Source organism: Hippichthys cyanospilos, chromosome 1, assembly GCF_059441005.1.
Source record: "Hippichthys cyanospilos isolate Australia breed blue-spotted pipefish chromosome 1, RoL_Hcya_1.0, whole genome shotgun sequence".
Lineage (NCBI taxonomy): Eukaryota > Metazoa > Chordata > Actinopteri > Syngnathiformes > Syngnathidae > Hippichthys > Hippichthys cyanospilos.
The window spans coordinates 21,026,754-21,170,932 of record NC_142369.1 but is presented as its reverse complement, the minus strand read 5'-3'; the positions used below and the strand labels follow the sequence as shown (position 1 = coordinate 21,170,932).

Genomic DNA, 144,179 nt, shown 5'->3' with positions numbered 1-144,179 from the left:
GTCTGAACTAGTTGTCTATTTTTTTATTACTGTTATTTTTTTTTGCAATAACACAATCAGGACGACTCAGCACCTCCATAATCGCTAGCGAAAAGATAAGGACAGAAACAGAATTCACGTGTTGATACTTCATGAGTAAGTTCAAACTTTTTTGCACATACATACATAGGCATGGATTGAAGCTACATAATCCATTACATAACTTGAAACGTGGCTCCCTGCGCATAGCCACCTGTCCATCAAATCATGTTGCGAATGTCACTTTAATTTTCAGGCGCACGCTGTTAGCCAAGCCAATGCTTGGCACTAATGTGGCAGGAGTAGCAGTGTAACAGCAAAGCACATGTTCTCCTGCTTGACAATGTGACCCAGCCTTGTGTAACTCAATGGGAAGACTGGAGACATATGTTGTTTGTTTGGCAGGGCAGCTGGGCATCTGTCCATCTGTGCACGCTCTCCTATATAGAGCCATATGCATGAAATGTGCACTGTCACATGGCGTCTGCACTGGGCAACACTGCTTACATTGTTGCAGCATCCTCACATGAACTGGCGCGACCGAAAGACAGCGACGTTTATGCGTGTATTTGTGTAATCTGCCTTTGTCTTGCCCGATGAATTGGTTGGTTTGTCTGCTAGAGCAATCTTATGAGACCCATACAAGAGATGGATCTGTTTTTCCAATGAAGGTTGTCCTTAGCAGGAGGAAAAATATGAAAATAACTCAATTGTGATTTTCCTTCTCAAAGATTGTGATGGAATATTTTATCCAAATTAATCTACAATGACTTTTTATTTAAAAAAAAAATAATAAATATATATATACTGTATATATATATATATATATATATATATATATATATATATATATATATATATATATATATATATATATATATATATATATATATATATTCCCTATATAGATTCTTTATTGCAATAAACAATATCACAGAGAACATATATTAAGATTAAGGTAAATGGCGCTGAAAGACAGTTCATTTCTACAATTGCAGGATTAAATTTACTACTTTGACCTGACAACATAACTGCCACTCAAATGTGACAAATTTACCACACACATGTATACTATAGTGTAAATCAGTAAGAAATTAAACTAAATTGCATGTTATAACAATAGTGAAAACAAATCTTTGGCATTACCACTTCAAAGTACAGGTAAACACCTTTAGATGTTTTATTTGCATGAAACATGATATAATTGATATGGAAACATTAAGTGGATTACACTTCTTAAACACTGAATTTATTTACCATAATAAACAAATACAATGCGTAAAGCCAATAGCAATCATAACAACTCCAATGAGTAACATCACACATGCTAAAATGTAAAAAAGAAACACCATACCATCTTTTAAGATTACCAGTAACATTTTCTGATTTCAAAAACCAGCAACCTGCATTACGAACGGGATCACGCTATTAGGTTAACGGCAAGTAATAGCATCACTTGTGGGAGCGCAGTGCAATGTCATCCTCATTTTCGTTACTATTACTAGACGCCAATCAAACCATATTTATGTTTTTATTATTTATGTATTGATGATCAGATGCGGTGTATTCTTTCCTGTATGTCAGAGTTTTAAACCAGCATTGTAGTCCCATTGACAGATAGTGTGGCGGGTTGTTTGTGTTTTTGTTATTTTCTAGCAAATATGAGCATACTCATGTGTTTTCATTATTGAGGAAGGATCTGTAACACCTGACAACATTGTTGGTTAGGTTGTTGCTGTGCACATTGCCATAGTCAATGATCATGTATCATAACCAAAACTGCTGCGGCTCACCCCTGTGCTTACAACGTGCAGAAAAATCCCCTGCTGACAAACACCTGCATCAGCAGTCCACTGACAGGTGTTTTTGTTGTAATCCTCAATACTGCTCTCCCTTGTGTTCTTCAAAATGCCCTGTACTAGAAATGATGCACTTCCACATACTGTTCGTCACAGTGAGTCACTAGTTTTTTCGGTTGTTTGATGTACAAAACTCTCCTACGTTCGCACTGTCCCAAAGAGTACATTTGCACACCAAAGTCCATTCGACAGCTCGTTCAGCTCTTCAACATGATCATGATGCAATAATCTTTTCAAACAGCCAACTGCAGTTGTCATTCAACCTGACTAACTAACTAACTAACTAACTTACTTGCATGCATTCTATCAAGTGTCATTATCCACATTTGACATTGGATAATGAAACCAAGAAAGCTTTTCAATAAACCGCTAAATATGCACACTTATGGCCCCCTTTTAGATTACAGTGCTCGTTACTTTAAGGACAGCTCGGGAGCTTTGTGCATGAGGACATAATGTAACAACTAACTGTAATGAGCTGCCATACAGTATTACATGAGCATTATCTTTCAGATAAATCTCTTGAGCACACATTAAAAAATTCTGGCCTCTGTGGATTTATGTGCCTTTGCTTACGTGTTATCTGCAGCAGATCTAGAACAGAATGTGGGTCAGAAAGATCCATCTTTATGAAAGTAGCTGCACAAAATCCAGGGCAGCAATTGCCCCCGTGTTGTCAAAAAGAAAGTACGCTGAGAAATCATGTGACTATGCACTCATGTTCAAGTGACTACCCTGTTTCCAGGCTGTTTTTTTGTCATTTCTACTTCAATTTGAAAGTCTTGCTGCCTGAATGACTGGACAAAGTGGATATTTTTCAAATTCATACATGAACCTGAGTAATCTTTGCAATAGAGTTTGTGATTTCACTGTCCATAGGCAAATATTTGTAAATTGACTATTCTTCCAGAGGAAGGACAACTGTGGATCGTTTACTGTACATGCAAGTGCATTGCCAGTAATAGTGACTCATGCTCTACTTTTATGCTGGCTTGTTGGAAATAGCATGAACGGGTCATTGGCTATCCAGTATGCAGTATAGGTTCCAGATTTGTGGTCCAGGTATTTGACTTTTTTTGTAAAAGTTAATAATTTTGTTTCTGCATTGTTTGTTGGCATTGTTTTGAATTTAAATCCTGTGTGTCATAATAAAATGCCCCGATCTACTAATTTAGCCATGCGTCGCTACGATTTTGTCAGCCGCTGATTGACGATTGTCTTCTGTCTGTAGATGCATCGGCGCTTTGCTGATCACTTGTGTTTTCCTTTCCTGAAAGTAATGTAACATGGGTCTGCACTGCGGTCCCAGGTATAAAAGATGACATTTCAGGGCAGCAACTATCCATGATCATGGTTATAAATCAAAAGAGGAAAAAAAGACACGGATGCTGAAATGCTGAAATCATGGTAAAGTCGTATTAAGTATATGCTCTTATAGGCAGATCGTTTTTGACTTAAACACATGAGAAGTTGAACACCTTTATTTTAACATTACATGGGGATGTACTACATTACAGCAGCTTCGTTATTATCGCTTTTGGCACTGTTGTGAGCATTTTCCTTTTTGTAGTTATGCATATTTTTATTTTTATGGAGCTCGCCCTCCAGTTAAAATGTCTTTAATGACTAATAGTGCTGTCGTAGATAATGATTGTTAACTTTTTAACCACCTGTCCAATTAATGATCTTTGATGTATACACTTGTCAATATTAATGAGTTTATATATTACACAAGTTTAATTGAGCTTGTGTTGTTTTACAAGTGTGTTTTAAGACCATTAACAAAAATATATATTGCGAATGGCGTTATAATATGCCGAGGAAGTATTTCTATATCAGAGGTTTCTGGAAGATAATCTCCGAGTTGAGGGGGATTTACAGTAATGCCGTCTCACAAGGAATCTTTTCCCTGCGCTGCAGTCATGGGTTGGTACCTACGGAATGAAAACATTCGTGCATCAACATAAAAAAGAAACCATTTTATGAACGGATTGTTCCTACGGACCTAAATAGCACCACACAGGTTTATGTAAAGTTCCAGTGACTCATCAACTCTAGATGTACTGTGGCTATTTATGGTCTCGTGTCCATGAATAAAGCCAGTGTGTTACTCCTGGATAGTTGCTGTGAATCCTCTTCAGTGGAAAAAAAAAATGACTGAAACATACCGGTTGCTTTACTTTGGCATTCCTATGTTTCCGACATACTCATTTAAGGGAAATATGAATTTCAATTGAGGAAGGTGTTGTTGGTACTCAGAAAATGTCTCAAGACCTCACCAACGTCTTTATCACCACGCAAAGGTCCTGGAAGAAGCTGCTGCCGTCTTGTGATGATGCACATGGCGTCAGACAGTCAGGGGCACATAGGATGTTGTCATTGAAACAGCACTGAAGAACTTTGGGGGGCGATACGGTGGAAGGCCGGTAGCACGCACGCCTTACAGTTCAGCTTCGCGAGTTCAATTCCGGCTCGCGTCGGCCCTCCTGTACGGACTTTGCACTTTATCCCCGAGCCCGCGTGGGTTTTCTCTGGCTTCCTCCCACATTCCAAAATCATGCACGGTAGGTGTTAAAAGCATCAACGTGCTGTTTCAGACAAACACGCATACACGTTCCCACTATCCTCCCACGGCCACTGTCTTCCCACTGCACCTTCCCTTGTGCTTTGCAGAGACCACTGCCCACTTGACGCTGCCTCATCTCACAGTCATGCCACTCAACCACACGCTCATTATGGCAGGACAGCTCAGCCTCCCGTGACTATCAATAGCCGCCAATGTGAATAACATGACTCGCATATGCTGTCATTAGTCTTGTGGTCTCACATGACAGCGCCTCTGGAGGAGCAACTGGAGGTCCACTGTGTGGCAGAAAATGTACTGATTGTGTTTGCATGGCATTATAAGATAAGTCATTTTTTATCATCTCCTCTTTTTTTGTTGAGTGGGGACGTCTAGCAGTGAATTGCAGAGGGTAGGAGGAGGAAGAACAGATGTGGCACAATAGTGAGAGCCTTGAAAGCAAATAACTGTGTGGACTATGAATTCTCCATCAAGGGGGTGGTGGGGTTGATCTGATGCCCCCTTCCTACAAACAGCGAACAAGGACTTCTCCACACCCGACTCCCCTCGGATAGACAAAGTATTTTTTTCTATGACGTGCAAAGATCCATTGCAGGACAGCTGAAGCTGAATAACGTTTACAATGTTCCCGAGCTAATCGTGGCCTATAGCAGCTGATTATCCAGGGAGCACAGCCAACCCCTCTGTGGGACTCGCAGTGGGACTCAGAGTCCAACGCTGCGGGCGTGAAACAATCACACGCGGCCCGATGTGTGCTTTGGCTGCCATGCACAAATGCATACATGAGAACATGCGCGCAGACGCCTCTGGCTAGGTTCTAACACATGTCTTTGATGTTCTCTGTTGCCTTTTGTTGCATCAGCACAGGCCTGTCTTTGTGTGCACTTCTTCGCGCAGCGTGGTAAAGGCTGGACTTTATGGGTGACTCTCTAACCATTGACCTGAGAGGGCCATCTTAAACTCGGTCACATATAGTAATTTGCATGGTGTCACAACATCTCCTTTGAACTTGGAGCGATTCATCAGCTGAGGAAATGTTGTTAAAAGTTGGGGCATTGTCAACAAATGGCATTTAAACAGTTAAATGTCTTTGATCAGCTGCTACACAAAGGAAAGCTATATTTTGACTGACTGACTTATGAACAAATAAAAACAAGTATTTTAAAATGCAACTTACTATCGTGCTAAATGTAGGAGCTACATTTTCGGACTAATCTTGGGGTCATGGGAGGCCTGAGCCTAATCTAGTGTGTAACTTAGCTGTGCTAACTGTCATTGCGGGAAATCACAAAGATAGGCTGTTGAAAATTGGAAGTGGTTTATTTCATGCTTTTTAGGGAGTTTTGAAGGCCATATTTTTGCGAAAGTTGCCAATCAAGGTATACTAGTATTTCAAGTAGGTCTTCAGTAGTCTTTCTAACGCATCTTTCTTTTTCCTGGAAGCCATATTTTCTTCTTTCAACTCATTTGGCATTTCCCTTAAGTGTTTGTCTTTTGTTGTGGCTACAGTATCACAAGACAGAGAGCGGTCTCACATGTCTACTGTAGCGATGTATATAGGAGGATGCACCTGGATTTGAAACTTAAACTTATTTCCGATGTTGACGGGTTGGTGCTAGGGAACCTGCTGTCCTTTGAATATTCTATTCTGCAGAAAATTCTGGGAATGCATTCTTCTCCCAAAAATGCCTAAACAACACATGTCATGCCCCCTGGGTCCACCGGTCCTTTTAACAGGCAATACCAGGAGTCCTTGAAATAATGACTTTTTCGCAGTAAGGACTTCATAGCCAAAAAGGACACACAAAGTGACAAGGAATGGATTCTTTACATTTTTGTTTTAATTGAACAAAACGGAGGCGGCCTCAAAAATATTTGAGACTCCCGGCATTGCAACTTTGTAAAGAAAGAAACCAGCTTAATGCTCCAATTAGTTTGACGGTAATGGTGACCTCATATTTTATATTCACTTGCCAGGCAATAACATTTGAATCATTGGTAGTGCTCATTTTAAAAAAAAAAGAAGAAAATAAAAACTTAGCGCAGAATTAACGTCCTGCTCAAAGTTGAACGTTGTTCACATCCAATCAGGAGGGAATCCACACTGCTCTGCCCCACCCACACCAACCACTTCCAGTTGGGAAAGTTAGTTTGATCCTTTTTATTGTTTGCTTACTTTCTCTTTCGTGCTTTTTCTTGTGTATGTTCTTTTTCTTGTTTGCTTTTTTTTATTGCGTGTCCTTTTTCTTGCGCTCGTACCTTTTCTTGTTTGTGTTTTTCTTCTGCGTGTCCTTTTTCTTGTGCGCGTCATTTTTCTTGCTTTTTCTTCTGTCTTTTTTCTTGTGCAACAAATATTTAACTTACAGATATGAACATAAGAAAAAATATGAAGGATTTAGGAAGATGGGTTTTATTCTATATTGCTATAGTTTTTACATTGTTGCCAAAGTGTTGGTACATATTATATACAGTAACGTAGAAAATACCAGAATATGACCCTAAAATTAAGGGTGCGTCTTATAGGACAGTGTGTAGTGACATCATGGCACAGCATGCCTCCAACTTTGCAGTGCAGAAGGCGACAGGAAGAGTTTTTTTTTTTTTTTTTAGTGATTTCTTAAATGGATTTAATCGTAGTAAATGAGAAACTCGATTCTAATGTGAAGTGATTTTTTGGCACACCGCTACAAATGAGTTATTTTGGATGAATAAACCTTTAATGATAAAAACAACTGCTTGAACTCAAGCTAACTTTTTTATTGTTTTTTTTTTTTTAAATGGCAAATCTATGAAGACCATAAAACCTTGACTATAGAATGACTGAAGAGATCTGCAACATCCCGTTTTGAGTTAAAAATAGCAGCATGACAGTTTAAGGTTTCCCCCTGCAAATAGAAATGACGCGAGATTAACATTGATATTTTGGTTGCTCTGCTTGACAAGTCATAAATAAATCCATGGTGACATGTTTTAGAGAAACACTAGCTGCGGAGACTTTTAATTACAACAGGCATGCTTACGAGACCTTGTCGCGTGAACATGGGACGTTGCATAGTCAAGCTGTCCCAATCACTTCTCCTCGCTACGTGGAGTGTCAACAACAGCACATATGCGTATACTCCAACCAGAAAACAAAACAAAAATAATAAGAAAAAAAAACAGAGCAGTTCATCCACGTGTTTACATATTGACACATCTGCAATCTGACAGGATCAGTGCTCTGTAAACCCGCCCCCCGTGGCGTCTGTCGATGCGATGGCCGGCGGCTGACAGCCCCCCCGGGGATTTATGCGTGTGCTTACGAGTTTATGTATAGTAGCATAACAAAAGAGAAGTGAGTGTGGTGTCCCAATGACTAAATATGGCTGAGAGGATCAACTTCTTTTACTTAAGGGCCTACTTGTAACCCCTAATAACTCATGTTTTGTTCTTTGTCCTCCATTTTTACTGACATGCGCATCCTTCCCCCCTTTCATCTCTAATTCTCTCTTTACATCTTTGATCCAGGAATATGGAAGTAATATTGAGGGATTACAGTCTTTTAACGCAGGAGATGGGTGGATGGGTGGGTAAGCAACATTTCGTTAATAACCTTATGGAAGGGACTTATGGTGTTAAGACAAATACCGAAAGGATTGATGACGGTACCACACACGAAAAAAGCATTTAAGGAAATCACTTAGGTGGATCATCTCTCCAGAAGCAATGTTATTGTAACCCTCAGTTTTTTCCTTTGTCTCCCTAAACCTCCCAGCCAGCAAACAAGGTTGGCTTCTAATACCATTGGAAATAACCCCATTGTTTTCCAAGTTGTAATCTTATGCTTAAGCAAAGAGAAGGAGATAATGAATGTATGGAGATTAACACGTAGATTAAAGCAAACATTGCCTGGCCTGCAGGAAATTCCCCTCTCTATTTAGGAAAACTGTTTAGTTTCCTACAGACGTGGCAACTAATGAAGAAGAAATATGTTATATCAATGCTTCAGAAGATTTAAAAGAGAAAAAAAAGACAGACAGCTGTATTCAAACATAGGTGGGAAAAACAAGAACAGCGAGCATTAACACCGATACTGCAACGGATTTTTATAAATGAAAGATATTTCCCATGTCCCCAAAGCTTCTGTAGCCGGGGATCGGTGCCCTTGGCCCTCGCCCAGCTCTCTCTGCACCCCACCCCTTTGGCCCTTCGGATGAGTGCAGTGAAGCTGTGATGCGGACTCCGTACCGGCCTGTCGTGGAAAAGAAAGAGCTCAGTCGAAAGGTGAAGCTCTCTTTTTACTGGGTGATCTACGTTGCTATCCTCACATATGGTCACGAGCTGTGGGTCTTGACTGAAAGAACGAGATCCTGGATACAAGCGGCTGAAATGAGTTTCCACTGTAGGGTGTCCGGGCTCTCCCTTAGAAATAAAGTGAGAAGCTCGATCATTCAGGAGGTGCTCAGTATTGAGCCGCTGCTCCTCTGCGTGGAGAAGCCAGTTGAGGTGGTCCGGGCATCTACTTAGGAGGCATCCCTGGTGGGTGTTCTGGCATGACCAATGACACGCTGGAGAAACTTATGTCTTCTGGCTGGCTTGAGAAGGCCTGGGGATCTTCCTGGAGGAGCTGGACAAAGTGACCGGGGAGAGGGAAGTCTGGCCTTCCCTGCTCAAGCTGCTGCTCCCGCAACTCTGCTCTGGATTCAGCGGTAGATAATGGATGGATGGAAGATATTCCACATCCATTCCCTTATTTAAAGGCCCTGTATAATGCTATTTCAAACTTTTTGTAGTGAACTGTTGGTATGTAATGTATATTATAACCTTTGTCAGGATATCAATTCAATTAGTTATGAAATAAGTCATTTGGTGGCTATATTTCACTACAACACTAGACTTTACACAATCAGAAACTTTGGGGCCACTCATCGAGTTTCAAACTAACCAGTTCAACAATCACAGATCTGATCACAAGCTAGGGCAATATGTCTATTTAATAAAAGAACTTGTTTATTTACTGCATATACTAGTATACTGTTTGTAGAGTATCAACACAAATATTTAAATCATCTTTAAAAAAAAAAGGCTGTGGTTTAGCAATCTTTGCCATGAACTGCCCGGACATAATGTGAAAGTTCAGTCAGATACAAAGAAAACAACTTGAGACAGAAATAATGAATGCAACAATTTACTCTAATTAAACTACTGTACTCTATATTTACAGTTAATGCTGCAAACAAGGAACTGCCAGCAAACATAAAAAGCATAATGTTGACCCTCATAGCATTCATACGACATAATTTAGAGAACAGAAATCATTAATCAGCATTAGAGCCGACCACTACTTTTGCATAAAATGCCAAATGTCATCCGATCATGATCAAGTCGAGCAGACTGGCGCAAGGTCTACTAAAAAATAACAAGCTGTCTTTTCCACCTTTTCTCCGCTGCAGCTGCTGGATGGTATGTTTGTTCCCCCCATAATTGTGTTTCTTTGGAAACTCAATTATCCGCAATTGTACTTGAACACCGTGTGCAAATACTTTTGCCACCTCACCTCCTTTGCAGACACCTATAGAAATCTTTTCTTTAGCTGAAAACGCAAATGTATGTTCAAGTTCAACATCGTTCAAATGGGTCTGTTTGCTCAACTTGATGTTCAGCGGCAGGTTTCTGCCAACATCACACTTGTGCCTGCAGCTGCTGCGGTGGGCATTTAGTGAAGATAAGACCTTGTGGAGAATTCCCTCGTCACCCTAGGGGCATGTGCGCGGCTCAAAATGACTGGAATCAGTGGTATGCATCGTCAGCCTCGAAAGCCCCGTGTCTGCATCAGACAGTGCTACACATGACATTCCTGTGGGAACGCCTCCCTAACTGAAGGGGTTGAGCTTGTTTGGCTGAAAGTGCAGCATGCAAATTATTCCGTCCACAAGTAAAATGATTATGAATGCATATTATACAGTAGATTGCTTACATGCTTCAAACATTTGTTTTTTCTTTTCAATTCAGGGTTTTCATTTTAACGCGTTAAAGATATGTGTCTTTTTTATATCTTTTTGTTTGAAGCCAGGGGGTGAGGGTGGGGTGAGAAGAGATACGTTTTGTAAAATTGTGGACTTACATAAGAGCAGAAAGAATGTGACGTTACCACTTTTGGTCAATATGACATAAGTGCCACTTTGTTTTATGTTTTACAGAACCATGAATAGCCAACATTCTTTTCACATTGAGGTGATAATTGGGAATGACGCTGAGAATGCGAGAGGCAAGTCAACGACGCCACTTAACAGGTAGCCTTCATCATTCATTAATACTTACAGACTTGTTTGTTATTAATATTAATAGGAGTTCAATTCTTTTCACATTTGAGAATGTTCAAACGTTGGGTAAATGCTGCCTAAAAGATGATTAAACCTTTTAGTTTGGCATGTTTCCACTGCACAAATTATTACATTTTATTTTGATGACCGCACTGTGATTCGATCTTATTTCGTGTCATCACGCAATAGGGGAAAATCTGCAATATAGCTATAGTGTGCTCGTTTCAAGCTGTTAATTTGTCACTCTCAGTAAAACTGCTGTATATAATTTAATATAATTTTAAAGGGAATATTATTTAAAATTAGAATATATCAATAGCTCTATTTTCATTTTCAACAACATAAGCCTAGTTTTGCAAAAATACATCACAAATCTATATCAGCCAGCACTTCATAGAGCCACAACACCTTAAAACACAGACATATATTGTCTATGTGGAAGCAACACACATTAAATTGACAAACTGTAGAAATATATCACACTGAACCGGCACAATTGAAGGTTTGACACACTATATATATGAAACCACATTAAAATAGCACTTGAAAATTAGTACAGCACAAGCACAAACAAACAACATTCTAGTAGTGGACATGTTTGCATGTTCATGTTTACAACATTCGTATTCTTTTGTTTTGAAAATTTGACTCCAGACAATGTGCTGACACAGATTAGCCGCCAGTAAAATCACAAACAATTGTAAGTGGTATGTAGTGGAATGACCTTTGACTGCAGTTATGTCAAGCATCTTAGATTGGATGCCATTCCAAGGGAATGGGGTTTGTCTACCGAAAAGAACAAGAATAATCCCTCAAAGCCGAAAGAAGATGAGTAGGATTGAAAGTTTATTAGTACATACTTGTGTCACCATGTCATTCAAAATCAATAGGGCTTTGCTCTGAACACATCGCCAATCCTAGGGTTGCAATGCATGTGGCAGACCTCACTGCAAGGTCATCAAATGTTCTGAGATGACACCACTTGGCTGCAGTTTTTAAGGACGGTGACTGAGCTCAGCATTAATAATGCATTTGAGACCAGGCTGCACGTACCACTTGCAGTGAGATGCGTTTACGGTCAGTCCTCTCCTCCAAATACATTTTTACTCTCTGCAAAGAATTGCCTATTACGGTAAATCTGCTCAACTGTGAAGGTTAACTCAGTTTAAACTCACTTAAATCGTGTGCGTGTGTGTGTGCGCATGTCCGTATCGAGTCACGATAATGAGCTTCACGACAGCTCGCCATGCGGCGCAGACAAGCCAGCCGTGCGACCCGGCGGGGTGTCTCCAGGGTGCCACGCTTGAATAACACTGACCAAGCAAATAAATCCCACAACTAACCATCTGATAAGTAGCTCATTATCTCTGTTTGCACGCACCACCAAAGGATTAGCACAAGTGAATGTGGGAGTATAGACGCACTCTGGTAAATTTCATAGCAGATGCTCAGGAAATTCCCCTGACTGTGCAGGTTTTTTGATGGTTGGCAATATAACCTAATTTTAAATTAAAGACAAAAGCATTTGGTTACTTTGCCACTACCTTCATATACAAGCCTGCTTAAACAATAATAAAGTCATAATTACTGTATCCATCCATCCATACATCCAACAAATGGTTATCTTCATGAGCTCCAATAAAAAAACAAAAAACAAACCCAGAATAACTAACTGAATGTGCCTCATAATGCTGCGTAACCTACTTAAATGTGAACTCTTCATTATCTCGCAACCCAAAAAGTTGGTATGTCATAAACTGAGGATCCCTTCTAATAGTCCTCACTCCTGGGAAGGCTCTACAAGATGTTGGATTCTGCCTGTGGGAATTGTTGTTTCTTCATCCAGAAAAGTATTTATGAGGTCAGAAGTCAGTAACCCCTTTAACACTGGCCTTCAGAGCTAGCTTTTTCAGTTTTTTTTTCACTGGGTCGCTGTCCTGTTTGCAAGGCAGCAGTTCTCCAACTGGGGTTTGATGGCCATGGCTTGGGAGCTGTCAAATATCTTGCAATCCAGGAGTATGTCATATATCAATAAAAGCATATTTATAATAGCGGTTGAACATTTTAAGGTTTGTAGTAGTTGATTATAATGAGGTACATTATGAGTCAAAGTTTATTTGTTGGTCAAAAGTGAGTCAAAGTTGTTACGTTTATTTTTCAGTTTTTCTTTTTAGTTTTTAGTTTAGCAACACAAGGCAAGTATCCCTGCATACTGCACATTACTATTGGTAAGAATCTAGTTTTAGGATTGTCTCGTCTTGGGCACCTGCACTTTGTTATCGTACATGTAAAATGCAGAGGATAGTGAGAAACGCAATTTCGATTCATTTGGATGTTAAGCACATGTGAAGGAATTGACAATAAAATTGACTTTGACTTTAACTTTGAAAGTGATCAGAATAGCCAAAGCTAGCAAGGCTAACAACTATTGTCTTCAACCACCTTATTTATTTTGTTCTCGTACCAGCGCATATGCATGAGGACTGTGTCTTCCTTTGTAATTTTGCAGATTGAAAAACAAGATGCCAAGAGTGTGATTAGCCATTGAACAACTTCAAGCGTTATGGGCCAGTGAGGAATTATTCAATCAACTAGGTGACTAATTAGTACAAAAAAGTGTCTAATCCCTGTTTTAGCCTTGGGCTAGTTGAAAGCTCTGATATAAGTGAGTGTGACGTTTCCTATGTCCCTTTTTGCTGAAAGCAATGGTCTCTGTCATGCAAGCTGGCGCAGATTTCAAGAATGAATCTAATCAAATGAATGCGTGAAATAACACCACCTGTGTGAAGCCTGCAGAAATGTCACACTTTAGCTAGTTCTGTCTAAAAGGCACAGGTGATTAAACGCTGACTCTCCCGTTTAGCCTCTGATGGGCTAATTTGCCAGAAAGCTAGGCTTGCTAATGTGAGAGGACTACTGTTTGATGTCTTCCCCAATCTGTTCCAGCAAACAGGAATATGCTGACACAGATAACACTGCACGTGTCGGTCGTGTGAAAAGAACAACCGACCAGACGACCTCTGCTCTACATAACCGTCAGCTAAATGGGTCAATGTTCATTCGTCGAAAAACGCGTGTCAAACACTGATATGTTCATTCTTGCAAGATGTTTGACACCTCCACCAAAGCAGATTAGCTGTTTTTCCTTGAAACAATTTGCATGAACAAACGTCAGGACATTCCTATTTGCGGCTTCACCTCAGGGGTTCCTTAGAAATGACTCCCCACCTCCCGCAAACCTCTTTCTACTCCAAGCCCACTTCCTGCATTTATCCGGGTGGTTGTTTTTATTTAAGATCGCTGTTCAAAAGGGCTTGCCGCACAGGGACGGGTGGGGCTGACAAAGATAAGGGCAGATATTAGCAAAAATGAGCAGCACAGCTGTCAAGGCTTTTGCCTTATTGAAAATCACACATTGACAAGGTAATGGTGGCTAAACACTTTGCAAACTTGTTAAAGGAGGGTTTGATTACTTAACATAACCCTTATGTGTCTGCGTTGGACTGGCATTTGTAGTTTACTCCACCCAGCACAAAGCTTGTTAGTTGGTATGCAAATAAATTTACCGCATTTGTTTGAGGCAGAGATATACGTAATGTGTGGTACAATCCACACAAAGATGCATGAATAAATCATTTTGAAAATAAAGTATATACTTTATATAAAAAAGGATCATATAGCTTGCCTCTATTAAGCATTCTTGTTTCATACCGTAATATATATATATATATATATATATATATATATATATATATATATATATATATATATATATATATATATATATATAGTGTCCCCTCACTAGTTCGTGCTTCACTTTTTGCGCCCTCAGTACTTTTTATACAGTTTTTTTCATTCCAAAGGATGTCACTTCATCAACGCATGATGTACTGCAACACTCCCACGCTCAGTCCTAATGTGCAGTCTTCAGCAATCTAACAGCCCTAATACACAATCTTGTTCAAATGAAGGCAATTTTTAAATGAAGCCGGTTCGCACTCAGACGCACCACCGTTGCATTGTGGTTAATGTAGTATTGGTGTGTGTAAAACACTTGCCCAAGCCTATTGCGGTTTGTAGGCCGGTTCTAATAATAGATCAATATCATCACGGGGTCGTAGAAAACCTGCTTGCGGCTTGGCACTTCGGCGCTTGTGGTATAGAGTGGGCAATGATTTGTCGTCAAAAATAGGTTTTTATTCCCGCAGTGCAACTCGAGCGCACTTTGCCAGTTTAGCTTGTACAATATGTATTTAACATTGGGTTTCCAGCAGACTTTATCATCCAGAATCACACCAAAAAGGGTAATTTATTTTACTTTCTAAGTCACAATCTATTTATTGCCTCCCCAACAACATTATTTTTATTTCTTAAAATGTATTTTTATCAAACCCTTCGTTTGAATTTGTTATTTCAGTTGTGATTATCTCCGTAGTCTGCTGCAAATTCTTACTCGGAAAAAAAAGGTGTCATCTGCAAACAAAACAAATTTCAGTCATTGCACTACACTAAAAATGTCATTAATATGTAATATGAATAATGCCAGATCTAATTTTAACCCCTGTGGTACTCTGCAGGTAATGTTGATTAAGTGAGATTTATGGTCACCTATTTGCGCAAACTTTTCCTTGTTTCAATCAGTTTGGAAAAAAAGAACAAAACAACAGATGTAACACGACTTAGTAATGGATGAAAATGGGTCAGAAATCCAATTTAAAAACTCACTCTTCCGGTACTTTTTTTTTTTAGAGTTTTAGCTTGAGAACAGTGCTTCAGTATGTTTATTGTGACCAATTTGAACAAACCCAGGTTAACATTTATAATATATACGTAACATACAAATTCCTACACAGCACTGTGTTTTTTCTGCTTTTCTTTAATTGTCTGACAAGTAAGCAGTTCAGATCAAGCAAGTCTGCTCAACATTTTCCACAGTACACTATCAGTTACTGTTAAGTGTACGTGTAGGTCACAACATACCATAAATTAGACTGATGACTGACATTGAGGGGAAAAAAAAGGCATTTTTTTTCTAATTGTGCTAACCGATTGGCTGAAGGCGGAAGTCTCCGTTTTTCAGAGCGCTGCCCTGTTTGACAGTTCACCTCTTGTCTTTTGTCAGAGGTCTTTCTCATGATTGTTTTTAGGCACCTACTGATAATCATGCTGAAGTCAAACATCTGTTGGCGTGTTTTACTGTTCCAGCACAAAGGCGCCCTTCACATAATTTCTTTCAGAGTACCTCCCAAATGTCCGCACGCTCACGTAGACCTAAGCAGCCCCCACATCTATGTGTTAACCCCCACTATGGAAAACACAAGATATATCAGAGCCTCCAGATTGCTCCAGCAGGTGGTTATCTCCCTCATTCTGACCCATGACCCATACGCCCAGCTGCGGTTGGACTGAGGCCCTGACAGGACACTATTTACCACGGTCAAGGAGGAAGTGGTACAATTAATTTTATCCGCTGAGCCATGTTGAACACTGGAGGAAACCGATCAGTTAGGAAAAAAAGAGAAGTTACCGTGTCAGTTACCACCTTATGATTCTGAGGGCTATTCGGTTTTAGGGAAATCTTAATGGCACATGCATATCATCTGCATTATTATCTAAAGCTTTTCTTTGACCCATGAGCAACTATGTTTTTGAGAAATTTGTTTTGCATATTTTTATTTAATCTTCTCTGGTCAACTGTTTGCTTTTGTATGTCAGTGTGACAGTTGTAAAAGGGGTTATCAAAACAAAGTTAGCGATGCCGCCACATTTTTGCGCTCCATTTTATAATCCACTTTATTTTAGAAATTAAATCCCCTTCCACTTATGCTCATATTTTAATCGGGAATACACAGCTAATCAGGCGATTATTTGGAAGTCATGACAGTTAACTGAGCCCCCAGGCAGTGTGTACATGGCACTAGTCGTCATAAGCCTCATGCCTCCACAGCTGATGTTTGTTTATGAATCCAGTTGCCATGGAACACTCTTGCCGGCCTCGTCTCTGACAGATGTATGCAGATTCTTGCAGCTGCGCTCTCACCTGTTGACTGGGAGTTAATAAGACATGAGATGTCACCGGCCTGCTGGTTGAAAAGAAGCCTTTCATCGCCACAACAATAATCTGGGTGGCTTTGCTGCACGAAACATGTGATGCAGGAAATGGACGCCGCCTGACACACTGACCTCATTTTTACCGACTTTATGAACAGGTGTCCCCCTCAGCATATGAGGACTCATTAGCTAATTGTAGGTCACACAAACAACTGTGCATACTCACAATACGTAAGGACAATTTTAAAGTGCCCAATCTACAGTACCGACCCCGCATGTTTTTGGAGTGTGGGAGGAAACCAGAGTACCCAAGGAAAACCCATCCGGGCATGGGGAGAACAGGCAAATTCCACACAGGATGACCACACCTAGATGCGGTGAGGTGAAAGTAGTAACCACTCTGCCGCCTTGCCACCCCTGTACAGATGAAACAGTGAATAAATAAACAAGGCTGGATTTACACGGAATGGGTCAAGTGCTATAATTCAGATTTTGTTTTTTGCTCAGTGGTACAGTTTGGGTATACTATGTCTTGTCAGGAAAAATCATGAAAACAATTGAATGGAAGTCCAGTTTAGAATTAGCTTGGTGTTGATAATTGTGGAATTACTTATGTGCATTTCATTAGATTTTGTCAAGACACTTGACATTTGAAATGGTCATATAAGGGTCACTGTATATTGCATGATGGATGCTTCAGAATTCGACTAGGACCAAACCATGGCAAAGTAATGATCGACCACTCACTCGTTTTAACATATGTGAACTGTCTGAGCCTGTATCGCGATCTGAGGTGCCACATGCAATATTTTGGAAAAAAATAGAGTCAAGCAAGACACAGGTTGCTTCAGAAAGGACATGGGGGATAAACATTATTGCTTGCTGTAACTCATTTGAATGTGACTGGCATGGTCTATATGATGTATTTTATAGTACAAGACTATATTTGATATAATATACAGTATGCCCCCGGTTTACGAACACCCTCTTTTACGAACATTTCGACTTACGAGCGTGGACCGCGGAGTTTTTTGTCCCCCACTTACGCACAAACCTTCCGTCTTACGAACAATCTGACATGCCGGCCATTGCGTTTGTGCATTTTTTTTTGATTTGCTACGTCAACTAATATAGAGGTTGATGCTGGTCACAGCAACGCTGTGAACCCTATTGCTCTTACAATGTCACAGTCACTGTCTCAGTCACGGTGTCAGTCACGGAGTCAGTCAAGGAGATGCTATTGGCCGGCGTCACGTCAATCACAGAAATGCCGATATGCTATTGGCCGAACGCCTTTATCTAGCTTGATGGCACAGCTGGTCGGGACGGAAGGAAGGAGAGAAAATGAGTGAAAAACGGAAGGAAGGAATGTTGTGAAGACTTTGCTAACTGTTAGACATGGTTTTCTTAAATTGCAAGTGGCGATAAAGGAAGAAGTAAGAGGATGATGACAATAGAAACCAAGCAGGAGATAATAAAAAAAAAAATAGGGAGGCGCACGCATGGCTCGTGAGTATGGCCGTAACCGCTCGGCAATCTTCTAAGGGCAAGACTTTCCTTGCCGGGGGACGGACCTCGATCGACAACAAAATTGAAAGGCTTCTTCTGTTATGGATTAAAGAGAAGGAAATCGCCGGTGGTATGTTGACTAAGAAAATAAATAAATACATTTTGCGGGTTGGTCTCTGCTCCCCTCCGCCTCCACCCAGCTCGTCACGTCGCCCCAAAGGTAAATATCATTTTTCCTTTGTATATGTTATTTAATTTAACTGTACAGTAGATTATGTTACTCATTTTTAATATGTGTATAAAGTCGTGATGTTTTTACCAAAGGTTTTTGCACGCGTTGCACGCATTCACTAATTAACATAGGTTTGGATTGCCCGTCATACGAGCAGTTCAAGTTACGAGCGGGACTTTGAATTACAGCAGAAGCAATGGCTGACACTTGGCCTATTTTGAAACCTTGTAACAGAACCCCAAACACTGATTTAGTTGTTGAGTGGAGTTCCATCGCATCGCTTAGCGTGCAGCGACGCTAAATTCAACATAGAAAAAAAATGTGATACAGACACTACACCGGAATCCATTCCCTTTGCTGAGACACATCAAGAGGATACAACATTACTTTAGTTACATTGGATGTTCAATTTCAAACCTGTTTGACCAAAAATACAAGATAGTTTGGACTCAGGCTCAGCATTACTTGACAGAAATGTCTATTCTTGGCTGCGTTTGTTGGCAACAGTTTGTGGTCGTCAGTCTGCTACATAGAGTTCGATCATTAGCTTTGACTACCAGTTAGAGGCAACTGATCCGTGCAAAGCAAATTACGTTGTAGTCGTTGAGCACTCATCCCAACGGTAAATAGCTTGCTGCTGCACAGCTGCTAAGGTTCTCTGTTACAAAGCGGCCTAAGACAACCTTTAGTTCTGCACCTCATTCCCTTTTCTTCTCTCTATTCTGTGTTGGCAGTGCAGACACGCTTTTGGCCTCAGGCAAGCGTGGCTCTGGCGTGCAGGCCAGCATTGAAAGGAGATACATAAATGTGCCGCGGGTATTTTAGAAGGAACAAACCTATAGAGGAAAAACGAGGGTGGGAGAGGAAATGCATAAAATGGACAAAGATGAAAGCGAGACATGAGGAAACCGTCTGAAGTGGTTGGAACTTTGAGGCGTGCGTGTCCACCACGCCCTGGCGAGGTGAACTGGCAAGGGCTGGAAACATGTTTCGGAGTCAGGTTCATTGGGGACAGCTTCATTGAGAACCTGTTAATTCGGTACACCTTTGCAATTTAGGAAAAACGGAGCTACTAAAAATTTTTGCCTTTCTTTTTTAAGTGGGAATATTGGTTGAAATCCTTTGAGAGAAACTTTAGCCAGCAATATGCTGTATATTTAGTGTTGCATACCATGCAGAGAACTACCTTTCACTCAGACAGTCATGCAAGGACAGCTGTTTGAAGAGACGTCAGCATGAGAGCAAAGCAAAAACAGCATGCTATCTCTTCTGCAAAAGAGTTAGTATATTGTTCATGGGGTCCTCAACAATTGTCAAAAGTAGATTAGCATCTTAAAACAGTGAGTTCTCTTTATTTCGTTTGCAAGATATAAACGATGATCAGAATGCTCCTTACTTATGTGCATGAGTATGATTCCTAAAAATGACCACTCACAATTATGAAAATGTGTAGTTGTGGCAGTAACAGATAATATTGTCTACCTTAATAGCAATGCTAGCAATGCTAAGCAAGCATTACCACTGTAAACAAGTCAATGCACGATATGACTTGTTATTCTAAATAGTATGTGACTGGAACAGTAAATGTGTCAGTTTGAATGTGATTATTTTTGGGGTGAACAAATTGATGAAATGTCAACACTGTCCTCTCATAACATAAACTATGAATCCAAAAAAAACAAAACATAAAATCATTACTGTCGATAACATTTTGTGGTAAATTCTAATTGAGTAGCTGTCCGATGTTTTTCAATTGTGTGCAAACACTGTCAGCTGTTAATAAGCAATTGTTTTGCTTCTGAAAATACATTAGAAAGGACAGCTGGATGGTGCTAATCGCTATATGTGCGTCACATCTGCAAATATGATCAACTCCATCAACAGATTTATATTTAATGAGTAATAAAGCCTCCACGGTTGCACCTTAAATCCTGATTTGTGTGTGTGTGCACCCTTATCTGATAGGCTACCCATATGCTGGCGCCTTTTAAGGCATTAATCAAGGATTGGGTTGTGGAGAGGGTTGAAGGGAAAATATAAAATACGGGATTGTGCAGGATTATGCAAGTGGGTTTGTTAAAAGATATTCGTTTAGCGCCTCTTCCTGTTTGTGCAAAGGTCAGGAGGGCCAGAGGGGGATCAAGCCCTGAGCAGGAAACACAACTATTTGTGAGCACGGCACAGAATCTAAGCGGAGGGGGCGTCTGGAACACTTCCAGAACATTTGTAAAAAGAAGAAAGGGGAAATTCTTCTGAAAGCAATAACTCAGGGCAATAAGGATGCATAAAAGCTTACAACAGATGGGGTTTCACCTTTTTTTTTTCCCACCCAAAATTCCCTCATCTTATAAATAGATAAAAACTTTGGTGTGGGACTTGATTAGAGCAAAAAAAAAAAAAAAAAAAAAAAAAAAAAAAAACAATGCTGCCGGACTTCATGCACAAGCAAAAAAAAAAAAACCTCTCAGGGTTAGTTTCTGCCCAGTCATTGTGACTACAAACAGCACGTCAGCAACAAGAACGCCTCTGTGTCTCTCCTGGTGATCCATAATCTCAGCAAGGCCTGAGCTTTTTAATAACGCCAGTCCAAACCTATTGTTTGCAGTCTATTTTTAGAGCCGCGGGTCTTTTTTTGGACTGCTGTGACATGAATGCTGTGAGCGAATCACAAAGTCTGTATTGTATTTTTAGCCAGGCAAGGCCTCTGATGTCATCAATGCGGTAACGTGGCTGTGAGTAAGAGAGCAGACTTGTTTTGCAGCCAAAGAGGGTTGGATCCAGTCATCCGGTGTTTTTTCACTCGCCGCGCTAAAAGGCTTTTTGTTTAAAGAGGCACAAAGGAGCAAAACATGTTGTGAGATGTCTGCTTTTAGCTTTAACTGGAAACCTGTTGCAGATGACAGTGTGCTTGATCAGCAATGAAAAAAAATCAGCTACAGGCGCTAGAAACAGTAACAGAATACAAATGCTGCTATCGCTATTAGCATTTACTGTATATGCTGTACCAATAAAGATCAATGTGATTTTTACTCCTTTTACGACCATTGTACAATATGTAGAGTTAAAATTGACTTTTGAAGCACATGTTAATAATGACACACAGGAGCAGTGAGTAGTTTCTCCATATCCAGGAAGCGAACGGGGGAGGTAAAGGAATCAAACGTGAGGCCCTTTAGTCACAGGCCACTTTTTTTTTTCAACCAAATCGCCCACGGTTTTCCACCTCCCATATCGAGCTCCAGGAACATTTAAAGTGTTGTAAATTATGTTGTGGAACGTCTGAGATTCAACACGGTCTATTCCAGGCGTGGCGGAGCATGTGGTTAGCACGTCTGCGTCACCGTCAGAGGTTCCGGAATCCCGTCTGTGCCCTCTCCGTGTTTCCGTGCTTTCTCCAGGCATTCCCGTTTTCCTCCCACGTGAAACAGTTTTATGTTATTTGAATAATGTAAAATGTGGAAATTGTCTGCAAATAAAGATTATAAATAAGTCAAAAATTAGTCCGTTGATTTTTCCATGTAACAGAGCTTCTATATGTACTTCATATTTCAATGACGACTTTTGTTCTCGCTGATCACTTTTCAATAAACCAGGTTGATTCAAATGCGTGTTCTAGTAGTCTGACGTCATATTGTCGTATGACCAAATGTATAAAGAAAGTGTTGACTAAAATCCCACCGTCACAATTCAACTTAAAATGTTAATGATTTAAAAAAAAACAAACAAGGTCATTATTAATTAAGTGCAATGTGTTATTGGGTCATTTTTGTTTATATTTCTTTTCCACAATTTTTCATTTTTATCCTGGAATACCCTGTCAGATGTTATACTTTCAAATCATCTGTGTGGAAAAATTTAAGTTTGTGAGGAAGTAAGGAAGAAAAGGATGAGGAAATATTGGTACATGTGACAAAAACAATTTGCCAACATTGGAAAAAATATGCCAACCACCACAACTAACATGGGTTGCATGCGTTTTGTTAAACCATGTTAGCTGCATCTGAGAAACGTGTTAGAAAAGTGACTCTTCTGTATATATTTACATTTTTACCAGATTTGCCAAATTTTGCAAAAATCTCATCCCGTCTCAATCTCGTGGAATCAGTCTTGTGAGACATTTTGTCACATTGGATTTGTGTCCCGTCCCATCTCTCGCATATAGGTAATATACATTTAGCCAAATTCAACAAAAAAAGGAGCACTTTTTGACCATTTTGTGTTGGATGATGATTCATTTGTGCAGGTGTAACTTCTGTTGTGGCCTACTGTGGTGGGTAATCCCCTTGCTGTGTGTGAGTCATCAGTGAACGTGCAGCTGTATGTCGCCTTCATGCAATCTGTTGCAATCGAGTCAGCACACTGTCTCCTTGTTTGTTTATCTACTTCCCACAGTTTATATGTGGAGGAGGGGAACCTGTCCAGCACCCCAGTTCTCAATTCTCACCCCTTCCCGTCTGCACTATCACCTTCATATTTGAAAAAAGGTGCATGTTTTTCCATGGGTGAAGAAAATGAATGGTGGTCTTTCTTTTTGTGCACTGCAATTGGCTAGTGATAAGTACACGGCGTATGCCACCTTTCATCCCAAACGTCAGCTGGGAAATGCCCCAGCCCACTTGAAATGTTGAATCATGCATGTAGCTTTAGTTACCTGTCACTGTGACGCAGGTGTTAAACTCCGGTCTTGAACTTGACTCATTTATAAAAGTGCACACATTTATTTTTGCTGCCCATCTAGTCTTTTTACCCTCCTTTTCCGTTGCCCTCTTACTTGCACGTGGAGAGAGCACGTTCTGGAATGGCATGAATTGCAATACAAGAATTCTAATTGCACTTTTTGAGTGAGGGGTGGAGTGGAACACTCTCTTGCAAATAAAATCCCTTGACAAGTACCACATGGTTAACACTTGCTCCTGTTTATTTTCCACTATGTCCATCATCATCATCATATTGATTATTCTTGAGAACGCTGGGCGATATAGCTTTTAGTCCGGGAGGAGAGCTTGTTGAAACGGAATAAATGAGTCACAGTCTCGCAACACAAGGGATTAATGGAAGAATGCTATTGCAGCAGCAAACATAATTTCTTGAGTACTGTCTTATGGTCATAACAGGAAGCCGTGATACAGTTTTTACTGACAAGCGTGTTTCAACGAAATTGAGTGATGCATGGTTTTATGCTGAACTATTTTATCAGCAGTTTCTTCTCCAGCCTCCCTCGATTGTCCAGAAACTGCACACTCGAGTCTAAAGCAATCCATCACGTGACCAAATATCACCTCAAATGCTCAGCCTGTCTACAACCACTCTTCTTTGAACTTCCTCAATTCGACATGTTAAAGCTTTCCTGTTCTCTCTAATTACAGTTTCCTTATATTACAGGGCGGGCACGGGACTCCTACTGTTCTTCTCTGGCAGACCTTTGTAAATGCACGCTTCAAAGACTTGAAACAGGAGCTTACCCCGAAGCGGCTATCCTACACTCTTTTATGCTAATTAAATGTGATAGAAGCTATCCGACTGGAGTTACGTGTAAAAGATTTAAAGGCGGAGTTGTGCTGAAAGAAAAAAATGTTTAGTTTTCTTCCAAGATAATAAACATGAGGTTAAGGTTGGTTTGTGTGTGCAGTACAATATATGCTGCATGGATTCCCATATGGATTTGACATTGCCCATCTTACTGGAAGTCCATCCATCCATCCATCCATCTTGATTTTCTTTGGGTGAGAGGCTATTTATACAATGGACTGCTCACCAACCGACTGCAAGTATTAGAAGACATCCAAAATCAATCGGGTTTCTGTTCTGAATGCGACACAATTCTCCCAAAGGCTCTTTACTTTGAGATGGAGATCTACAACGGGGGGCCGAAGGGGTGGTTACCTGTTTACCACAAATGAATACATAAATGCAACAAGCATACTTAACTACCTCAATGCTGTTTAACAACAAACAACAATAAGATTTTGTAAACCTTGCTGAAGAACAAAACATAGCTCAAGTTCAAAACGACGACCATAGTCTCCCACCTATCCTGAAACTCAATATTCCTGCATGGCCCGTTCTGGCTGTGACACCTCTCAGAAAAGCAGGAAAAATGCTTTTTTGATGTCGCGCCAAACCACCATCACTTTTTTCCATTTTCCCATCCTTGACACAATGGAGCGAATATAGGTTAAGATATCTGGGCCAGTGCATAACGCTTCATCTGACCTGCTTCCGAGATCTACAATGGATACAGGTGCACGATTTGACCCACATCCGGCCATACAAAGGTGTGCATGTGGGTCACCAATAAGGGACACTACGTATGAAAGCGATCATCGTGAAAGACGCAGCTTGTTTACATCCGCAATATGCAAGCATCGAAACCTTCGAGGGAGCAGATTGTGAGATGTTATTCATACCAGAGGTTAATTTATTAGTCATCAAATATCTGCTGACAAGGTAGGAGGAAACGTGTGGGGAGAAAATGAAGAGTCTTTGTATTTGCACTTGTAGCACTCCGTGCACACATGTATGGACGCAGCGGAACGAGGGAAACATTAAGCATTTCGGAAGGCAGTTGATTTAGCGGCAGGATATAACAGAGACACTGAACACGCCTGGCCGAGGCTAAATAACAAGCCTGGCAGTGAGACTGATGGAGAAAAAAAAAAACAGCGGAAGGAAGTGACCCTCCCTCCAATTGCAAATTCATTTTCTGATCTGTGACGCTTTTGCATGACTGCAATGCAATACCGATGCTCCAAGTTATTTGTTTAGGGTTTAATGACAGCACACATTGCGTGAATGAAAGATCTGCTTAAACTACAGGTATGGTATGTTGATACTCACAAGCCACAACCTCTAAAGCAGAGGTGTCCAAACCTTTTTTTGAGGGCGGCACATAATAAAATAGAAAGACATAAGGACCGCATATTGTATTGTGTACTTTCCCTGATTAAACACGGTAAAAACAATCAAGGAAGCAATTACTGTACACATTTTCTATAAAATGTATTCATCCCCTCCAAAAAATGTTATGTTAAAGTGACACTGTGTAAGATTTAGACTGTTTTTCATTCAAAATGAATACATTATAAATTTCAAAAACTTAAGTGTGTTCTTAACTACCAACAGTATGTTTTAAATATATAATCGTAGGTCTAGTTATCATTAAATGATATTACATGGGGGTGGCACTCATTCCGGAGGTTGCCATGTCTATTATAATACACAATATCTCTTAAAGGTTTCTGTTAAAGATGATGAGGTAAATTAGGATTGATCTTTCACACATCTAATGTTGTCTACCATCAAACCTTTTTATTTGTTCTTTTGAATTGCATTACGGGCCATATCATAATGTATTTTTATCATATGTTGTGGGCCTGAAAAGTGTGGAGGCCGGCCTGACACCACTGGTCTCAAGTCATTGAATGTGGAGATTGTTTCAGAAAGAAAAAAGGTTTTTGCTAAATTTTGGAGTTCCACATTATACTCTGTGGGACATCAGTTCAGTGAGCACCAACGGATTAGGACAAGTGACATGAAGTTAGCAGATTCACATTTCTGGCATTGAAGCTACAGCTGAGTTTTGAAAGTCGCCACAGCGAATAAATTGCCTCCACCTGAGCTTGTCTCCTGCATCTCCTTCTCACGCACCAACAACTGTTAAGTGTGATTTTTTTTTTTGGTAACTTCTTAACTTCACTTCTTCTGACCCTCATGACCATATACCTTATTATTTACATTTCTTCTTTTTATGCTCGTATGACAGTTAGGATTCAAGCCATCCTGGTCCAGAGCGGGTCATTGAGAACACCATGAAATATCCTAGTGGGCCGCTGAGAGGCACTACTTGATCCCTGGGTTCAATATAAAATCAGCAAATAAAGCAATTTTGGCCCAGAGTGACTAATCTGCAGCGGCATACATTTTCCTGCTTGCTCTTTCTGCTTTACGGACTGTTTGAAGCATTCGCTAAGCAATCGTCACTCAAACAATGGAGCACTGTCTGCAAAGCTGTCAAACACATAAACCGACACGTCATCATTATCACAATAATCAACAACTATTTTAGTTATTCAGATTTCAGCCTCTCGGCTTTGAATATCCTCTTATTTCTGTAGTTTCATTCAAATTGCAGGTTTTTCTAATAAAGTGATTTTATAAAGCGATTCCATTCCAAAACAATATAATCTGTTCACTGTGTATTCATCTCTGAACACATGACTACCAAACAGGTTCATGGCGTTTGCACAGGTAGATACACTCAACATCAACAAGTGCCAAACTTAGAAACCCTGAGCCTATTTGGTCCACCTCTCACCTGGATACTGCGGGTAATCTGTCTGCTCTACAAAGCTGCTCTGAGATAGAGATCTTGAATGTAGGACAGCCTGAGAGGGAATCCGTGCTTCTTTAAGTGGATGAGAGCAGTAAATACCCCTCCCTTGTCCCCTGCACACCTTCCCATCCAAGCTTAAGCCTGAAAATGTCTATTTTGGATCTTGTGGTTACTTTAAAAAGAACACTTTGCTTCTATTTCCAGCAGAGGGCAAAACGTGGTTTCCGTCTTTGGTTGTCAGTTTCCTAATAAAGCAACTGAGCTTGTCAGGCCAAAAATCGACTCCCACCTGGAATAAGGTCATGCGTTGGTGTTATGCTGCGGGAGTCGTGCAGCAAGGCACGAGTGACGCCGTTTCGCAAACACTGACTGACGAACGTTGAATAATGTCGGCCCTCCGTCAGATCTGCTTACTTTGCAGACAATAATAGTAACTGCCTGTCACGGCAGCAGACTGTTACTCAGGCTCTTAATTGTTGGATAAACACCCCCAATGCAGTCTGCCAAATAACAGACTTCCCATCGGGCTGCTATCACCTACTAGACTGCATGAGTGTGTGTCTGAAGCTCTTCCTATTTCCAGCTTTAGTTACAGTATGTCTAGCAGGACTCTCCCCGTCCCAAGTGTCATTTAATGACTCCCAGCGTCTGTCTTTGCGCGGAAGCCCCTGCAGGGAGGAGACCAGTTTGAGAGAAAGCAAAGAAAAAAAATGCTATTTACACGTCAGCCGTTGAAATTTCAGCCAAAGGAAAAACAGGATCATTTGGCGGGAAAAGCCTTCCATAAATCAGCTCCCTCGTGACTTTGGAGACACGACATCAAAGGAAGTTATCTGCTCGACATGCTGCCTGGTGCATGTGAATGGAAATGTAATTGTGTACGTGTGCGTGTGTGTGTGCGTGCGTGTGCGTGTGTGTGTGTGTGTGTATGTGTGAGACACAGACCCCACAAGTTCAGACCTCTTTTTGAGGTATAGGTTTTTTGAATATAGGTTTGAATTGGATTTTGGTTGATGTTAGGATAAGAATTAAGGTGAGGCTATTTGCTGTTATGGTTAGGGTCAATGGCTGGGGAGTGCATTACTTCAATGGGATGTCCCCACTATGACTCAAACCCCCTTGTGTGTGAACCATTTGTCTGAGGGTGTGGGCTTGTCTCTGTCCCTCTGTCTGATTTTTGGAAAAAAAAAAAAAAAAAAAAAACTGTATGCAGGTCTGACACCCCAAAAGTCAACCTTCTTTGCTCATTGATCTATTTTCTGTAGTGATTGTTTGCTGACTGGATGAAAGGAGGAGTTCAATCTAGGCTGGTTGTTCCCTAATTGGAAAACCACAAAGTGTAAAGACCAGGGGTACTCAATGCTATGATCACATTCAACCAGTTGATTTCAAAGTAGTAGTGGTAGATTGCATGACATCACACAATAAGCACACACACACACACAAATAAATAAAAAATACAGGCACCAACAACGGGACTCAAGCCGAACTACTGTACATTTGCACATACTGTATGTAACACATTATATAGTACAAATTTCACCAAAATTGCTAATGTTATGATGAGGGGTAAGAGTATTTATTTCTTTATTCTTGATATACATTGATGGTGTGAGCTGCTGTGCGTGCTGCGTTGGGTGATTGTATGGAGACATCATACCACGTGCACAGATCGCTGTCATTCTAGCAGCCAATGTCACTCGGGACGTTTAAGTTACTCTCTCTAGGTTTTCTGCGATTAAAGCATTAAAAACCAGTTACAGTAGTTGAGTTGCTATGTTGATCAATTCATTGAAAAGTAGCTAGCGTGGATATGGGCACGTGGCGTATTCCCTCGATGACGCTGTCGAGCCGCTGCCCGGTCGGAAATCCCTTGTTGTTTTTGATCATGCTGCATGCGAAAGCTGGACAAATGTTGTTCATTACTGTTGTTTTATCTGGGAAGCCTCTTTTTTCCCCCTTTTTTTCTGGTCTCCTTAGAAAAAAAATGTTTTGCTTAGTTATTTTTGCAGCTTTTCCCACAATAGTAATAATTTTTCATGTACATTTTTGCAAATCAATGGGGGATGGGATAAATGATGTATGTCGGATAGTAGTCACCACATTTGTAGTTTTTATGCAGCGGGGTTCCTGCCACAATCCTCAAAGTTTGATTTTTTTCCAGTAAAAGCAGTGCAGACCCCTCATGTCATTAAAAGACACCTGTTCGGAGTTGATGTTTCATCTGAACACATATGAAAATATTATACAAAGGTTAAAACGTTTAGTGTTGCTTTAATGACAAAATGTAGGCGTGTGTGTGAGAAGTAGGTATTTATATACAACAATGTCTTTGATGGTTTGCCATCTCTGATCCAAATTTAGGAGTGGCTAGCTTGACATGCCCTCTACTGTATTCTACAATCATTTTGGCGTGCAAAGCCGAAAAAAAAAAAGAAAAAAGAGGCTTTATTGGAAAAAAAAGAACACAACAGGCAAGCACAGACACCACATGTAAGCGGTGCAGGGTTCAGCTGCAACATGCAAAATTTCTAAACAAGCTAAACAAGTTGTAGGCTTGCAATGCACACTTGCTGAAGAGATCTAAAGCTAAGAACCGAGTCCTGAGTTAACCACACAGCTGTGGCTTTCTTTTAAAAGCTCAAGGTGATATTCTGCAATCTGCTAGCCTTTTAATAGCCTCAAAGAGCTCTTACACAATCCTCGTTTAGATGAGACAGAAAGGCCTCTAGAAGTTTCCAGAATGCAACAGTGCAGAAATGTAAACATGAATGAAGAAGATCAAAGTAGTGCAGTGGAACCTTTGAATTTAAAACCTTGTAATACCTGCATTATTTTGAAAAAAATAAATAAAAAATAAACAAAAAAAAACCAAAAACATGACATTACCAGAGAAATGAATAAATATGTTGCCTGAGATGCTACACATCTCGTTCCTCAGTACAATATGAAAATAGGCCAGTAGTCAACAAATTAATAACATAAATACACAGAATGTACACAAAAGCACTGTTGCTGGTTTTAATGTGGCGAGATCTGCCTACACACAACCCGCAGTAATTTCCCTCTGCATGTTTGTCATCATGTCCTAATTTGACATTAACATTGAGGTTGCCTTCACAGCTTTTAACCGAGCAGGTTTTCACCTTATGTAATTGCATGACAGTTGAGCTGTTTTCATGTATTGAAACACCTTTTAGTCATGCTCTTTAAGGCAATTTAAAAGATTACATTATATTTCATTACATTACATTATACTGGTGCTTATCAAATAGTGGGGGGAAAAATAGTTGTTGAAACTTGCTTTGTGTTGCTTTTTTCTCTTTTCAGTGTTAAAAGAGATATACTTTTACAAGTTATACTTAGACAATTTATGGTCGGCGTGGAGGGCAAAATGTTTTTTATGTCCTTGGGGGGTTTTCGCAAAATATAAGTGAGAAGCACTGCAATATACAGTTTAAAGGATTTTTAATGATATTGCATTAATTGTAATGAGAAATGTTGGCTGGCAACCAGTTCAGGCACTTTGATTTTCTACACGTCTACATATCCCCGCCTATTGCCCTTAGTCAGCAGGGATAGACACCAGCAGCCCTGCGGTCCCTGTGAGGATAAGCGGCTCTAGAAGGATGGATGGATGTAATGAGAAACCCAATTTCAAAATCAGAACAAAATGGAGGGACCGAGTCCTGGAATGACCTTAGAGGTTTAATAGGCTGCAACGTGTTTTCTAGCAGAGCACAGAAAGACCATGTAGGTTTGGACATGGCAAGAAAGACCTTAATCAAAGTGTGGTAAGACTGAGAACAACGTCGCTTTGCCTCTTAAAAAGGTCGTGTGGCCAAGAATGTACTGCTTATGTGTATGTTACAAGTCTGTGGTTAACATCAGAGCTGCAAACTAGTACGGCGAACGACAGCCTGGTAAAAACTGTTGCCAGACTAAGGCTATAATCCCGCTTTCCCCGACATACACATCCAAGAGGGCCGCTCCCTCCTCTGGAGCCGCAAATGCATACATTTAGATTGGCTTGGTGAGGCTCTTTGTCCTTTATGCATGCAAACAGACGAGCCGCAGTCGCCACTTGAAACGTGTCAAATGATGGCTGTGCGAGAACATCGTAAACTCCCGCCACCAGTAAAGAGACACCTGCACAAACAAGCGGCTTCTCTTCTCTTTCTTACTGCACCTGATAGGCCCCCAAAGTCTCATTTGCTGGGGCACAAACATTGCTTGAACCAACAAAATAACTTAAAAGTTCAAACGTCAAAATATGATTTGGTGAAGTCAAATAAGATCGGAAATTCTGTAAAAAGTGACGAATCAAAGTATTGTTAAGATTTTGGTTGATTATGTAACTCAGGGGTGCCCAAACTTTTTAGAGCCAGGATCGACATTTCCAGCAACCAAGGTCCTGCGATGTGAAGGATAATAACCTGCAAATAAATCTCAGTACCAATATAAAAAAAAACGAATAGCTAATTTACAGCTCCTCTTTTGCAGTGATATCGCTAAACAAAAAGTAATATGATCCAGACAGGATAGATACCTTTAGCGGGCACGAACCAATAGAGATGGGCGACTAGTGCAATTAAATACACAGGGAGAATGTGCTGTGATGTCAGAGAATCCTCAAAGTGGGCTATAGCTTGCTTTGGTTACCAGCCAATAACAGGGCTCATGTAGACATTCATTCACAATCAAATTCAAACCTCAGCACAAAACAGACTATACATTTAATCTAAGAAGCATGTTTTGGAATGTGAGAGGAATTCGGAGTACACATGCGAGCAATGGGAGAAAATGTCAAATCCATACAGGTAGACCAGAATGTAGTTTCAAACTTAGACAATTGAATTACAAAAAACAAAGAGCTAGGAGACAAATACTAAACACGTGTCCACGTGTTGCTCATTCTGACATATCATTGAAGAATTTGACATTGGTATGTGTTTCATTTAAATACAGCTGAAATTATGCAGGTGTACTTAATGAAGTGTTCAGTGAGTCTATATTAATAAATACTGTGTTGATCTGCCATTCTGTGTTGTTCTCAAAAAACCCCTACGTGTTTGTGTGTTGTCACAGACGGGCACACATGTGAAAAGTAAATAGAGAGCACGAGAGCTCACGTTAGACCACCATGGAGGTGCCTGCTCATACTGTGGGGTCCCCATAACTCAGAATTCCTGTGAATTTTAAAGTGCACAAAAAAAAAAGACTCAGCAGGGGCAAGCATTACAATAAGGACTGACGGAATCTGAAAAAGACTGAAGGAAAAAGGAGTAAATGGAAGTGGAGGCAACGAGCCGGTGAGACAAGGAATGAAGGGAATGTTTGTGCTAGCATCCAGTCACATAGACTCAGAAATTGACAACTGAGTTACAAACGAGTTGCGCGATTCAGTTCAGTCCACCACGGTCCAGTTTGCCATGGTAAACTTAACTCTGGATTGCATGGTGGAGTCCTGAGCGTACATGCAAACTTTGCATACAGGAAGACAAGAACTGAGATTCAAACAACAAAGAGATTTCATGCAAAACAACTGCATTTAACGCTTCAGTTCCTTAATAATGTGTTCTGAAATAAGTATAAATTGCAAAACATGGCGGTCAGATATGGACAGGGAATAAGATTGTTCACCAAAAACATTCTTACCGATAGGAGCGGTGGGATTCAGACAACAAATGGCAAATGGCGAATACTATCTAAGCATTCACAGAATACTATTCCTCATCTTTTCATTGAACCGCAGACAACTTCATTTGTCTAATTAGCCAAGGGATCGGGTCTGTTTGCAAGGAATTCAATTCAAGGATCATTATCAGAGGAAACATACAAACTACGACAAGGTAACACCAATTTAAAGTGAAAACAACTGGAAGTTGCATTTTCAACTCACCACATCTGCCATTCTATGGAAAAAATTTGGACAACCTGCTCTAAACTGTCCTTTAGTGTGAATGTGAGTGTAAATAGTTCCTTATGTAACCCATTTGGCTAAAATGACCTGGGATGGATAATTGTACATAAAATGTTTGGATGAGTTGGTTATATGTTGCACCCAACTTCAGCTGTGCACTCAACGTGGCCTTTGAGTACACAGTGAATTCACATCATTCCCTCTGCAGTCAGCCAGATAACCCCACAGACAAAAGAACTTCCTGCCAGCCAGATAACAATCAGGCAGCGTGCTCACTTCCTCTCGCAGCGGAAGCCACGCCCAACACTGCACCGACTCGGACACGATCCAAGTCACGCTTCCAGTGCTGACTCTGAGTCAATACCGGCTCCGGTTTGGGGAGGGTCAGAGGGCATTGTGCTCCATTAGAGGGGTCAATGCGATTGCGACCTCTCATCTTAATGGCCCTCTGCCACCACGTGGATGCCGCAGTCAAGGGAAGAGGATGTTAGTTCAGCCAATTAGCACACTTAAACAACATGGTGTTCAACTATAGGTCTGATTGGTTGAGAGTTAAAAGCTATAATCCTGTTGTTTTCGGTTTCTTTGTGAAAACACAGAATTACACCCAAGCTCAACAATTACACTGAGATATTGATGCAGTGCCGGAATGTTTCGAAGCAAAATGAACTTCTAGCACGCTGTCGAATTACTCATTCGCCATGTAAAAGAAATCGCAAAGCAGAACAAATTATTCCTAGGAATCACATTATTGGGGACCGTTTTTTAATAAATATACGTGCCCTGGGAAAACAAGCACCATTAAAAATGGATGTGTAACGAATTCGATCACAAAATGAAAGTGTAGCTAATGTTGTGGCTGGTGACGTGTGATTTCGTGCAGGTGGGGGATTCCTCCGCGCTGGGGAAACTCCATTCTGCTGACATGGCATCATGGGTGCCGTAGCTGAGGTCTTTTGCATACGCATAATTGGAAACTTCCTTGATCACCGGCGCACAGTTTGCTTGCATTCTCATGGGACACAATCGTATTCAAGAGTGTGACATTAGTGCAGGGCTTTGCCTCTCACCGAAAGCTCACCGCACGCTGCCACACACCCACTGGGCCCACACACACGCATTAACCTACCACCCTCGAGAGCTGAAAGGGAAAATGAGAGTCGTGAGTCATTTTCTTAGCTGTAAGGCACTCTCCCTCCTCTTCTCGCCCAGCATGCGATCAGGCTATGTTTTAAGATGCTCTGACTCAATCTACTTTGGTTTCAGAAAGGTCGCTATGGCACTTCATGAGCGCACCAATTAGGATCATAGCTATTGCAAAACGGGCTCTCTTGCACCTACAATGACTTTATGAGTCACCGAGCAGAACTACCAGTGACAGTCTGTGCATTTGGTCAGAGGACTGATCTGACTTAATCCACTCCTACATTCACTATCAGTTTGCATTTATAGAAACCAAAGGTTTTCCCAGACCTTTTCACATCACTACAGGTACCATATATAAATGCAGTATAACATAACGCAGCCACAGACTTCAGGATTAAGTCTGTCAGTGATTGTGAAGTCTGTGATGCAGCAGCGCCACATACATCATTCAGAGTAGTTCAGAATGAACTTATCTAATGACAAACAAAAAAATTGGTCATAAAATGGTGATACTCACTCATCATCTCAGATTGCTACAGTGCTAATGTGTTTTGCATGTTGTGGAAAGTGGGAAAAACACCCTGCCCAACCGATCAGAGGACATACAATTACTGACATCAACGAGGGAAGCCCTCATGTCCTGTGTGGGACAGTTTTTGAAGTAAAAAAAAAACATTCTCATTGCTTCAATACTGCATTTACAGCAACACTGATTCTTGCCAGATGAAATCCGCAGACAAAAAGTGATGATTCCAAAGAGAGCAATCCTGATTTTGCAAAAAGCCTAAACTATCCCCTTAACCTGCATATTGCACATTTTTTATTTGATTGGATTTATATTTTATTTTATACAAAGACAGTTTATGTGGGGCAGCGAATGTCATCTTTTTTAAACATTTTCGAGACTTGATGTCATCTCAATTAGATGACTCCATAATCGAAAACCCTCGCCTCATTTCACGCAAATTTGGAAAGTCATGTGTACTTAAAAATGAAAAAAAAAAAAAATCCACTATACTCTTGGTCTTACTCTGCTCTACTACTGCTGGAATCGGGTGCAAAAAGTAGCTAGCACCTGTCTCACAGCAAAATGTCAAAAATTAAGTCTAAAGGATTTCACAGAAGTCATTTGCAGACTGTCGAGGAGTCATGTACGGTTATGAATATTAACTATCTCAGGGAAGTCACATCAATCATTTAAGCCTTGTATTACTATATTTAGGAAAGTAATTACTAGAAATTGAGCGAGCCAAGAGATACAACCAAATCAGCCTGTCAATCACCTCAATACTACTTTCAGATCAAGGAATATTTTTCTTTTTTGCATATATGCATCAAAAAGATATCCCAGCCCCTTCAAAAGTAGCTCTTTAGGAGCGGTTAGGGTGAGATATCAACGTTGTAACATGGTTAAAATCTCCAACAAGTTGAACGCCCATGACACCGTCCCTTCATCATATAAATTACTGGCTAAAAATTTTGCATCAAGATTTCTTTTTTGAATTAATCAAGCCTTCTTTAAATGATTGTTTGTTGGGTTTACTTCTTTCATTATCTTTATAATCGCGTAGAATGACTGGGAAAAAAAAAAAAAAAGCCTGGATTTTAAACATACTCTGAAAACAGTACAGCCAATTGAAACACATCAAAATGAAAACAACAGACTGTTGGGAGTGAATCGAAACAACTTCCTGGAAGAATTCTGAAATTTAGGTTGTAGGTTAGTATTTCTGATACTTATTTACGGCTGCAGCGAATGCTTATCCGACCCCGAACACTTAAAAGTACACTGCAAATAGTATCAAAACATAATGGAGATCATGCTGCAAAAGACATATCATAAACCACTAATGCTGACAAACGGCACTTGCAGAAAGCAGAGACATAATGTGTCTCAGTGAAGTGCCACACAGCAGTTGTCGTGGTGACTAAGGCTGTAGAGGTGCTTGCTTTGCACGACCCCCTCTGAGCACTGAAGGCCAAACTGCTCATCGCTCCGCCACTCGACGGCACTGCTGGTTCGCCGTGTACTTGCCACCATTATGTTCCGTCCCGCTCCTTCTCCTCCTCTCATCCTGAGTCACTCTTGCTCCCCGGGGAGAAACGAGGGGTTAAGGATGAATCATCGTAGGGATGCGTGCGTGTGCGCTTTTTTTTTTCTTTTTTTTAATGGGTACTGTTGTGATTCAGACATGTGGGCAATGAAAACTGAGGAAGACAGGAGGGGCCTGGGGGGTAGTATGATAGCGCTGATACCCCTCTCCTTTTCTTGCCCTTGGGGGACGACGACAGCTGCACCAGAAACAACGATGGGCCCATTTAGCACTCAAAGCACGACATTAAGCATGTGTCTCTTTGTAAGAGCGCAAAGGGACTATTTAATCATGTTATACACTCATCGCCTATTTCATCAGGTACACCTGTGGAAGCATAGAAGCTCCAGTACAAAAGCTGCAAAGGTAACGATTAGCTTTTATCATTCAAGCAAGAACTATATTGTTTTTAAAAGTTGCCACTTTTGTCTTTAACAAGTCAAAAAAGGGTCTTCTCGATTACAATTTTGGCGTGGGGCTCTTGGTTACAATCAATCGCGAGAAGAAATAATGCAATAAAGTAGCAACTGCAGATTTGTTGTCATTTCTGTTTGCATATCTTCAAATGCTACAATAATGACAAATCTGTTTAGCCAATGTGTAATGAGCTGTGGATTACATAATGCATATGGCAGGGATCACCAACCTTTTTCAAACTGAGAGCTACTTCTTTTGTAGTGAGTAATACGAAGGGCCACCAGTTTGATACACACTTCTGAAATGACTAATTTGCTTCAAGTATCTGTCATAATGTTATTGTTAAAGGTTCATTAATGTAATAACCTTTTACCCAAATACACCAATCCTGTTAATTATTTCTCACTATAATTAAGAAACAGTTGTAGTACATATGTAAATCAAGTGTAATATCATGGAAATGTAATATATGTATAATGGGTTGTGAAATTCCCAGAAAATCACAATGTTCTATCACTTGTAAACAACTTGCAGAACGGGCCTGCAGACTACTCATGTGATCCTGCCCACGAGCACTGCGTTGGTGAACTCTGACATGCGATATCTACTCGTCACACCTAAAACCCCTGCCAAATATTTGATATGACTAGATAGTATCTCTTCATACACACTAATGTAAATGGAAATGCTCCAAAGGTGAGTGAAGCCACTGATATCAGAAATTAGGTACAGGTGTCATTTTCACTTGATCTACGTTCATAGATTATTATTCTGTATCAAAGGATGGACTTGATTTATTTTTTGAGGCAACAGGTCTTGTGATATATTGTGATTCATATATTATTGTTTTGTTTGTTTAACTTCATTATTCATAATTACCCCCCCCCCAAAAAAAAAAAAAAAAAATCAACATAAAGTGTTGGGCCTGTTCTCAAAAAGAAACAACTATGAATAAACATTTTTCCAAAGAAAAATACTTAGCTTAAAGTGTCCTCTTTTGGGATCATAGGAAGTTCCTTCAAGCTCCCCCAGGGCTACTAGCACCCAGTAACTTTGAAAGGTACTGTAAATGGGGGCATTTTCAGCGGGAGTCACTGTTTTCTGTTGGTTGAATCGCACTTCTTGGTCGATTAATTCAGTTAAATGGCGTTTCCACTGTCCAGTTAACAGATTTACAAAAAGCGCATGTTGCAACTTTTATTCATCGATTCTTGTATAAACATCCCAAGTCCTCATCCCTACTTTCCATCACTGTCATCCCACTTACTCTTGCCGTGGAGTCATTCACAGTTCTCGTTTGCACTTAGCCAGGGTTAATGTAACTTTACGGGGGAGGACAGCTGCCGAGTCCCTTTTTACACAACTCGAGGGATAGCATAATTACAACACAGACCCAAAATGCTGACCTTCTGACTTCTTGGCTGGCTACTGGTTAACCTTTAACCTCTTATTGACAGTCCAGCGTGTGTCTTGACTGCATGGGGAGAGGGGCGAGGAAGGTTGAGCCTGGGGCTTTCTGAACACTGTGTTCACTGCTGCTTCTACAGTGTGTGAAGTAACAACGGGACAAACTCCACTGTGTTTTAAGGTTAGTGCCAAGTAGGGCTGCCAAGGTCTTCAACTAGCAGCCATTCTGCCAACATTAATCCAATATCACAAACCTGATTCAGCACATCTCCTGTTCACGCTCCTTTGCATGCATGTGCTTTAACCAAGATGTCCTGTTCTAGGTGGGGGCTATTTTGAGTCTTCACCCCACCATTTGTAAATCAATTATAAAAGAAAGTCATGTGTTTCTGGAGCCTCTTTAACCAGATGATCACTGTGCTCCTCTATTTTTAAATCCGCCTCTACGTACCGAACGGCTATTTGCACAAACTAATGAGGGACAAGGCAAGACATCTGGGTGTCAAACCTAGTCTCACAATTATTAAGCTCATTTGAACTGCAAAATTTTGTCTGACATTTCTGCCATATTCTTGCACATTTCACCACATTAGGTACATTAAATTGTTAGTTTAGCCAAAACATCAATGCTGTCCAGCCAAAATTATGTAGTATGGGTTTTACCATGCTCGATGCTCATTACAGACCATCGGGTAATTTCATTATGTAACTTCTGGATAGGAAATACTGTAAATATATCATTGACACTACGATGCTGGTAATACTTGTTAGAGTAGTATGGAGTGTTCAGCTGAAAAGAAACAGCAGTGAGCATTTACTGACACAAATAATCTGTACGTGCATTAGAGGGAAGCGTAACATAACCCGCAGTGCATTTTAATTGTTATTGATCTCGCTTAAGAGCTGTGTGTGTGCAAGGGCCTCGACTACTGTATGTGCACAGTCACGATTGCAAGTATCTGTGCGGCCACCTTTGTCTCTGTGAACTTTTGACAGTACAGGGGAGATGACGTTGGCCCAAGAACTTGGACACATGCACACTCGTTTAGTGTTTGTTCCATTCTTTGCACGCTGGGTCAGAATGTCCTGCACCATTCTCTTTGTTCCATTTATTTACCTGCTCCCCTGCCCACTCCTGCATACTCCCCCATGCTCGGTACTCTTTGCTCCCAATGCACAAGTAGACCATCTGTGACCAATATCAAATTGTGGTGAGACACTAACTTGGCAGTACACATTGCTACATGCGTGTTTGTAAATCAGCGTTTCAGTGCGGGAAAAAGCCGCCAATGTCGACCCTTTGTTGGTAAATGCCTCCCACTGTCTGTGAAGAGGAGGCGAAAAGACACTGGAAGGGGTTTGAACATCGGAGTCACACTGACACGGTGCACAGGCTGTCTTCGTGGAGGGGGACATGGAGGTGTGAGGGCAATCTCAGAAAGGCGTGTATTGCTTAGCAGCTAAAGAACAACTCATAGTGTTCCTGAAGGGTAACAAGCAGGACATACTGTATACAGGGAGGTTATAATGGTACTGAGGTTCCTCCTGTGTGGATTTTTGGCACGCCGTGGCCTATCAGTAACAATTTTATAATCGTATGTGTGGAAAACCTGTCTAGGTCATGCATAAAAACAATTAAATGAATAACAGTCCAAAGCGAATGCACAAGAAAGTGCCTTCTTGTGCCATATGGGACTCCACAGTCCTACACTGTGACTCAAACTAGTCCATTGCATGCTGTTCATTAACTCGAAATGTTACAGCTGTAGTGAACATTTACTTTGCTGTATATGAAAACACTAATTGGCCACCATGTTGTCTGCAAAACCGAGTGTTCAACTCAAACAAGACTTTTGTCCCAACTCAAATTTGTTAAGGCTGACCCCGGGCTCACATGAGCAGGGACTAGAATCCCTTGAGAACAAGCTGTGTATATTCTCACAAGGCCGATGGTCTTGGCTTTTACTACGCATTGGTTGTTGCGTCAAATGTGGTAGGGCATGCCACACAAACCCCAATTGATATTTCTCCAGGCAAAAGAAGGAAGCTTCAGCAAATAATACTAAATAAATAAACATTCCCAGCAAAAAGATTGTAAAACTCTCTTACGACAAGAGAACATGTGATTTTTCTACTATCGTTTCTTGAATTACACAATTGAGGAATTGATTTTCACACATTTCTTCTCAGTCTTTGATCTTATGGTGTGTGCTTTTGGCCTTATCACAATTAGCTCATTCAGTTCCATCCAATTTTGGTCTCAACATTAACCTACCATTGAAATAAATAAATAAATAAACATAGTCTCTTGAATGATACATAGAAAAATATTCTTTGAGTTTTTCATGAGTTAAACAAACTACGCATCATAGTCCTTTGGGTGACTTTGTGGCATAGACCATTTTTGGGCTTGCAGCACCCTTCAAAGTAAATCCACAAAATGTGAAAGGTCTTGTGGTTTCTATTTTCTGTATGTCTATCTTTAACAAGCTGCAGAAGTGTTAGTCATACAGTACTTTGTAGAAATCTAACATTTTATTGGCAAAATTACAGTGGGCCCACTTTTGCCTCAAAAAATGCTTTGATCCACTTGATCCCTACCACCTCTACACACTGAGGCAAGTGAGTACAAAAAGTAAATGCATGCTGTAAATTGAAATGTTTATGTAGGTGTAGTGCAAAAGCATGTAGTTGTTCTTGTCACTATATGTCTCTGACATAGCTAGATGAATAAAGATAAATTATCTGTAGCAAAGTAAATACTACATGCTAGACTAGTTAATATAGAGAAGAGTGCTTGGAAATCAGTGCAATAAGGCATTGCTCAGCACCCAACATCCTATCAAATTGAGGATGCAGTTATCAGTGGGAGCTGAGTGTAACGTGTAACCTCACACCCTCCCCTCCCCGATGTTGAATGTGCGCATGAGCTAAAAGGGCCTTTTTGACACTGCGTTCGCTGTTCCCAGCACAGTTTCACAATGTTATCGTACTTTTCTTTGAGCAGCATTGGATTTTTCATGCTGCTAACTCGGGCTATTCCCACATGAGCAAAGCCAAAAAATAACTCCCGGTGCTTTGGGTAGCTATTGCTCTTACATAAATCAAAGAAGGCATTGAACCAATCTCGCCCACAAACAGTACCTGTGGGCATGCACAGGGCTGAATATTTTCTTTCGTGTAATATCAAGGAGAAGACTTGCAGAAGATTGTGTACAAGCTTGCCTTTCACACACTGTACTGTGTCACTGGATACAACCAGTTATATAATAGCCCTCCACCCATTTTCAAGTTGGGTTTGGAGTCGCAGGTAGAAACTCTCCTGAAGAGGTTCAATGTTTACTTGGCCCAGAGGGATGCAACATTTGTGGATATTTACAGGCAACTCACGCCATTATTTCCAAATATGGGCCGGAAGCGGTGACGTAGCTATAAACGCATGCCCCCCCCCCTCGACAGTTGGAGGGCACTGGCGTTCCGCTGCATGCCGACACCTCATGACACTCATCATAAGGCTCCCCTCCTGCTCTCAATTACGCAGCCACAGCTTACACAGTGCATAGCAGCCAGTGCCTTTTTTCCGCATGTGACACCATGTGACAAGATAAACTTGTCTGGTCTTGTGTTCACCTTTGACCTGTATATGCAGAGTGTTTTTATTTTTCAAAAAGACCTCAAACGTGATGATGTGTTGCAACATGCAGTCACTTGTGTAACACGAGATCATTTCTGACCCAATATATGACTCACTGCATATCACATTAAGCTAAGTATTGACAGTGAGCAAAATTGGATGAAATGACAGAGTGAGCTAATGCATTTTAAATGCAAAAGGTGTCGTGTTCTTTGCTGTCAGCATCAATCAAAGGTGAAGAGTATTATTTGAATACAGTGTATGTGTTATACATTCCTTGTTTAGAACATTTTTCCATCATTTTTCCAGTCATTAACCAGGTTTCATCTGCATTTTTTAAAATTTTAAATGTGAGTCCCGACATAGCAGGCTACACACATAACTGCATTATCAGTCAAAAGTTTGGAAATGCACATAGAAATGGTCTTAACCACTTAATGGGTCACGTAAATTCAAGCTATATTAAGCCTTGATTATGCAGTTCTAAACTGAAAACATTTGCTCGTCATAAAAGATCATCCACAGCATAAGATGGCTGAAAAAATAAAATTTGTAAAGCTGTTACCTTAGGAAAAATGTGCCATCGTGGGATAATCTTTAAATAAAACATACTCTGTTATTTCCTCGTAATGTTGATGGCTTGAATATGAATGCACATTTTTTTAAATAACACAAAAAACTTTTTTCTCCAGTTTTTTTTCACTAGTCCTGTATATCTGCACAGTCAATGATTATTCTCTTCCCCAAAACCAGATTTTTTTGCATAGTACCAAAACTGACCAGCGAGAGGCAGCATTATGCCATGCAGCATCCAAACTGCTGCAAATAGAAAGAAAAAGCTGGGCCCGCTGTTATTACAAACTTTACCTCCTTGGTGACCAAGAGTGGTGAATGACAAGTGTTATGTTACATCGTTCCGTTTCGTGTTATAATCAGTGGCTTGGCCCAAATTGGTGTTGCCCAAATAAAAAGGGTGACAGGATAAAAAAAAAAAAAAAATCAAACTTGTTAGACTATAGAGTATTGACACAGCTGTTTTCTGTTGTTTACTTTTATTGTTTGCAAAGTTTTGTGACATTTGTTATAACATTTTGTATAGCCACTTGAATTTGCAGTTGGAATACACATGCCCTGTGTATTCATATTTCAAAAGTCTATCTATCTATCTATCTATCTATCTATCTATCTATCTATCTATCTATCTGTCTGTCTGTCTGTCTGTCTGTCTGTCTGTCTGTCTGTCGAAAAGAACATACATTTGCATTGGATTGCACCTCATGCTGACGTAACAGAAACTGTCATCATGGAAGAGCCCCAGAACACTGGCGTAATGTTGAGTCACGTTCTAGAAAACTCGACAAGTGAGGTTTTATTGTCATCTGCTTCCCCCTGCTGGCTAAAGTACCAAAACGCTCACTTTCCCCCCTCTTTCATGCGTGAGTCAGCTGCGAACAGATCCGTTTTCCAGCAAATGCAAGCGCTTCCCCAATGGCATGCTTAAAGCCATTGTATTCAAATATGAAACGCACCACAAAAGCATGGTCCCAGAAAAGGAAAAGGCCAGAATTATGACATTGTCTGATAAGTATGCAAAATAAAACGCTATGCTAAAAACAGAGCGTCAGCGTCGTGATGCAGTAATTGATTTAATAAGAAAGTGATCTCAGCGCATCTCTCCGCATCCAGGGATGGTGTTGCGCTCCTCTCTTCCAGGAAACGCGATTATGCGCCTCGCTGTGATTGGCCCGACACATCGGACCAGCCTGTTCTAGTAAAAATGTCCACAGAAACACCACCGGCGATTATCCAATATGTTTTTCCTTTGTCACACGTTTTCCCAGAATCCCCACCCTCCCTTAAAGACGAAGTGTCGATTTATGGGTATCTGCCAAGCTGTACGTGGGCGAGGCCAGCCGAGGGTCTTCCTGTGCATCAGCTGACATTTCCTGCTCTCGGAAGCTTGCAATATTGCAGAGAAGTGCAGGTTTAATCAGGAGACCAAGCCTTTGCTGAGAAGCAGCTGTAAAACTGCAGAGAAATTCGCAAGGTTTGTCGTTTGTTGTTTTAGTGTACGAGAACACTATACTGAGAGCTGCGCACAAAAGTTTGAGTTATTTTTCAGCCAGAGATATTGAGCTATCAATTGCATTACTGTGATTACAGTGGCTGCTACATCTCAGCTGTTTTCTAAGCAAGTTTATTCAAGATACAAGTTTTATTGTCATATGTGTAATAACACTGCGCAATGAAATTCTCATTCTGTTCACTTCTCTGAGCAGACTTACATTCCACACAATAGAGCAAATAAGAAAGTAGACAATAGTATGGAATAAAGACAATAATAGGGCATATTAGGGAGTAGATGGAGTGGAAGAAACTATATACATATGGGGATGATGTGCAAAATAATACATAGCAGCATTCCTGCAAGGTGCACATGTGCATGCGGCAAAGTGACTGGTGATGGAGCAAATTAGTGTGCGAGGGATTCATTCAGAATCTGGATGGCCTGTGGGTAGAAGCTGTTAGCCAGTCTTGTAGATCTGGCCCTCAGCCATCTGTACCTGCCTGATGGCAGCAATTTGACCCTGGGGGAAATAGTGGACAACATATGACATTTGCAAGCCTTTCAACGACTTAACTGAGCAGCTTAGCCTGACTCCCAGAATGCAAAGTTCTTGCTATGCATTGTGATACTGGTAGTTGACAAGTAGTAGTTGACTTGTATTCACTGTTATTGTTTTTCTCAAAATGAAAATTCTTCAAAACGAAACAGGCTTGTGATATATATATATATATATATATATATATATATATATATATATATATATATATATATATATATATATATATATATATATATATATATATATATATATATATATATAAAGGGAGAGGCCTGATGCCACTGTACATTTTTAAGGGTTGACAGATAAAGATATATTTGTACAGTGGGCCAAAAAAGTGTTTAGTCAGCCACCAATTAAAATACGTAATAAACGTATTTTACACGTAAAAATAGTTTAATAAATAACTTGCAGAGGGATGAGTAACCATGCAAGTCGACCCGTTTGAAAATAGAATATCTTAAAAATGTAAACGAAAAAAGGAGGATTAAACTGTATTTGGCTAATTTTATTTTTTCTCTTATATTTCTTTTGGCTTTCATATTTTTAACTTTCATCATTGTTATTTATTGCGTGTGTGTGAGTGTGTGGGGTTGGGGGGGGGGGGGGGGGGCATTCAAAGTGACCAGTTTAAAAGGCAAAGCAGGGTGATAATTAAACACGAAACAATTTTTGTGTACCCCAAAAGAAAACCATGAAAGATGCAATACAATACTTGACAATGTTATGACCGTTTCAAAATTAGCCCACGTTGAGTTATAATAGGGTTACTGAAAGGTTAGTGAAAAATCCCTGTATTATCCCTGATGATAAAAATACACATATACTATATATGTGTTTGCATGTGTGAGTGTGTGTGTAGGTATGCTTGTGTGTATAAAGTGTTTTATTTTTTTTTACGTAGGTATACGTGCTGACTGAATTTGAGGATGTGACTGCTGGATTTTTGCCACTACAATTACTACATCTACCACTAATGCACTTCTATTTTAAACCACTACTACTTCTACCACTACTTGTACTACTACCAATACTACAAGTACTTTGACCAATTTTAAGACCGTCTCAGTATAATGAATGAATAATATTAATACAACGGCCTGTCAATAGAAAGGAAATTTGTCATATTCCCCGCTGACTTTGCTGGCAGAAATCGGGCTGCTTTGTCAGTATCAATTTAGATTTTGTCTCCCTCTAGTGGCAAAGTTACCTTTGTGCACTCTGCACTGAAGAGGAATTCAAGAGTGCAGTGATGTCATCACCTTCCGTCAGTACAGTTACAGTGTATGTAAGTCAATGGCCACCAAAGTCTTTTCTAAGGAAACTGAGAGGCACGCTCTTCTCCATAAATTCAGCTATCATCCAAAACATACCTTCTGGGGCTTAATTAAATCTCAATTAATTAGATTTCATCATATTTGTACATACCCGCAACATGTGGAGGAAGCCACTAGGACTTTTGGCACTGAGACCTCGCGAATAATATGAAATGGTTTTTAAGGTCAATTAATAAGGTTAGGATTAGAATTCATATATATATATATATATATATATATATATATATATATATATATATATATATATATATATATATATATATATATATGAATTCTAATCCTAACCTTATTAATATATATATATATATATATATATATATATATATATATATATATATATATATATATATATATATATATATATATATATATATATAACTCATTTTATGGTTAAAGGTACCATTTAGCTGATTGGTTTTGAGGATTCTTTTGGGGTACATCCTTATCTTCAACAATCTTTTCATAATATGGTTTAAGATTCTTCCATCCCTATGCCCCCCTCCACTATTTTTCACTTAATGCCTGATTTTAGAGTAATGAACTAATTGGTTTGGCGTTTGATGTTTTTTGTGTTTGATGTTCTTTAAATGTGTATATAGCACTTTTTATTTTAACAACATTTATTTGGATCTGATGTATGGATGGACTTTTAAGGATCAAGAAGGTTATATATACAGTGGGCCCCCGGTTTACGAACCCCCTGTCTTACGTATTTTTCATCTTACGACGTGGACCGCGGCGTTTTTTTTGTCCCCCCTCTTACGCAAAAACCTTTCATCTTGCGAACCATCCAACATGCCAGTCAGGGTGTCCGCACTATTTTTTTCGCTTTGCTGCATCAACAAAAAGAACTTTTCTCACATGTCACGGAAATGCCGATATGCTATTGGTCGATTAAGGCAGTCACGGAGATGCCAATATGCTATTGGCCGGCGTCACGTTAATCACAGAAATGCCGATATGCTATTGGCCTAACTCCCTCATCTTGCTTGATGGCACGAGCTGGTCGGTGTGTTATGAAGACTTTGCAAACTTTTATCTGTTAGACATGGCTTCTAAGGGGCATGTCTATGAAGGATTTTTATCTTTTTAATGTTTTTTGAATCACTTTTTAATAATTTTTTCAAACAAATAATATCAGCAAATGTATGGATTAAATCCTTTATAAGACAACAAAGTTTATATATATATATATATATATAATATATATTTATTACAATTTCTGGACTCGTATTTTCTAATACTCCAGTTTTTATTTGACATAACTAACCTTAACCCTAACCTTCTTACCCTAACCCTAACCTTCTTACCCAAACCCTAAAGCCCCTAACCCTAAGCCTGTAACCCTAACCCTAACTCTCTAAACCAGGGGTGGGCAACTCCAGGCCTCGGGGGCCGGTGTGCTGCATGTTTTCCTGTTTTCTCTCTCAAACACACCTGAATCAAATGATTAGGATTATTCTCAAGCTCCAGCAGAGCTTGTTGATGAGCTAATGGTTTAAATCAGGTGTGTTAGGGAGAGAAAACTGGAAAACATGCAGGACACCGGCCCTCGAGGGCTGGAGTTGCCCACCCCTGCTCTAAACCAACCCTCTGACCCTAACCCTCTACTACTAACCCCCTAACCCTAACCTCATTGAGGTGAAATGAAAGAGGTTCAATTGAGGGGTGCTGATCTCCCAGCCAGGCAAAATAAATGTAGCCATTTTGTTCATTTAAATGTAATTTCGGTTTCTCATTTACGGAGGAGAAGCATTATACTTAGTGGTCATGGGTTTCAATCAGATAACTCGCCGGACACACACTGACTTTTAACATTAACATGACAAAACAGCTTCTGTTCAGCAGGGCAGTGATACAGGTTTAAGGTGGTCAAAACCTTTAACCTTTTCTAGCTAGGACTTCCAAATATTTCCATCCTCTAAGTTTCTGATTCAGAAATATATGGACAATTATCTGGCTTCTGCTGAGCTTGCTAACGAGCTGATCATTTGAATCAGCTGGAAGTGTTGGAGGACATTCACTTAAAAAAACATGGAGGGTGGCAGCCCTCGACGACTGGGTATGGACACGCCTGCTCTATGAGCGCCCTCACACAGATTTGCATTACTACCATCTAGTGGAGAAACTACCAGTTACAGTTTCAATCCAGCCCAGATGACTTTTTTACAGTTTACACACGCGTCACAGAGTTTAGGTTAAAATAAATCTGTTTCTTCCCATGTGTGTGACAAACAATTTATTAGCTGAAACAGCAACGTGCTGGCAGTCGGGTCATTAGCATCTCAGGGGGGAAAGCGCTGCCTGCCAAAGCCAAGGTGGGAAACTCATTTGCGGAGGTGCACACTTGATAAAACAGCTTGCGTTCCAAAATAATCCAAATGAGACGGGCCTGCAAGAGGGTCGGACATGACAAATAACACTAGAGCGAGAGCATATGTGCTGGCGGCGTGTGCCAGCAGACATGGCGGCTCAGTGTTCTACTCCGTGTAGACGTTGGCCCGGCCTTCGCTTTTCACAACTAATCAATTGTGTCCCCGCCTGACACGGAGCTTCTGGTCAGTGGTACTACACCTTATAAAGAACCGTTGTAATCACCCACGCAGCCTGTAAAGCCTCCTGTGTTGTGCGGCATACTTATTTGACATGAAACAACAGGTGCGAAGCAGCAGGTTGCGCTGGGCCGTGACGGCCCTCGCGGAAACTTGTTAACAGCACATCAGTAACAGACGCACTCCGTCACCGCGCTGTCAGGTCCGCACACAGGAAGCTGTCATACCTCATGCTTCCTCTCTCCTCATGTAACTCGAACCGGACCACCCAGCCCCAGTGTACTCAAGTATGAAACGTGAATTGAAGGGACTTTTTAAGCAATTGTTAGCAAGAAAAAAGTGAATATTTGGTGATGAATAATCTGATATAATGACATTATATATACGACAACCAATCACAGCTCAGTTTGCGGACGTCATATGACAAAACCCAAAAAACACGTGAGCAGTGATTGGTTATTACTGGGGCTGCAGTATATGTGATTGAAGCAAGAAGCAAAATGTACTACGGATATTAATTGTACATGAAAAATAATTCAGATAATAAACTAACTATAGACAAAATATAAACGTTTAACCACCTAAAATGTGAGTATGGTATACCTTTAAGATTGCTGTCGCCATATTTTATGGTTAGCCTGGACCACTTTATGCACTCGCCCATTCAAGTGCTACTTTTGTTACTGTTGTTTTACTTGACTCTTTTGGAAAGGGTGGAAAAATATTTGTAGACATTGCCTGAATATAGTTCCGTTATATTTAACTTTAAATTTGCTACCTTTGCATCTAATTTTAAAGACCTTTTTTTTCCCTTTTATGTGCTACATGTGAATTAAATATTCTTTTTTTAAGAGTTTCTCTATTTGCTGTAAGTGCACTGTTAATATTCAAACTGAGAATAATGTTACAGTAGCATACAATTTAGGAATAAATCATCAATCTCATTTATTTCAACATGTAGGCCTGCTATGCTACATTGCTGTTGTTTGAAAAGTGTTTTCTTTGGTGGTACTTCATGTAAAAAGTTTGAGAACCCCTGTTCAAGATCGTTGTTTGTAAAGAAGTCAGCGCACCAAGGCACATACTTAAATGAGTCAAACCATGTGGCACACCGCCAACCACACCACCAAAGTTTACATGTACTGTACTTATTGAACACAAGACTATTATTCTGTAGTGTGAAGGGCAATAGTTTGAACACACAGATTCTTTTCCCTGCAGGTTTATTCACTCGGATAAATTCCTATACCTATTCCTACTGTCCTTTTTAAATCCTAGTGCATTATATAACCCTATAGTGCCATGGGAAATCTTACTGCAAAATTAATCTTTTCCTAGCTACAGCTATATTACTTTTATACACCCCAAATTTGACATCTTGGCTGGGTGACGGCCCACCATTATCAAGCCATGGCCGCCAAAAGCAGTCTGACATCAAATCCAAAGGGTTAACAAAGTTGCAGCATTGTTGCGTAGATTTTTCTCCTTTGACTCTGGAAAAGTAACTACTTGCCTAATCTCAACGCCTGATATTTGCTTTTCTCCTGGCCCTGCTTGTGACGATGACAGCTGGATGTGAGAAGTGGCTGTGTTGCATGAAACAGCACCGCCCCCTCAGAAACTGCATAACAAATGTGGAAATTGTACAGTAACTCTTCATCTTTGAGGCATTTTGACCAAAGCATGTCAGAGATTTAAGTGTTATTAATTAAAGAGGAATTAGCAACCATGGATGTCACTAATGTGTCTCAGACAGTTATACTTAAGTAAAAATGGGTTAAATTCAGCTCTGTCATATAAAGTATTATTTCGATAATTATTTCTTTTTTATACCACAACAATCACTACTGTACTGTTATTTTTTATGTTTTCGTTGGAGCAGGAAAGATATGCATCCGGAGTTCCCCCCATTACACTGCCAATTACGAGAAGCAGCAGCACAGGCCATTTGCTCTTTTTAGACATTCAGTTTGCTACGCGTTTCGCCTTTGGCTTTTATAGATTCATTTTGCAATGACTGATGAATATTGGGTTGTATATTTCATGGAGGTTGTCCACATGCCAAGAAGACTTGCATTGTGGCAGCTAATGATCGTGCTGATGTCGAGAATACGCAATAGGGGATTTGGCGAATGTTTTTTTTCTGCTGTTGCTGTTCACATCTTCCCCACATGAGGGCAGTAAAAGTCAAGTAACAGCAGTACCAATAGAGTACCATCAGAACAAAGAAAAAATAAAGTGTGACAAAAATGACTATCGTTTAAGCAGGCGCCTAATGTCTGCTTAATCCTTGGCAGTTGCTTGAACTGACATGCTGAGTAGGCATTTTCGTTTTCTTTCTAATGTTGCAATTTCCCCCCAAAAAAGGAAAGTACCTGTGAGTCATTTTATCATGTGAACTGTTTCAAATTAGTCTCACAGGTGATGTTTAAATATTTTAAAATGCAGCTGAGTGCATGCATGAGTAATGGCTGGTATGAGTTGTTTTTGACTGAAACACATTAGAAAGACACGCATGTACATCAGTTGTATCAGTGGCTATATGATGCAAGCCTGTCAGACATCACCTGATAGCCTGTTTACTCTTTCTGCCTTTGAAGGGGGGGGGGGGGGGGGGGGGGGGGTAGGCCCACCTGACAGGTCTTGAGCTGTCATCCCAATGGATGTGTAATCTGCACGGGCCTGACTGCCCGCTTTCACAAAGCTCACACACTCCACAACAAACACGCATGCACGCTCACAAACAGGATGTTTGCTGGCCTGCAGTAATGTGAGGGGATGGTTTTGTAATGCCCCAGTGGCTCGCTGACAGCCCGTCAATCAATCAAATCCATCCGCCATCCCACAGCGTACCTGTAAATGAGCGTCTGTCCATCTGCAGAGGCTGATTGGCTCTGTCAGTCACAGTGTTAGGACCATAAGGTTCAATTGGGGGTGGGGGCACTTGTCTCCACATCCAGTCATATTTCTCCACAGTCATGCATGATGGCAGATGCCATTGAGGATGAACCTAGCTTCACTGAACTGATGAGTAATGTCCACACAGACACTTGAAGTTGACAGAGATAAATGTGTGTTTGATAGATATTAAATATAGTGGATCTCAACTTTTTACTGCGAGTCCCCACTTTAAGAGTACTTCTTTCTCTCCAACTACCACCACAATGACCAACATTAAAATAACAACGCGGTCGTCCCGAATGTTTAGCAAACATCACCCATTTGACTTTCATTGAAGCCGGACATGCACGGAAACTCCTCTGCAGTGTGACAGATAGAGTCAAGGTGGGGCACAATCTCGGGATGGTGTGTAGAGGGCCTTAAGAGCATGGGAGTTTTGCTTAGTGGTTAGTTGATTTTCCCCCGTAAACACTGCTGTTACAGTTTTAAAGGTGATCGCTAAAGGATTTTTGGTTTTTCAATTTTTGTGATGTTATTGAGGACAATATGGATGGTTATCATATATCACATTCATATCATACAATATTACATCTAGGGTTAAAGATTTAACAGTAATATTTTTTGTGACCCTTGTCCATGAACCTTTTAAACAGATATGAAATACCAAGTACATCTTCAAATTTGTTCAAGTAAACTAAGTTGTTTTTTGTTTTTTTTTTATTTTTGAATATAATGATCAATTTGAAAAAAAAAAATGATAATTTGAAAAAAAAAACCCCAAAGCGCTAACTTTATGAATTGCGAACTGACTAGCAGGCAATAACTGAGATACATTTTCGGGGAAATGTTGCAGATGTTTAACACAAGTATGACTGAACTTATTTGTGCATCGCTCGATAAACCATATTTACTTCTCCATCTCATTAAACCCAATTAGCTGTTATGTTGCAGTCCCTCCCAACACAAATATTGACACCTTTCCAAGTGCATTTGTTCAGCTTCTATCATTTATGTAAACTTAGTTTTGGGTTTGTGTTATGTTAATTCACTCAGATATGTCTACAAATATCACGCTACAATTACAGATCCTGAACATGAAGGCTGTGATGTGAAAAGTAATTTACATTTTTCAGAATGAAGCCATTACAAATTAATTATCTGCAACAGTTGGTCAACAACAGTTTTGTAATGACTGCAGTATGCTATTGTAAAATTAATGTCAAACACACTTCATGAATTTTTCAAAAGTCCTGCTTCTGCTCCTTGCCTCTATCAATTAATAGTATAAAACACACGTGTATTCACAGAGGGTGATGTCAGGCTGGCCGCTATGCAGAAAAGTTCATCTTTTCCCTGGTTTGCTCCTAGCTGTGTTTACCTAAGTGAGGTACACGTCAGTATTTGGATCAAATACAACATATGTATTTGTACCATTTTTGATCAGACAGCAATTTGCCAGTCGTATGTCTCAAAGATGATCCTAACTCCCTGACCGATTATCATATGTTTTGGTATGCGATAAGAGGGCGGAAATCTTGAATATTTATAAACACAAATCAGTCAACGTTAAAAAACAAAAACACACTTTGCAATCTATTATTGTAGGTCTAAATAACTTTCTAGCAATGGGCAAGTCTCCTTGTACTTTCATCTCGTCAGGCTTTTCCACAGGGACTCATGTTTTTCACCCCCGTTCAGTATGGAAAGCTTCCTTACCTAATTCAACAGTGCACATGTGGAATGAGCCTATTGTTCAATAGGCATGCCGCTTTGCCTATTAATATGCAACCAATTTAACTTCCAGTTAAACAAGTACTATGCCTGTCTAAAAATTGTGTTTATTACTATTTTTTTCTTTAGTTCTGTTGCTACTCCTGTCTGGTTTATCATCGTTAGTAACCCTGTCAAATTGTACAGGACATGCAAAAAAATAAAAGTAAAGCCTCCTTTAAAAAATGGGGACGATAAAAAGCCATCCGTTTCATCATTTGCATTCAAAGTGTGTCATTTTTCTGGTCAAATTCCTTTTATTTTTTTAAACCACTGAATAGGCGTGGTTTGGGGATCCAATGCACTTTATGCAGTTTTTATTGATGACAGCGAACAATTTTGATTTATAATTATATTTAACAGAGCGCTACTATGAAAGTTAGTGCAATAACTTAAAAATATCATCAAGATTGCTGTAAAACCTAAATAGATTGGTAGTTTCATGAATAAATCAACTGTAGGGGACAGGCGAAAGGCTGCTGAAGATGATTTTGACTCAGGACCGGTGCTAGACCCAAATCGCCATCCTTTATCTGGATTAGTTGCCCTACTTATCCTAATGATTAAAACACACATGACTACTAATCAGCGGCCATCTCCGTTTCTCCAATGCTCTTTTTCTAGACCGAATGGGGTTTTCTTGGACACACCTCTTGTGGGTTCCTCCACTCAACACTTTACCCTTCTTGTCTTTCGGATGCTTTCCTTTTCTTCTTCCTTTACTTCCTCCTTGTTTTGAAGAGAGGCTAACTGCCACTTCAGAGACCAAAGGCATGAGGTAATCCATGCGGGATTTGTAGGCCTCTGTTGTTCGTCTTCTTAAGACTTCCCACAGCATCATGTGGGAAATTCGGACCACCAGTCGGCATTCAGCTGAAAACACTGGGCTGCGTATTCACACCGACAGGTGAAGAGGTGCCTCTTTGTGTTCGGCAAAGAAAACTTGGTCTAAAAATATTTTGTCGTCGAGTACCCTTGAAGAAACTGCCGCTCGTTGTTGGTGCCAACAGCCAGCGAGTGAGCGATGAGAACTCACTTGGGCATCTTTTGAGCTTGGCTGCGACAATAAAAGACCAACGCAAAAGGAACAATCTTTAATGAGGACTAGTAAATGTTGCCTGGCAGCATTGCTGCTTGTGAACGCTGTCACACTCAAACAAATTGTGCTCATTGTATGCGAGAAAATACGTCGCCACCTGAATGCTGTATCCTTTCCACGTTTCAAAAATATAAGTGTGTTTTGAATACGTAATTGTACATTTGCTTATAGATTTGCCCGGGGACTTTGCTCTTTGTTTCCCAGTGCTGTAGTTTATTGATGCGCGCTGATGCTAAAGCTGCACAAAGCACTTTATATTGCCTCTTTTTCATTCCCATACCCCTAAGTCATTATGTTCGCACAAAAATTACATTTACTCAAATCCCATTGGATCTTTGTGGAGAAGACTTGTTGTTCTCCCTGTGTGTTTGCTAATCACTGCAGCATCTCACATCTCGCTGACAGCTTGTAGCTGACTCTCATATCTGTTGCATCACTTGCAAGGAGCGCTATTCATCTTCATCAGACCGGGAAAAAAAAAAAAAACCTAAGAACTGGCATCTGGTTAGCAGGTCTGCCTGAGACAACCACTTTGCTGAGTCCAGAATTGGCCTTACATGCTGGTAAAATTGCTGATGATTAAGTTAAAAACTGGCCAGAAATGAGGGAACAACTGCAAAAAAAAACAAAAAAACAACACCTTTCACCAGATCATGAGTCAGACTTAATCATATACAAATACAGTATTTATTTTGCTTCTACATTCTATACAGAAGGAAAATACAAATATAACAACACATACAGTACGCTAAGTGATAGGTATTTAACACAAATGGTTTAAGTAATTAAACTCAACTTTTCCATCAGCAAACGTCAACTACATGAACCAATAACCATCTAGAGTCTTCTTCATATGTGGCCGCAATCAATTGCCTCTCTCTTTATAGCACTATATCTACAGCATAAGTTGTCTAAAGCACTTTCCATTCCTTGACAGTATTTGAAAATGTATCTTTAATGTTTGCCAGTGTTGACGCAGTGCAGCATCATCCTACATAAAGTTTGATCTTATTTAGATTAAAATAATTCAATTTAAACGCCAGAATCCCTTTTCGTACCCTGACAGATGGCAATGCCTATTTTTTCGTTTCTTACTCTTGTTAAAATTTTGAATGGATTTTTATTGTTGTACCTGCTAGCTAGTGCTCAGTTAATATGCATCTTTATTGCCTATTGACTACTGACTAAATCCAAAAATTCGGCAATCGGGTTTTCATCTCAATGCATTTACCAGTATAGAGGAATAAACGTGATGCCTGTGACCATGCGTGTCACCCAGAATATAAACATTGTTTGCCTAATAAGGTCATCCACGCCTCACTCTTGTTCTTCACTACATCTCTGACCCAACCAGATGAGACACCTTTACAGTATACTATCGTTAGATCATTACCATCCTGACATCTATTGCAAGGATATCACACTTTCTATGAATTTAATCATGCTGTTGATTAAGCTGCACAGCTTTAACATGTTGTTTGTTTTATTTTCAAGGCCAAATTTGATGCATCTGTGTTCTTGTGACCTCCTGGAAATCTTGTTCAATTGGCATCACATCTCATAGGCTGGAATGCAGCCAGTGGGCGAGTCACCCAAAGTAAGTTAAAGAGACCAAAACTTTGGGTTTATTGAGCGTCACAGAAGATGAAAAAGAGCAAAGAACATAAGAGAAACCACAGTAATATGTGACTTCCCTGGATAATACAGTGTTTGGCAACACTCCAGGCTGTTTGTATACAGTGTTGTTTTTATTAAAGCATCATTTCTACAATAAAAGTTTACGATTAGATATGTGTGTCTGTGAGAAACAGTTGGGTACAGATTATGATTCTAAGTTGGTAATTGTAATGAAAAATTAAGTACAGTATTAGTATAAGATTGTGTTGCTCATTGGCCACCTGTTTTTTCTGAACAAAGACCCTTTCATTTAACATACATGAGGACTGTTAGAGTAGCTAGAATGAGACGACCTTGACAGATAAGTGAGTTCAACACAGACATATTCTATTTTATGATTTTTGCCTTGCCTCCACACACAGCTTGGGCTCTGGCACCAGTCCTCTGGAGAGGGGTTTGACTCTCTCCCACTCGGTGAGAGGCACAGAGCGTGTGTGGGCACACTGATTGCCCCACGGCTTGTTGCTTGTATATTGGGGTTCACCTCGGTGGATGAGAGGGTATTCTTCTCCACCTACAGATGGGGACGGATCCTGATTTTTGTAAATGCCTATGCACCAGAAAGCAGCTCAGAGTACACATCCTCCACGCCCTCCGGGATTCCTCCCTTCTACTAGGGTACTTCAATGCTCACGGGGCAATGACAGTTAGACCTGGATATGATTGAGAGGAACGGCCACACCGATCTGAACCCAAGCGGTGCTTTGTTTTTGGACTTCTGTACTTATCACGGATTGTCCATCACGCCATTAACACTGTGTACAGTGGAGATGCGGCACTGCCACCTTCAACTGGGGACATTGTGAACCGGTGGGCAGAATACTTCCTCCTCAATTCCACTGACACGTCTTCCTTACTGGATTGGGAGACCAGTGTGGTGGTCTCCCTCTTTAAGAAGGGGGACCTGAGGGTGCGGACTCTGTATTGGTGTGTCATGGCAAAAAAAAGAGCAGAGCCGAAAGGTGAAGCTTTTTGTTTACTGGTCGATCGACAGTCCTGTGCTCACCTATGGTCTTGAGCTGTGGGTCGTGACCAAAAGAATGAGATCCTGGAGACAAGCGGACAAAATTAGTTTCCTCTGCATGGTGTCTGGGCTCCCCCTTAGAGATAAGGTGAGAAGCTCGTCATCTGGAAGGGAATCTGTATCGAACCGTTCCCCCTCTGTGTTGAGAGGAGCCAGTTGAAGTGGTTCGGGCATCTGATTAGGAAGTGGCCGGAGAGAGGGAAGTCTGGGGTTCCCTGTTGAGTGCTGCTCTGAATTTAGGTTGTATTTTAGTGTAATTTTCCACTTTGGTTTCCTGACTGCTTCTGTGTCTAAATTCTACTCTTGTGACTCCTCATGTGGAAACTCAGTCAGCAAAATCTTTAAAACATCTAATTTAAGACTAAAGAGGATTACCGTCAAATGAAAAATATATTTGAATAACATATTATCTGAAATGTCTTTGATGTGATTGCTCTGAAATTGTTCATTGTCGTTGCAATGCACAAGTTTCAACTGATCTTCAACCTTTAGCAGCAATGATTACACTAATTTGTTTAGAGGACAAGATTGCGAAGGTCAAGCAGTACATAGGGTCAGGGCTTGTGCAGGGTATCACCTTTGGGTCTACAAGTTTGTGTGAACCAGGACATTCAGGGGTCTGCCACCTTCTTGTTTTCACGGTTTTGATGATCTTCCATGTGTTGTTAATGGGAAAAATATACACTTCGATTTCTGGCATCAGGCGTAATGAACTCTGAACATAATGGTGCTTCTGCATTAGGCAGATGAAGTCATCTAGTGCCAAGCTCGTCCTCCATTCTAGCTGCCCATTATTGTTGTAGGTACAGCATCCTTGTGCATGTGGGAAAGGTTGCCAATGTGCTTTTTGCTGCTTATTTAACACTGTTAAAACAATAAAAGAAAATGAGCCCCATAAAGGCAGACGCGTGAGGCCAGGGCTCCCGCCTAGGGACTCACACGCCACCCCCACCAGGCCTGCATCTTTCAAAACATTCAACATGAATGCGAATGAGAACTCGCGCCTTTGATTACGTCCCGCATCTTCGATGGAGATGTTGTTATCCTTGGCTGTCGCATCGGTTGATCTGGAGCCTTATCATCTTGTTCCAGCAAGAGCTCTGTCACACTAAGTCCTCTTTCAAGGTCGCGTTAATGTCACTTTGAGGTCACTGCACTCGCTGCGGTTGCCTTGGAGCGTCTGCTTTCTCGGGAGGGGACCTGCGTCGCTCCCCTCAATCACGGGAGAATTCATGATCCGCGGAGGAATCGTCTCTCATATGCTACTGAGCGCCTCCTTACGTTTAGCCAGCTAATCCCCTCAGGAGATGGGGGGCAGCGGACCATAGTAATATGGCTGGAGAGAAGCTGCAGATGGCGGGAATCAGAAGTTGAGAGAAGGTGGCCCTAACGAATCAGCGACAGTTGGGATGAAAAACTCACAGTCGCAGCACTTTCCCTAAAGTGTCTGCTATCAGATAAGCTAAGAGATTTAGTTAAGACTTCATATTTAGAGCGCAGCTTAAGCTGTGAGACGACGTCTTAACTGCGCCGATGCCAATGTCACATTGTGCCTGCCACGCTCCATTTGTCAAATCGGATATTATCTGAGTTTTTAAAGCTGTAATTCTGCATGCCTTTGCCGAATTATCCACGACCGCACGTGGTGAAAACACTCATTCGACCCACCGCCTCCGTGTAGTTGATGCATGTCATATCAGACGTCCCTCCTATGACATCTCTGTAATTATCATCAATATTCTATTGCAGAAAAATGGCATTAGCCACAATATTCCTCCATTCAACACACCCACACCCACACAAAACGATGTGTCACATTGCTTGATTGCGAAGCGGCCCGAGTACATTCAAGTTGTGCCAAAATGTCCTTGTGAGAATTCTGATTCCACTTTTCTCCCATTACGCTCCTCATGATCATTAACAACAATGGATGTCGTCTGTCATAAAGAGGATTCAGAGAGACACATCAAGCGCAGATCTGATCGTCCTCCACATGTCACTTAGTAATAATGCTGGCCGCCCACGGTCACATTATCATCATCATCATCGTCGTCATCATCCCAGTGAATATGGCTTTTTCCGGGCTCTGGATTGGAAACAACTTCATGATTCATCATGTTGCTACAGCACAGAGATGTACAGCTACCCCTCATAAATGGAAGGAAAGAGCATCTCTGGCGAAAGGGTTAATTATAAAATCGATCTAGCAAAGAAACATTAATCTGTGATTAATCTGCCTTCTGAACCACTGTCTGAATAAGAATGCACTTACATGTGCAGTGCGATGAAATAGATGGTCAACATCTTCATCATCCATTTTATTTAATTAGACAAAATGTCCACAGGAGAAAATAAACAAATACCATGTGAAACAAATTGGAAAATAATATACACCTCAAAAGTAAAAATTCACTCCAAGGACTTTTGTTCCAGATGTTCATGTTTTGCCGTTACACATTTGATGTCATGTTCATTTGTACTGGTATGTGTGTATGTATATATATATATATATATATATATATATATATATATATATATATATATATATATATAATATATATATATATATATATATATATATATATATATATATATATATATATATATATATATATATATATATATATATATATATATATATGGTGCTTGGGGAAGTAAACTGAAAAAGAATTTCATTGTGCAGTGTTACTATGCAAATGACAAATTAACTCTTGAATCTTGAATTATGTTCACGTTTAGGCAAACAGTGATGCCAAAACACAATCTGGGCTGTCTTGTGTTAAGGCAAAACACATAAAACTTGAAACCTACATTCCAAGTCTTCCAGTGTGCACTTTTGAAAACATTTTATTGGTTCAATGTTTCTTCCAAGTCTTTCTGTTTTACTCTGGCCACAGTCACTGTGGATTGTTCCTTTCAAGGAAACAAATGGGGTAAGAAATCCTAGCTGGATCCCCTGGAATCTTGAAAAAGTCTATGTAAGTCTTCTGCTCTGGGCTTGGTAATTCACCACACTTTAGCCCAATTGATTAATTTGTACATTATGAGAAATATTTAGAATCTTCTTGACAAGAACAGCCATGGCGACCTCCAACATCGTTATGAGTAACTGTCAAGTTCAAAGCTGTTGGTGTTTTTATGAAATTAGCCTTAACCAAACCTCGAGGGACTTATGCTGTGTGACAGAAGAGCATGATGGAACAGGTGGAAAAATTGTCAGTGCGCATAAGCATATGGATCTTCTTTTGTCAAAGTTCCCATGCCGTCGGGATAGTGTAATTTATCACTGCTACAAAAAACACGATCACTCCAGATTTGGTCAGCAGAACATAACTAACACCTCATATTTACACGCGTTTGCCATATGGCTTTAAGGTGTTGCGATGCATCATGTCATCACACTAACAACTGGCGAGAGACCGCCATAATGGTTAGGAGGACCATGGAATAAAAGTCAAGGGTGTGCTTGGAGTTTGCAGAATGAATGTGTCTGCAGACCTTGGCCAAGGGGAGCGCTCGCAGGAAATAATGTTGTGTCTCACTTTCCAATTAAATAAAACAGTAAATTATTTACAACGGGCCACTGAGTGTGCATCCACCTCATTTGCATTCATTCCTGTCACCATGGGGATGGATGTGACATTGTGCTGATGAATGAAGGCGTGGGGATTTTAAACAGAGCTTCTTCTGAAAGGAAGGACAGATGGTTATTTTTTATTTTTTTATGGGAGCTGCAGGATAATTAAACCCAATGAATGGAACTGTTATGGACGACAAGAAGGTGCTTGTATAAATTGTAAAAGATAACAAAGATGAGAGTTCCCGGAAAGTTGGCATCATCATTTCTTTCCTCTGGGTACCATCAAATTAGGTGCGCATATAATAAATAAAAGCTCATAACTACAGTATTCGATGATTGTAGCATGGTTTAAACCTTTTAACTGGTTGTCCTTGATGTAAAGTTAATAGCGAACTCACACAGGCTCGGGGTAAACATGCAAAATCCACACCGAATAGGTTGGAGCGAGCTGGAATTGAATTGGGGACTCTGAACTGTGAAGCGGACGTGCTAACCACTCAACCGCAGAGTCGTCCATACAGAAAAGTGTGACTTAAATTTTTCTTTGAAGGGTTGTTGCGTTCTTGTTGGCCGACATTAACGGTGGCATTGAATTTTGTTCTCTACAAAACTCAGTGCCACTGCAAATGTTATGTTAATAATCTCAGGTTAAATGGACAGTGTTGTTCACCGTGACACAATTTTTTTTTACTTTGCCTTTACCAAAGTTAGCCACTCATCCTATTCCCAAGGCGACTAACTAGCACATAATGATTGGTCGGATGGATCTTCTATGCCATTGCAACTCACTTATGTTAGCCTGCCTGGCACATTGCCGGCTGTGATGAAGGTTTTCAGCACCTCTGATAATGAATACTGATTCCGCTGTCCCTGGGTTGACAGACTAACAAGTGTTTCTCTGTGACTGTTTTTCAGTAGTTAATGTTACCCAATAGTATTTGCAAATCATTTTGCATGGCCAAACCTTTTTTTTCCTAACTGAAAATGGACAATATTAATTCCTGTAATTCCAAAAAAAAAAAAAAATATATATATATATATATATATATATATATATATATATATATATATATATATATATATATATATATATATATATATATACACACTCACACAAACCTCATACAGGCCTCATGCCTACAAATGTGTTGTGTCACAATTCAAGGTCAACATGGGCCTTAAAAAATAAATTGCCCCTGTAAGCTTTCCCAGCAGATGGCGGCCATCTTGGCTTATCTGTGCGCGGTGTTGTTTTTTTAGTCAAGTTGCGCTGCACACAGCCTCACTGACTGAACACAGGTGGAACGGCCGAATTACAGTCTGAGCGTTGGACATTAACCCGCTCTATCTGGGCTGAAATTGTCATTACTGATGACACCCAATGTAATTGCTAATTTTACGCTCGGGCAGACACATTTTCCACACGTCTTCTGTTCATTCAACTCTTCTTTTTGTGTATAACAGACCAGGCTTAAGTTATTCAGCCCTCTTTTCTAGCTTTCTTTAGAGTCAGTAGAAAAAAACATGAAAATTTCAAGAACCCACTCACGCTCTTTGATCCATTTCTCAACAGCATTCCACAACTGGATGCACAAACAAAAAGTACAGTTAAAGAAATGAAAAGAGAACATGCGGACTGGAAGGAGCGTACCCAATGCAAATTCTACTATGAGTAAATATCTTGATTAGAACTCTTGCGCCATATTGGTGACCTTTTCTCCGTTTCTAAATTGTAACTGTTTTCTGTAGACTCATCAAAAGTGTACAACACTAAGGTTACAGAAAAAAAAAATCACCTGAGATATTATCAGTCAGTCTGTTACATGCGACCTGCCATCATTACTCAGCATCTATTTATTTTTGTCATTCACAAACCTATTAAAATGAACCGAAAGCTTAAATCTATCACCGGTTACATTTTAAATTCAGTTAGAGCTTGAGATGTCAGCCATTATTACAGAATTACTTACTGGGTTTTAAAAGGAGCCTAATTTAAAATCTTCCAATGATTTAATTTTACAAGTACTGAGTAAAACTGCCGCTGAAGCTCACATAATTTTATGAATGCTAAGTGACATGCTGAAATGTTTCATATACATAAGGGTGGGATGATGATTAACACATCAGAATGGTAAGAATGTTTGGATTACAGTTAAGTGGTTCTGCGATCTAATCCTGACTATGTGGACTGCACGTTCTCCCTGTAGTACTTTTGGGTTTTTGTGGGTACCCTGCTTTCCTCCTGCATTCCAAAAGTTGTTCAGAAGTGTGAGTTTGTAATGTAATGTGAGTGTGAATGTTTGTTTACCTTCAGTAGCTCAATGATTGCTGGTGACCAGTCCCAAGTACATACTGCTTCTCGGCAAAATTAACTGGGATGAGTTCTAATTCACCCACAACCCTAATTCAATTTAAACCTTTATTTTACTCTTGAGAGATCTTTAAGGACAGTCGTTTATTTTCAGGGATGTCAAGAGGACAGAGAAAAAAACAACAAAGCAGTTACATTTTAAATTGAAATACCTGCTAGTTTTATACTGTATATATATATATATATATATATATATATATATATATATATATATATATATATATATATATATATGTAACCACTAAAGTAGGGGTAGATTTATTTTCGTAAAATTCAACCAAATTGAATTAAAAAAAGGGGCGAACGATTTATATGCGAGATTGACTGGTACATGGAGAGATAGGGTAAATGCTACATGCTAAAAATTCTATTGAGTATCAGTGTCTGTGGAATATTTTGAGATTCAGATGAAAAACTTGTGGTGGTGGTTTTAATACATTTAAGACATTGCCCAGGAAACTTTCAGCCAGTAAAAAGTCACCTGGAATATCTTGTTGTACAATTTATGATGCTCTTCCTCTGCACTCCCTCTGACACAATGATTGAAAAAAGTACAAGTGCTAAACTTTGATTTTTGGTTAATAGAAGTCTTCCATAACAAGGTGAACCCCTTGCCATTATAAAACCTTTAGTGCATGTCCAAACCCAGTTCTCGAGGGCCGCCTATCCGGCATGTTTTGAAGGTTTCTGTCCTCCAAACACACCTGATTCAAATGATCAGCTCATCAGCAAGCTCAGCGAAAGCCTGACAACAAACCTGATCATTGGAATCATCAAAACATCAAAACCATCAAAAACATGCAGGATAGGTGGCCCTCGAGGACCGGGTTTGGACATGCCTGCTTTAATGATTGTTCACGAATATCAAATGTGCAATTTTAACAACACAAATGCAACTCCCTTCTTATGCTATTATTGAAGTAGGCCTCTTATCCCTGCAGCTACTGTATATAGTATTGAGCAACAAGGTATCATACGTTGGAATTTATAGACATATGTATAGAAATATCCTGATTTCTGCATTTAAATGGTCATCTACTTACAGTGCAATGTCTGTTTATATGACTCTTGCATGCTACATGGAGTATTCGGTTTACAAAGGAGCTCTGCCATCTGCCCAATCTGTACGCAAGTCGGAATGCTAACCAAATAACGTGCAAACACGGTCATATAATCGTGGGTTGTGACAATAATTACTTGTATGAAAAACACTTGAAATGATCACACTTGAAATTAAGTGAACCACATGAAGGTGTGATTGTAACCTCAAAATCGTACGTTCATCATAGTATCACCCCCCCACCATACTGGATTTGTACGAAGAACTTCCTGCTCACATCACTTCAGACCATCATGAGTGTGTGACACTCAGACAGGATGGATATGGATTTTCTCATTGTGGTGTCATTCATAATTTGTACGAGGCATAATTATTTTACCTAATCTTGTATTTGATTCCCAGCGGAATGCCCTATTGGCCATCCATGTACAACGCCATGACATGAAACCCATCATTATCACATTGCACTGTGAAAGGTTAGTGCGCTCCGCCAAATTAAAGGAGAACGTGCTTATCACGCGGGCACATAGAAGTAAGAAAGAAAAGGGAATAAATGTGTCCACTGATCCCCTCTCCTCAAGGCCAAATGCTGCTTCTGTTTTCAGTGGGCTGCAGGCAGAGCAGCTCTTAAATAAAATTAAACAACATCAATAAATTCCTTTCCAAAACTTGAAAGAGAAGTTGGTTGCTGTGCATCATAGCTTTACTAGTGAATGTAGTGGCAGTCATTTATGACAATCCTTTAATCATTTATGATGATCACCTCAGTGTGAATATTAGTTGGCTTTCTAAAAGTAAACTTGTCATTTTTTAATTTTTTTTTTTTCATTTTGAAAATGCAACACAATACAAAAGATATTTGAACTAAGTCCTTGCATCTCAGGAGAATGGTGTTCACACCCTTTAGGAATAGGTTTTCAGTTCCTCTTGTGTGCATTTCGGTTGCAGGTGGCTGGGGCCTATTAGGAGTCCAGCAGCCGGGGGAACCTGGATCGAGAACATACCAATCCCGCAAAAAGATTTGATCTCAGATCTCTTTACAGTGAGACAGTGCTACCCACAACTATCACTGTGCTGCTCTGTAAGTAAAATAATGTTTTCATTTATAGCTTTAAAACTTTTACATACAGTATATGACCTCTCCATTTGGGTGGGTAGTTTTATTAGACAGGGTGAATGTTTTTTTTTTTTCACATATAATGTGAAATGTCACTTACATACATGAAATAAAGGTATTTATGATGCCTTGAGAACACATTACAGTATTTCTATTTTCAAAGAGGCCAGACGGTGTTGCCAAGGTTACTAAAAGCGTCTCGGTCTGTTTTTTTTCTGTTGTGATTTAGCGTGTGGAGTTTTTGCTTTATTTTGCCTTTCGTTCATGTTTGTTTCGGCCGCGTCTGCTTTTTCTCTGTCTCGCCAGTACCATCTCGTCCACCTGTTGTCCGCGTTTCGATGTTCCTTGTATGTTAGCTCATCCGGTTTCCCTGCCTTATCTTCTCACCCAGCTATAGTGTATTTTCTGTAATTAGTCTTTGTGTATTTAAGCCACTGTCTCTTTGCAGCCATTGTCGGATCATTGCTAAATCTTACCCCGCCGCTGTGCTTTTTTCCGTGTTTCCTACGCCGATGTGTATTCACCTCATAGTCCTCCTTGCGTCTCTTTTTCCCCAGTCACCCGGTCGCAGTTTCCTGCGACATGCCAGGACGTGAGAAATAGATGTAAAGTGCTATACCCAAGTGCTGACGGACAGATTGTTGATAAAAGATGAATGAGAAACAATAAATAGCTATGAATAGAAATATATGAATGCAACTTGGGGAAAGAAGTGCAGATGGAAAAATAACAAAAAAAATAATCTCTTATGTTGAACCAAAGGTCGCGATCTTGAGTTGGCATGTGCTGCATGCTCATCTGCATTTGCACTGAGGGTCAGCGGCACACACTGGGAGAAGCTCCGCGGTCAAGGATAAGGTGAGTGAACTGCCCTTGACCGAAATGCCATGTGTCCCTACATAAGAGTTACTGGATGCTGCTACTCAATGTGGGGTGTTTACTAAGGTAAATTGAAAAAAAATAAACCTACATGTTGAAGAGTTCAAATTCAATTTAGGTAGAGTCCCATCATTTGCTTTTAGGATGGGAAGCAAGGTTAAAAGGAAGGCTTTTTAGAATATGTTGCTTGTCTGTGGGTATATCATTCCATAATGCACCTTGCATTAGCCCAGTCAGTGGTAAAGAAGGTGGGTGAACACTGCCTCATTTGCCTCAAAACAAACAGAACACAGCAGATTTAGCAAGGCTGGTAAAAAAACAAAACAAAACAAAAAAAACATGAACAGGACACCTATAGATGTGCATTTTATTCATTTTTGGTCATGTACAGTATATCTTTGATGTGATCAGTATTTTTATGAAAACAGGCTAGAAAAATATTATTAATGCACATAGATGTGCATTTTATTTATTTGTCATGTACAGTATATATTTGATAAGGGCTGTATTTTTATGAAAGAAAGCTAGAAACATATTTTTAAAGGGACACTGTGTAAGATTTGACAGTTTTTCATTACGGACAGCAGGAAGTGCTGCATTTACCATTGTCCATAGCTGTAACAAATGGCAGCCCCTGGAGAAGTGCCACCCCCAAAGTAATATAATTTAATGATAATTATATCTACGTTTATATTTAAAACATACTGCTCATTGTTAAGAACATATTTACTGCTCGTTTTTAAGAACATATTTATTTGCAAGTTTTTTACATTTATATAATTTAATTTATTCATTTTCAATTAAAAACAGTCAATCTTACAGAGTGTCCCTTTAAGAGACCTGAGAAATACAACAATTCAATGGATAATAGTTTATTGTTATAGCAGTAGTGAGGCTGAAATGACTGAATGTACCGCAGTAACTACGCAGCGTGAATTGTGAACGATAATAGAGCAACCTTTGAATTGCTGTGAACCATTTCTTGTCCTTTCTTCATCAAGTATCCAATTTTACATTTTTACCCCTTCCACAATTTATTTCAATAGGACCAAGCTAGGCCAATATTGAGTCCCAATGCAATCCAAGGGCATTCACAAGGGTAGGGACAAATACAAAGCCGCGCTATCATACGGAGACTAATTGAAAGGTTTAGTTTAGTTTAGTTTTGTTTTATTCTATCTTGATTTGTAAGTTAAACTGTTTTAAAAAGTGTGAGCTGATGGTCTCCATTGATGTAACGTAGTCTGTGCAGCTCTCTCTGCGCTAAACATAAAGGGAATAGAGGGAGCTGCTTCAACTGGCAGGGAGCAGGCTGCACTCCCTCCAACATTGGCGTAAACACCCTATACTACCTCCACTAGATTAGTAAACTGTAACTACATAACTATTTTGTAGATTTATTTGACTTTGAATCGATAAAAACTTCCAAGCGTTTTCAAAATGTAACATTTTTGCCCCACTTGCCCCTCCATCGGAACACCTGCCTGCATGTGCAAGGGCTCGGAAGATGCATCTTTTCGCTTTTAATCACCAACGTGCTACTGATTGGACAGAGGTGATCGACTGAGGTGATTAACAAGAGGAGAAGAGCTGAAATGGCAACAGCTAATGAGGCACTCTGGGACTAGAAGGTTCAGTGTTTGTGACTTCACTGAACAACACAGAACAACTGAGAGACATGGACTGTCGGGAGCAATTTTTTAATATATGGAAAAAAAAAACACTTAGGCTGGCTGTATGCCAGGAAAAAAATACAGGACTGTACACCCTCTTACTGTTGGTCATGATTGCCACAAACATGGCACAATTTAAGTTTGTTTTGTTTTTTTAGGATGTTCTGCAAGTTTGAAATTATGGGTTTGATTAAAGTGTAAATGTTATTGAAAATTTGGTAGTTTGTGGTATATTTACAGTTTAAAGGGTTTTTTCTTTTTCTAGTTGTAGTTTCAATAACTTGCATAGCTACTCTACCTGGGTTTTACTGTGGCATGGGTAACTCGAAGCTTGTAGGGTTGCACATTAAAAAAAGACTTTAGTTGAAAAAAACAACAACAACAACAACAACAATGTAAGAACATGGGTGTGGGGGAGTTTAGAAACAAAATACCTAAAACGTATTCTTATTTTTTTTCCAATATTAATCCCAATCCAAAAATATCTTGAAATTTAATGAGCATTTTTGGAGGGTCTAATTTTCATGAGTTTGCCTTTTTTCCACTTAAAGCATTTTAATGGCCTTCAGTTTTGTACAGTCGGGTGAGGTCTTTGTCTTCTGCGAATAGCAGAGTTTGAATGTATATTTTTTAGGTGTAATATCTTTTTTAAACTTTCAATTACTGTACCAGACTTTGTTCATTGTGTTTGCACAGGCTATTTCATTACCCGATCCTATAACTCGAGTAGCCGAAATAATTTTTGGTGGCTTTGGAATAACATGCAGGATAAACAAAGTGCCTGAATAGCATTACATTTTTGAGTGAGGTGACTTTTGTAAAGGGAAAAAAAAAGCTTGAAATGTGTTCTTGCACTTAATTTCAGTTTCCCGTTCACACAGCACACACTTGGCAAGAGCGACAGGTACATAGATGTAGCACTCATGTAGATATTTGACATTTCATTTTTGCATTTTTCCAGATTTCCTGTTTTCTTTTTCCTCGACCATCCTCCCCTTTACTCCCCAAGGATAGGGGGGTTCCTTTGAATAAGGCCGAAACGTAGCCTAGAGAAAAGCTAAGAAGAAATGACTCCGGCAGATGTGTTCCCCTTTTCGTGCAAAAAGACCAAAGGCATACAATTAGATCACCGCAAAAACGATAGATATGTTTTTTCGCACCTCACATTTGTTGATGAACACCTGAAGTCAATAAAAGGAGTTAGCTTTCTCCACATAGGTGCTGCTAACAGATTTATGCACTGACTTTCCCATGTAAACACTGCTTTGGGTAAGGAAGGCGACAGAAGCCTTCATCATAAATAGTCTCAGTTCGATAACTCAATAAAGTATTTGAGACAGCGGCTGCTGAGGGACGAACTTCAGAGTGAGGTGTGGAGAAGTCACACTAGTATTTACGTCGGCAGGAGGACAGATGGGGAGAAAGACAAAAGTTAGCTGGTGGCAAAGACTTCTTGCAAAGTCTTCTTTTTCTGTATATAAATAGTTATTCATTTGCATCATACAATTAATAGTCCCCCCTATTTTTACCTCACAGTGTTTTGGTTGTTCCTTAAGCCTACATCTGCTTAATAATGTCCCACATTTCAGTTTCAGTTCTAATTCAGTAACACTGTTAATGATGGGAGTCGAGGCTTTGTTTGTCATTGTCCAATTATGGTCTGGTTGTTCCTCATAACTGCTTGCTTCATTGATCTGCAACAAACTATTACAGTTCTCATTGACGCACTTATATATCAAACTGGTTTGCCTTTTAGTACTTCATGCACCGTTTGCCAAATATGCGACGCTGAGGCTTTGTTGGGACTTGAGCATAATTCAAGTTTGAATACAAGAGAAAATAAGCTGCGTAAAAAGGAATTGAAAGAAATATGTACTGGCTAGGACATTCACTCTGGACTGTTACTTTGGGTTCCGGGAGCTTTCCTGTTGCAAGTATGAAGGAATCTGCAAAATAATATAAAAAATAAAATAAAATAAGCCCATCCTTTGTGTGCCATCAACTTGAAATAGAACTCGAATAGGGAAAAGGAGTAATAGACCCACTATTGAGACGTTTCATAAGTGACGCATTATTATTAATAATTACTCAGCTTGACAGGTATCTTTATTAACAAGTTTTGATTTTTATTGTGTTGTACGTCCTCTCCTCCAACAAAGAAAATTGTTATTGTAACACTCCATTACAGATAACTCTTAATATCAACATGACAGCAGTGGCTAACATTGGTGCTATTTGTATCTTAGTAGTACTTGTACTGCTATTTTCCGCAAGGCAGATTTGCACTCCTTGTTTTTTTACAAGCACATATTCCTGATGACTAGCGATGTTTGAAAATCACCCTGGTGTATCAATGAGGGATCATCATGGGGAGGGATTAAGGCTACTTTCAAATCTTGCTAGCAGCTACAATGCTGCAGCCTCCTCCTTCCAGTGTTACCGGTTGATTTTGAGAGGAACATGAGACCAAATGTAACTGCACATAGAAAAAGTATTTGAACATAATCAAACAAGTCAGTGTCTAGTCTGGTATAATTGTTTCCAAAGAGATTAAGCATACAGTACCGTATATATTGTAGATAGGTTTAATGGCCCAACTCACATAGGAGTGCTCTAATCTCTCACAGGAGACACAGAGTGAGACATATCAGGTATTAATGTACTGACAGCCAAGCAGTTCTGACTCTCTCATCCTCGTGAATATGGATGAGCAAACCCACCGGGGGCCTTTGCGCAGCTGGCTTTATCACTTTAATGCGCATTATGGCAATAATGAGCAAGAAGCTACTTAGATCCCATAATTCTCCAGAGTCTCGTAATAAATAACAGCTTACATGTAGCTTACTTATAGCAGATAAATAGAAGGAGGGGGGGGGGGGGGTGCACCTGTTAACCCACCCTTCCAAGCACCTTTGTGGATTACAAATGTGAAAGAAATTGACAATTTGAGGGGGATCGGTGATGTGTGACACTCGGGTGGACTTAAATGCGAAGAAAATATCCCATTCCACCCAAAAAATTCTCAGTGCCATTATACAACCAGGTCCATTACTCAATATGAAGATGAATGAGCCTGCAAAAACACAATAACTCCTCAGCATGTAAAGTTATCAGTGAATTATTAACAGAGCTACTCATCATTGATGATAAGGAAGGGAAAAGTCTCACATGCTCCAATTTCTTAGCAGGGAGGAAAACATCCAATTCTTGCATTTTTTATGTACAAAAGCAATAAAGTGAAACACCCTGACACACAAAAACATGCACAGATATGGCAGTTGCAATCAAATGCGACATATAATTTATGTAACTGTGTAATCATCAGTTTGATCACAGCGGATCAATTAAGAATCTTATACGCAAATGAATACTGTGTTGCAATGGATTCCACGACAAGTGTAACCAATAATTTTTTTATGAATCCATTTCAATCTGGCTGCAGTTGAAATAAATAAGTCAATGATTACAAAGGCATTGTGTTGGACCGTTTTAAATTCAAAGCTTTCTCCCAACGACAGCTGAATAGGACATAGTAAATTGGCTGCAACCCTAGTGAGAAGTACCTGAGTGAGAAGTACCTGTTCAGAGAATGGGTGCATGAATGGATGTGTGTAAATTGGGTGACATCGGCTCCAGGGGTCACAAATCTTAAACTGTTGCAGATTTTTTCCCTAACATTGGTATACAATTATGCGCCCCATCCTATCGAGGAGCACTCCTAAGATGTTTATCATTCCTTTACATAGTGTTGCTTTAGCCCTGGTGTAATATGTCCTCTTCGTGTGCGCATGTGTGGAGTTTTCTTTCTTACATATTTTCCTAGACTTTGCACAGGCAGAAGGCATTTAGTGTATGTAATAGGAAATGTAAAACAAACAAACAAACAAAAATAAACAATGTTTGGCAATGTGTACAATTGTGTAATTGTATTCTCAACATATTTTTGCGCAAGACTAAGCTGCTTCAAAGACCGAGAGCTATGTTACGGCTTGAAATTCATATAATGGTATTGAATAACAATTTTAGTTGTGGCATTAATGGTGGGTATAAAAGTGTTGGAATCACAATGGGAGTATATCTGATGGTTGTTTGAGTGTGGAAATGTTGTCCAGTTAATATTTGTCACAAGTATGGTATTCATTTTTCTCTCTGCTTTTCATTCAAAATGTCTATTCCCATAAACACATACAATATATATTTATTATTTTTTTCCCAACAAATCAAAGCAACACAGCTTGACAAAACTAAATAGCACAATAAAATAAAATAAAAGCTTCAGTGATGTCAGACTCAAATAAATACCCCTCATGCGCAAACGTACACATTACTGGGTTTTTAAAAGCACCGTAGTGCGTGCGTCCAGCCGTGATTTGGTGTCTCCTTGCTTCCTTGGTTAAACATTGGAAGTTTGCAAATTCAGTGTAGCTCCAAACACCAAATTGAGCCTTTGCAAACAAAAGGCATTTCCAGCAGAACGATTTGCCAGGGTTAGCTCACGCCATTGGTAGCCCAAAAATGGCCACGTCGGGTTAGCTAATAGCTACGCTGCGCCACTCAAACAATCAACCAAAGCCAACACCCTGTAGCTTGGTTATTGAGCATTGCACCGCCTTCCTAGAAGGGGCGTAACCAAATGGATATAATATGAAATGAAAAGAACAGAATTCAGAGAATAAATTTATATAAAAAAAAAAAAAATTCAATTTAAATTCATTTTAATATATATATATATATATATATATATATATATATATATATAGTAAAATGAATTTAAATTGAAATTGTTCATTATAGTTATTATAATTATTATAGCTTGTTATCGCTATGATAATGATGTCAGTTTATGTTAGGCTAGCAGAGAAGGCCTTGCTGGCCATGACGGTCCGCCACTGCTCAAAGGTAAATAAATCCTTTCTATATTTTTTATTTATGATGTTGTTTAATTGTATACATGTATATGTTGTATAAATAGCACTCAGTATACTATTTAGATCACAATATTTAATATGCATATACAATTTTGATGTTTTTACCTGGCATTTTACACGCATTAGCTAATTAACATAGGTTTGGATTGCCCGCCATACGGCAAATTTGCGGAACGGATTCTCGTAAACTGGGGGTCCACTGTATATGTCGTTGGCCACAAAAATGCAAATGGTGGACTGCAATTGCCCCCTGGCTGCAGTTTGTTCACGTTTGCTCTAGGTATCTGGTAATTGTAATGCGTATTATACCTGGTTTCTCTATGCGCATTATGAGTTGTAAGGATGGCAGTTCATGTGACATAGACTTATCGCTCTTTGGTTGTTTTTAAGACAGTTTGGAGCTGATTAGTGTGATCTGTCCACAGATCATTTATTGCAAAGACATGCCAATTTTTACGCCAAGCAATGTCTTTCACCAAATTGTCAGATACAAATAAGGCTCAGAGGGAATACATTTCTGAGCATGTTGAACTAGATTGTAGTTATTAAAAATCACATCAAGAAATATGTTCCCTTGGCTCGAAAAAGCTCGGGAAACAACAATTTGTAAATTGAGGTGTGCACATGGAAATGCTTTATCAAATTGTACCTTTGGTTCATTGGTTTCTATTGTGTACTTTATTGTTACTTGGAAAAGAAAATGCTTAAAGTACAGTATACTTGAGCATGAGAAATGCTTCCTGTTTTACTTGGATTTATGGATTTTTTTGGACAATTTGTACTTGGAACAGACATAGATGCACAGAGGAATGTTATGTTCCGTTGTCAATTGATTTAATACCACGCAAGCTGAAGAAAGCACCAGTTGCTCTGTGTTTTCATTATTTCTGAGTTATTCCTGTTAGTTTTCCTTAGAGGAAATTTTTTTTTTGTTTTGGCTGTGTGTGTGTGTGTAAACATAATATATATATATATACTGTATATATATATATATATATATATATATATATATATATATATATATATATATATATATATATATATATATATATATATATATATAATTTTTTTTTTTTTTAACAGAACAGTTTTGCGGTGCAGTGATTTGTGTTTTGGGTTCAACTTGAGGTTGAACACGAACCGACAGGTTTGATTATGTGGTGGACTGTGGGAAACAACAGATTTTACAGGAGATAATCATTTTCTTGGGATTTTTGTGATATAATGCATTCTTCTATTAGCTTAATGTCTTTTAAAATACCAGCTGTGTAAAAGCAAACCACTGACATTTACATGCGTTTGTATGTATTGACCACATGTCTGCAGATGATGCAGGAGTACCGGGAGAGGGGTTCCTGGTCCCGGTCATGTGTGTGCACAGAGCATATCAAGTTTATGCAAGATTAGCTGTGCCGGTTGCACCAACTTCCTCTGCTTTGACAATGAACGATTCGTGCATAATGAGGTGTCGACGGACATGCTGCGTAATGCAAACTGCGAGACTAACTATTCACCACAGTCGGACATATGACCTGACTCTGTTCACGATAATTAGGATTTTTCTGTCGGTGAGGTCCTGTCTTCGAGGAGAACACTACCCGGCCTCCCTGTAGGTGCAGCGTCATGCATACAAATGGAACTCTAAGAATAGCCTTAACTCATGTAGGTCAGGTCACAGCATCATTGGGATTCTTGGAGAAGAAATACAAGTTTATGTGGAGCACTATCTGACAGAATTTATTCACATATATGAAGCTAAGGGCTTCTCCTACTGTTGATCAGAGGAATATGCACTGGAGCACAAGTGTCAAACTCAGGGCCAGGGGGCCAGATCCGGCCCACCGCCTAAATTTATGTGGCCCGCAAAATGCTAATTATGATTTCAAGTTTCTGGCTAAAATATGGAATTTGCAAGTTGTCTTCAGGTTTCACACATTGTTTTGTTACCAATACCCCTTTTGAATCGTTTTTAGCAGCATCAGATTTCATAATATCTTATGTTTTTACAGTCATACTTAAAATTCATTTGACTTCACTGTCACAACGGCCCTCTGACAGAAACTATAACTACAATGTGCCCCATGATAAAAATGAGTTTGAAACCCCTGCGCTATAGGTTAAAAGCCTGTCTAGCCTGTCTGTCTATCACTTCCATCAGCTCTAGCTGTTAATGGGAAATACTTGGCTGTCAGTTAGTTTTACAGTTAAACTTTTTAATTTCGTGATTTGGTTTTATTTAATTCAGTCATGCTTTCTGAGGATCACCATATGAGTTTCATGTGGGGCCTTAGAGCCTTTGGTGATTTAGCACCATTGGTGTTCAACTATAAAATAATATTGATTAAATGATGGTGTGTCTGTCCGGCCATTTGTCAACTGATAACCTCCCCCCCTTCTCCTGCATTTCATGTTAGTTACGATAATGATCATTTTGCAGCTTACGGTATTTGAACCCACACATTTTCAGTGAAGTGGATGGCCTTTTTTACTTATGGGGATGCTCCTGGAAATGTGGTAATGCATCTTTTTTTACATTCACGGAGGCAGTACCATCTGGGTTAATTATCAATTAAGTTGTTGTCACTCACAAAACAACATTATAGCTAACAAACCAAGCAACACATTAAGAATATTAATATCAAAAAATATTTGCATGAAAAGCTAATTTTTCTCAGAAAGCAGCATGTTACCCCACATATTTTCCTTTACAATAAAAAAAAAAATATACAACATTATTGTGGCTGGGTTGAATCATGTTCACTTCCACAATTGAGCCAGTCTGAACTTCTGTAATTTATTTATGGTGGGAAACTCAGAGCCATTAGCGGTTTAGCAGAGTCAATGTCAAACAATGAAGCTTTGTAATCACTAGCATGATTCAAATAAATCTCATAAATACAACAAATATTTGTTTGAAACTATGAATTCAATTCAATCAATGTAAATACAACAACAGTAAAAATAATTAAAGAATGAGCATAATAAATACGAAAAAATGAGATCATGACACACGGATGGACTTCAGACAAGAGGTGCGATACCTACCTGACCATCAGGCACATATCAACAATCATTTATACCTTTGGGCCATCTAGAATATTTATTAAACTAACATTTCTGTTTTTGAAATGCAGGGTAAGCGTGAGTAAGAGAAATCCCACGCAAACACTGGAAGAACAAGCAAACTCCACACACAAAGTCCGAAGGCTGGCTTTTAAACTCAAATCCCACATATGTGAAGCAGGTGTTGTTGATATTGTGCCACCTGGTTGGAGAAACAAATATTTGTAAATATGTTTTTCAGTATATGTACAAGCTTGGACGTACAGATTTTGAAGTAGAGATTGACAATGGTCTGAATAAGCATGAAAGCCTTGAGCTAAATGTTTGTCCACATCCGTCATTTAATCCCATCAACAAACAGATAAAAACTTTTTTAACGTCTTTCATTTTGAGACTTTCAAGTATCAGCAATAAACCACAAGCCACTAAAAGTTTTGCAAGTGGTCGGAAACCCTCAAGATACTTGTTAAACTGAATCACTGCAGCCCTCTATGTCTGCCGAGCCACCCTACAACACCTTCAGTTCTTCAATTCCTCAGCTGAACTCTGCTCAACTGTAGAAAAAAAAAAACACTAGCAGTGAAACAAAATGCTGCACCTAAATAACATTGGAAAATGGTATAATGAAACTTTAGACATATAAAGAAAATAAAAATAAAAAGCCAATTGTTGAATGTTATTGTATGACTGCTTGTTACTGTAATATCCTTGTTTGTCAAAAAGGGGCGCTGTAGCTGACAAAGGACAATAGAAGAAGTGTGCTTGATGTTCGCGCCTTTTATGTATTCCCTTCCTCTTTGCACTTGACTCTCATGGAGAACAGTTCGTTCATGTGTGATGTTAAAATAAAGTGCACCAGTGTTTGATAGCGGTGAAGTGGTCTGTCGTGTTAGAGGGTTCATCCGCTGTGGCCAGGCAAAAGGATATAAGCTTGGTTGATGACATAACCAGGGATTTTAACACCAATGTAATAATAATGCAATAATCAGCCATCAATTCATATTCTTTTGACACTTATCCTCACTAGGGTTAATGGCTTGCTGGTGCCAATGCCAGCCGTTTTAGGGCAGTAAGCGGGGGACACCCTGGACTGGTTGCCAGCCAATCACTCAGAGACAAACAAAGCTTGACACTCACAACCACATCTAAAGGCAATTTGAAGTGTCCTATACATGCCATGCATGTTTTTGGGATGTGGGAGGTGACAAAGGAGCAAACCAGTCTTCCACTATGCCGCGCATGCAATAATCATTTTCAATCAAAAAATATATACCTTCCGGAAACCATTTGTCACACTAACTGACTTCTATACTGTAGTTCAATTACTAAACCGTTGTAATCCTTTTCTTGGCTCCTTGCTGTGAGAAAATGAGCCATCTGATCACTCCTCATCAGCTTACAGGTGTTGCAGTTTTATATGCTGTCTTTGTACAGTCTACTTGAAGTTCTTAGTAGATCAGAGAAACAAAAATGAAGGCTCCAATTTTGGTAAACTGGGGCCTATGAGTTGGGGGTAAAAAAAAAAAAATGTGTATCTATTTTGGTTGCAGCACAGGTCTAGTCTACCAGGTTTGGGTCGGTCCATATTACACCTTGAACAATTCCCCTGACTTATTATATTCATGCATCCATCTATCTATCTTTCTATCCATTTTCTATAACCGCTTGTTTTCACTAGGGTCGCTGGCTTGCTGGTGCCTATCCCAGCCGTTTTCAGGGAGTAGGCGGGGGACACCTGAGCTGGTTGCCTGCCAATTGCGGAGCACACATGGATGAACAATCACACCCAAGGACAATTACAGTGTCCAATACACCTTTGGTCTATTGTACCAATAATTTTGTTGAACACATTATAATCATGGTTGCAAGGTAGTCTCAAATTACACACGTAACATGCACAGCCAACCACATTATCCACAAGGAAAGAGCCTTTAATTTACCTTATGAACATGCTGCAATGTTATGCACAAATCAGTCTATGTCCACTTCGGCATCATCCAACTTCTCTATTGCTTGGCAAGTTCTGATTTTTTTTTAATGTAAATGAGGTATAACACCAGGATTGAGCCCTGGATCAGTGCTTTCTGTCGCACCATGGCACACAACAGTGATTGTGACTACTGTCACTTGTGACAGTAATCTTTGAGAATTTTGAGACTTTTGTGATTAAGGGCTATATAAATAAATGTGACTTGAATTGACAGAGCAAACACCCAGTTAGGCCCAACTCTACCAAGTACAAAATCTAAGAAAATACCAAAAGGTAGAAAACCCCACTCATGTGCACAAATAGACTTGCAGAACATATGACATCTCTTGAATGGAAACAACTACTTTTTTAACAACACTTCAAGTTAGCGAGTACGAGTAATATCATATTCCCATCATAATAAAAAGAAGAAATGGTTCAAACCTCCTATCCCATTCTATCCTCGCTCTCAAAACTACTGCTTCTACTACTACTATTACACCTACCTGTTCTGTGATTATTACTACTATCAACAAATATTTCCAGTCCAAGGAAACCAATGGAAGGCTTCAGAATCAGCTTGACAAAATGGTGTCAGCATCAGGGTAGTTTATTATAATTCCCATCAGTGCTGTGCAGCAACTATAATCGAAACAATGGCATATGTTGTTTTAACGTGATACACTTTTTGTTTATGCTTGTGTCATCATTTCAGAATTTCCCCCAAAGAAAAGATCATTATCATCGACTATGTGAATAATTTGCATTGTTTAATCCCCCCAACCTACACTCCCTGTCACCATGCCCGGCAATTTTATTCCATTTAATGCTGCCTTTGTCAAATTAGCTCTATTCCAGTCGCTATTTACAAGTAATTATAAACACCAGCACAGACGGATTAATCGTTCTTGCTTCTGTTCAGCTTCATCTTGGTGGTCTTTACTGCTATGAGTTTCTGGGCTAGCATTTTCACGCTTGGCCTCATTGTGGTCGACTCCACTTTTTACAGCCCGCTGAAAGAAAACTGATGTTGAAACAGATGTTTGCTTGGGAGTGTCACCGTTCGTTTTGGTGCTTTAATTAGGATGACTGCATTTCTGAGCCAACTATTAAAATGAACACTTGAGGCAATTTGACTTCTGACTGTCCTGAATTTTTGGAGTTGGAGTTGCGAACGAGCCCAAGATACACTGCCGCCTGAGTGAGGGCAAGGAGAAGCGATCCGAAAGTGCGACAATATACACGACGGGCTTTGATCTCTGAGGTTGTGTGTGACATTGGAGGTTGTTGTGTAAGACGCTAACTGAATTTCCAATTGTACTCTCTCAGGAGCATTCCGCTTAACAGGTTCTACTTTATTCTTGGCTCTTTCTTGAAATCGAGCACCACCTGTTAACCTCAAACACATGCCCTCAATGACAACCTTTCTTTCTTATGTGTTTATCTAAACCTGTAAGGTTTACTATCTTTTATCTAGTTTTATGAGAAGTAATGTTTTTCCTGTGATATGTTCCATACCAAAGTACAGCAACAATCCCTTTTTTTTTTTTTTTTTTTTAAATTTTTTGACAGATGGCACATACTTGCTTCTAAACTGGCCGATATTGGCTAGTGGCAGCAACTGGACGGTCGTCGTAAAATTGGCCATATGTCGCAATATGCTGCACAGATTGAGGTGGGGACCGCCAGGCTCAAAGTGTGTATTTAAGGGCACTGAGTGGGGAGTGGAAACATCCGTCCAGGCCCTGAGCATATGTTTGTGTCAGATCTTTTCTACTTTATTAACACATAAGAACTCCCATAAAGCTGTCAAAGGCATTTTTAGGGTAAAAGAGAAACCTCACGTGTTTAAAGTGCATTACATTTGTACATTTCCTGATTTATTTATTGTGCACTGGAGTGTTGCCAAATTACCCTGCCTGATTTCCAGCACAATCACATGAGAACCAATACAAGAGATGTGACAACAATACTGCCCTTAGAAATAGATTAATGCATGGTATTAATGACTGTCAGAGGGACTGTCATGTAAAGTGCAGAATTTGGACCTAGAAGCGGACAGGACATGGAAGTGTCAACGTCGAAAGTTTTGATGTACAAAAAAAAGAAATTCATCACAATGAAAGCGACAAGACTGCTTTTAAGTGGCCCAAGCTTGACAATTGGAAAATAGACTCAGAATCTAGACTTGGAAATTAGACATGGGAAGAAACAGCAAAGACAGATTGAAAGTGCAATATGATGGAACATTAAGATATTTGAGATGTTCTATTGTCTGAATAATCAGTGAACACAACCCACCTTGAGTCAATCGCCAAACACAAGTGCTGTACTTGGCACTTTTCAAAACCTTGCTTATAACACTGTGAATAATTCAGACAACAAGTGCATACTCCAGGTCTACATGAATACAAAAAAAAAAAAAAATGGATACAGGGGTACGTAACTAACTACAGTACATTGGCATAAAACACCCATCCCCAATCGTTATTTAGTGTGTACTGTGTAGTTTAACAAATTGTTATATGACATTTTCATTTGGTGGTGTGCTGACGATGAAAAATACGTGGCTTGTCTTAGTTAAGGTGCGGAAATAAGGCCTTATTGAAGATCAGATGAATCTGTTCACTGATCTGAATACTCTTGAAATTGTAGGACTCTTGTCTGCTTTTAAAAGCCATTTTGCTTTTGTATTACAAATGGTAATTCCGAACCCGTTTTGTCTTTTTTTCATTTATTGATTATTTCCATGATAAAGCAAAGTTGGAAAGGGAAGATATAGTGGAGTTAAGTTTCTAGAAAAGATATGTGTGTGTCTGCAGTCACATAGTAGCACAGGCTTACCTATCAGTGTGTGTTGGTGGGTGCACCTGACAAGAGTAGTGATACATTGTAAGCATTTCCTTAGAGGACACACAAACACACAGGCATACTCCCGCAGACGCGCACACACACTTGACCACAGGAGTAGGTCGTAACAAGAGAACAGGATCTTAATGTGCGATGGAGGCAGCTCCGGATGAAACTTGCAAACGCTCACCCTTAAGTGACATGTGCTAGCTCAAAGTTAAAGTGACATTTGGGTTTTATGTGGAACACGGCACCAGGACAAGGATGGATCAGTGCCTTCAAGTCGACCACATGGACAATCCTTCACAAAAGCAGGTAGAAAATGGAGACGTGGCCGCTTATTTCAGCCCAGAGGCCACAATGTCATCCATCAAAACTCTGCTTCCTTCCCCAGACTGTCTAGTGTTTAAAGACACATGCTATGCGATTGGACGGCCGGTCTAGAATAATACAGCACCAGCACTCATGAACGAATGATCTTTCTAATTCTGTTTGAAAACTGAGCTATACGCCTATGATGCGAGATATTTTTTCTTAGTATGTTGGATTGTAGGTTTACTGGTATGTATTTAGACAGGATCGCGATATAATGCTGCAATACTTAAACAACCCCTGAATTTTTATTTGGAGAACCCATATTTTCTTGCTGAAAATTATACAAGAGAGTGGCTAAAGATTTTGGCCCAGTTAAGGATAATTTGGTCAAAACAAATTTGAAAAAAAAGGGGAAAAACAAGTTTTGGAGACTCATACCCAAATGAGCAGTGATTTGTATTTTGCAATATAAGAAAGTATCTATAGATCAAATCCTGAGTCTTTAGCTAGGTTCACACCTGAAGTGACACAATTCAGATTTTTTTTTTTTTTACCCCTATTCTTTTGATGGCAGAGTGACTGACACAGATCCAATTTTTACAAAAACGACCAAGGCTACTTGGATATGTGGTACTAAATCTGATACGCATCCAATATTTTGACAACCGATTTAAGTCTGAACGGCCAGGTCGCATTGATCTGACTCACACAGAACAAACAAGCGAGAAACATCACAATTATGCGTCAAAAAAGGCAGAAGGAGCTTGGAGAAAAAAAGAAAAAGAAAAACAACAACCTCAGCGGACCAGAGGAAGAAGACTGAAAAGTGTATTTTCTCCATATGTGTGTTTCTCCTCTCGTTTGTTTGGAACAGGCTGCTCGCTCCAAGCGAGCGATTGAGATGCTACTGACACAAAATGCCATGGCCAAATCCCACACCTTTCCCCCACCTTTCCACCTTAAACGTAACAGACTGAAAATATTGTGGCCCCGGTATGACAGCCATCCATTGCCGTACTTGGGTAAACACAAGAGTTAATCGCTCCCATTGTGTGTGAACTGTCCTCTGGCCCCTGCGATTCGGGACAGTTTGGGGTCATTTCTCACACAGGTCACATTTATATGGAAATGTGAACAACCTCATGAAAACAATTGCATTTCACAGAAAAATTGGAACTGAGCATTAAGCCCTGCAAAGTGAACCTAGCATTTGTGAATTAAATACTGTCCTAATTTTGTCAAGACCAACAACACACATACGCACGCACACACACGCACACACACACACACACACACACACGCAAAAGTTTCCATTTGAATAGAAAACCATACCTGAAACATATTCATTTTGACCACCATGTGTTTGAAAATTTTAAAAACATGGTTGCTGAATTCAGCACTTTCATGAAGGGGTGTTTATGCATTTCTGTTTGACAACTGTTTAGCTTTAGGTAAATCTGGAGACATACTCCTATTGTCTTTCATAATCTAGCAATTGACAATCCATGTACAGTATTTAAAGAAATGTCAAATGAGAAAATCCATTCAGGATCACTCAGATAATTTTTCAATTTTATAGCCTTCAGTCACTAATTATGTTTTTGAGGCCAAAAGCGACCAAAAGGCATTAGGTAAAATCATTTGTTTCCAACATGACTCCCTTGCCGTGCTCCCAGGCAGTCTACTTCCAAAGTATCGCTGAATAGCCCGGCTGCTTGATAGCCAGAAATCAGAGCAAACAAATGAATGCTGCTCTCAACCGCCCACAAAATCTTTTTGGGTGATGAAAACAAATGAAAGCCGCCCCTCTCCCTGGAGGAGCCAGTATTGCTTCTATTGACCAGGGCTGCCCCTCAGACTTCCGCAGCACGCGCCGCACATTACCGCCTCCCCTCACCAAAAACAGAACTTAAACAAAAACAAACGCTGCTGGGAGGTGCCCTGGTGAGCAATCATCCAACAGCTGGAGTTTGGCAAGATTAGGGTTATTTTCGGGGTAAGTGCTAATTAACAGTCTGCTGGAATACAGCAAGGTATGCAAGAGGAAAGCGTGCACTTTCTGTTGAGTTACTGACGTCAGTTTCTCATAGTCTTCCCTCGCTTTTGTTTTACCCCACTGGTAGAAATGTATTTTACTTAGTGCGTGGATGAAAATGTAAAAAAATAAAAGGCTCAGATGACCATTTTGTGTACTTCAAACTTGGAAAAAAAAATGAAACAAAAATACAATATTTATTTTAAAAGTCACTGCTGAGCTAGAGACCATCCCTGCTGACGTAGATTAAGAGATGATGTACGCCCTTAAAATTCATGCAATATACTCATTTTAACTGATCTTGTCATACCTAGAAAAGAATCATCTTCATTCGAGAACCCAAAACAAATAATACCTAACCATGCAGCAATGCTTGGTAGTACTGCCTTTTTTTCACTGAAATTGAACTTCGAGAGCATATTATTAACAAAAAGAAAATGCGGAGGAGATGATGCCAACCAGGAATAATAAAGTTGTCTGAGATTCCGCCTTGGACAATTGGCTTCAGAGACCCCTCCCAACCCAGACATCACCGTGTAGCACCTCTGTTCTCAGGCAGACAGTACAGAACTCAGAAAATGAAAAACAACCAAGCTCAGAAATAGTTTTTTTGCAGATGGCAATGAATCATTATAGCGTTGGCTGGATTTATTGGATGGTTTACCGGTAGATATTTTTCTAAAAATACATATTTATAGTAATTGTCTTGTTTTTTTAGATTTATATCGATTACATTTATTCATAATGCACAGTAAGAAGCTCTTTCAATAGTGTTTCTTTATTCCAATGGTAATAAAGACTTTCTTTTCTACATACTGCGGGATGCATGTCATATCTGTAGGATGTTTGTTGGGGAATGCATTGTTGTCATACTCTAGATATATTGACTAAACTAATGTCTGGCAATGTCTTCCCTCACTTTTGTTTTACCCAACTAGTAGACTTATGTCTTCTACATTGCTTGCGGGTAAAAAATTAAAAACTAAAAGACCCAGATGACCATTGTACTTAAAACTTGAACAAATTGGACAAAAATATAATATTCTTTATTATTAAAGTCACATGTAAGCTGAAGACTATCCCGCTAACGTAGGTTAAGAGATGAGGTACACCCTTAAAAACTAAACTCACTAAACTCAACTGAACGTGTCTTAACTAGTAAAGAACCATTTTTATTTGAGGACACAAAGCAAGTAATAGCTAAACATGGAGCAATGCTTGGTAGTAATACCATTTTTTCACTGAAATTGAACTTTGAGAGCAAATTATTGAGTAGCAAATAGCGATTTGCAATATTTATCTATCACCATCAATTGTATTAAATTCCCCACATCCTAATGAGAACATTATTTTGCTTTCACTGTTAATTATTCTAGCTATAAGGTATTGTACACTTGCATTGCAATTACAGTATGTTTGAAATATTTAAATATTGAAATATTTAAACAAATCTTACATTTCCAAACACAAAACATGGAGCAGACTTTTTTTAATACAATGTTTACAGCTTGAATATACACTTCCAACTTCTACTCTTATGGCCTATATTGAACCCTTTTCTTCATTTGCTGTGATACATTTCCTCATAAACTTAATGTCATTCATAGGACTGCAAAAAGTTTCATTTTAGCTGAGATCATTACATTCAGATTGTTTTGTTCAACAAACTTTATGGGACACATTTGGCTACAAGCTCATTATTCTAAATGTTAATATACTGTATGTATTGTAGCCATTAAAGGATCAAGCTGCTTGGAGGTAGTCTCATTCATTGCCAATACCGTTAATGTGCTTGCCTCATATTTCTTTTAATCACACCATTCTTCTAATCTAATCTAATCTAATCTAATCTAATCTAATCTAATCTAATCTAATCTAATCTAATCTAATTCTCTTCTTTTCTGTTCATTGGTCAACGTTCAGTGTGGTACACACAATGTCACCAAATAATACAGTGACTGCTTGTCACCTTTTAAATGGTCTGTTTACAAACGCAACATAGCCGTGATGTCAGTTATAGGTTTTTTTTTTTTTTATAGGCTTTTTTTTCAATAGTATTTCTCTCAAACCAAATGTCCAAAAGCAACGACTGATTTGTATTTATTATTACCGGTAAATTTGTGACTCAAACGAAGCAGGCGACGCTCGCAGACTTTGGCCAATTAGTCATAAACGTGCACAAAAAGCTGAAACGTCACAAGGGGAATAGCCTGAGCTGCAGCTAGCTCAGCAATATCTACAGCTAATTTGATTAGAACAAACTCATTATTGAAGAGCGGACCTCTCAGGGGTGCACGTGTTTACATTACACGTGTAGTTTGTGGGCACAGCCACCCCATAGGTCCTTCAACAAGACTCTCATTTGGAGAAAATGGGAGCAGTTTAAATGCTTTATGTCTGCTGCTGTAATGGCATGCTTTCAGTTCAGGAAGCTCCGATGGCTGATTCTGTCAAAATGATGCCATTTCAGGCGGACATTGCAAGTAGTGTTTAAAAGTTCTCTTTTATCGATTGACTTCATTTTCCTCCTGATGTCTTCCCTGCAGTGACAAGTAAGCTTGAGATCATTTATACAACAAGTTTTGTTTTTAACAAAAAGCATCTCATGTGTCAACAAATAGAATGATGAGGGTGAAATTATTTTGATATCTAGCCATCAATCCATCACAAGGGTCACAGGCTTGCTGGTGCCTATTCCAGCTGACTTCGGGCATTAGGCGGGGGACACCCTGAACTGATTCCCAGCCAACTGCAGTTGGCTGCAATTAATTCGATATTTTAACTAATTACAATACAATTACAACATACCTGAGCAAATAATAAGGCTTCTGTTTTTCAATATAGTGGGTGGTCACTGAATAAAAATAACGAATGGAGTTGTAGCAGTTGTGGTCCAACCGCTCTTTTTGTAAACAACAACATTCAATTCAAAACATAATACATGTAAAAAAAAGATACTTTAACTTATCCATCTGCCATTTTGTCTTGTAAAGCAGACTTGAGTAGATCATGTTGATTCTTTGCTCATAAATAGAAGCAGAAATGATTGTCAATCAAATAATTTTGAATCAAAGTGTTTTGAATTGAAAATTGACTCTGAATCAGAATCGAAGAGTGAGCCAGTCAAATATTCCCACTTTTATTTATTTTTTCTTAAATCAGTGATTATTCTACTAAGGATGTCCATATCAATTCATTGTATCCATTTCTACTAAACTGATTAACTGTGTCTTGAAGAAACAAATGGTGCCAAAATGGTGTATGCAGTATAATTTTTGCTAAACATCATTTATTCATCCCTGAATACTTTTCTGTTTTTGGAAGTCAACCTAAAACCTTAGAAGTACATCTACAGCCACACAATGGAAACTCCTTGGAGGAGCATTTTCTGCTCAATACAACACTGGCATTGAAACAGGAGTATTCTTCTTGCCTCATACAAAAAGTCACATAGCCCAGTTTCTCGTGGTGCTTCACACCACCCACTCAAATTGCGTGCCACTTTCTGCATATGGCAAACCTTCCGAGGTTGTTTAATGACTTTGCAGCCTTTTTGGATGCCTTTTCTCTGAGACCAGTGATGAATTGGAATGATTTCAAGTCAGGGTGCCAGGATTTTACGGGGCAAAGAGGTCTGAAAGTTTTTAGATGGAATCTTTGATATGCGATCAAATCTCTCCAATTTCAACCCATGGCATATTTCTTCAACTTTTCTTTTCTGGTCTCCTTTTGCACCAGCCGTCCCCATGTATTTTAGCAGATTGTGATGAATAATGATGTCGGTGGTGAACAGGTGGTCAAGGGGGCAGAGTGGTCAGCAGCTACCACAGAGCTTGAGGTTCAATCACAGATACAGTGCCAACCTCTGTTTGCTTGCGGATTTCCAGCGTACTACAGCGGATGCCAGGGTAGTAAGGGATCAGGGTCGTTTCACTAGGCTTGGTGTCTCTTATTGGCCGCTAGGATTTGTAGGTGACTTGACTATTTTGATTTTGTTTTGCTTAGATTAAAAATTTAACTCTACTCATGTTTCCTTTTATTGTGGACTCAACTCATTCCATGAGTTTCTTTTTTTTTACTTTGAATCTTGCTTTTTTTTTAGGCTTTATTATGTAATTTGGTCAGTCTATACACCTTGTTTACCTTTGTTTGACCTTTTGTAATGTGTATTTTATTTATGACTGTTCTCCTAATCTTGCCTCCCCGCTTCCTTGCACTTAACTCTTCAAACCTTTGCCTCCAAAGTACACCACGCAAAACCGAGCTCAAAATCACTTGGCAAACGCAGAAACGGTTTTGGGCAAGTAAAATTGTTCGCGAATAGCTTCGCAAAAACATTTCTTTAAAAAAGCTTAACAAAAACAAAACCAAAAAAACATTTGCTACGTTTCGCAAGCATGTACCCTTCCTTCAGTAATATACATCAGTGGTTCTCAAATTGGGGTCTGCGACTTTGCGGACATTATTAACAACTGCATACATGATTAACAATTACATTCTGGATAATATAACGCTCAACATTCACACTGCTATTTAGTTGATAAAATCACGTTGTTTACTTGTATAATACTGTATTTGTATAGATGTGGTTTCAAAGTTTGTAGTGTGGCCTTATGCATGTGTAGTATATTTAGTGTGAGCATGCAAGCTGCATGTGCAAACGCTAGAGTCTATTATAGCATCGTCTAAGTCAGGGTTTATCCGCTGCTCAGTGAGGCGGGAACTGCACCAAGACGTCAGTCATCTGGCTGGCCAACCAAAACCTCTTTATTTGGACTGTCACTGGAACCCATTTGGAGGGGCGCAGATTTATTTGGGCTCGCTTATCTCTGCAGTCCAGTCAGCAATCACATAGCTGTACTTGTGTATCTTTTCCACCCTCTGGACAGAGTGAGGGTAAAGGGACTCGAGAGGCTAAAAAAGTCTATTGTGACTATGTCCCACAAATCTGCAGCATATGTCTGATAATGTAAAAAATATAATACATTGTGCTTTGGACACAAATACATGCTTTTTTTTTGGTTTTAACTAATTTGTTTATTGGGAATAGGATGAATAATGTGTTGCATTTTCTTGCTTTTGATTGTATTCTTGTTAAGATCATAACCTGCCATTGAATAGATGTGTACCATTTAATTCTAATGATCAGAAGCAAGTTCTCAACTTCAAAAGATTTCTAAATATTAACTGGCTATTCTATTTTCCACATGAAAAAAGTGTCGTTGGTAATTTTTGCATTAGGCAAATTACTTTTGAATATCCTGCTGAATTTGTGACTTGTCCGGCCGTGATAAATATCTGAGGGAGGACATAGGGGAGCCGGAAGAGTGGAAAAAAAGTTAAGCAGCATGTTTCCATTTTAGCCATGTGGCCTGAGTGGGTTTGCCACAGGCATGCATCAGGCCAGTTAAGAGGTTAGGCCTGGCAAGTCATTACTGTCAGAGCTAATGTAGAGAGATGAGGAGAGGGACCGTGGAGGTAAGCAGTCAGTAATGAATGAACACACTGCTAAATTCTGCAATTACACGGCCATGTAAATGCAAGCACAACACAGCAATGAGGCTGCTGCTGAACCGACCTGGCTGGGGCCCTCAAAACAAAGTCCAATTACTAAAATGTTGTTAACTATGCACCAAATAAGTGTGTATCCATCTCTCTCTCTCTCTCTCTCTCTCTCTCTCTCTCTCTCTCTCTCTCTCTCTCTCCATTTCTCGCCATTTCTGTTCATTTTAATGGTGAAAATTTAAATACTCAATATTATCCATCCAACCATTTTCTTCCGCTTCATCCGGGGTCAGGTCGTGGGGCAGTAGCCTCAGTGGGGAAGCACAGATTTTCCTCTCCCCAGTCACTTCGTCCAGCTTCTCCAGGAGGATCCCTTGGCTTTCCAAGGCCAGCCGAAACTAATTTTGGCCACCTCTATCCAGGCTCTCGTTCTTTCAGTCTTTCAGTTCCATAGGTGAGGGCAGGAGTATAGCCAGTGAATCGAGTAAGTCGCCTTTTGGCTCAGCTCTTCGTTCACCACATATGGACCCGTAGCGTGTGCGCAACACAGCAGATGCTGCTCCATCAGTCTGTTGATGTCCTGTTCCATCCTACCCTTACTTGAGAACAAGACTCCAAGATACTTGAACAACTTCACTTAGGGCAGGACCTCATCCCCAATGCGGATAGGGCACGCCACCTTTTTCCAACTGAGGACCATGGTCTCAGACTTGAAGGTGCTGGTACTCATCTCAGCCACTGCACACTCAGCTGCAAACTGCTCCAGTGAGAGTTGGAGGTCACGACCTGAAGAAGCCAACAGCACCACATCATCTTCAAATAGCAGAGATTCAATGCTGAGACTCATAACCAAGACCCCCTCAACGCTATACTCAATATCATTTGCATAAAAAAATTCAGTTAAGAACTTAGTCACAGAACGAACTTTTGCTTTGTTGAGGATATTGAAATTCTTAGCACCAGTTGCATCTTGGTTTTCAGTGTAAAACCAGGGTGGTCATAGCAGGAGGAAGTAAGTGGCCTCAGTTCAAACAAACACAACATCCCCAAATACCCTAATCAGTCCAGCAGTCTAAAACAAGCTGGTCGGACTTAAGCAGAGACTGAGGTGTACTTTGTTCCTTTCAGTCGCTATGGGGCTGGACGCTGCGGACCACCAACACTGACACCAGCATTCTTGGCAGTGGCAACTGTCCACCAATCAAGGGTGTTTACCGGCGCCTGACTGATGATGTCATACCTTGCTCCCAGTATCCAAACTAACGACGCCCACCAAGCCTGAAATGTGCGTCAGGGCTCACAAGGATGCGTATGAAGAATTCCACATGCCACAGTAAAATCTCATCCCTAACGAGTCCTCACTCGCAAAGAGAGATAATAAAATGGACAGGCTGCGCAATGAAAGGTCAGAGCCATAAATGACTCTGATGGGTATTATTTTTTGTTTCTTTGTTTTTTCCCCATTCTTTAAGCCCACCACCCACTTATCAAAGCTTGGGAAATAATTGTGTTTGGTGGAGCAATGTAGGTAGGGATAAAAGGAAACAAATAACAGGGACACCTAAGCTAATTTCCGTTTTTATCTAATCTTTGAAAGAAAAGATTTTATTTCTCCCCTGCAAAGTTCTAATGTTTGCCAGGGGAGATGAGCTTTCCTTAAATACGACATGGTAATTGAATGCCAACAGAAGTTAAATAATTGCTTCGGGCGCTCATAGGGCATTCATACGCTCCATGTGAATGACTTTTGCCGTCATGACTTTAATTTCTTTACCTTACGTTTACCCCAAAGACATCCTCCTATTTCTTGATTGTCTGTGTGAGTAAGAAAATGACATATGACTGTACTAAAATTGGATTACGGCAAAGAGTGTTATTTCTCGCAGAAGCACTCAAGGGGGAGAATAGATTTAAGGGATTTAATTCCGTCTTCGGCACAGGGACTCAACACGGTGGAAACGTCTTAAAAAATTCTCTTGTAATGCTGCTGTTGGGGCTATTGAGGCATGAATGTAACAACGTGGCCTCCAAGTCTTCCCAATGAAGTGTTCTCGAGTCTTTCAATTAGAAATTGAGGTCAGACGGTGACATGGGTAACGAGAGTTCCCATTCAGTGCGGAATGCAAGGTTATTAACCAACAGCAGGGCCAACTGCTAGATGTCTAATCAAGCCCAAAATTCAGTCAGGACATGAGCACGCAGAAAAGATGATGAGAAAGAAGATGAGTTTTCGTTCAGACAATTAATGGAGAACAGGAAAATAGCAACAAATTGAATGAATGCTATTTCACAGTCTATAGAAAGAAGTGGAGCTGACAGAGTGAAGCTTTCGCTATACGCTGGAGGAATTGATAAATCAAATAAATACATTGGCAAGAAGGAGGGATGAGAGGAGAGCAATAGCCAGTTGGTCCTTCATCCATCATCTGTTTGGCTTGGATGCCAGCTTGTTACTGGGAACATCGACTGATTCATATTCAGCACCGGGTGGAGGGTATGCAGGAATTTACATTCTCCCCTTTATTTGACTTTGCAAACACAACATCATAGCATTTTTGTATGCTGTAAATTCACGTGACGTTCTTTTTTGGCTATGGACAATAATACTATGCCAGGAATATTTCAAAAATGCATGTACATATTTTATATGATTTGTTATAAATTGTATGTTCTTGTCAAAATGTGCCCCTTTTGCCACCCTGAAGTTTTTTTTTTCCTCATATGAGACATTTCAATATTTTGAGTTTTCAGTCATGCAGTTTACATATCTTATTTGACTTTTCACTGCATAGAAATAACTTGTTTTTTCTGCAAAAAACTGAAAAAACAAATAACCTAATAAGTAGAGGTGCGCAATAAAATCGGTGCACAAAGAAATCTAGAATATCACTTACTAGATTTATTTAACAATATAAAACAAAACATCCGCTTCCTGTCAGCTTCTGTGCAACACACTGGACGTGCTTTGCGGAGGAATATACAACAACATCACATCACATGCCAACGATGTGCTATGAAGGCCAACAAAAGAATAAATACATTAAATAATTCATGCACTTCAATACAATGGCCAAATAGGCTTTTATTTTGAAGCTGGCCTTTGAAGTGGTGGTTGCTATCAGCCAGCTGTACTACTCCTGTGCTGCACTTTTATTGCCATCACATCACGTCTCTACCAACATCAACATACCGCCATTCAAAAGTCAGATTTAGTCACTGATTAAGGGCACTAAGAAACCACTAGTCAATTACACTGGCATTATATGAAATAGCACAAGTGTCTATACTACTCATGTAATTGATATACAGTTGGACATTTCAAGTCAGACAAGAAAAGTCAGACGGAAAAAGTCTATTAATCCTTTTAGTGTTAATAACTGCAAATATCTAAACAGTGTGGACTTTCTACCAATACATACTGTATATAAAAGCTGACAACAAAAATAATGATAGAAATGAAAATAGTTTGATATTTTACTTGATTACATTAAACGTTCATAGATCAAGCCACTTACATTTACAATACCTAATTATAACATGGCTTCCGTCTTCCATTGTAGTTATTGGTATGTCAGTGAATCAAAATATATACAGTAATGGAGTAGTGTCAGTTGAGGTTCAGAAGATGTTTTTGTGGAAAAAGGCACAAGGAAGTGTGTGTGTGTGTGTTTTCTTTTATGCCTGAATCTGTATTTAGAAGTCACCACACCCTGGCATTAAGGAAAGTAGGAGCTGATGTCAAGTAAGTAATTTAAGTGGATGCATTTTGACTGTTTTAAGGCCTTTATTTGTTGTGGATGAGGGAAGTTTAGTGCTGGTTGTTCGCAAAAGTCTTCATAGCATAAGTATCGTTTTGGTCTGCTAAGCGGCTATTAAAAACTCAAGCTAATACACATAGCCAGTCTGTTATTGCTTGACATTTATTATTTTTATCTCTTGCCAAGGCAACATATACACACACACTTCCCTTGTATTTTTCACCAATTTATTATTTATTTATTTTGATTTGAGATCATTGTTTCTACTAACAGTATTCTATTTACAGTTGATTTACGATTTTAATTTGTTCTGTGACCCACCTTGTAACTCAATTTACTTCAGTCAATTCCCCCCCTTAAAATGAACTGAAAAGCCATAAATCCATTTGAGCAGCTCAAAAAAACACCACCATTTTTGTTAGGTGTTTTGGTAAAGAAAAACTCTTTTGTACAAAAACATTAAAAATAATAACAATTTAAAAAACACTTATCTAAAAGTAATAACTGCAAGTATGGTTGTATTTATGTGGTATGTGTCTTTAGGGGAATACTCTTCTAGTGAGTGAAACTGGGAGCTTGAGTTGGGTTCTCTTAAATGCAAGAGGCAACAGCTCCTCACACAAGACTTTTCCTTTTGTATGTTTGACAAAATGTCCCATTTAGGAAATGACTGAAAGTGCATTAGTGAGTGTGGCTCTCCTTGCACTACAGTGCTTAATTTTTTAATTTTTTTTTTTTTAATCATTCACTTGACACAAAATACATTACATTTATCCATCCATCCATTTTCTAGAGCCGCTTATCCTCACCAGAGTAGTAGGCTTACCTATCCCAGCTGTCTATGGGCGGTAGGCAGGGGACACAACCATTCATGCACCCAATTTCACCTAAATACAATTTAGAGTGTCCACACAAACCGCAAACAAAATGAGCCACTTAATATATGACATGTACGACTAAAAGGAAACCACTAGGGCCTGACGAGACCTCGCGAGATCGAATGCCATGAGATTTCTCATTCAGGCATGCCTCGAGATTCATTTCCTTTTCACTTTTTAGGAGGATACGCTTATTGAGGCAGACGTGCAATGAAGGGCAACTGATAGATAGGCTTGATTGCTACACTCTCGTACAGTAGGGGCTTGCAATTCGCCATCAATTGAAAAGTAAAAAGACTCATGATATTAGCAACAGTCAACGTTGGGCCAACTTGTCTTGTGTTTTCTGTGGGCAGGGGCTTTATGGTCGAGCTAGTGAGGAGGAGAGAGCGAGTAGAGATGGCTTTACACAGTTACATGTCACTTAATTAAGATTTATGACCCGACAACAAGTTTGTTTGAAGTCGAAGCTGTGTGTGTGTTTCCCCAGTGGATAGTTGAGTTCTCATTCATGCGAGAGTTACTTTAATTTGTTTCCAAATGAAAACATGCTAATGAACGAAAGTTAGCATTAGCTCGCCCTTCACTAAGCTAGCGAGTGGTACACGTTGTTAAGGTTGGTTGGTATGAATGTCTCTGTTTAGTTGCTAATTGTGCCTTATTTCTCAGTTTTGCAGAAACCACACCCACACACATATCAGCCCAAATGGCTTTTTGTGGTGCCCTGAAGTAAAATCACTAATGTATTTACTCACGACTGTAGTTACTATTTGCATTTAAGTGTTTTTTTTCCAATGTTCGGCACTTTAAATATCAAATGTATTATTTTTTTCATGTTCAACTATGAAAGAGATCAGCTGCAGCTTTTCTTGAAGCATGAAAAGAAAGTTTTTTATTCTGTTTATGTTCAACTCAGCCGCATCATTTGTTATTGCAGCAGCATATGGAGTTATATAGTTTATTGCAGTCTGCTCAAACATCTCGTCATATCTCATTCCCGTGGACCCAATCTCGTGAGATATCTCGTCTCGTGGAATTTGTATCTCGTCCCATGCCTATAGCATGCACCTCTAAACTCAAACAGACAAAAATGACTGAAATGCAGAACGCATCACATGACTGTATATCTACATTACCTCAACTATCTGTTCTCACAAGGGTCGGCGGCTTGCTGGTGTCTATGCCAGCTGTCATCGGGCAGCAGGTGGAGTACACCCTGAAATAGTCAATCACAATCACAAGACACACAGGGACAAATAACCATTCACCCTCACACGAACACAATCCGGAGAGTGCAAATCATCTAGCATGCTTTGGGGAACGTGGGGAAAAAAAAAAAAAAAACAGGGTTACCCAAAATCCACACTGACATAGGACAACATGCAAACTCCACACAGCAAGGTCAGAGCCGGAATCAAATCCTCAATCTCTGCACATGAGTCGGATGTGTTAACTACTCTTCCGCTGTGCGGCCACTACCGTATATACTGAATGTTAATTTTTCTGTCATTGAATTAAATAGAAGCAAGAGCAAAAGTGTGCATGAGGTGTGACGTTCGGGCTGATGGAGAATGCTACGCACAATGAGGTTTGTGGCGATGTCAGCCTTGAATTTGCACGGTAACCTGCTTTGAAAGTGAGGTGTCAGCAGGGACGGCATTTAGATTGAGCGGCAGGGTCAGTGTGCCTGTCGCATGTGTGAACGCCATTCGTGGCCAGCGCTCAGCAGAAATGTCACACGGCCTCCGGAAAATGGCACAACGGTCACTTTTTTTCTTTTAACACCTACTTTGCACCATCGTGTACTCAATTTCTATGTTTTCATTCACACACACAATCCGACATGAGCCGCGGCGCATTTCTTTTAACGTATTATGCTTTGGGGTGAAATAGTTGAGTTGGCAATATTGGCGTCAACAGGCTTGCTCTGTTGTTGTAACTCCTAATGTGCTTTATATTGTGTGTGACACTTGTGTGCTCACAGCGGCTCAAAATGTGTCATGTATTTCACAACTATGTAAACACACCTTTCCAGGGGATTTGACGCCACCTCTGCCAACTTCTTCTGTAATCATGTTGAGTGGCTGCCCTTCTGCGCTCCGTACGGAACACAAAATAACTCCAAACAAACCTAAAAAGCAAAATAAACAACGTGTGCAGGAATTGTATTACCTTCACAAGCCAGCTCCAGCAAGTAATTACCACTAAAAGCATGTTATCTGTTGTATGATGAGTCAATAACGAGCAATTATACCCAGAGAATAGAGTTGGGCCTTGATGAGTGTCGCGAGAAAAATCTTGCTGCAAGGAGCATAAAAACATATTTAATGGTCAGTTTACCTGCTCAAAAAAAAACTAATGTCTCCCTCCACCTCAGTGTGTCCTGCACATAATTTGGGTTTTATTGGCTGTGACCATGACAGGTACATCTCTGTGATTGCCGCCCGCAGCAAAATGCAGCAGCAGCAGATTGAACTTGCTTTTATTGCGCCGCATAATTTCAACGTTTAATTTGAAGAACTGACCAGCAAACTGCCTGTGTAACAAAAGTCATATATCGTTGTTCACAGGGCTTGTTTGTCACCCACTGCGCTCATGTCTATACTGCAAGGTGCTGCAGAAACTGATAAGTCAGAGTGGCACCTTATTTCAGTGCTGTGACATATGAATTTCTGTGGGTTTATCATAAGGATATTGGATCAAAGCAAACCCCAAAGTTACACTTTGCTTAATATGTTTCTACATGAGCGATTCAGAGGTGAAATTAATTGATGGACAAGTAATGAATCAATAATCATTTTTGATAATGGTTTCGTTATCAGTAAGCTTTTTTTAAAATTAACAGCTTATTAATAGTAAATATCAGATTTTCATAGCTCTCCACAAAAGCAAACTGATTACCTTGGTCTTGAATCAAATTCAACAATTTCTTTGACTTTGCAATATCAACATTGTTTTAAACATGTTTTTCATTATAGCCCAAACAAGTAATCGACTCATTTAACTAATTTAATGATCATTTTCTGCACTGTCAATTTTCAATAATGTCCATAAATTGATGGAAACCACAAACATATTTTTTCATCTTATTCATCAATTGACAAAATAATCAACAGATTGATTACCAAGATAACAGTCCACTAGGACTGCACCGAAATGACAATGTTTGGACAAAACCAAAGCTGAAAATGAAAACCGAAACACATGCACGCACACACACACACACTCACAAATAATAATAATTTCACACCTTGCCTTGTGAAAGTTGATCGACTTTGGGAACAGAGAGTAACACTAAGCAGCGTCATGCGCAGCTCTGTAATTGATTATTAAAAATAAATAATGCTGTGAATATTATTTTTGATCAGTGTTTTAAAGCCTGTTAAAGGGTCTGAATTTTTTGTGGAAATGTTATAATATTTATATATGAATAAAAGGTGGGATATTTATTTATTTTTTTGATTCATTGACATACCAACTAGAATGGAAGACTGAAAGCGAGTTACTGTAACTATAAGTGACTTGATGAACAAGTTGTTGTCATTAAGTATGATATCAAAGCAATTTTATCACCATAATTCTTCTTGATATATGTCATTTTGCATAATGTGCAAGTTCATTTGAATACCCCACATGCATAGTTAGCTGCTAATGCTGATGATTCACAGTTTGGTGTGTTTATTTTGTAGTTGGCCTTTTGAACACGTCATTGGGATGCAAAGTTATTTGCCTTCCTTCGTAGGTCTTATTCGGTTTGCTCGTCGGAAAGATGCAAAAGCTTGCCAGTGCTCTTTTCTGTATCTGCTGAAATGCCACAGTAATTACGTACTAAGCGACTCCTCGCTCTTCCTGTGTGTCTGTGTCAAATTCAAACTGACACTCGCTGGTTTTTGCATCATCACACCCTCTATTTTTTTTTTTTTTACCTGTTTTTCAGTTTTAACTATCTTTTAGTTGAAATCCAACTTGTTGTTTTGTTTTATTTTTTTTCCCAGAAATTCTAAAATTTTATTGTATCTCTAGATGCAACTCTAGAGATTTTGTAGTTACAGATAATTTGAAGCAAACTGTTACTGCCATGAAGGTCAAACTTGTTTACTCGCTCCAATTCTAAATAATTATATGTGGTCAACACCACGTTTGGCAAAGGAAGCAAGTTTGTGAGTAATGTAAACGTGAAACAAAATGATAATAAATGAGGGACTGACCTCATGCTCGTGCTGCTGGATAAAATATGTGGTGTAACTCATTGTGTTGCATTTGGCCCACACATTCAGCGGCGTTGGAACTATGACAGATGTCTGGCATGGGGGAGGAGAGACTTGCAATTTCTGTTGAAATACAGTTGTATATGAAAGAGTCATCTCAAGTAGATGGCACACTATAAAGCATGGGTTCTCTTCGAAAGCGTGGACAGTGGTTCTTATGTCACTCCATTATGTTGCTGTATTTTTTTAATTTTCAACTTTTGCTTTGTTTTTTTCTCCTTCAATACCAAAATCACATTTTTACATAATACATATTGTATAGAACACTTAATAAAATCAACAAAAACTAAATTAACAAATAAATAGAACGAAACACTATCCAGAGGAAGAACAATGCCCCAATCAAAATTTGTGGTTGTACAACTTCTTTGCAAGAAGTGCAGTGAACTGCAAAGAATTGAACAGTCAAAAGGTGCTTTAGCGTCTCCTTTTGGACACTGGGTGGCACCCCTGTTATGGTAGACATGGCAGAACACGTTAAAACTCCCACGGAGAAAAAGTTATGATGTCATATCAAATACTTATAAGCGCTATGTGCTTACAGTTGAGCTGTAAATAAAGTACATTTAAAGAAGAAAGAGAAGATGGATTGTTGATAACACATCATGGAGCAAAGCCGAATGCTTGGTAAGAGCCCAGGCTGAGCCTGCGACCCCTGCCCATTGTGAACGTCTTCAGGGCGGTCGAAGGATTTTACCTGCGCTGAGCAGTAGTATGATGAAGCTAGATGCTAATGTGAATGTCCAACTTTCTGTCACTGAAGTAATCTGCAAGCTTTTTGGCACAAGCATGGCAACTGGTCACCTCTGCTTGTAATTTGCAATTCTGTTCTTGGCATTGTTTGGAAAAGTAACTAAGTTTGTGTGTTGTAATGTTCATTGTTGTCAGGCACGAGGAAGCCTGCGGAGGACGACTGAGAGTCAGTTAGTTGTCATCGAGCACGAGCCTGAGCTGCGGCTGACCGCAGCTCAGGACCACACGCTTGTTTAACTTTTTGTTTTTCTATTTTTCTTTCAATAAAAGAAGCAATCGGACAGAACCATGACAGTGAATCCTTTAACACGTGCCTGGGCATTACAGTATTATAGGTAGCGGACTAATGGTTTTGGTATTCATGAAATCATCTCGCGGGCCGGATTAAACCCATTCCGGCCCTTGGGCCGTACATGTGATACCCCTGCTTTAGATGTTTTGTGAACTCAAGTATTGTGCTCTATGACACGGAAGCACTCATTACAAATGAAAATGTAAACAAGTTTTAAGGATTCCGTGAATTCAGATTCATATTAGTTTTTGAGCTGACCTGCGGAGATTTGTTTGCCACTTGAGACTTGAGAGAGGAAGTGTTTTTGGTGTACAGCTCAAACAAACTGGCAATGCTGAGGAAGGGTAAGTTCTTCTAAATGCATGCATCTGGCCTGTTTGTGTTTTCAATTTCAGCTTGAGGTAAATACACTAGCCAAGCAGATGGAAATACCACTAGCTAAATTAGACTTGGCCTGTCCAAATATTGCGACCTTATACAAGCTTTTAGGGGTCACTGGAACGTGTGCTTATGTTGTTAAAGGCAGTTTTGCGCCTCATACCCCTCCTCAGTATAAAGCTCCAAACATGCATGCAAACAGACAACGCTCACTGAGTACACTGAGTCATACACACTGTACTTAGTGTCCTATAAGCCATCCGGCATATTGTTTTTTACAAGGTTGGTACATAGGCTACTGCATAACCTTCTTGAGCCGCAGTAAAATTCAGCCAAGCTCCAGTTTCATATTTCTGATGCCCTGTGGAGGCTAAGGTCAAAAACGCCGGCTATCGTAAAACTCTATCGGGACCACAAAATTGCAAGTCAAGTTAGAGTGTTGAATACAATCCACCCAACATAGAAATAATATCTCCTGCTTGTTTACCTACTGGGATTTAATCTTTTCAAATCTCGCAGTTAGGGCAGCCTGACATGGGCAGCGAGATTGTTTCACATATTCATCTGGGGCTAATGGAAAAGGTTTAAAAACAAGGCAGGCACAAATAAGAAGATTAGGTTCTGTCAAATTATGTCAATGTCATATTTAGTCAATTGAAAAGCAATGTATGTGTCATCATGTCAACCAGCCAAGCAATCAGTATATCTTGCTGAACTGAGTCAATAGAATAAAAACCTTTCCACGAAGAATAGATTTGGATATTTCTTTGCTCTTCCTTCCATCCGAGACTTGTTGTCTAGTGCTGCTAAACTACATTTGTATAAACACCATCCACCATATTTTCCAAACAATTTTTGTTGTTTGTTTCTGAAATGTGGCTCCACGATGTGTCATGGCTTGAAGCACACGTAAATGTGGTGCAAGATTTAGCCCTCATACCCTCAGCTAGCAGACAGTGCGTTTAATCAAAGGTCGGAATTTTTCAGTCATGTTTTATTTGACAAGTATGAAAACAGCATGTGAACGTGGGGCAAGTTGTTGTCAACAATCAATAGCTCAGTCGAGAAGCAATATCTAATCGCCCTCTTGTTAGGAGGAGAAAAACTGCAGGAACAACACAAGCTCTGTTTGATCGTTTTCTCCTCGCCTTTCATAAAACTAAGCATGTGAGTCCCATGTCTTTCTATTCTAACGATATGTTTACTGAAGAGGCTTGGACTGGCTGTGAAGGAGATTGTTAACGTAGTGTCATTTTACGGTGGCAGAGAATTTACCTCTGACTTCCTTGACTAACTGAAGGACATATGAAAATTGTTGAGGGTGCAGGCATGAATAACTTGAGTTTGAAGCTGGTGTGAACTGCTGTTAATGTGAGCGCGACACTAAAGAAGACATTGAGGAAGACTGTCTTTAATGAGAGAAAGGGTACTACGTACCCCCTGGAACTCATGTGAATAAAAAAAAAAAAAAACATATTTGGGGGATTAAATGGGTTCACCAATGTCGAATAATCGGGTTAACCTGATCAATGCATTGTGTTTGCAAAGACCAGAAAATCAAAACACATTGTAGAAATGAATGCACTATAAGCAGGCACTGGGCTTGGCATTTCACCTTCCAGTTGCAGCATAGGAGCTGTTGGACTGTTCCTGCGGCTCATTTCTCAGTGTGAGGAGAATACAATTGCGTAAATGTGTGGCAAGGTAAGGCTTCAAAAGAGCGTGCATGCTGAGGCGGCTTTTCATGGACCGATAAAAAGCAGACTGCTTCAATAAAAGAAGATACCAGTGATAGAGCACCCTTTGGAACAGATGTTGATAAAGAGCCAGAGATATTTTCTCTTCAATAACGCCTGCAGAAAACACACCATAATCACAGACTTATTACTCCTAGATATACGATATACAGTACCTTTATCATCTTATGAGAAGTGTAGGCGCTGCTGTCAAAGCCTTCTACGCTTATTTGTTCTACAAGCTTTCCTGATGAATGGCAGGAAGAGTGTGTGTAGCATCAAATGTTATTTTTTTTTCTCCGTGTTGGTTTCTTCTCATCGCTGACTTTCTGCTACGTGTTCCTTCTCTTTTCAGAAACATGTAGCCATTACCGAGGTATAATTTAAAGGAGCGAAAATCAATAGTGGTACATTAGGCCCTTATTTGGGGTCATACAAGGGCATTCGTTCTGTAATGTGTTGAGAAATTAGACACACTGCTGGTTAATGGAATGCCATTCTTACACAAAATGTGTGTGTGGGTGTGTGTGCGCGCATACGCCTGTGAGTTTTGAACTGGCCTTGACGTTCTTTCCTCTTTCTTCATGTTTTGATACATTTGATAGGATTTGACGTGACCCATTCTCGACATGAAAGCATGAAACCACACACGTAGATTTTTGCTTGTTATTTTAAATAATCCTAATAGAGCACATATTTGCTTTCATTAAAATGAATTGTCACAAATAAAACAATATTTTATAATTTACTACTGTTCTTAGTTTCAACATGATGTTGCTTTTAGTCAAATTTACTTGGAGAAATTCCACTATGAAAAACATTTGAAATTGAATTCTATTTCTTCCAGAGTCAAACTGGACCCCCCCCCCCCAAAAAAAAAAAAAAGCCTCTATCACCAAAGCTCTACGTCTCTTTGCTGGTCTCTCTACCAGCACATCTTCAATTTCGTGCATGCGGAAGTCGAGTTTTCCGAGTTTGGGAGAATGCATTGCGCAAAATCATCTATTTCAACATCACCATATACTGTACTTTGGTAAACACTAATGTTTACGGCCAGTTAAAGGCCATTAAGTATTCACACACAAGTCACATACAGTACAGGTCACATTGTTTATTTTTTTGTTTTTTTTTTATCATTTGTTAGCGTGAAGGACCTCACAAAAAAATCTGACTTCCCCCCCAAATTGGAATTGAGAAAACCTAGTCTTAATCTCTTCTGCCTGACAGTGTAACTGTAACTTTAGACACCCCTTTAGACCTGGCTCAGGTAAGAGAAGTGGTTCTTTTCTGGCATCTGTATACTTTTATGACCCATTACTGCAATCTTAGTCGGAGTATGCCACCGCTATGATTCACATGTTGTGGAAAAATGTCCTAATTCTGATCAAGAAAGCCTAAAATAATTCTAACCGTCCATTTTCTATAGCTACTTATCCTTATCGCTTATCCTTATACTCTCACTGGGGTCGCTGGCTTGTGATGCCTCTCCTAGCTGTCTATGGGCAGTATAGGCGGGGGACACCCTGAACTGGTTGTCAGCCAATTGCAGGGTGCACAGGGAGAAACAACTATTCACGCACCAAATCACACTTAAGGACTATTTCGAGAGTCAAACACTCCTACCATGCATGTTTTCGGAGGGTGGGAGGAAGCCGGAGATAGCCCATGCGTGCTCGAGGAGAGCATGCACACTCCACACAGGGAGGCCGAAGCAGGCTGGAATTGATCTTGAGACTCTGAACTGTGAGGCAGACGTGCTAAACATTCTTACACTGAGCCATACTTGAAATAACTTTGAAGACTAATTAACTTGTGTAGTTCACTGTCTTTGCCACAAGGTCAGACACGTAAATATGCAACTTGAAGCTCTGGCCAGTAGGGGGTTTCAAACACAGATGTATCACCATCCATCCATCCATCCATCCATCCATCCATCCATCCATCCATCCATCCATCCATTTTCTCATCCACTTGTCCTCACAAAGGTCAAGGGTTTACTTGTGCCCTTCCCAGCTGTCTTTGGGCAGCAGGTGGTGCACACCTTGAACTGGTTGCCACCCAATCACAGGGCACACAGAGACAAATGATCATTCACACTCACCAACACAGATAAGGGCAATTTGGAGTGTCCAGTATACGCACCATGCATGTTTTTTGGGTGTTGGCTTATGGTTTATGAATACCTTTTGACATGCTAATTTTGGGGATAGTGCTGTTGAGAGATTAAAGACAGAGAGAGACCTATTACTAATTAATTAAGATCCATAATTAATTGTTGTAATTAATCAGTTTTCAATTTGGCCATAAAAAGGAAAAAAAAACTCAACCAGAGTCCTTTTTTTTCAAACGCAGATATATTTTGTTTTGTGGAATGTCAAAAGATTGACATATAACAGCAAAAATGTGTCCTCAGTCATTTATTTGATTAAACTGAGGTAACGAATACAGTTTTAACCATTTACCTTCTGCTTAATGCAAGACTATTCCCAGATGCTGGCAGGAACCTTTACTTTCAAGCATCTGGAGGAACAGAGCTGTTCTCTTTTGTCAGTCACCCAATAATTAGAAAATAATATTGAAATATAACATCATCCAACTTGTGCTATGGCTTGCTACTTTGTTGTCATCATTAGCTGTGACTGCAGACCCAGCCGGCTGCTTTGCATTTAAGTGGTTGAGTAAACTTGAGCTGCTTTTGTGGTAAGCAAGAATGCATATCACTCTATCATGATGAAAATGAAAATTTTGTCTTTTTTTTAAGTTAGATTCATCATTCACTGGACTGGCAGCGCTCGCTTTCTCCTCTGATTTCATGTCTTCTGCTCTTAAATTTGTCCTCCCGCTCACAATAATAGCTTACCAGGTTATGCCAAACACAATGACAGCCAATCAGTGTCCACTTCAGGATGTGATTGAACTTTGTTTTCCAACCCCATCCCACTCAAGCGCAGCAAGCTAGATACGTAACAATGCATTTAATTAGCAAACAGAAAATATGAAATTAGAGATTAAAAATGTGATTAACGTGATTAAAAAAACACTTTAAATATGACAAGTAATCAGAATTAATCTGTTATTTTGACACCACTAGATATGTAAACAGAATACATTATAATTGGATTCAAGAAGAGTTTCAACAGAGAGAATAATGCAGTCTGCTTCGTCCCTCCACCTTTCTTTGTTGTTCTTGATCAGATGAACAGGAATTGCTTTTGAATAATATAAGTAGGCCCAAGTATTGAAAATACCAAAATGCATTGAAATCACATGTACAACATGAAATATTACCTGGACTTTCATGCATCATGCTGGTTCAACCACCACAATGTTTGGCAATTGAAGCTTGTGCTTGCTGTGGGAGGTTCAAATTTGTAGTATCCACTATCCACTATGTGATTACTTTAGAAGTTGGTCAGTGCACATGTGCAGGCCTCGGGCACAAAATGGCACTGCTTTGCACCAAGCAGACTTATTCCTCAAACGTCAAACACGCCTTTAATTTGGAATAAAGTCACAAGTTATGTGAGGGGTCCTCTGCTGTGGTTTCAGAGAATGGCTTCACCTCTGATGCAATCCCTAATCTTCTACATGCAACTGGACAGCAGGCTAATCATCATATTCATTCCGCACTTTTTTTTGCAGTTTAAAGCCAGTTTAGTTTTGATGCTCCTCTGTGGAACATAATCTTCTCTAAGGTCAGAACTATAGACAGTCACTGCTACACTGCTCCCTAAATCACCAGACCATGAGTCATTCCATTTTTGACCCATAAATAATTTTGCATCGGATGACATTCTGTGATAGCCTCAAATCTTTAGCAGATGGTTTTCCTAATGGAAGAATGGGATCACCCATTGTCTTCATGCGCCAATCAACTTGCCTTGTAAGAGGGCAATTTACTGCCGCAAAATCAAAAGTGGACCCCCCCCCCCCCCCCCCCACACACACACACACACACACACACACACACACACACACACACACACACACACATCCCATCTGAAAAAAAAAAGATAGAAAGTCTGTCTTTAGACATGGAACATCGGTTGTGCTTTCCATTCTGTCAAGGGCATTTCAGAAGGATGCAATCACACAGGCAGGAAATTCAGTTTGAAATGAGTAATAACCTGCAGAGCGCTATAAATCACGGCCCCTAAACTCCACACTCCTCCCACATTCAAGCAGATACACACACAGCGCAACATGTTCTCAAGGGAATTTGAAGTTAAGCACTTTTACGTTCTAACTGGTACATTTTTACAATAACATGACCTCAGGCTCCAAAAACTGGGGTGTCCTGTGGCAACAAACTTGCACACATTTCAGGGCAAGTGTGATGAAACTATTGTAACAGTATTTTACCATGAAAACACAACATTTTTATTTTTTTTGGAGATCAGACCTATTGTACCCTACTGAGATTAATTGGAATAGTTTGTCACAACAGCAGAAAAAACTGTTTTATTGAACGCTGTTTGTGTTTTACGAGTGTACTATATCAGTACTCCATCTTCTGTTTTGACATATTCTTTAGATAAAATGTATTGAAGAGCGATTCATTGAGTAATTAATTACAGTTCTCAACCAAGCACAGTAACAACACTGCTCACTGAAATTACAGTCAGTTTTTATTGGGTCGTTGACAAGCTGGCACACTTTTTGGCATAGGGCCTTTTGATTCATGTTTGTGGTAATAAAAGTCTCTTGTGGTCTTTATCGTTAATGCATATGTGTAAATCAATGTTATAGCAGTTCATGATGTGTATTTATGGTACAGTATTGTGGAAAGAGTTTAAAGGTGGGGTCTTGAGCTGAAAAAGCTTGTAGAACCATTTCAACAAATCAGTGCAGGTTCCAATTCGCGTACTTTGTGGTCATATACAGTAAAAGTAATAAAAATGAAAAAAAAGAACATCAGTTTGCCAGTTTTCCTTTATTTACAGTTAATAGTTTAGGGAGCAAGCCCCTCATTAATTGACAACTACATGTATATATTTTCTAAGATTATTATTTTAAACCATGGATTTCACCTCACAACGCTACTCCTTTAAAACGTACTCTCATTATTATCATTATCCATTTTCCAGAGAAGCTTAGCCTCAAAAGGGTCGCAGGCTTGCTTGTGCCTATCTCAGCTGGCTTCGGGCAGGGGACACTCTGAACTGGTTGCCAGCCAATTGCGGGGAATACAGAAATGAACAGCCATTCACACTCCCAATCATGGACCATTTAGTATATTCAATACACCTGCCATGCATGTTTTTGGAGTGTGGGAGGAAGCCGGAGTGCCCGGAGAGAACCCACGCGGGCTCGGGGAGAACATGCAACACAGGAAGGCCGAAGCAAGCTGGATTCAAACTTGGGTCTCTTAACTGTGTATATGTGGTGAACAGTGAATATGCAGGGAATATGTGCACACAGATGGGTGAGCATGAACACACATGGACACACATTCTGCATGTTGCCTTCATTTAATTATCATCAGAAGAAAGTCATTAACATTCAGCGACTACTGTAATTGACTCAGTTTTCCCGTTAAAACATCAGGCTGGAGAATGAGAGTCAATTTCAGAGAAACTGCTCAAAGACTGATCACTGGTCAGAGTCAATTATGCGCACTACCACTTTGTTAAAGTGCTTATTGAATAGCTTGTTGGGAAAAAGTTGGCAAAAAAAAAAAAATGCTTTCATTTCCAAAAATAGGAGCATCTTCTGCAGCTGCATCCCCTTCCCTTTACCAAACACGGCTCATGCTGTTATGCGCAAAGCCACCATACAGTGACTGTTTGTGGTTGGGATTTCTGCAATTACTCTTTATGGTAGTGGTGACTGTAATTGCTTTTCCTCACTCATATGACGATGATCATCATCACTCCCCTGTCATTCACAGCGGCCATGAATATTAAACGCCACCTCTCTATGTGGGCCTAATTGGGAATAAAGCATCCCTGTAGCCATGAGTGAGGAAACAATAAAAGCAAGAGTGAGAGGCATGGAAGTGATTTAGTTGCGGCTTCCATGCCGTGTTTACGATTTTTCACACACAGAGGCAATGCGGGTCCATTTAGGTGGCGCAATAAAAAATCTGGATGATTCATTGTAAGGTTGGGTGGTAAGGTGGGGCTCAACAGAACTCTGCTTGTTGGGATGAAATGTGAAGTTATTAATAGAATGCTCATGATGTCACTTAAAAATTTTGTTGAGTGAGGTTATTCCTTTGAATCGTAAATAGTGTATATTTCCCTCTTCAAAAGATTTGGGAAACCCTTGACTTATAATGCTTTAGGAACATTGTTCTTTGTCATCAAGAACAATAGAGTAGCTATAACATCTCTCCAGGAATATGTTGTCCTTGTCCTAAAGAGATCTAGCAAGACCATTGAGACAGCTGCAATCAAAATAAATAAATAAATAAATTTTGCGCTCTCCAAGCCACAGATGAGGTAGAAGGCCAACACAAAGTAAAGTAGCAACAATAAACAAATAGAGGATAGTTATTGGAAAATGCCTCAAAGTAGCAAAAGATCAAATGAGAAAAACAATTTTCAAAAAGTCTCAGTAGCAATGCAGAAAAGTCTTAGATCGTATCAAACAGCAGGTTCAGAAAAGTGAGATGGAGCACAAGACAATTAATGGATTGTTTGAGAGCTATTACACACTATTTCTGTATGACTGAATTTTCCACATTTACTCTAGGTGTAACAAAAGTTCAAACCCAAAATTTATTTTTGATTTTTAAGATGTGAGTCCAGCGAGTTGAACCGAAGTAAATAATTTGACTTTGAGATATATCGAGATATTGTCCACATGTCAAATCATCTTTGGTTGAAGTGATATATCAGAGAAGGGAATGGCCCATTTTCAATACTGATAAGATAATTCAAATTTATTTAAAATGACAACAAAAAATGATAACATCAAAATCTCTCAAAGTAGCAAAATGAATCATAATCCCACTGAGTCAAACTGAGTCCTACCATTTTCAAAATAAACCTAGACGTATTCATTGTGTTCAATGTCATTGTTAAAGAGTTATTGTCATTGTTAAAGAGTTGTTTTTTTTTATTCACAACCAAATTTATCTCAAACTTTGTGCTATCTGAATGCTGATTATATCCGTTTTTATGCACAAGAAGTCGTTGGGGTTCAGAAAAACATGTCGATCACACCCTGCATTGGATACTGATTGGCTGTCATTGTTTTAGACAATAATTTAATAGGCTCCAGTTGCGGGTGAGAGAGTAGAAGGAAGACATAAAAATGGAAGAGCTCAAGTTAAGCACACCACATAATAAATGCACAGCACCCAGCTGTGTCTGCAGCCACAGCTAACGATCACAACAAAGACGCAAATGTAGCAAGTCATAGCTTAACTGTTTGCCAAACTAAATATGAGAACACCCCACAGTTGAGCTTGTCTGTGACAAACGGGATAAATAATGCCTTGTTGCATTGTTGTTTTCTAATTATTTGGCAACTGACAAAAGACAACAGCATCATTCCTTAATGCTCGAAATTGGGGGTTGCACCCAGCACCTGGGATCAGTTTCTATTCGATTAGAAGGTAAATGGATACGACTTGGATTTGTTGAAGTCTGTTATAGAAAATGAATGACTAAATTCACGTTTTCATATTCAAGTGAGATTAAAGACAGAATAAATTAGGTCAATTAATTATAGATTTTTATTAATATCTCAGTTTTTAATGTGTTGACAGCACTAAACAAACCATCTTTGAATTGTTTCGCACCCTATGTATCATAAACTGTATAAAATATATAAATTTTTTTAACATCATGTTACAGATCTGTTAAGTAATCTGAATCTCTTCCACATATTCGTTTTGAAACCATATACGAACCTTGTCTAATCCTAATTGCTTAAGTGATATCACCATCACTTCCCCGAGTTTAGGATTTCTTGTTAACGTTTTCAAACCCATTTGACATGGGTCACGCATCACACTAAACATCCATTTGTGTCGCAGTTGTTCTAAAGTTGTAAGAATGCTTTGAAAATTTGTCGGCGTTGGCTCGTTAATATGCACTAAATTGGCAAAAGCATTCAAAAGCATTACTGCCATAGCAGTAATGTGGGCAACTTTCCTTGCGTGACCCCCCAAGACGCTACCCTTCACGATTTGCAATTAGATCTCCTGCTGGGAATTTGATATGAAGCCCTGACTGAAACGGTCTGTTGTGCATTTGCGGTTATAAATCCGATGTTGAGTATGCTTTGTTGTGGGAGGCTCTGGCTGGGTGATCCTCCGCTTCCAGCAACAAAGGAATAGTTAATCAATTATGCAGCTACATGCTGGATCACACACATAACTGCGAAAGGGCCTCCATCGTGAGAACTTCGACAGCGATTGTAACATGCCTTTCGTACGATCCTTAATCTATAATTATGTGTACTGCTTTGCATTGTAACTCATAACAAGACAACGGTAACTAACACTAGACAGCAAACCGCTTTATATCACGAAAATATTGTCTTTCTTTTTTTTAAACGGTGACAACAAATAAAGGGTTTATTACAGAGATACAGGCTAGACAACTTTGGAAAGTGCATACATTGGTTTTGCCTGAGGATATTGAGCGAGCAACGACTCTAAGATTGCAGTTATCTGTGTGTTTTTACGAGCCTCACATCACTGGACTTAATATGTCAGAAACAATACCCTTTTTTTTCCTCAGACAACACCTTATTTTATTGTTAGTACTCATTACTTGGAGTTGAAGTAGTCAATTGCTGTTTATTTCCTTGAAATGCACAGAGTGATTTCTCCCCAACTGGGCGTAGAAACTTTTACAAGTCATTGACACACTACTGATTTCTTGTGAGACATGCTGAAAGTGATACTTTATCTTGTGAGAAGACATCTCCTCAATCTGTCCTCAGGACCATTTCAGAGCATGTGATTTACCTACCAGGGCATAAACCATTTTTGACTTTGTAGTACCTTGCTCAGTGTACAGTACGTGGGTTGAAATCAGTCGATGGCACCACCCACAGACTTTAATGACAATGGTGTCAGAAGTTGGATGGATTGATATTTGGGAGGACTGTGGGGACTATGAGAGAGGGAGTGTGGCCAGGCGAGTTGTCACTTCTTTTGTGTGCGTATGGCACTTCAGTGTTGAATGAATGAGACACAATACAAAATTGTAAGGCGAAGGAACTGCTCCACAGACTTCCAGTACAAATGGAGTCAAAATGGGATGGCCATTTTGACGTGCACTTTTGGAATCTCCCCTAAGATGAGTAATGCCAATGTGATAACCCTTGGAGATGGTTGTGCCACTCAGATAACTGAAATACAATCCACTTGTTTACTCTGGGTTGGGCATACCTCTTCCCTGTTCCATGACAAATGGCATCTGAAGTAGATGATCACGTCGGAGGCCATCTGTGGTATGGCCAATTGGTGGGACCCTTGGGAATGGTAACCCTTGTTTACCAGAGCTCCTAGATGCTCAAAGCATTTGTGCGGTTGGCCTTGTAGCCATGGGTTCAATTTCAGTTTGAGCATAAAACCCCTCAGAAATTGTAACTAACTACAGAAAGAGGACAATCTCATTTATACATTTTCTTCCCAGGCGTCTAATATGACAAAGTGGAAATATGGATACAAACAAAAGGAATTCTTAATTTGTCCAAAGGGTACTGAAATGGTGCCTTGAGATTTTGCATCCATAAATACAGTACATCCCAGCAGTACAATCGTGCGCAATCCAGCAGAGATATTAACAGTTGGACTTTAGTTTCAAACAAATGGGTCAGAAGAACATTACGTGATAAGGGAAACATGAAAACATTTACATTCCTATTAGTTCCCTCTCCGTAGCCTCATACATCACCTAACCATGACCTGTCAGACCTCAGAGACTGACTTATCCTCGGATGGAAAAACTTGTGGAGGATGTGAGCAACGCTGGTGGCTTGGCAGTAACGTGCCGATTTGAGTCTGGTCACGTCCTCACCCGTAACTGCATGAAAAGACCCTAATGTCTCTTCCAGATGCAGAGCTTGACCATCAGATAAGGGTCAGGGGGAGAGAGGTCAAATGGGGGCTCGTCATTGATCATTTTAAGACCTGAGGTGACTGCTAGTGTAGGGAGCGTATCCTTTTATACATGATGCAAAACCGCCACCTCACTGGCTTGACATCTTTGACAAAAAAAATAAATAATAGACAGTAAACACTGGTTAAATCACTCAGACGTTAAACTCTAGATATGTTTTGCACAATATGTCTTAATTTTATTTCCTTTTCAAACATTAAAGGAGACACATTCACAACTACACTTAAGGACAACTTAGAGTGCCCCATACCATGCATGTCTTTGGAAACCCATGCAGGCACAGGGAGAACATGCAAACAACACACAAGGAGGCAAACCAACAACCTACCACAGTGCCACCTCAAGTTGAAGTCATTTTTTAGAAATAGTTTCTGTCTAAACACAGTTTTATTCTCGTCTAATATTGTGTTTGTAGAGTATGAATTTAACAGCAAACTCTACCCGTAATTACCCACTTCAGGGAGCGGTCGTTTTGCCACTTGCTATTGACGGAAAGTGATTTTGCAGTTTTTGTTTTCTTGCTTTTGCCTCGGTAGGCATGTTGAGCGCTGTGTGCCATTACATGTTGCTGATGATTGTGATTGTATTTGCAAAAACCCTGTTCCTTGGTCACTTGGTATTTTTTTTTTTTTACGCAACACTGCAGTGCTGCTTTTCCTTGCCCATGGGCAAGGAAAGTTCAAGTCTTTATTCTTTTAGCATAATATTAAACATGCCCTTTTACCAGCGATCGCTTTAATACATCCTTGACATCCATCAGCACAAATCTCAAATTCCATTCCATACCTCGATGTCAGGCAGGTCTGTGAAAGTTTTCCCAGCAGCTTATGAAAACATAGCATACTTCATGTCAAACTCAAATTATGCTTTTTGACTCTATTAAAGAAAGTAATATTAAATTAATGGGAAAGGTTTTCCTTTCTGAGCAGGATACTGGAAAAGCATTTGACCTTCTAGCAGCAACTTGTATGGTGTGTTTGTTCAGACCTTTTTTATCTTCTGGCCAAGAGGGAAAGTAATATTAAAAAAATAGAAGCATTTTTGAGGTGCACAGTCATCTTGTGGCCAGTCCCCTCTGATACTTATCAGAGGGTGGAAGCATGTTTCCAGTTAATTCTGCCCAGGAAGAAGGTGGGTGGATATGAAGGGTAGGGAAGTAATGCTGGTGGTGTTGAGTTCAGAGTTCCCACAAAGCTATGTAGAGAAGTAAAAAGATCAAATAAATACTGAAAGGGAATAGCAATCATGTCCATTTTGCTGTGAAAATATAGGAAGGGGATAGGCATCTCTTCACAGCTTGAAATGATATCCATCGTTTTCCTCTTCACAATTCCTCGTTGACAGGGTAGTTTTGTCGATTCAGAAATGTCACAGCTTTGCTGTTACGTTAAAGTATCTAGGCAATAAATGACTAAAGACATATTTCGATGTATTACGACATTAGCCATGTGAAACGTTACATTGGAAATCCAATCTCATAATTAGGCGGCCCATGAGGTTAACTAAGGGGAAAAGCTTGGGGGATCCAAGGTCAGCTGGTAGCCGTTTTGTTTTCTATAAAAGCAGAGAGCAGAGACGAAGGCAGAGAAGAAAGTGTGGTCAGCGCATGAATGTCTTCTGCCTCTTGGGGGAGACACAAGCGTGACTTCACGGGTCCTTTCTCCCAATGCTGAATTCTGAATTCTATCTATCTATCTATCTATCTATCTATCTATCTATCTATCTATCTATCTATCTATCTATCTATCTATCTATCTATCTATCTATCTATCTATCTATCTATCTATCTATCTATCTATCTATCTACCTATCTATCTATCTATCTATCTATCTATCTATCTATCTATCTTACATACACAAACTCTTAAATTACATTGAGGATGCAAAAAGGTCATATTCAGAATAATGAGCTGATCCAATGTATGAGCAATATTTACTAACTCTTCATGACTTTAAGGAAATGAAGCTTAGTTTTGTACGTAGGACAAATCAATAACACTCACAAGACACTTAATTCATTACCGTCATGGTAAAAAAAAAGGCCATGCATAGGCAATATGCATTAATGCATAAATATAAGGGAATGAAAAGTAGTCATTTTTTTGCATGGCAAGTGGAGTTTCATCATAGATTTTTGAAATATACTCGTCGTGTTTAATTAATGGTTAGGACAGAGGACTTAAACAAAAGAAACAAAAGTTTGCAGAATTTTAGTTAATTTGAAGTTACATTTGAGTGTTGAATGAGTACTTTTTTTTTAAGGATGATTCTTTTATTTAAAGTGTTTGTTTACCTAGAATTTGCCCACATTGAAAATGAAAAATGGAAAATTCTTTCATTCTTTACCCATTCTGGTGTTTGGGCAGGCGACATCTCTCAAAACAGATGAAGTCATCTCAAATCCAACCCATAGTTTTATTAAGGAGAAGATGAGGCGAAGGGCACCCATTAGTGTTTCAAAAAAATGACTAAAGCGGTCCGCATCAGTTTGATGTGAATTCCGCTCCCGTCTACATTTCCTGTGCCCTCTCAGATAGATTGTGATGTCAGAACGAGGCGAGATGCCTAACTCAATCGGGCGTCTGTGGGAGAGGTCAGTGCCACGGGCTGCCATCATGCCACCTCAAATGACAATAGATGACACTAATAGCAGACGCAACCATAAAGACTTATCAGATTAGGGGCTCAATGAAGCTGTGACATATTACTGCTGGCTAAACACTAAGTTGCTGATTGTGGGGAGTTTTACTGCTGTTTTATAGCTCTGGCTCGGTTATGATTCCGCAAGACCTATGCTGCCGTCGGCACACTTTTCAGTGTTTAATCCTTCCTTTGTGAAAAGGAAATGTTTTTCCTCTTCTGCCTTGGTTGTTTTCTATGTTTGCAAGCCGCCGCTCCCTCAAAAATACCCATGTGCATTTGATAAAGATCTCTCCGGTCTTTCTCAATTTGTCGGCAGCAGCTAAGGAGCTCCAGCTCAGCCCTTAGCCGCCTCCCATTTTATCGTGCAGGTTGTAATCAAAGCCAGGTCTGAAACGGTCACGCGTGTCTCTCATGACCTTTTAATATGGTTCCCATTGAGCATTGCTAGCTTGAGGAATGTTAGACATATTCTGCTGCCAGTGAGTCAAATGTTACACCCACATGGATGTTTATTTATGCATGTAAATGTTTTTAGTCTAAAGAAAAGCCAACAAGCTGCATTTGCTGCATTCTGTAGCATTCATTTAAAAGATTCCCCAAAGGAATATGGGAGTGAGTGGAAAAAACACTACCAAATGTGTTGAATTGGCTACATGAGTAGTACATTCTATTATTAAATGTTTCTGTGACATTGGTAATGTCTGTTGTTGGTTTTTGCTCACATGTTGTAAATGCAGTTTGAACCTTAGACTTACTTTGTCCTTTTTGCTACGCAATTTTTGGGGCTTCAAACATTTCCGTTGGGCCCCATAGATTTTAGTATTGCAAGTCCCAGGCACCCAACACTTTCCAGAGGTAAAATGAGCACTGGGATTGCAAAAACTAAGATGAAACAAAACTAAAATAGATCTGTACCCACTGGTAGATGCTTCAGAATGTGTTGCTATAAAAGCAACTGATTTAAATGATCTTTTCTCCCTGATTCTATTGTTCTATTAAACAAAGGTCAAAAGGATATAGCCCTAGTGTTATAATGTTTAAAAAAACAAGACTCTGTGCTCCTGCATATTGTATTATTTTTCTTGTGTATCATTGGAATCTTGTCTTTATGGCAGGACAGCCTTTTTTGTAGGAATAGCTAGGAACATGCCAGAGTTGTCCGTTTCCCTGCATTATTGTACTATTCTATGCTGATGTGTTTTTATATGTATGCTGATTTTAAATGCTACGGATTAAAGCACGTTTTGCCTAAGACAAATTTCCCCCTGGGGACAATATAGTTCATCTCATTCTCTTGTCTTAAAAAAATGGTAGACCGCGATACATTGTCATTTCACAGGAAATTGGAGTACCAAAATATGTGAAAAACTGCTGCACAAGTGGATTAGATGAATATTACTTAGTATGTTTATGACAAAAACTATATGAAAGTAAACTTATTCAAGTGAGCAGCTACAGTAAATGGAGAGTATGGGCAAAGCATGAAACGCTAACCAGGTTGTTAAACTGTGTACCTGCGAGCATATCGAGAGCATTATCAGTCACCAGATCGGTGACAATCAACCCCCATATCATTCTTTAGCAACGGAGTGAAACCTTGCATTCACATTCATGGCGGCATGGCTTTCATGGGTCACACAAGTTTACAAAACGCAACAAGACTGTGTTGCTCAATGTCTGTGTGTCAAATGTTAGTGCCACTCTGGTAGTTTCAGTCAAGGCACTGACGAATTTTCTTCCAACCTCTTGGTAACATCTTTGACGGAGCTTGCTGAAAAACCTTTGGCATAGGAACATTTACCAAGGTGCCGCTGTCAGCAACATTTTCCAATACTTGAAAGCACGTAAATCCCTGCCTTAAACGAGGGTCAGTTGAATTTCCTCCATCTTTTGTTTTTGTGCGTCGTGTCATGCCAGCTTGACTTCAACAACCTGTTGTGTTGTGACACCATGGCCACAGTCCACCTCCATTGTACGAAAGCCGACAGGATGAGGATTTGTTTGACTGATTTATAGTAATTGATTTTGGGACATTTCAGATTGATTCTGAATCATGGTCAATGACAATCAGGATTCTAGAGTAACTACCTTTTTTAGCATACCCCTAAATATTTGATTGTTAAGGTGCTTAAAACAAACACTAAAACAAGCAAAATAATTATACAACAGCAGCTATGAGAAATTGAGCTCTGTCCATACAAACCTCTTCTTTATTCTGCTTTATTTCAAACTGGGGAGAAAAAAACGAGAGCGAAAAACATTCAGAGAGAGAGGGAGAGAAAGAGAGAGAGATAGATACTTCTCTCCTTTTAAATTATATTTTAAAGTGTAACAGCCAATATAAAGCACTGTACAGGTAAGGTTGGGCACACTGTTCATTCATATGATGAGGTCATCAGGAAGCTCTGCAGGAGCATGATAACGATCGTGATCATTTGAATCAGGTACAATGAAGGAGGGTTTCACTAAAAAACGTTGGATAGGTGCCCTCGAGGACCAGAGTTGGTGACCCCTGCTGTATAGACTGGCACCAATAATCGTATTTTTAGTGCATCATGTGCTTTACAAAATTTACTGTATATTCGAAATTACAATCTTAGTGGAATTGCAAACAATGAACTAAAATACAATGGGGGAACAATGTGAATATAAACATCACCAAATAAGTAAGGTTTAATTTAGCAAATTATCAAATATTGTTCAGTACTGTAGCAGTTGAAGTTCAACAAGAAAGTAATGTTTCACCTGTCTTCAGCTTAAGGGATTTCCAGATGCCTTACAGTTTCTCGTTCTGTGAAGCTGAATTTTTCAGATGTTCAACACACCAGGAAAGAAGGCCGCTGGGGTCAACTTGTCTTCTCTTAGGAGACTGAGAGCCCCGAATGGAGGCTGAAGAACAGATTTGTATTTTGCCTTCTGGAGAGCATGCACACACTCCCAAAGGAGCAGCAGTGTGAGTTTGAGTGCCTGCATACTATGTTTTACTGTATCTGTTGGTCAAAAGGAGGGGAAAAAAAGCTCTTTAAAAGGGCCACCTTTTCATCACACCCTGATGTTTCTCTTAAATTGGCAACATTTAATTTGGCACCGCCGTATTTCCTAATAAAGCATAATGGAATGAAGCTGAATCGAGCGTGCGTGATTATAGAGAGAACAGTAAAAGTAGTCCTCGCATTTACAGTGAACATCATTTCCAACAGACAGGTCATTTGCAGCTTTATATTCAGTTCACAAGAGCCCAGCGAACTCATTTGGACGCTCTTTTGAATTCCTGTGCATTAGATTTAAATTAAATGGGCTTCGCATAAAATGTGGCAATGGTGCTGGACATTTAATGCGCGACACACTCCTCTTTCTTTAATATTCTCGTCCGGAGGACATACTTGTTAATGTCTCATCTTAACAATTCCACTAAAATGGTGAAATTCAGACATCTTAAAGTCTTTGCGGTAAATACCGTTGCTATCGTACAAAATTGGGACTTATATTTGCTTTTAGTGCAAGATGTAGATGTGACAGACATCTGTCAATTCCTCCACGTATTCAGTACAGCGCTTTTCTACAGAGGAAATTTTGTCAATATGTGCAACGACTAATAGTGATTTTCCACAGGAAAACATCAGTGTTATCGCATGCTACTTTTAACTCGGATGAAACAAAAACCACTGATAGCTCATTGGTTGAGTTGAACATGAGAACGTTTGAGGTCACACAGCTCCACAATGTCCATTTTGGTGCTGTTCTCTCTTGTTTTACTGCCCCCGAATATAATTTGTTTCATGCCAATGACCAGAGACCTTCAATTCAAATGTAAAGAGCTTCTTTCACAAAAAATAAAATCTGTCCAGTTCAGATAAAAATTGCTGCAAAACACTCATGCTACTATAATTATAGGAGGCCATCCCTCTTTTAGAACATACATCATCTAATCAAAAACTGAGACAGATTTCTTTGATCCGCAAGGGGCGTGGTTAAAGATGCAATCACAACACATGTAAATGTTTATAATGCACATATATTTTGAGAAGCTTTTATAAATCCCACATACAGCATTTTGATGTACCAGGAGCCTCTTTTTCTATTTACTATATTTTCTATTTATGAATTGTTGCACTGCTTCAGTGCTCATTATGTTCTTTCGGTTAAAGATCGGGAAGGACGGGAAGTGTTCTCAGAATAACAAATGTTTCACAAGGAGGACTCTTGAGAAGGATTTTGAAGACATTTAAGAAACAACGCTGATTAATTCTAATGGAGTGGCCGCATTTTTTTTTTATTGAGATGTTGATATACTTCCATGTAGTAAATATTGTCACAGTCCAATGAAAACCTTGTAACATCACTTTTATTATGATTTTGAATTGTTGAAAGTGTGCTGTTAAAACCACGTTGTGAAGTTTTGTGGTTGTTTGCCCGTCGTGGTAATCAAGAATAGCAAAAAGAAAATACAGTACATACAGTTTACTTGTATTTTAACTCCCATGTGACCTATGTGACAAGACTAAGCCTATTCAATGGTTTTGTCACATCGACATTTCGGAATGTGTTCTCAATATCCTTACCTGAATGAATGAGGCTTGAATATATAAATGATAATATATATATATATATATATATATATATATATATATATATATATATATATATATATATAGAGAGAGAGAGAGAGAGAGAGAGAGAGAGAGAGAGAGAGAGAGAGAGAGAGAGAGAGAGAGAGAGAGAGAAAATTGAATAGCTTTGAGCATGAGCATGAGGATGGGTGTATCGGCAAGTGGATAGAATTTTCATAGTAAAAAATGATAAAGAAAAGATATTTTGTTAGTAGCATTACTTCATATTGCTTATATCCTAAACATTTTCTTTGTCTTTATTGTATGTTTACCAGAGGCTTTTTTATTTTCATGTATATTCGTTTTTTTGTTTGTTTTTTTAAGAGCTTGTTCATAAACATTTTTCTTTTTGAACTTCCACTATCTCCAAGGGAATTCCTATACTCTTTTTTTCCCATTTTATTTCATAGGTCATTTTAAGGTGCAGCAAGACTTAAGTGGAGCCAAGAATAGAATCAGAGTAAACAAAACAATGGCAATATCTTTTAGCTTTCACGGTTGCCTAATGGGTTATGTGATGATTTATTGATGTTAAAAAAAATGAAGTGCTGCACTTGAACCAACACGCACCATTGTTTTAGCATTCCATATATTCTCTATTCTTTGGCTTTTAGCAACATATAGCCAGGCCAACTCAATACAACATACATTTTGATGGAAAAAAGAATCCACTCGTCCATTTTTTATAGTACTTTTCCTGAATGATTTTGAAATGTTTGACCGGTACCGTATGTGCAATTTAAATTGTTAAAAGAGGCACACAAAAAAAATCTGAGGGTGTCAGTTACGTGTGTTTTTTTTATGATTTGTTTACTGCATTCAATTTAGTCTTGGTGGAGGTCTGTGCTCAATTGAATGATGTTATAGTCATAATAGCATTACTACAAGAACCAAGGTAATGATGGTCAAAGAATGTAATCTAATATTGAAGCCCATTGTCTTTTCTGCTTCGTGTCATGTTTTACATTACGATCTGTGTTTACTCCACTTCTTTCCTAGGCAAACAACGACTTATCATCTGTAAACACAATCACTGCACGCTCACTCTTGAAGGGGAAGCTTTCTCTTTGTTTATGGCTTATTTTTAATGTTTAGTCTGCATTGTTTCTCAGTCACTACAATGCAACAGGGTACTAATTAGGACCTCATGTTTCCTAATAAACTCGTTTCTTGGCTTATGTAGTTAATAATAATCTGCCGTGGGATGGAAAAGCAGGTGCATCATTTCAGGCAACATATTAATCATTGTGCAGCAGCAGTACAGACAGCCTCAGGTATTGGAGTCCCACATGTTTTTATTTGCACTCACAGTAGCACTGTGTGGTGAATGGCACGAGGTACAAAAGTATTAGTATTCCATTTACAGCTTGTGACAAAGATACGCTGCAAATATTCTCAAAAGGCAGTTTGATTTGCAATGCAGCTCCCTTACCTCACCTAAAAATACAATTTGTTGTCTCCAGTGTGAAGAAAATATCATTTTTCATAAAGAAAAGTACTCATACATTATACGACTCAGGAATATTCTCAAAGCGAAAAACAGCGCTACAGGATTAATGTTACTTTCTGTTCTGTTTTCTGAACTCAGCCTGAGCGAGAAGATCAAAGTTGTTGTCACTTTTGGTCTGGTTTTATATTTGACAGGTGGTTTGTACATGACACCACACTTGTGTTTACTTTGGAATGTAAAGTCGTTCCATAGCGTGATCATTTAGAATGCTGCGGTTTGCATTCAATGGATTGTCGATTGATTATGGCTTGAAACAATTGTGTGAAACGGAGTGCACTGCTAGATTATAACCTGCAGCGATGCTTTTAATTGTCTCAACTAGGCATGGGACAATAATTGAATGGGCAATATATCACAGTTTTAAATGTCGTGGTTATTTAATACCTTCTGAGTATGTCAAAACCGGTAAGCTTTTGCCCCGCTCACGTCCAGTGTACTCTCATGGTGTATCATGCATGAGTCCTCTTCTGGTGCACGAGCCAATCACATTATCGATTTCCTGCTTTGTGTCCTTTCATATCAATATAATTTTGATGCTAACTGCCTCGGGTAATATTGCTTACAAGTTACCGTATAGTTGCGAGTATGGTGCCTGAATGGGGAAATTGGGAGAGGGTGAATGAGTGAGGGATAACTCGATGGTAGTTCATTTCGAATCAATACATTTCGAAAATGTTTTGCTGTAGATTCGTTGTTATTTTCTACTAAGTTCTCATATTTCAGTTTAAATTGGATGTGCTCAATTGGAAAGAAGTTTGCTCACTGTATGTAGGTTTGTTTTGATTTTATTCATCTATTCATTTTATTTCAGCATGGTGAATGATTGTTATTGTAACATGCTGTATTAAATGTATATTTTGTTTCAAAATAAAGCTGTTTTTATCATTTAGGTAATTTATATTTAGCAAAAATATTTTTAAATCATATATTTTAGAGCTGTAATTTCAATACCGTGATACCGTGACCTTCTTGCACAAGGTTATCATACGGTCAGAATCTGATATCGTCCCATGCCTAGTCTCAACTATAGTTTGAGTTAGTTTTATGATTTTTTTTTTCAATAAATCTTGCATGATTTTTCAAAAAACTTAAAAAAAAATGTTTCTCCTCCTTTTCTGCCTCTGCAATTAATCTCATTAACCTTTGTTGAGTGAAACACTCTGACTTCTATTAATGTAGCGGGGGTTTTGTTTTGTTTCCCACTTAGAGACCATGTGAACGTAAGTATGATTTCTTGTCTGTCTTTATATGCGCGCTGTGATTAACTAATGGCCTGTCCAGGATGTAGTCTTCCATTCAACTAGAGGTAGCTTGGATAAGCTCCAGCTTTCCATGGCTGTCAATAGGATAAGTGGAATAGAAATGAGAGGGATAGATCAAATTCAATTAAAACAATAAATATAGTATTTTAAGGAAGCATACACTGCCTCACAGGTCTGATATTTGGGCTACCTGTGTGGAGTTTTCCATGTTCTCCCCCTCCTCAAAATGATTAGCAGGCGTGGAGCCTATCCCAGCTGTCTTCGGGCAATACGCCAGGTATGCCCTGAACTGGTTGCCATTCAATCACATCCCATATTTAGTCAAATGTCCATCTCTAAAGCTAACCACTATTGATTGCTCCCAGGTCAGTGAGTGAGTTTAAAAATGTGAGCGAAATCAATGCAAATCCATTAAGTGGTCTTATTATATTTCAGTTTGTGATAATACATTAGAATGTTTGATGTCTGCTCTGTCCATGTAGACACACAAGCAACCACTACAGTTCAAATCATTGTTTGCACTGTCTACGGGCTACAACTCCAATTATTCACCACTACTATCCTTCAAAATTAAAGTTTCATTAATATTGTTTATTTAGTTGAGTAATTTGGAAGGAGGGTATTTTTTTCTTTTTTTTCAAATTAGCTCTCAACTATTAAATTAGTATTTGCCACAGTCCATTAAATTTAATTAGCTGTTTTATTAAGTGTTATCTTTTGTTCTGTGACCTTTTGGAGCATCTTCCTTGAACTGCTGCTGAACTCTGGGGACATGCAGATTAAGAAGATAAAAATGACCCTCTTTAGTCATTGCTACAATAAAGTATTATCAACATTCATGCCATTTTGCTTGTTCATTGATTGTAAAGCAGCTCTTTCAGCTATTTCAGACCCAGCCACTAGGCTCTCTTGAAATAACTGTTTATCCATATCTTTTTGGGGGCTGTAGTTTTAGTAACAGTGTGATTTTACATTAATCTGCAAAGTTTTTGCTATACCAACAAATCTATATGTGTCAAAATTTAACAGAGATTTCAAGGACTTGCTCTGAAAACCAGGATTTAACTCTTTCACGCCCATTGGGACAATGTAGCCAACAGAAAAAACATTGCAGTGGGTATAGGAAATATAGCAATAACATGTAAATGGCAATAACACGAATGGCATCCCAGCGGTTCATTACACATCTATCTACAGATTCGAGTGGCATTTACACTTATTACTATGTATTGAAGGCGTTTGGTGATCATTTTCATTTCTATGGCAATTTTTGTAAGCATCATGGTGTATGGGATATAGAGTTCCAGTGGTATTTCTTGGTGGAAATGGAAGTGGGAGGATTTTTTTTAACTAATTTTCCATGTATCCTAGACTTAGAAACAAGTAACATATGCCATAAGGTTTATTATTATTTAAAAGAAAAAGAAAAAAAAAGGAAAAGGTGCTGAAAGGGTTAGTTAAGGCCCTGTTTATTCACAGCACATGTGTACCATGCCGCATTGATTGGAAAACACTGGCTTCTGGAGCAAATTTGTGAAGTACATTGTCAAAAACAGCATACTGTGGGTGTTCACTAGGATAGTGCTAAGACCATGGTATATTGCAGTTCCAATGCCCAATCTTTTCACTGGTCTATTAGTATTGACCCTGAGAGTGGAAAGCAACACACCACTCATACAGAATATTGATGCCAGTGAGGTGGCATACTGCATGAGTTGAGCACACATGCTTCCTCATTTATTGTTTATTACAACTGCACAGTGCAGAGGGTGGGGTGGGGGGTGGTGGGGGAGCTCCATCTATCACCAGACAGTAATGAGTATTTACATGCCGACTCAATTCAGGGTGTGGGCATCTCCAAAGGGCTCTGAGAAAGACAATGATTGAGGAGCAATCATATCTTATTATGTGACTGCACTACAACAGTGGAGAAAAGAACGAGGGGGGGTGGGATGTTTTGGAAGTGACTGTTTCGTGGTGCAACCATGGACCTTTGCCGCCAGCTAGCATGTGGCCTCGCCTCCGCGGTGCTTGGATCAATGCTAGTGCTTCATCACATGGTGGCAAAGACTAATGTGCCTGTTTTAAAAAGTAGACAAGTATCCTGATGTGAGCTATGCGCGTACACTAATGAGCTGTGCGGCCGCATGTTGTCGTGGTGATTACCATCTCTTGTGGACATTGATCCCAGCGGGGTTGGAAATGAAAAAAAAAAAAAAAAAACAGGTGAAATCAGCAACGAAGCAGCGTGGCTCTTCTTTCTGCCACCACAGCAGGGACACCAATGTCTCTGGATATGTTGTGTCTCCTCTTGCCAACCTCAAAAGAAATTTTGCAATAATAAAAACAAAACAAACAAAAAAACAACGACAACATTACTTTTTGGCATATTTGTCACAAATGTCAGTATAACGTGACAGGAGTTAAATGATCTGTGGGGAAAAAATAAAAGTGAGCTCTGTGGCACCTACGTCTACCTCTATAAGACCCATGTTCACTTTCACTTTTAGTTTTTTTTTTTTTTTCTGGAACTTTACTGAAACTGTTGCGGAATTTTCACTTCTGAAAAAAGAGACTGCCTCTTATTCATTTGCTGACTGATATATACACTGTAAAACTCACCAAGAGTAGATCCTCTCAGACAGCTAAAAAAATACGCTATAAAAAAAATTGCTATAAAAAAACGAAGCATCATGCATTTAAATAACTTTAAAGTCCAAATAATCAAACTTGAATCCAATAAAATTCTGTATTACAGTTAGACTGTTTACAAATAAGTCATGCTACCAATGTGGCATGCGTAGCCAATGTTTGCTTGTTGACAATAATGCTAGCACTGCTGCTTTGTTGAAGTTGCCACTATGATCACATGTGCTATGTCTGACTATTTATTCTGACTGTACGCTTTCATAATGACATTCCATTATGAATGGATGTTTTTGATAATCGTGCTTATGCACGTTTGTGTGGGTCACGAGGGTCAGAGACTAGAGGTTGGGGGTATTAGTGAAATTAGGTTGTATTCAAAGTATTCTGTCAGTTTTAACTGCAAAATTCCAATATTAAACCAATGTATATTTAAGCATGAGAATTCTAATGATTTATTTCTGCTTTTATCATGGTTCTTCTAAAGACTGGCTTTGGTTTTTGGCTCTGTCTCGTGAGCATTTTTAGGGAGTTTCTTGCTTGAGTTTTAACTTTGTTTTATATCCATATTGAAAGGGAAATCAGGTTTTATTCTCAAGACCAGTCGGTGCAGCAATGCTTCACCTATGCATTGTGTGATTTGTTTGCGATATATCCAGGCTCAGAGTATGGTGGCTCTGGGCAGGAAATACCTTGATTTCATCCATGACTCTTGACAACTTTGACAGTGCACTTTTCCTCTGGGCCATCAACCATGACAGATTACTACTTCACCGCAATTTGACACTGAAAGTGTTGTCAGTCTCTGCCCGCTGTACTGCGGACGCTTTATTTTATAAGGATATGTTTCATTCTTTCATTTTAATGAAATCCAAGGAAACACAATCAATAATCCCCATTGACATATTCTTTTCGTTGTTTGACAACGCTTGCTTCTAATCTGTTTGGATTGACAAGAGCTTCTGCTATTTAGGACATTTTGACCTGCCTTTAATAGTTCAGATCAAAATCAGCCCTTAAGAAGAACTTCTATATTTATATTTTAATATACATCAATCCTCACATGTTGTACATCACACACACCTCAATCTTGGTTCGAATCTTGTCTCTGCCCTTCAAAGTTCTAGTCACGGCTTGATCGTTTTCTGTGTGATCTTACCACAACAACACTCGTTGTTATTTTTGTTCTGGAAGTTTGGTCTACTGTGTCTAAGAGAGAAGCCAAAGATGACTTCTGTTCTGACAGTCAATGATTACAAAGTGCCCCCTGTGTCCTGTCAGCATCCGCTTGAGAGCCAGACGTGTTTTGACTGAGCCGATGAACATTTATTTGCAGGATACGATGACTCGGAATCAACGGCTGCCATATCGAAGTTGACAATCCACAGAGGCTGCATTGTAGTGGCTTTGCTTCCTGTTTTGATCAATACTTCATTGCAAGTAAGATTTGTTATTGATAAGCTCTGTGGTCTGGTTGGGAAAACTACCCGTGGCAAGCACAAAGAGACAAGGTTGCTTACATTTCATCGTGTACCTTGAGGTTTGGGATGTCTTAAATACACAAGCATGGCTTCTAGAAGTGTCAATAAGGTATCTGGGGATGTATTACTTTTCAGATACTTCTGACGCTTTTAAAAATAATTCACATGGTACTGAAGGTGAACACTGAAGGTGTTGTCAGTTAAGAGTATTTAAAGAGAGTAGAAAAAAGCAGAGTGGATCCTATACAATATTGGTGATCAGATGTGGGCATTTTAAAAGAAAAGAAAAGCAAAAAGAAAACCCAACCTTACCCAAGAAACCAAAAATCAAACCTCCATCATCTAAAAACCAAAAGCCAAAGCTCAACCTTGCAGAGTTCCCTTCAACCATCCTATTGTCCTCGGGTAGACAAAAAAAACAAAAAACACTTAACCCACGCTAAAATGTCTGGCATACATGCATTAACACGAATGTTGTTGTGTGGCATGTTCCACTGGCAGTAGATTACAATAAGCAATTACTCCCTTTAGAAGGCATGCACATCGTGTGACTTCAATCTCTGAAGTCATTCTTTCAGTAACAATTCACAAAAATTTATGCATAAAACAAAATGCATAATGGAATACGTCTTCATCAAATACACAACAAATTTAAAACTTACACATGTACTTTTTCTTAGGTACTTTTTAGGCCCTACCTTGCCTTGACACTACTAAACTTGCTTTGTGGTACTGCTCCTAATGGTGCCATTCAAGGACACTTGGCAAAAAAAAAAAAAAAAAGACAAAAATTCTCTAGTGCTTACTTTCGCTGTTGCGGTGCTTATCAGTGTTTTCCTGCTGCACTCTTTCTCCTCAAAAAAAAAACTGTGTCCTTATATATGTTCTTAAATATAAGAGACTTTCCCTCCGAATGATTACTTCAATATGGAGATGTTTTTGACACTTCCTGCAGTTTAATCATGAAGTTGACACTACGCAGTGGAAAAACGTATTATCAGTGAAACAGGATGGTCAATTTTAGGAGTAAACGCATAACTGCTGACTTAGTTGAACTCTACATGTTTTAGTGTGAAGACTCAACAGGTAGGCTGTAGACAATCTATCATTTGTGGTCCGTTAGGTCTGCTATAACACTCAGATTCTCCAGGGAATGATAAATGAAAACTCAAAGATCCCTGAATTCTAAAAACAACAAACTAATATCGTTTACAGTATCGCTAAGTATAAATTTACATGTCTAATTTATCTGGCATTTAGTAGTCAGCCCCACAGGCCAGTACAGATGTCTCTGGCAATGACCTAATGCTTCATTAATATGTATGCTGACAAGCATCCAAAAAAAAAAAAGACTAAAATGGTTCCTCTCTTGTTACAGCTTCCCTGCGCTTTGAGTGCACCAGGGAGAGTGAAAAGCTGTCCAAGAGTACATCATGAACTCCCCACTCACCTCATTCACTTGCCCCCCCCCCCCCCCCCCCCCCCCCCCCACACACACACACACACACACACACACACACTTCCATCTGGGCCAAATGTGTCTGTATGTCCGTGTATGTCCGTGAGCGTGTAGTGGGGGTTCGAGCTTATTAAGAGACATTTAAAGAGGATCTCTTACTCACTCCTCCTTTAATGTATTTGTTTGGGTATCAGGGCTCATGTCCTACCTTGTCAGACGGGAAACCTCTTTTGTTGGACCAGAGGAAACAGTGATGTGATTGTTCTGCACATTTTTTTTTCCATCCTTCTATTTTCCTCCAGTCACATCTTAGACGAGTTAACCTCTTTAATTAAGAGTACTTAGCTGTGTGGGCCCGGACGGGGCAGGAAGCGATTGTTGAGACCCTGCCAAGCTGGATTGGGTTTCTCGGCAGCCCATGCTTCCAGCCAAGACGTGAATGGGAGACTGGCTTGTCAGCAGATGCTGCGCTCGGGGATCAGTGTCTCTCTGTGAGGTTACAAGAGCTCTTTTCCTTCAGACAAGAGGAGGGGTGTGGACAGAGGACAAGTAAAGGGTGTAGTGACCAAACGAGGATGAGAAGAAACTCTTAGGTAGGAAACTGAATACTTGGCATTGACTGTCAGTTACTTTCTGGCCCGGTGAACATGTCAGCGCAGTATTGTACTCTGAAGGGGCATGGAGAATAGTGCTAGTGGTCTGGAGCATGTTACCTCAATTGGGATTGCGGGGACTCAACAAGTGAAATATTTGTATGCCTCATCATTTCTTAAATCAACTTGTTGTCACAGTTCAGTAAAAAACACGTACCTGTATGTTTTTTTTTTCTTTCTTAAAATGCACCACTAGGGAGTCCTACGCAGATTTAGTACCAGATATGTAAAGCTGTGTTTTCACAGTCTGTTTCACAGAATGTTTGTACATGTTGATTTAGTGTTTGATTATGTGTTCTACAATTTTAGAATAGAACCGTTCAAACATGTAAATAGTTTGAATTAGCTTCGTCCCAAGATTTTAAAAATGAGCTACATTAATTAAGATCTGTAAATAATTGAACTAATTAATCTTTTTAACCTCACCTAAAACTTTCTGAGAAATAATTGTTGAAGATCAAAAGTGTGATATACAAAACAACAACTAATGTGGCTTTAACAGATGCTGTTGTAGCCATTTACCTTTTGCTAATTTTAAGAATAGTCCACCAGGAGGAATGTTACTAATTACTTTTTTCACTGGCCAAATAAGAAAGGACATTCAAAACATTCAACATTCAAATAAGATATTGCTGCTTTCCTGCCTGCATCACTTGCTCAAACATGGGGTGTTCTCAAGTTTAATTAGGCAAAGAGCTTTCTTATGAGTCCCTACATATGCATCTGTGTTGCTTTTGTTAGCTGTGGCTGTAGTTGCAGCTGGGTGCTTTGCATTTATAATAAGCTAAACTTGAGGTAATCAAGCTCCATCTTCCAAAAAATAAACATCATTCTACCTGATTAATGTAGCCGTGTTTTTTAGAGTTACGCTTAACCTTCAATGGACAAACAACTCTCACATGCACCTCCATTTTCACATCGTCCTTCTGTTCCTGAGCTGGTCCTCACACCCGCAAAACGAGCCTAACAGGTTATGCCAAACACTGACAGCAAATCAGTGTCCACTCCAGAGTGTGAGTGACGTGTGTTTTCCAATACCTGAGAACTCAAGCACAAGAAGCCCAATGAATGAAAACCGTTTCAATCAGCATCGAGTTTATGACTAAAAATTGGATTAATATGATTAAAAAAAAACTTAACCCTATGGCCATACAATAATTGATTGATCCCAACAAATCTGTTGTTGTGGCTCCCCTACTTTTAACACATTTTAAAAGAAGAATGGGCAGTTACAAGATGTGGCATGTTTTCACAAAACACCAAATTTCACATTGGTATTGCAGTATAATGGATAACATTGTATTGTGTATATATATATATATATATATATATATATATATTTTTTTTTTTAATTTCAAAATCAAAATTGTGCATATCTGCATACATCAAGATATGTCATTGTTAAAACGATACAGTTTTTCAAGTAAAAAGGTCATTCGGAACCAAGTCTGTTGTGTGTCCCTTTTTGAAAACAACCCAATTTGCATTAAAGAAAGAATTCCCACTAGTATGTATATCTACTGTTGCACACTTGTAAAACCTTTGATGCCAACATGTAATCTGGGATAATAACAAAGAGCTCACACTGGTAGAAAAATTAGACAGTGCAACATGCTGAGATCCAATTTGACTTGATCACACTTACGCTACATGACTGTCATAACTAAATATAAATGATTGCCATCAGAAAAGATGGCATTTTCCTCCCTTTAATCTCTTACATTTACCCATATAATGAATCATTCCTCCTCATTTCCATCAGTAATAAGAGCCAGCCTGCTGTGTTCGCATTGTAATTTCATCCTGCACTCTAACCCTAAATGAATACATACGTCATGTGGTTTACATGCTGTTTCTGTATTAGTCAACCCAGCGTTCAGAGAGGGACGCCTCTAATTTCAGTTTTTGATATCCTAAGTATGCTTCATGCTTGCGGTGGCAGGGAATGTTCTGACGGGGACAAACCCATAATCTTGTTAGCTTTATGGGTCTGTTTGCCAGACTCAAGAGCCGGACGGAGGCAATGTGGAACTTTCCAGTTGTTCATGAAGCTCAAATGACTCTAGTTGAAGAAAAATGTGAAAATATATAGTACTGTTTATCCATTAAGAAAAAAAAAAAAAATCCTTGTCCTTGGTGACAAACATCACTCACAAGGAGTGGTACACACAGTGCCAAAATTGGTTTTAGTCATCTGCATAATGCCAAACTATTCATAAGGCACACAGTGTTTGGTTTTTATGTCATTAATTTTATGTACTTAAATTGATGACGCACTTTACATATTTGTCAGGTGTATATGTAAATATTTTAGCCATATTTTCTTTTAGAGCAGACATATATTACATACTGTAATTATATCACCAATACAATGATATTTGTATAATTACTATGTAAAAGTAGGCATGGCACTTAAAGTGAGGCGGCCACCGAGCGACCCTTGGTATTAACATAAAATCAAATAATAATTCCTTTCAAAGACTGCTGATTTTTTTCTTCATGACCCTATTTTTTTTTTTTTTAATCAATGATTTTTATCCCGTAAAATACAACTGCGGTACAAAACTACCACATCTGACTAATCATCAAAGGTATCTTTTTTTTTTTTTTCTTACAGTTTTCACATAGAAACAATACTCCAATATTCTTAGCATGTGTTTGTGAGGCCCTGTGTGGTTACTTCGGCTGGCTGATTTGGTTTGAGATAGTACGCCAAATATACAAGTAATATGGTGTTTGAACTTGGTGTTGCAAAATGCTCCGATTTTTTTTTTCCAGTGACCTGTTGAGCAACTTCATGGATTAAAACTTCACAGGTGAATTTCAGAATCACTGCATTTAGACAAAACACTATCTTACGATAACAGTGACTTCTTTACTTTATGTCAAATGAAGCCACATCCTCTCAATGGATCCATTTGCACACACACGTACACGCACACACACGCACACACACACATATCGAGTTTCGCTGTCATGAGCTAGAATACACACATCAGGGTCTGCAGGAGTTCAAAGTTCTTGGGTGTCCTCAAGTCTAGGGAGTTATTTTGGTCCTATTGGCCTAAATTACCTTTGAAATTGCACCCTTTGTGTCCCGACCCAATAAAGAGATACAACCATTTAACCTCGTAATATCTCCTAATACCAAACTATGCAATTCTGCGTTGATGTTAGTAATCCAAAAATTGTGTGGGTTAATTTAAAAAAATGCTATCTGCAGATGTTTTTCTGTTCGACATTTGCATTAGTGATGTTTAACAGCTAAAATGGATGACTGTGTCTAATTGGCTAGTTTCTTTGAAGTGGAATCAAGCTCTATACCACATAAGGAGTGGTTTGCATTGCAGGCAAAATATAAGGGAATGGCAACCTCATTTCCCAAGGTTACCACAAGGTTCAAGCATGCATAGCCTGTGGTCAGCGTGTTGCTGTACACTCTCGTAATGTCTGTCTGCAGTCCGCCTCACTTCCTCCTCTTCCTCTCCCAGGAAGTGCTCACCTCAGAGGGCTTTGTTTGGAGCTAAAGGTGGTGGCCTTTGTCATTGCCGAAAAAATCTTTAAGTTCGTCGCATGCAGACAACACAAGTCTGGCCTTCATTTGTATTCCACGACTGAGACTAAATCAGATGGAAAGTAGCTTCTCTGATAAAAGGCTGTCATTGGGATTGTGCCCACTTATTAGTATGTTTTTATAAGCTCAAATAATATTGCAGCTCTCCACTGTGGCCTTGTCAGAAAATGTGAATGACAAGAAACAGGGTTCATAAAAGAAAATTGAAGGTAGTGCATAAAAATATCAGATATATTGTACATAAAAGCCCACAGAAAACATCATGTACAGTGTGAAAATTGTATGAGCCAGTAAACCCATAACATTTCATGATATATCTTTTAGAAATTTAGTATGGAGGACTTTTCCCATCGTAAAGGGTTTGGCTTAAGTTTGAGGAGTCTGCAAAGTTTCTCAGTCTATTGAGGAGTTGCAGACTGAAGTGCAGATAAATTAAATCTGCACACGTGTTCCATTATCCCAGAACAGCATGCCATCCAAAAAAAAAAAGTTTGTTTATATGTTGCCTTTTGCATTGTGTATATGGCTACCTTATTCTTTTCCACTACTCCAAATAAGGATTGCACTGTTCAGTGAATTTCCCCGATTGATTATGGAGAAGCCTATGTATTGTCAGCCAAAGGATGAACTGAGAAACTAGAAAGACATTAGAACCAATTATGTTTATTAGGGGACCCAAATTAGGACATTGGGGAGGGAGTGATTTTATGTGGTTGTTTGCATTCTTTTTCAAATCAGACCACAAGCAAAGATGGCACTTACTTTAAGATGATCACACAAGAAGAAGCACACCAAAGAAAAATTACGACAAAGGGCTGCTTGACCATCTCACAGAATTATTTGGTCACTCAGCATAAACCCGTGAATCTATGCTATTGTATATTGCAAATTATTAGGCTCTTCACATATTAACAAAGGTTATGAAGAAGGGTAGGACAAGATCGTACAAGATCGTACAAGATCATACAAGATCTCGTAAGAGTATAACCCCCACAAGATTTCTCATCCCAGCACAGCACAAGACGAAAAAGGTTGCCTTTTTTTTTTATTTTTCTGTATATGGCCCCCTATGTAATGGCAGCTCAATGGTGTCGTAGTATTGTTACTTGACGTCAATACACACAGAACCTGAAACCCCAAAACATCACCAAGTTACAGTTCAGTGGCAATGAACATTAAACTCTGTGCAGCAGTGAAAAGGTCACATTCAAACGGGTCTCATGATTAATGTAAACTTTTCCACCACTCTTACTAAATCTGTGGAAATGGTCGAAATGTAATTTGCAGACATATGGAGCACCAATGGCAGAAAGGATCGGGTTTGGACCCCCCGGTGTAAGAAAGTTGAGATGCTCAGAACATTGGGCTTCTGCAGCCTGGGCTCTTTTCCAGAAAACCTGAAACAGTTCCATGTTGAGTCGCCGTAAAAAGCGAGCCGCTAGCCACAGCATCAGGTGGTTGCAATTAGAGAAAATTAGCCCAGCTAATATGATTATTATATAAAGTATTTTATGAGGGTTGCTGGTGGTGTTTTGCTGAATGTGCTCCAGACAGGATGCAATATTTTGTACTTGCAGACAAATTACCCATTTGCATCTTAAAAGGAGCTCATTGGCAATTTTGCCATTCCTTATCAGCACAATTAAGCCCATTTCTTCCCTTCAACTTTTCCCTCAACATTCCCTTTTCTTCGGCCAGCCAACTCTCATGTCAACGCGAGAGTGCTGTATCATCTTATTGAATGAAGCCAACTAATGTAATAATAAATTCCTGCTGCGCCGCACAGGTCATTACCTTGACTTATGGAACAAATCCATTTAATTTTCGAGTAAACAATAAACACTTGTTGATCTAATAAGAAAATGTAAGAAGATTATCAAAGTCCAAGAAGCGGTAGACAGATGAACGTAAATTGAATCAGTGTGTTAGCCATATTACAATCTGAGAAAAGGATATAATAAATTAATTAAATGAATTAAAATAGAAATATCAAATCAAAATGGAAAGGTTTGGAAATTTGGGGGGCATTTTTTCTTTATTTGTTGCTCTTTTCAGTGTCTTCATTTTACAATGACTCTTGCTGCAATATTTTTCTATTTTTCGGAAATTTGACCATTGCAACTTTTATGAGAATCTTGAGCTTAAATAATGCAGTTAGTTAGTTAGGTAGGTAGGTAGGTAGGTAGGTAGGTAGGTAGAAGAATTAATTCCCAAATATTTCAATATTTCTTTCTCCTGGTTATACATTACCAGTCAAATGATTGGAAACACCTTTAAACTCGCACGCACTCAAACTCCTTAAGAAATCAAGATACAAAGTAGCTATTAACTCTTGACAATGTACAGCTGTGAACTGAGTTATTTTAGGTCATGAAAGCATCATGCACATCAGAGACCAAGGCATGCAAATTTGTTATATGGGGTGCTAAAGGTCCCTACTTTGACTCAAACATAAAACATACTCAGTCTTAATTGTCATTTTTGTTTACCGAATAAATCCATTCATATTTCTTTGTAATTTTGTTGATTTACTATATTATTCTTCAATTCAGTTTGTTTGTTATTTTTAAATAATGAGAAAATAGTGAAGTACAGGATGCTTCCAAACTTTTGACCGGCACTGTACTTGGTCTATACTGAATTTGCTGACAAATGTACCAGGAACCTCTGTAGACATGATGCTGGTCGGAATGAGCTCCCTGTGGAAGTGCCCGAGGAAGAGCCCAAGCAGGTGATCTTACGTGCTGCATTGTTCCTAGTTTGTAAGGTCCTCCCGATTCAATTGCCAATGCCCCTGCTGCTTTGATACAGTTGCTTGGATACCAAGTCCACCTGGACCAGCATATGGTCGCAGCATGCTGCTCTTCATCTAAGATCTAAGCTCAGCCCAAACATTTTTTTTTTCTGTCCTGTTTCTCAAACTCCCCTTTTGTCTTTCAATCTGTTGACGGGTGACTTTTTTTGTCCAGCAAAACCAAAACAAACACACATACACACAAAACACCTCACCTCTCTCGGCTTGAGGCCTTTAAACCTAAAACTTTCCTCTGTGATGAAGCTGCCTTGCCCACGTCCAGCTCTAATCACTTCTGCAGACCATCTCTGAGTACACATGTATAGCTGAACCAGCCTGTATATGCCCCAGTGAAAGAAGGAAAGGGAGCTGTGTATGGCACAATTAGAAACCAGATAATGTATGGTTGCAGCCGGTGACTGATTGACAGGAGGCATATGGGTGACATAGGCCAAACCCTGGACGACTTAATGCTACTCAGAAGCGAGAGACTGAAATGAAAATTATTAGCCTGACATATTGTGGAAAGGCTAAGATGGCTTCATTGTACTGTACCACTTTAAGCATTATTATCACAAGTCATATTACTTGTTTCAAATCACTTGTTTTGCAAACGTTTTTGACTCAAGACACAAAAGTATACTTCCCCTTGGTGCAAAGCCATTAGCATCCGTCCGTCCATCCATCTTTTATAAATATGTTGGTGATAAACATGCAGGCATGTTCAATCTATAGAAGATATAATATTAGTATAAGCAGGCAATTAAAAAAAAAAAAGTTATCTGCGGTTTATAGCCCGGTGTGACTTATTCGTGAGAACATTTGTTTTGTTTGTTTTGTTTTTCTCAATTTTTGATGCGGCTTATATACCGATACAGCTTACTATCTAAATCAGGGGTCACCAACTCCGGTCCTCGAGGGCACCTATCCAGCATTTTTTCAGTGTAACCCTCCTCCACTGCACCTGATGCAAATTATCATGATCATTTTGGTGCTCCTGCAGAGCTTCTTGATGAGCACATCCTATGAATCAGGTGCAGTGGAGGAGGGTTACACTGAAAAAATGCTGGATAGGTGCCCTCGAGGACCGGAGTTGGTGACCCCTGATCTAAATAATAGTAGCTATCAACTGTCCCCTTACTACTAAAGTCATTTTTTTTGCCTCAAGATCTACTCCTTCAGCAGGCAACCTCTGGCGATCTCTGGAGGGGTTGTGGGGCTGGGTGCATAATGTCCAATGACACCCGAATAACCTGTGGTGAATGGCCAGTACAGCTCAGCACCAATATAACAAATAAATAGTGCTTCTTTTTTGTGATATTGCTAAACAAAGTGTAAAATGACCCCGTGGGATAGACTTTTACCAGGCAGTAACTAAAAAGGAATGGACCAAGATGAAATATATGGGGAGAATGCCAATCTTTCTGCCATCTTCACCATTGTAGTGAAGCAGTGACAAGGAGAGTTATTGCTTCAAAGTAAAATGTACCATCACAAATAATGTATGACATGAACAGTCTTGTTATGCTTTGATTTTGTCGTTTCATTGTTTTTTTCTGCCTTTCTGTTTTTCCCCATGTAGTGCGATGCCATGCGGTCAACCGTCTTCACCTTGGCAGGAGACTGGTCGACTGTGGTCAATGCATTGAGCACCCCTACAATCACTAATGAAAAAAAAAAAAAACTCTATATGTTATACAAGAGAAATTTTTAGTAAAACTCTGATAAAATTAGTTACACAATTCAATATGAATAGCCATGATTATATGTCAACCTTTATCTCTACACTCATCTCATTTAGTTTTTTTTTACCTGTTCCTTATAGTGTATTTTTTAGACTATAATGCAGGTTTGATGCAAATATAAAATCCTTTAATTTTATTACAAATGAACAGTTCACCTTTAATCAGGTGTGCCTCATGTATGGATGCTGGCTTTTCAGTTTGTGATATTTAAATCAAATTGTTTCCTATTTACTTCCACCTGATGTTAATAAATCAAGGTGCTTTAGATCTGTCTAAAAATGATAACATTTTTGCAAAAATATGATGGTAATAGATCAACATCTACAGTTTAATAAAGTTTGATCTATGCTATTTTGTTTTTTTTTAACGTGCAGTAATGCACCTTCTAATCCAGTGCACCTTCTGGTTGAAAAAAAGATGACATTTGTTTCGTCATCTGTCCTAAATCCACTAGTTGCAAAAGTTATACTTGTCTGTTTATGTGCTTTTTCCTTCACTGGGTCTTTAATGAATACCACGGGCTACATTTGTCAAAGCAATCTATAAAACTTACAAAACCATTCAATGCTGATAGGACTTTTTGAAATAGAATTCATGTTATTATTATTAGCATCATTATGACTATTATTTCAAAGTGCACTTTCATATCAGTGTCACCCACAAACACCTTGCAACATTTGTCTTTGGTAGCAGCAGCTTAGGGAGCAGCCGCATGAATAAAAGATGACTCGACGCGTCGTTTAGCCGATTCCGCTTCAAATGTGGCTGGTGCGTCTCGCTTGAATAATGTAGATAGGTCCCATCGAAAAGGTCAGCGGATATTACCTTTCATTTTGAGATTCACTGCGTTTTGTTTTTTTCCCAAACATGTGACATCTAATGCAACCAGCATGAAGTCAGGAGGCCTTTCGGTAAATGCCCACATGGAAACGTATCAAAAGCTACTCGGGAAAATTACACAAGTGCAGTAATTGTTTGTTTGACTCTTTTCCTTTCTTGAAAGCAAACATTGCTACGGGAAATTCTTCTTATTTTCATCCTCTGAAGAGGTCATGTTTTCATCGGCATAGGATCGACCATTGGTTTTCTTTTGTTTTTCAATGCAGTTTTGAAGCTATTGATTTATATAGTGGTTTCCACTGTCAAATGCCCCAAAAGTTGTTACTGTGTTCTGTAAAATTGAGGTTGTACAATAGATGCCTTCTTAAGAATTGACTCCAGAGTTGTGGTTTGCTCTTTAATTGTCTTTTTAACAAGTTAATTTGACCTCTGATGCTGCTTCACAATTCATTCAAATTTGATACTGCTTCATCTTCAAACCTTGCAAATGGGTCAGTAATTTTATGGTTTTTCCCGTTTCAAATAAAGTTACTTTTTGTTCAACATCGATGCCAGTTATTCGTGTTGCTTAAAATTACTTAAATACGTTTTAATTCAAGCCTAGAATAAATTCACTTTACATTATTTTTTAAGCAGACTACTTAATATAAGAACAATTGTGTACATAACCAACATGATGCAACAGGTTGTCCTAAACCTTGGAGGCTGACATTCTTCTAAGGATATTCCTATTTTGTTTTGACATTCTTGACTTAACAAAATATCATCAGTGAATGAATTACACACACATATATATATATATATATATATATATATATATATATATATATATATATATATATCATTTCTCAAAATTCCTCATTACGACCGGGCCTTGATTTTGGGATCTCGAACCAAATCTTAGCCAGATCTGATCCAGATATGACGTTCAGCAGTGCTTCGTACATGTTCCCCTCCATACAATACACTATTTACCTCAAGTCTTTATCAAATGCATGGGGAATATCGTTTGACATTTAAACAGGAAACCTTTTGTGTTTTAATGAGAACCGACAGAGGAGAGGTGAGGTTAAGCCCAGTCGGCAAAAATGGAGGGTGGATAAAACAATACATTGCTGTATGCAAAGGTCCGCCATCCAAGTGTAATTTTACATTAACATCTCATCGGGTTGAGGTTGTAATATTTTGTGTTGGGTGGGTTAGGGTTACTTTCTGCTCCCTAACACCATTGCGTTCAATCTTTACTTGAATAATATGTATTTGTTTCTCAAAATGCCCAGAGCAACGAATCTACATCAATAAAAGTACTGTAGCTGATGAAAGTGTTAAATAACGTATAGTGCTAAATAATTTCTGCCACCTTTATTTGTTTCATGCAATAGGTCCCGGTGTGCCGTCAATCATCTTCTCACCCTTTCACCTAAACAATTTACACTAAACTGAACAATCATGGCCGGAATCACCCTGTACTGCTCTTATGTTTTGTTTTTAGTTTATGACACACCACCCAAGAGCAATTAGGAGGTGAGGCCAACGATGCGTCATCCCGGGAAACAGCTCAGGGAGTTCTGCTCTTGTCAACATTGATTAATTCAGCGCCACAGCAAACTTATTTGTTTCTCAGTGTCCTGGTGTGTCACTTGCACTCTGCATCACGTCAAAGCAGATATTATATAAGATGCGATTGACAGATGCTGTGGGTAGTCAAAAGCTGCAGGGGGTTGTTAAGTCGTCATCACCTCCCCCGGATGGCTCGGAAAAGACATTCTCAAAATCGTCGCCGGCAGCGGGATCCTTGACAGGTGCTAATTCATGTGACATCTCAAACGGCTGTGACGCCTTGTGACAAGTCACGAGGTTAAACGCGGACATCCTGTTAAATTGCCTGAATGGTCCAAGCGGTGGCTACTGGGAACAAGATAGAAGACTGGAACAAGATAAGAGTAACAAAATGAAGGGAGCGTACCTGTTGGCAAGCTCGGGAAACTGCACAGCTCACATACTTGACGCAAACGTGCAAAAACAGTGGATAAAATCCCCCATGCACAAAACAGATCCTTCATGGGAGCAAATAACTGGGGTGCTTTAATTGTAAAACATTTCTTTTAGCCTGAAGGGTTCCACTTTTCAGTCTAATTATCTGGATTGATACAACATTCATAAGCCCTTATGGATCGAGCATCCATCAATGATTTACACTGACACATTTTTAACAAGTTACTAAATATTAATTGTCCGCTTCAAACCAAAAGGAACAGAACTTAGTATTGAGTTTGGTGCTCAATGATTTTAACCAATCAATCAATCAATCAAATTTTATTTATATAGCCCTAAATCACCGAAGTCTCAAAGGGCTTCACAGAATGAAAAGAGGTCGTACAAAGACATCTTTTCAGTATAGGGTACACAACAGCATCCCCTGTCAAAGCTCCCAGAAGGGGAAGGAAAAACTCAAAAACCCCAAATTAGGGGAAAATCAGAAACCTCCAGAAGGGACCACAGGTGGGAGGAGCCCCCTTCCAGGCCCACAGGTTGAAGTGGATGCTGCATGTACCAGACACAGAAACAACATAAATTACAGAAAACATAATGTGCTATATAGTGCAGTGATGTCTTGACAGCAGGCAAGGCCATTGGGCAGGAACCATCCCACATTCCAGCCAGGTGGACTGCAGACGGCCGAACTCCTAACCCATGATGGTCGACCAACGCAGGACCCAATGGAGGCGGTCAAGTCAACCCTCACCATCTAGCTAGCCCCCTCCCCCAGCCGGAAGAGGGGGGCAGGAAAAAAGAAAAAGGAAGAAGGCTACAGACAGGCTAAATTAACTAAATGCTTTTGAATATAAATGTGTTTTTAGTCGGGATTTAAAGATTTCTACTGAGGTGGCTGCGCGAACTTCCATAGGTAGGGCATTCCATAGTACTGGCGCGCGAATGGAAAATGCCCTTGATCCCGCAGACTTCTTTTTAGCCCGTGGGGTCGATAGCAAACCGGCATTTTGCGATCGAAGTTGTCGGGGCGGAACATAAGGTGATACTAAGTCGACGAGATAGGAAGGAGCTAAACCGTGTAGAATTTTATAAGTAATTAACAACACCTTAAAATCACATCTCACGTGTATTGGAATCCAATGCAGGTCAGCTAGAATCGGAGTAATATGATCAAACTTTCTCGTCCTTGTCAATAGTCTCGCTGCTGCATTCTGTACACACTGCAGGCTTTTAATGTAGGACATGGGAAGTCCAGAAAACAAAATGTTGCAATAGTCTAGGCGCGACGTAACAAATGCATGAATTAATGTTTCTGCATCGCTAAGAGAAAGAATAGGGCGAATTTTAGCTATATTGCGGAGGTGAAAAAACGCCGTTCTTGTCATGTTATTAATATGTGTTCGAAAGGAGAGAGTGGAGTCAAATATCACGCCGAGATTTTTTGCAGAACTACTTTGGGAAATAATACAGTTTTCTAGGTTCAGCGTGGTATTCTTAAGCAAGTGCTGATGATGAGCAGGGCCAATAACTAACATCTCAGTTTTATTTGGGTTGAGAAGCAGAAAATTGGAAGACATCCATTGTTTAATCTCGGCAAGGCAAGCCTCCAGTTTACTGCACTTGCACGGATCCGTTATTTCTAGGGGCATATAGAGTTGGGTATCATCAGCATAGCAATGAAAACTAATAGCATGTTTGCGTATAATATCGCCGAGAGGAATCATGTAGATGTTGAACAGTAAGGGACCAAGTACTGACCCCTGCGGGACACCACATGAGACGGAGAAAGACTCAGAGATCGCATCACCATAAGAAACACTATGCGTCCTTCCCAGGATGTAAGATCTGAACCAAGAAAGTGCTGATCCCGAGATACCAACACATGATCGAAGATGTTCTATAAGAATATGATGATCAATAGTGTCAAATGCGGCACTAAGATCAAGGAGTAATAGTACTGATGAGACGTTGGAATCCAAGGCTAATAGAAGATCATTCGTCACTTTTACTAGGGCTGTCTCAGTTGAGTGGTTGGCCCTAAAACCTGACTGAAGGAGTTCAAATCTGTTGTTGTCTATCATAAAATCGCTAAGCTGTCGTGCTACAACTTTCTCAAGAATTTTGGCGATAAACGGAAGGTGTGACACTGGCCTATAGTTAGCGAGATCTTCCGGATCTAGGTGAGGTTTCTTAAGTAATGGTTGAATGACAGACATCTTAAAAGTCTCAGGTACAATGCCAGAGGAGAGTGACAGGTTGATAATATTCAAGACAGATGACCCTAAGACCGGGAATAAATCTTTGACGAGTTTGCCTGGAAGCGGGTCGAGCATGCAGAACGTCGGCTTTGCTGCATTAACTAGTTGTGTAAGACACTCCAGGGATACTAAATCAAACTGGGACAGGGTAGCCAGACTTTCATGAACCTGATTGTCCGAACTAGCATCAACACTCATAGTCGAGGTGGTGAGCGGCGCTGCCTTTTTTATTTCTTCCCTTATTAGCTGAATCCGCTGAGTAAAGAATTGCATGAAAATGTAATGAGAATGAGAATGTAAACCAGAATTTACATTCCCGGGATTATTTCGTTTTCTTGTACTTCAAACCCTGTTGATTTAGAAACGTATCCAATACAAGATGCTTCGAGCATTTGAGGTAAAATTCGGGTCGAGCGTCATACTTCAAAGTTTAAAGGGCCTGTGTTATGGGACTTCAAGTTTTTGGAGATTTACAAGATGTTACAATGTTAATTCATCCTAAACACCCTCAAATTGTTATTTCCCTTCATTGATGCATTTCTAAGTATTCTTTGCTTATTCTGCACTCTCAGGACCGGCCCGGATAAACATGACCTGCGAGAGGCCTAATGACGATAACGAGCCCCTGTACCACCCACACGGGAGTAAACACACACCGACCTTGTCCCCGTCTTTTAGTTTCATTTTGGTTTCAGAGTTGAGGAGGACAGATTTTGCACCAGGTCTATCAAGTAAACAGCAAGGTTTCATTTATTAGTTGTAATGTTTCATTGTAGACAATGCAGAGGTAGATGTGTTTGGAACCACACCACCGGACAATCAAAGGCAGTATTAAATATTCCACCCGCGGGCAAAACTGTCATGAATACTGGGACCAATTTGATGTCTCCTGGTGTGCACGGTCACTTGATACTGTTTTGCTTTTTTATTGTCAGTAACACGCCTGTTTTGGCTCTTTCATTCACTTGGCTGGGGTTGAGGGCCCGCGTCCCTCGTGAGGATAAACGGTCAAGATGATGGATGGGTGACGTTATGAAGGGGGCGAGGCAGCCACACGGTGAGAGGTGCGACTTCAGTCACAAGACAATTCTCTTCCTGATTAGAAATATTGGTACCATAAAGCTCATATTTAAACATGAATTAAATTGCCAATGTGCCGAATGTAATTCACATGTGCTTATACAGTATTTCACTGTGGAAAGTGGGGAAAATACCATGATCTAAGTCCTTTAACACAAAACAATTGGCGATACAGTCCACCTGCCAGGAGTTCCACCTTTTATTTCGGATGACGTCCTGTGAGTTCTCGGCATAATTTAGTTATTGTATGCTAAACACAAAGCGTAACAAGTATTTGCAAATAAAAAGGTCATGCATGAGATATTGCAAGGAACAAGATCGCGCAGACGGATTTAACAAAACTATTATGTATCTTACACTCCAGTAGACCCCCCCGCCCCAACCCCCACCCCTTTTTTTAAATGTTCCACAATGCTGAACACATAGAGTTAATCAGTAAATTCCCAGAACCCTTTTCAGTCTCTCTTGTTACAGGAGGCATATTTGCTGCCAAACTTCATTAGACAGCTATGCAGCATTTGGAAAGCCGTTTGTTACGTACGTATTTGGGAGATATATGTGCTGTTGTTGAACATAAAATATAAGTCCATGTTACATGGCCTCAACTATCCTCCAGTTATTCTTTTAATTGAAGCTCTGTGAAATTTTCGATAATTTCATGGAGTAGATGTGACAAGATTGTGGGAAAATCAACTGATTAAGTCAAAGTTCTGATAGCCTCTCATTAAAAGCTGCAGGGTTCAAAATGTGTGTAAGGGTGCGTGCGTGCGTGTGTGTGTGTGTGTGTTGGGGGGCGCATATGGTAAATGCATTCATGCTGTTGAAATGTTTTTTATTGAAAGAAAGATATTATTTCCAATGTCATCTTAATTAGAATAAATACTGAAATGTAAGTACTCTTACCTGGCTGTTCTACTCATTTCAAATGTCTTTTGAAAAGCGCTTGACAAAATATTCAAAATTACTTGTTCAAAATCATTTTCTAATTAGTAAATTCCGCCTGATAGTGGGTACCTTTTATTATAAAGTGACTGAAATACTAACTCAGTTGCTTTATGAGCTGGCAACTCAAATGTTACATTATACATTATTCGTTTTATGATTATTATCAAGTCAAATCTCAGCTGAAACAAACCAAATTGTTTCACTTTCAAATCAAACTGTCGTTGAACCGTTTTGCACCCCACACATATCAAAAACCATATCAAAACATGTTTTGTAAAGAGATCCCAAATTAATGCCATCCTTCAAGTTTGAAACCACTTGCCCTTAATAAGAGTCATGGGAGTTCATTTTGAGGGCAAATGACAAGGTACATATTGGACGGGTTAGTCATCAGATCTCTAATCATTCACTCTTAGGGACAGTTTAAAGAGCTACTGTAACAACTTTTTAAAATCATGTCTTGGCATATGGAAGGAAACCCCCAGGCAAGGGTAGAGCAAACCACCCACCATAAAATCCTGACTATGAGAAAAAAAGTGCTAACCACTATTTCACTATTTAGTATTAGGCAGTCTCTGGTATTTAAAAGGCTTTAAAAGCGGGACAACTAGCAACTGTGCTTCTGAAGAAGTTCACCAAGTCCAACTTATGATCGATATGTGCTCAGGTTGTGTCTAGTGTGCAGCTGTCGGTGCGCTCAGCTGGCCCAAATCTTGTCAGTTGTCTGTTTTCCCTCCAATGGCTTTGTCCTGTCAGCTTTGAAACAACTTCTATCAGCGACGTCGTCTTTAGCTCTCGCCTTCAATATTCATCTGGTTCTCTCGCTGCCTGTGATAGTGGCCAATACAGAGGCTGTCTCCACCCATTAGGGTTCAATAAAAGTCCTGTTAGAACAGAGAGCGTGGCGCATTTGTTCAAACAAGGACGACGCTCTTGTGCGCAATGTGTGTTTCAGCCTTAATGCGTCTAAGGACTCTGCGAGGTTCATTCAGGCTTTCAAGGCAAATGCCTGACAACGGTCCTTTTAATTTGCTGGTTATGGACTCCTTATCGTTCTTTTTTTTTGCATATCTTCAAATCCTGAATACATGTCTGCGTATATTACATTTTGTGAATCTGATGCAGTTAGGGAACTGCATGGACAGTGGGTGTTTTAACCGTATCTTTTCAAAATGTAAACATCTGTCCTCAGTGGATTCAATTGCCACTCTATCTGCCCCTCCCATCCCGCACAAAAGCGAAAGGTCACTTTGTATACCACCTTGGAATTTAAAAACTCAGCCTGATGACTTTGTACCCCCCAAACTCTGACTGCCTTAGAAAGTTAGTTCTAAGGATGCAAAGTGCTAGATTACTTTCTGTTATTGCTCCTATTTAACATGAGTACATCTCTTTATATATTTTTTTTCAATGGCCAAATTTTTGCTTCGGCTTGCAAGCAACCGAAATACAACCGTTGAACGAAATCTACTTAACTTAGTTTAGAGTAAACAGCGATGATAATGAGTGAGCAAGCACGAGAGTGTCACAATCCGGTTTTATTATTGCTGTACTCATGTTTGAATATCCAAGACTTTGTGCTTCTCCAAACTCTTTCATAATTATATATCAGCTTCGATACTTGTAATTTTACCATAGTTAGGTAGACCTACTAATGATTCAATGTAAAGCAAATATACAAATATTTTCTAGGAAAGGAAAAACGTTACAAACAGCCCTCAGTATGATTAAATGTAGTTCTGCATTACACAGTGTTAGTCATGGGTTACAGTTAAATAAAAACCTCTCTGAAGGTGACAAGCAAAGTGAGTGCGAGTGCATAATGCATTGCAAATATATTGGCGTTTTGAAGATGCTATTTGAGCTCATTTACAGTACACACAATTTCACTCACATACGCACTCAGGCTACATGGTGAATAAACATCTGGCTTGTGTTACCTTTTGCTGTATGATTTACACTCTGCGGCAGAACAGTGAAACCTTAGCCGCACGTAGCACAGTGCACCGTTCCAATCAGGCTTGCCATCATCTGTTTATGGATCGCTTCAACCAGCTGTTGAACACTTCCATTTGAACCCTGCTCATTTCCTGGCCAAAGACAAAAGAGGCCGCTCATATTTTGTCATGTCTTGAATGGCAATGCATTGCCCGGGATGCACTTTGAACCTGCTGCATAACATACGTGCCTTATGTCACCTCTAATTTGTAAAAGTTAAGACAGAACATTTGTTTGATTCTTTTCTGTTAAACAAGATGTTGTTGTGTTAAAAAAAAAAGGCAAACTACATTAAAAAAAACTACAGAAATTAATTAATAATCATGGACAACATACAGGTATTTAGTTGTTACATCGTGAAAAATGTTTCTTAATAAGACATTATTTTAATAAAGGGCTACATATTGCTAGAACATTTGGAGTTGGCTTTTACGTTGAAATTTAAGTTTTAACATTTTTACAATGCCATGTAAATGACATGTTTGGAATGAATTAATCCTGAATTGTTGTCCTCAAACGTTCACTGACTAAATACAGCACATTCATGCATATATACATATAGTACATTCGTGAAGAATCAGCATTAACATAATTTAATATACAGTATTTTGCATAAGAGGTCATATTGTTTAACCTTGCATGTGTATATACAAAGAAAGAAGCTGCAGAATTATCACGCTATTGATCCTTATTACCATG

At 39.4% G+C, this 144,179-nt stretch overlaps 2 long non-coding RNA genes across 2 annotated transcripts; one reads left to right on the top strand and one right to left on the bottom strand.

Annotated features, from left to right (window-relative positions):
- Positions 1-43,393: 43,393 nt before the first annotated feature.
- On the top strand, positions 43,394-134,404 carry LOC148429643 (uncharacterized). The gene is made up of 4 exons (XR_015867202.1): positions 43,394-43,554; positions 64,454-64,586; positions 65,385-65,480; positions 134,202-134,404. It is a non-coding gene; the product is annotated as an uncharacterized LOC148429643 (long non-coding RNA).
- LOC148429644 (uncharacterized) lies at positions 93,420-103,254 on the bottom strand. Its single transcript, XR_015867437.1, has 4 exons — positions 103,191-103,254; positions 96,684-96,806; positions 94,503-94,606; positions 93,420-93,691 (listed from the first exon to the last, which is right to left on the bottom strand). It is a non-coding gene; the product is annotated as an uncharacterized LOC148429644 (long non-coding RNA).
- Positions 134,405-144,179: the final 9,775 nt, after the last annotated feature.